Here is a 132,294-nt window from a genome sequence, read left to right as displayed (position 1 = left end):
TGATCAAATATTTCGAAAAGTTTAAATTATTTAATAAAAAGTTTAAATTTAAAAGTATGTTAATTCAGAGGAACTTTCTTACTACAGAATTTAGATTAATTTATTTCAGTTTAGGAGAATCTATAAAGAAGTAAAGAGGAAAGGAATATTAGAAAAGTAGAAAAAATATTGAAATAAATTTGATTTGAAAGAATTGTAAATTGAAATTTAAACTAGTGATGTACTCTACACGTAAAAATCGCATACAATGTAAAAAACAAAAATGTGTATTATGTAATTTCCGAGGGTTACAGTGGAAGTTTCTTGAATTAATAGAAAGACGATAGCCAGAATGCAAAAATTTTTTATTGCCTTTCGAAGTATTCGCCATTAACGACAATACAGACATCCAGGCCCGTAGCCATTCCAAAAATGTAGGGGGGGACCGGTAGAAGTTAGAGGGGGCCCGACCCAACCATATTATAATTCATCACCGGGGAAGTGAAAATTTGGGGCCCCGGTCCCCTAGCCACCCGGGATACGAGCCTGCAGACATCCGATCGAATAATGCAATTGTTAAAGCCGCTACACCACTTAGAAGTAGATACCTCAGAAACATGCATTTGCTTAAGCTTACGAAATGCTGCCCTTTTTAAGGTTATGGTGTACACTGTCAAGATCCAGAAGTTATGGCATTTTCAGACTATGTAGGATACTTTTGCTGCCATGAGTCAGAGAAGTTGCTAGCTGTTATGCATGGGGAATGGAAGAGACATGTGGCATACACCACTGTCGCAGAGAATGGAAATTTTAAGAACATGTTATGAAGAATCAATATAAGAAAAGGTTAATAACATTGAGATAATATAAAGAACTAGAGATACCTTTCCTTATGTCGCAATGTTGATTCGAGCGTGCTCTCGATTGTAGCGTTCGATTCGAGATATCCTTTCCCAAGATAGCGTATTCCGCAAGGTTCAGTGAACCTTATTAGAAAATACGACATTTCCTAATGGTACGTATACGATGGGCTAGTTGTCCACACCTCTACCATACATTCTATTTGTTTTCCAGCGCTCTGCTCTTGTGCTATTTAACTAAACCAAATCCATCCGATGGTGCCGATATAAGCGAAGGGGAAGTTAAGAAAATCCTTGAAAGGCAAACTTGGAACAAGTGCCTAAAAATTACTGTAGACTTTGGACAAATGCTACAACCCTTTACGTTATCCGCTCTACGCCTTATGACACTAAATCGGAAATTATTGTTTTTAAAGGTAAATCGTAGCACCTGTGATTTTTAACTAACAAATTATACAAAAACAAAAAAATTATAATCTATATACAAAATATAAATTTTCAATTTGGTGGAACCGTCTGCTAAAGTAAGCGTGAACCTATTGAAAAATATACGATATTTTTGTACAGAATATCGATAAATAACGTGCGACTTGTATGAGAGAGAGGCCTATTGTTCCTTTTAACAGTGAGTAAGGATTATTTTATCAAGTAATTGCCATCATTAGCAATTTTTAACGTAGGCGAAATAGGGCTACTCCATCCACAACCAATCAGTTGCCTTGCCAATGTGTCACAGAACACTTGTATGTTACATAATTTTGGCAAAATTTCCAATAACTCGTAAACATAGTTTAATAATCAAGCAAACTTAATAAGAGTTTAACAATTCTTTAAGTAGTAGTCGTTACGAGCCGTTTGACAGTGTAAATACAATGCATATGCCTAGTCTCCCAATGTTATTACAAGTGCACAACCGCATTATATTATTGACTGTTACAGGCTAAAAGAACAAAGAAAATGACTTAACTTTGACTATGAAATTCCCAAAAAACATTGATTTTTTTCGTCGTTTCTAGGAAAATTTTTCCTAGGAGCACAGACAATCAACAATAAACACACATGAATTACTCTGGAGCTTTATGTGAAAAACACCTCGTTATCCTCTTCCAATATGGCGGATCGATTCGATATATGTGAGTTCGATACCATCAAAGATCTCGCATCAGGGCATCTCTAATTCTTTATATTACCTCAACGGTTAATGATAAAAACAAAACAATCAGCGGCTTTGCACTCTTGTGAAAATATATAAAAACATATGTTGCAAGTTAAACTTCGTATTAAAAGTAATAAAGTGAGATTTAAGATATCGGGCTCCAACATGGCAGCCGTAGTAGTCATTTGTGTTTCTAAGCTTGCCAGATCCTGAAACATCAAATATGGCCAATGTGAACCTCGACCCAACAACCTTTACTGTGTTAGGACTGTGATCGAATTTTTGATCCATACTGTAGAATTCATACTTTTTTTAATGGATGTTCCAGGATGCAAACTTTGAAAGCAATTTTATGGGAAATGGATTCCTGAAAATCAACTCAACTTTGGTGGTTGGTTAAACACTAATTGTGAATCTATATTTTATGTTCAGAATAATCTACTTTGGAAACATTTGTCAGAAAGTTGAATCTAGGGATGCGCACGAGACAAGTTTTGTGGCTGTCTCGTCTCGAAAATGTGCTGTGAAATTAATGTCTCGACTCGAAAAATGTATATTTCTCTATTGGAAGAGCCGTGTCTCGACTCGAATTTTGTCAAGAAAGTCCTGTTTCGACTTGTCTCGTGCGCATGCCTAGTTGAATGTCGATTTTCTCGAATTGTTGTTTGGGTGTCGAGTTTAGCTTTTTTGGATTTGATAGCATAATGAAAGCTATCTAACGAGCTAATTAGTTCTTAGGTACCTAATTGGAATCTCTTTAGGTGCCCTTATTAGTAGCACTGAGGAGACTTGGGCTAATTTTTGAGCTCGTGGATTACGCTCACAAAGTCATGGTCCAAGGATATCTAGGATCCACTCTAAATCTTAGCAATAAGTAAATTGGTCCAACTAGTTATATTTGCGGAGAGGTGCATAGAACCGCTTCCTAAGCTTTGGAAATTGGCAGAACTAAAATGGTTGTAGAATAGCATAGGACCGGGCTATGAACCACTGTAAGTTTGAGCGCTCCATCTTGTTCCATTTTATGAGTTAAAAAATCCAAAAAATCAAATTTCGAAGATATTTTTTATTTATTTTACTTTCTTTGATGAGAATTTTATCACGTTATATTATTATATGGTTGGGTATAGGTGTCCATTTTCTTTCATAAAACATAGATGCGTTGTAACGCTTCTCTTAAATTTCGGAAGGGTTATACATAGGCTTATCCCTTAAATTTGGGAAAATGTTAAAAAGTAAAATTTGGTACATGTTCTCAAAAATTTGATTACATATATATCTGTAAATTGAATTGGTTCTTTATGCCCCCCTTTATGGTTAAAAGTTACCAAAACTATATATAATTAATATATATTATCACCTCCAGTGGCGAAACGTAATCCCACAAGTAGTGTCATAAAATGTTTAAAATTACAGTCAGAATTCTATTTTCCTTATTAATAGAGCAACCCAAAAGCATAAAAAGCATAATAGCAATTTACACATATGGTTGATACCTTAAACATGGTTGTGGTTGTCTAAGGGTCCAGAAGAAACTAATTTTAAAAGCATAATAAAGCATAATTTTACAAAATAAAGCATAAAGCATAATTTAAAATATATAGCACAATTCTTGAAAAATTCTGTTTAACTGCAAGTTTAACATACTGTATTAATATTTTTTAAAACCAATATTTACAACACAAAATCATTGAGAACATAACAATGCAACAATGAAAAGCTTATTTTTACTCCTGTAAACTTATTTTCGGTGTAATTCTTTGATGTGGAGAAAAAAGTAAAAGAAGAAAACTTTCTGCCAACAATGAATAGTATACAAGAACTCCACACTGTATTGTTATGTGTGCCTCTTGAACTTGAGCACTTTCTGTACTTTTTGGTGGCATCTTTTACTTTCTCTTTCTGTATATACGCACCTCTAAGGTGCGCACAAGTGATAAGAAAAATTGACTCGAGCAGATATCTCTTTACAGTTCATTAAGTAGAAAGTTCATTAAATATAAAAGAAATTGATTGCATAAAATATTAATAAATAGATCAAGATATTTAGAATATTTAATATATAGTAAATATTATACATTATACACAATTAATGTGAAACAATGATTGAAATTAACAATAAAGCATAATTTGGAAATAAATAAAGCATAATTAAACAAAAAATAAATCATAATGTGGGTTGCTCTACTTATTAAGTTAAAAAAACTACCAAATCTATTTATTTTTAAAAAAACTTTAGTATTCCAACACATTCTATATTTCTAAATTTCATTCTGTATTTCTAACACTATTTAAATTTATGTGAATGTATACATAGTAGTTTCTTTGTTGTTGTTTAATTAAATAAGAAAGAACGAATATTTATATAAGCAAAATCTTACCTTGTAAATTCATTGAGGCCATTTTCGACAGCGTCGTGTCATGGTTATTAAATGTTTGCTTAAATGACAAAGATTGTGCAACGGAAAATAGTCTATTATTATTATTATTATTATTATTATTATTATTATTATTATTATTATTATTATTATTATTATTATTATTTAACAAATATTTACATGGAGGAAAACTTCAATATGTATTAATTGAATATTCCCATTTAGCTCCACTACAAATATTTTGAAGAGCAATTCATATTTTCTTCTGCCTGGTATTTGCAGGAGGGGATGAGTGGAATTTCATCCTCACTTACTGTTTTCATTGCAGCTTATTTGAAAATGAAGGGGGATAAAAAAGAAAGTACATTCTTACAGTTAGCTGTCAAATTTCTTGGATAAGCGTTCGTTATTTGCATCTTCCACTTTAAAGTAAGTACAATACTGGATTTAATTAATGCATCATGTAATAATGATTTACTCAGAAGGAACTTCCTTTGAATCAATGCAAGATATTTATTATTGTATTCTATGCAGTGGCATGTTTAAGGGGGTGGGTTCCGGGCTTAAACACTTATCCAAATTTTATTGCAACATTTTATTGTTTGATGTATTGCAGAATTTTCACATTTCCAGAAATAAAGTTACCAAAACCTCTTCCGAATCACGCAAAATTCCGAAACACATTTCCAGAAATAAAGTTATCAAAACCTCTTCCGAAACAAAATTGTAAATACCCCACTGATTCTATGAAATGGAAAACTCAACTAAAATCACACATAAATATTATTACTTTATCCTGTACGGTAGCGTTTGGTAAATTTATTCTTATGTTTAATGTATCAGACTTATATTCTACAAGCTATTATGGACCAGGCCCTATGGAGGAAAGAAAAACAGCTACTTTAAATAACTCCTGAGAGTATATACGTAAATTAAACAAGTTATTACTAATAGAAATACATAATTATACACAGAAACTTCTTACTCTGTGTTAAAGAAATCATTTTATAACACATTAGCTTTGAAAGATGTCTTCAACGCTAAAACTAAACTCCCAGAGGCGATCCTTCGCTCCTTCCCAACAATTCGTACAATCCTCAGCGATAATAGCTTAGCTCCCTGAGCAGCATAGCACGTAAATCAATCTAGGTAGCTGATGAGGCTCAGACGGAAGAATCTCCAAGTGTTTCCAACCTACTATTTTGTTAGCGAAAAACCGAAATGTTGAAGTATTGGTTTTATTTTATAAGAAACCAAAGATAAAGAAAATATACGGTAGAAAACAGGGTAGGCCCGGTCTCAGAGCCTCATAGTACGCTTTGCCACTGATCATCTTGTATGTTATTGACCTAATTTATTTTTTACTATGAGGTCTCATGACACTATATGACATTATGGATTGATATACAGGTTCATTTTCTTCTATAGGATAAGTGCACCATGGTACCCGCCTCTTACCTTTCGCTAGGGGTGTGTTGGTCCACACCTTAAATTTGGGATTTTTAAAATTAGTAATTGTCCTTTCGGTTTTAGGAGTATATACATTTATAAATTTGAGTAATCCAACTTGCCTCTTTTTATCGGTAAGAAATTGCCAAAATATATACATAAAGCTTGTTATACATAATCTAATATTCCATCAATATTGTATCAAATGTTTCAGCAAAGTAGGATTTGAACGTATACGATACCAAGTTGGAAGTTGTTCTATTCCTAGTCAACTTTGCATCAAAGCAAAACAAACGAAATCACTGTGCGGTAGCATTAAACACGGACACGGGAAGCAATTGAAATGTTTCATGATGCCTACAAGTAGCACCCTGTTTTGTATAACTGTAAACTTGAATAATATTACAATAAATACAAAGACAAAGAAGCCTTGGAAAAAATTGTGGCTGAAGTTAGGCTGGGAAGCTAGAGACTACAGGTTGGTGAGCGTTCACATTTCAAGTGAATGGTTCATATTTCCAATTGTTCGTTTATTTTAAGATTTACGATTTAAACAGCATACTTTTAAATAACTGCCTCAAGCGAGTTCCGCGTTGCACTCTATGCCTACCAACAATTGTAACAATTGAATAAAGAAATATAAAAAAATGAGCAATGAAAGTTTTATCCAACTTATTTGACGAAATGAATATCTAAGATAAGTTTGATATAACACTTGATGAAAAACTATGACCATTTATAATAGGCTTAAGTAATACGTTTTATTACGTTTTTTTATTATCTGTTAAGATGTACCTTTATTACAACATATGATCATACCTATGAATAAAGAAGCTGATTTTATATCATAAGTTATGGGTACCTTGATACGCTTGTATCAAATTTTGATATGGGTACATTTGTTACGCCTTAAATTTGGATTTCTAAAATATAAAAATTTGGCAATTGGCTCGTTTAGAGATATTTTTTATTTAGTTAAAGCATCTTAGATGTTATGGTTTTCTGATGAACACAGTAATTTTGTCAAATTTTGAATCGTTTATATACATTCATATCTCTAAATTTAGAAGCCATATTAGATAAATATGAATTCGGGAAGTACTTGGCTTTAATCGTCTTGTCTGAAGTCTTATGAGATACCCCAGTATATTTATGTTCGATGAAAGTGGCCTACCGCCGCATTTTACTCACCATCCACAGCGAGCTGCGGCCTTCTGGCCTAATTTATGGAATGACACCGCTAGATGTATCCGTCATTCTTCGGTTCTTGGACTTTACAGTTCTCTTGCATGATGTGCACCTTCAGGGTTGTCCCTCGACCTTTGAAATTAAAGCTGTTATCCCTGGGGCAGACGGAATGGGATACACCCATTGCGCGTCCAGACCAAAGTCCTGAATGCCTATCAGTTACATACTGATCGAGGCAGCCTTGATAAGAGTCAAGGCCTACCATGCTCTGCAGGCATAGTGTTCGAGCCTTATAAGGCAAGTTCAAGTAACGCCCATCCTCGCCATTACCAAGGTTCATGGGATTAGCTCATTAGGTTATCGAATACCACGGTATGACCACATCCCGGCAAAGGCTAACCCAATCCTGGAGCCCAAGGCATATCCGATGGTGCTTGTTCTTTCCCGGCTCTGCCTACCTCTATAGTCCACTGGCTACCGCCATTCGCGTAGAAGTATCGCACACTCCCGCATCTCATTCCGGATCCAATGATACGTGTTAAGTCACCATTTGAGATTAATTACAGTCCCTTATCCCCAGGAGATTAATCCTTTCCACTTGAATCGGAAACCTTTACCCAGAAACCTGGGATCGGCACCTCTCCCCACACGCCGTTTGGTCCCCATCGAGGCAGTAAAGCGGCATTCCCCTCTCATTAGGAAGAACTAAGTAATACGAGACTTCCTACGTACGATAGGGATACATTATACATTACCAGAGGCAATGATTGATGTAGACCGTTTGCGAACAGACATGTTCATTTGGAAGTGGTAATCTTACCTAGAAGGTTCGTCCCAGCAATATTGGACTATCTGTTGAATGTTTAGGTTCCACGTACACATTGCAGCTAGGCTGACTTCCGAACCCAATGCCACGTGTAGGCCATCATTTGGGATGGACCATCCCACCCTACCTCGGTAGTCTAGGTAGGAGTCGTTTCCTTAGTATCCTCAGTAGGTAATTTAGGTAGAAGTCATTTCCTTAGTATCCTAAGTAGGTAGAACTCATTTCCTTAGTATCTTCAGTAGGTAGTCTAGGTAGAAGTCTTTTCCTTAGTATCTTCATAGGTAGTTTAGGTAGAAGTCATTTCTTTAGTATCATAAGGAGGTAGAACTCATTTCCTTAGTATCCTCAGTAGGTAGTTTAGGTAGAAGTCATTTCCTTAGTATCCTAAGTAGGTAGAACTCTCCTTAGTATCCTCAGTAGGTAGTCTAGGTGGAAGTCATTTCCTAGGAATCCTAAGTAGGTAGAACTCATTTTCTTAGTATCCTCAGTAGGTAGTTTAGGTAGAAGTCATTTCATTAGTATTCTAAGTAGGTAGAACTCATTTCCTTAGTATCCTCAATAGGTAGTCTAGGTAGAAGTCATTTCCTTAGTATCTTCAGTAGATAGTTTAATCTTTTCTTTAGTATCCTAAGGAGGTAGAACTCATTTCCTTAGTATCCTCAGTAGGTAGTCTAGGTAGAAGTCATTTCCTTAGTATCCTAAGTAGTTAGAACTCATTTCCTTAGTATCTTCAGTAGGTAGTCTACTAAAAGATTTCTTCTTCATCATCTTCGACAGTAAGAACAACTTGCGTCTCAGCTAATGTTGGATACAAAGCACGAAGATGCTTCCATAAACCATCTAGTACTTTGAGTCGATTTAAAGTTTGTTTAAAAAACAGCTAATTTACCAGTCGCATCTTTTCTAATGTGCTTCGAAATTAAACTTTTCCCCATAACAAAAATGCAACTACATTATTCACTCACCAACAGTAACGACGCTATAGGGGGAAAAGAGGGCGATCTCCCCGGTGGCAACGTTCCCCTGACCCCTAGACATTTTCTAATATAGAACTATTATTTTTGGTATACAGAAAATAGCTGGACCCGCAAAATGTCTGTGCTCCTCCCAAGAAATTAAAGCTGGCGTGGTCACTGCTTACCAAAGGTTACAAATTGTTTATGAAAATATTTATTCGCATTATATGAATTAGGTTAATATATAGTTTCTACAGTGACTCCGCTTGTTTCCAAGTTACTGCCAACACAGTCCAGTCAATTACGCTATTTGGTACGAATTGACTTTTGTTTGGAGAAAACCTCACGTAAAACCTAGTATTTATTTAGAAACACCTGCAACAAGTCGAGAAAAACGAAATATTTAAAAGCAGGTGTTTTTGTGACCTACGCTTTCTAGATCTCCAACAGCGAATGAAAGGCAAATGACCTTTTCAATATCCAAACTGTGGGTAATATGTGCTAGTATATATATATATTTATTCGTCACATTTTTTAAAGGTGTGAATCAAACAACTGAATAGAAAAGAAAAGTGTGCGAGAGACAGCAAGGCATAAACTTGAATCTGTATAATAACATGTAAGTTTATGTCCTCTCTAACTTGACTTTCATTTTATTGCGTTTTAATAACATTAATCATATTTGATATACCGTTCCAATATGTATCCGGATCCGGGTCTAGCGTTCTCCGTTGAGGTGAGGCGCGAAGTTTTACCTATTGTAAGAAATTAATTGTTTTTATTTTATCCCACCTACTATGTTTCATATGTTTTCTTATCGTATTTCATTCTCTGAATTTTTTGCGTATTAAAATTTTCGTCGATCGCTGAAAGATAAAGAGAGTTCAAGATTGTTGCAGTATTTGTTCTGGAAACAGTATAGGAAATCAATTATAAGGCACTCTGAAGTGGGGTGGCCACTAATACTGTACAGCACTCACCTCTTGTGCATCGATTTCTAAACAGGAAAGTTAGTGGTGGACAACATCGCGTCTGTGGATTTTCTAGGCGTTATCCCATTTCTTCCCTTGTTGCACTGTAAAAGATGAGGTGTTGAAACAACACAAAATGACTACAACTTTAGTGTGTTACTTGTGTGTTAATTCAACACGAAGCACATCGCCTTCAGAGCATATCAGAAATAACTCGTTTCTACCTGAGAGAATTTGCATTGGTATTTATCGTTTAATATGAACAAAGCTTTGCGAAATATATTTGGCACTTATGCCAAGTAACGCAGTGGTGCCCCCCCTTATGTCCATGACGCACCCCCAATTGTCTATCCTTAGGTGTTCTTCCATGAAAAAAATCTTCTTTTCGATTAATTTTACCCCCCATCAAACATATTTATATGGATTTTTAACCCCCCCACAATATTTCAATGACGCAGTTTGCGTCATAGCCCCCCCCTTGTGGGCACCCCTGAGTAACGAATAATGTTCTGTTTTCTGTAATCGGTCACAATAATATTGTTGTAAACCTTTGAATCGTCTGACAACAGTTACATAGGCAACAGTTCTGCCATTTTCTGTTCATACGTGCTAAGACACAAAAATAACAGATATATAAAACAGATGGAAGAACTGCTATGTGTGTAACTGTTGTCAAATGATTCACAATATTATTGTGATCGATTACAGAAAATGTAGAATGTTCTTAGTTACTTGCCATAAATGCGAAATTTGTTTTGCAAAGCTTTGCTCATACCAAACAATAAAAAACAATGCAAATACTCACAGCCAATAAAAAGTTATTTCTGGTATGCTCTGAAGACTATGTGGTTCGTGTTGAATTGACACACAAGTAACACGCTAAAGTGGTAGTCATTTTGTGTTGTTTCAACACCTCATTTTTTGCTGTGTATATACCAGAAGAAAGTCCCTAAGCCAAGACAAAAACAGGAGAATATGTGAGTAATGAAGCAATGAATGGATTCAATACAAATCAAATATATTGACCAAGAACTTAACAAAACACATGATGGTGGGTATCATTGCTTTACTCTTTGAACCTCAGGAATGACAAGTCCGATAAAAAATCTTATGTAAGATCATGGTATGTCAGCGTCTATAATGGAGAGTTCATTGTAGCGCTTAGAGTCATGTGCAGCGGTTTTTATCATCAATATTTGTCAAGAATATAACCAAATGATTAAAATTATCAGGGCGGTATTCAGAGAGAATTCGTTAATCGATGGTTAGTCACAGACTAGTAAGTAAGAATACTAAATCTTTACTAAGGAAGGTGCACTTTTTGGTATTCAGAGTACACTTTGAGTACAACTAAAATGATGATTTGGATATGATTAACTTATACAACCCCAATGCATCGGTGAGTAAAATAAATGTGGCAACTACGGAAAAGTAGATGAGCGCCTGCGTAGTCTGTAAAAATGAAAATACATGAACTACGGATGCGAAATGTTGTGTCGCACGCTAAACCGTGCGTAAAAAATTAGTCTCTGTCTAGATTAATTAGTCACATTGGTTAACTTCGTGCAATAGGACGTCCTAATCAGAGACTCGAATACAAATTTGATAACCATCCCTTAGTCAACTCCGTAGTAAGGTGTTAATCAGAGGTCAAAACGACTCTGCATAAAGCCCTCAATATCCCAAATATGCATGAGACACATGTCAAAAGAAATGGGCAACTTTTTAAAAAAGCAAGAAAAAGAAGAAATTTATTGTGATTGATATACAAGTACATACCTTGAATATGATTCGACTCCAGATATTTCTGGTAGCACGGCACAAGTTTCCGTATAAACTCTGTGTAAAAATCTGAGAGTGCCACCTGAGAGTGCATCTAGTCTAGAATTGTCTTTAGCATTTCTATGTGGTTGAAACGCTTCAATCCAAGCCACTTTTTCAGATAAAGAAAAATAAAGAAATCGCCAGGACAAGGTTGGGGCTATAACGGGACGGATTGAATTCTTCCTATTGGAATCTTTGAATTGTCTCAACAGTACGGGCAGCAGTGTATGGGCTTTGTGATGGATCCAGACGAATTTCAGAGCGTAGCATTCCTCTCGCCGAATCTGGATGGCACGTGGATTATTTGCATTATTCACTGTGAGGCAATATACATCTGCTGTACTTGTACGCCCTTGTTCCAAGGATTCCACAGAAATCACACCGTGTTTCTTTTAGAAAAATATCACGGAAGGACACTTAGAATTCGGAAGGGCACATATTATTTTCACATGGTAACATTCTATTTATTATTATATTATAGACGTAGTATTTAGGTCTCCTCCGGGGGCACTCTTAGAGCTCCGGGGGCTGTGTCCCCCAAAAATATCTCTGAAAAAAGCACTGATCGCACCATTTTGGTCCCAAAACACGGTTGCTACGATTTTCTGAACAGATAGTGTTTCTTTAAATTCCTTCACTATAATAAAACTAGATTTACTCCATTTCATTGACTTCTGCTCCAACTTCCAGCGGCACTCGACATTCAGGATTTATCCGCCATCAATATGTGAAAGAAAGAGGTAGTCCCCATTCTTCCCCAGCAGGTAAAAAATCACTGTAGCTCCCTTCTTTACTCATTGTGTACGTCTATCAGCATTTTTGGCACAAAATTACCAAACAGTGACAACCCAGTTTGTCAGTCACAGTGCTATGCACTGTTGTCGCAGACATTTCTGAAAACCCTTTGTCAGGTTCAGTTATTGCGAACCGGCGGTTGGATTGTGATTTCTCGTTAATGCATTCTACCAGATTGTTCTTATTATTCGTATTTCCAACCTGACCTCCCATGGAAATTACTAGTAAATATAAATAAGATTCCATTACACACTCCATTACTATTCAGTACTCTAGTAATTGAGGTAATAGAAACTCAGCAGAAATGTTTTTTGCAGCGATGAAATGAAAGTACAAGGTTTACCATCGTTAATATTACTTTCACGTATGTACGTTTCAACAACATTTTTGGGTCTCGTACTAGGAAATACTTCTTGTAATTAGTAAGTTACGAGGTTTCAAACGTAGCCATCAGGATTATTTATATCATACTCTCAAATAGGCCTTACCGCAATTCAATGTCCTTCAGAATTAAACTTACCGCGGTATGTCTACTTTCTTTTACTACTTCCAATTTAGCGATCTCTCAGTTTGGAACATATTTCTGGACCTCACGTTTATTCATAAGGACATAAAGGACGATGAGGACATAAAGGCCGATAAGGTAATTCTTGCATACATTTAAAATTGGAAATTTTATACTTATTTGAGTGCCTGATGAAGCCAAAGTGTAGTTGGCGAAACTGTCACACGTATGTAGGTTTTTAAAATGCCAATATATTATTTTGCTCAGCAAATTGTTTGTGTTTGACTACTTTGAGGATGCAGAATGCAATCGAAGTATTTTCCTAAACATACATGAACACAGAGTTCCTACAAAAGTGATCTCAAATGTGCGATATAAATAAGCATCTCAACTTTGAAGTCAATTTTCTCGAGACTTCATGAATGGACATCTTTTAAAATAGAGCCTTTTTATTTCAAGTGTCTTGTTAACCAGTTTAAGTAATCTACGATCTTCACTTGCCAAGACCAAAGGACTGAATGACAAAGTGGCAACACAGCCGAGTCAGTCACAGCCCGAGCCAAACTCGGGCCTACAAAGCATATATCACTTCGAGCCCGGGCCGGGCTCGGGCCGTAAATTTTTACGGCCTTTTCGGGCCTAGCTTTGTAACGCTTCTTACACATTATCCGGCGATTTCCCGGATCCGTTTCCGGCAGTTTGCCGGATGAGAAGTGTACCCTTTCATATTATCCGGCGTTTTGCCGTGGAGGAAAAATATGCGAGCAGGGTTGCTGTGCAACTGAAACTGAAGAAACTGTGACTTTTGTCGTGTTGTGGTAGTTGCAATGGACAGATGCAAAAGTGCCTTCTACTCGCCTTTTTAAGACAGACAGAAAAAAAAGTCAGAGACATATGGGTTCATAATTTCTTTTTTCTTTTCTTTTCTTTTATATATATATAGAGAAGTAGATTTTCTATACTGTTTTCACAATTGATAGACTTGAGCAAAATAGCGGCCAGGTTCTGGATATTTAAAATACGATCCCACTATTCACCTATTGTGACTGGAAAAATCAGGATAAAGTCCTTTCAGGATAGTCGGTGGTTAAGATCTATTCCAGAATCCAGTGGTGGATCTAGAAGGTAAAAACTGGGGGGCTGACAGACCCCAAACTATGAGAAATATATCATGAGTTTACTATAAAGTTTCAAAAATATATAAATAATAGCTTAAATTATTTTCGTCACCCTGGAAACTGGGGGAAGACATAGGCCACCGTCACCGGCCTAGATCCGCCACTGCCGGAATCCCAAGTCAACACGACCACTGAACCCAAGGCTAATCTGTAGGCATTATTTATTTATTTATTTATTTATTATTATTATTATTATTATTATTATTATTATTATTATTATTATTATTATTATGATTTATTTTTAATGTAAAAAATATATTGCAAAAATCACAGCATGGCTTTTATAAAGGGAAATCCGCTGTAACCAATCTCTGTGAAATAACGGATTTTATCTACTATGCAATGAAATGTAGATCACAAACTGATGTCATATACATTGACATGAGTAAAGCTTTTGATTCAGTTGACCATAGATTACTATTTTAAAAACTGTCAAATACAGATGTAACACCCTTGTATCTAAATTTTTTGGAAAGCTATTTGACTGGTAGAACATACCAAATTAAAATTGGAAATATCATGCCAGATTCAGCCAGTATTAGTAACGGTGTTCCTCAAGGTTCTCCTCTGGGCCCATTACTTTTCTCTATATTTATTAATGACTTACCAACAGTCTTAAATCATTCAAATGTTTTACTTTATGCTGATGACATTAAGCTTTTTAGTGTAGTAAATAATATTGAGGACAACGATAGGTTACAAGATAACTTAAAAGAATCATTATGTGGAGCAAGGATAACGGTATGAGTATCAATTGTGTGAAAACTAAGTGCATGACCTACAGTAACAAATCGCAATACTACGTAAGTCAATACGAAATACAAGGTACTGTAATACACAGTGGCGGCGGTTGGATGTTAAAAGTGGGGGGCAAGACATGATCTGAATATTTGCATATAAATGTAAGTTTTCCCGGTTCTTTTTAACATTTTGTGTGACGATAGGTTGTGTAACTAATAGGATACTATCTTTTTCAATTAAAATATCGTATATCGTATTTCATATTTTATTAAGTAAATTGACAAGAGAACGCAAGTAGGTATTAGCCCTTTATACTCTTAAACAACGAAAGTGTAAGAAGAGATTTGATTCCTTGCTCATGAACATCTTAAAATTGTCTGGAAAACTGTGTGATGAGATTATTGAATAAGAGTTGCCAAACAAATAAATAGAAAGGACAATATTAATCATAGTAATGAGTAATGATGCTGTTTTGAAAAACAGGGATTAATGGACAACTTAATTTTTAATTCCACACATGCTATTAAATATATGTTATACTCTCAGAAAATGAAAGACAGTAAATACTACAAGCATATGCTACGACATTTAAAGAAATATTTGCTTTTGCAACTTCCCGAAACACGTTCGTTGCCATTAGGTGCAGTTTTCACTTTCTTGGAGCACATCAAAACACAACAATACTTAGAATCACTCCATACTCCAGTTATACAAAATAATCCCAAAACCTAGAATTATGTCGAATTCACTAAATTTAATTGTATATACACTCGTACACCCCTAACACACCACTTCACTCGTATAGTACACTACAAAACAATTGAAAAGGTAGAAGTTGTTTCTAATTACGCTTTTGTTTTCCTTATTTTAGAAAGAAGAAAAGACATTTTAGGTACTGTCAATTTTTGTGCAATTGAAGAATAACTTGTGAAAGACTTCCCCCCCCGAAATGTTCTCTCAATTAGTTTCAAAGCGGCTGACTAATATATCGAGCCCTTGTAAGAAGTGAAAGTATGCTGAAATTGTTGTGCTCCAATATGTAAATTTTGGGTTATTTTCAGAGGCAACTAAAACGCAATTCCTGTAGTTTTCTTTACTCCATGAGAAGACAATCAATACGTACTCACGGAACGGTAAATATATGGCACCATTTTTTCTATGAACCAGTAATACATACAAAACTTTGTATTTCTAAATGAAACTATATACATTAATGGGTTACCTCAAAAAAGTGCAGGGGCAACTGCCCCCCTTTGCCCTCCTAATCGCCGCCCATGGTAATACAAAAAGTTGACACAATAAAGGATTTAGGTGTAACATTCGACAGGTCACTACGCTTTGGTGACCATATACAAAATGTGTGTAATGAAGCAAGAAAAATAATCGGTTACCTGTTTAATCAATGGCCTGCTTTCTGTCAATCAAATACATATGTAGTCCTATATAAATTACTGGTAAGGTCGAAACTAGAATATGCATCAGTGACTTGGAACAGCCTAACAAAAACTCTCGTAAACAAACTCGAGATGGTGCAAAAGTGTTTTATTAGAATACTCTGTTTTAAGTTAGGACGACTATTATTCTAGCACGTATGAATATTGGATAACGTATTTTAATTTGGAACGACTGGCTGACAGGGGAAAATTGATTGAATCTGGATTTGTAGAAAAGTTACTTGACAACCAATATACCTCAGACTATATTTTTAAAAATGTTGATTTTAAAGTTCCAACATATAGTACAAGGGTAAAAATTTTATTGCAACCGCATAATAGAAAACATATTTTAATCTGTAGGATTTTAGAAAGCTACAATGAATGCATATCTTAAAATATGACTTTATTTTAGAATTTTAAATATAACTTAGTAGTTTTTATTTTTTACTTTTAATTTTTGACACTTCTTTGTTTTAATAATTGACGTACACTACACTGTCAGTGTTTTTATTATTAATAATTTTATTATAGATGTAACCATAATCTTATCACTTGTACTATATAGTCATTGCTAAAATAATGTAGAACAAGACAAAGTGCTGTATTTTAGTTGTTCTCAACACGTAAGAAATAAAGTTTATTATTATTATTATTATTATTATTATTATTATTATTATTATTATTATTATTATTATTATTATTATTATTATTATTAAAGTATTTCGGGTCTATTCTTTTGTTGACTCAAAGACTCTCTAAAGAACTGCTCTACTGCCTGTATTCAAAAGACTATTCAAGAAATTCAACCATAAAAGTGTTAAAGATAATTATAAAATATATAAAGTACGGTATATTTATCAAATATCACATCATGAATTCTCTCTTGCTTTGCGCAAAAATTAATTAAACAAAAAGGTATTATTACTAAATATATTGCTCAAATATTTTATAGTATGTATTTCAATATTGGGGCACCCAAATTTATAGAATTACAAGCTCATTTGCCCAGTGCTACTCGGACATTTATTTCTCCCAATCTTCTATTACATAGAAAAAAAAATTATATTGATTTGGACTCTTTATCAACGACTTATGGATTCGACACTTCGGTAGTATCGGTCGTTTTTGATTATTTTTACATGTGATCTTTCCCCATTTATTGTATGTAACAAGTTTGGTTAAAATCACTCCAGGTGTACTGGGCTAGAACATAACCACATACACACACGCACACACACACACACACACACACACACACACACATATATATATATATATATATATATATATATATATATATATATATATATATATATATATATATATATATATATATATATATATATATATATATATATATATATATATATATATATATATCATATGTGAAAAGCTCCATTGCTTGCAATGTCTTTCTACCTCGTCCAGCAATTCGTCGGAAACGGATCCGGCAAATCGCCGGATAATAAGAAAGGGCGGTAAATGTATTGTACAACGATATTTCTTGGAGGTTTGGACCGTTATTTCTGGAGTACTTTTAAAGCACAACTGCAAAATTAAACTTCTACTTGCTGTACAATTTTGCGTAAATTTTAAATTTTCTGTAATTCGGGCTTATTTCGGGCTCATTTGATTATCACACAACTTCGGGCCTAAATGCTAAAACGTACTTCGGACTCGGGTCGGGCCTGATATCATAAATTCACGGGCCGGGCTCGGGCTAAAACTTCCGGCCCGTGCAGACCTCTAGTTTGCAGTCACAAAAACGTTCACTGTGTCTAAATAATCGGTTGGGGCAGGGGTAAAAGTGGATCAGAAAAGGTAGGAGGACGGCTGACGTTACGCCGCGCCCCGTGCCTATCTTTGCCCATTGAAAATTCTTCAGCAAGTGTGAGAACGCCGTAGATATTTTATGGAAGCGGGGGAACGAAGTTGAGAAAATATCAGAGGACGCACTACAGGAATGAACTACAAAAAACACTGCAATTTATTTGTATGTGTAGGGGTGAATCACATTCCCATTCGGGGCCTAATTCTGTATTAGTTTGCTTGAAAAAAAATATTTGTATTTTCGTTTGCGATAACATGCATAGCTTTGTTATTGTTTTCTTCAAGTTATGTGTTTCGTTGTTTCACAATTTTTTCTGAAGGCTAGTACAAATTTTGGCCGCGAGGGATAGGTCCCACTTTTTTCCAACCAGAGCATATAGTTTTTCCGAGAAGATGGAGAATAGTTCACAAGTGAAATGAGCAGTGAACATGATTACTGCTAGGTCAGCTGTTGTTAATGTCAAAGGAGTAATTATTATACCTCTATTTTTCACTGCTAATATTTAATTTTCATTCAAAAAGTGGATTTGTATAATATCGTTTAGGTATTATAATGTAAGAAGGAACCAGTACAATGCTAATGAATTGAACTTCATTAGCTTTTTCACTAATCAACGACAAGCTACCTTAGAGGTAAGGTTGAACAAAATACAAAGTGAATTAAAGCAGCGTTTATTATTCGCTGTTGCATTATATTCGAATTAAAATGTACGAAATGCTAAATGAATTAAAGGATCATTTAGCACTCCATTGAGAATTCAGATTGCTCAGATTGAAAATACATGGTTAAATTTACATATCAGTGAAACTTTAATTTTTCGTGGAAATGCTTTGTATCCAAATGCTTTCTACACTTTCGTTGTTACAAGCGTAATTTCTTTCATTTCTTTCATTAGTTATCTCCTACTGTCTTATACACTCTGTCCACCAACTATGTACAGATTTATAATATGCCTGCAAATTTTACACCATTAAAATATTGCTCGTGGTAGTGTACCAACATGTTCTTGATGGTCATCACAAGCTATCATTGCATGTATTTTGGTGAGCAATGGTAGTTCGTGGCAAACACAAATCAATATTTGACAAGGTTCTAGATTACTGGTCCCCCTTCCCATTGAGCAGTAATAAAGACAGTAAACAACGTGCCCTGCGGGGCTCTAATGCGCCTTCACTCGCTGACGCTCGCTCGGCAATACTGTATAAGTTAAATGTATAAACTTTAGTACAGAAAGAAACCTACCCAGCTACTAATCTACATGGGGGACTAGTAATCTAGAACCTTCCCCAATATTTAGAATCCCTACTCTGATTACAACTGATTTGGTTATGTGATTCTTGTAAACATCACAGTAATTGGAGCAGTGAATGGAAACACAATCAAATAGGGTAGGACTTCTCAGCGTTTGGTGCTGGTTTACTTTTGGAAGATTTAAAGGCAAAAACAATATTTTCCATGAAAAGACATATTTGTAAAGAACAAACTTCAGGAATTAAATACAAAGTAACACAGCTGCATTCTAGGTTTACGAGTGTTAGTGTTACTAATGTAAAATCATTACAGGTGGTTTATGACTGATAAAGTGAGTGAGTGCATATGAAAGATAACTGTACTAGATACTATTTTCCAATGGTGGTGTGTTTCTGACAGTATATAAGAGTTTTATTTTGCATTTACAAGTGGAGTGCTACTAGTATGAAAGTATGAGAAACACTATTGAAACTTGTATCATTGCAAAAACCCACTTGTTTTCACTATCCTCGCTTACGCGTAAATTCAATGTCGCTGATGCGCTTTCTCTCTACCCTGACCTGTTACTAACCATTCGTGCTTTTCGTGGAAACGTAGCACAGGTTGCTGTATGCCTGTTGCACTGTAATTTTTCTGCCATACCTCCGAACACTGTATTTATAAGTAAATAATAATTTGCGTATAAAAGAATTGTAATTTTTCAACAATTAGTTCTGATGGGTCCCTTTAATTTTGTCTATGCCAAGTGAGGTATTTTCATGTTCAGCGGAAATCATTTTGGAGACAATAAGGAGGAAATTTGGGAAAGAATTCTCAACAATTATTTTCAGTGGTGTGCCAAAAGTGAACCGCACGAGAAAAATTATAGTTTAACCAATTAGAAAGTCGTGCAAGATTACTTTTGGCGCATCACTTGAAATAATTTTTGAAAAGTTATAATTCTTTCATTTTGGAGTAATTAAAACAGGTAATAGCGACAACCTGTCTTTGCAATCGGATTCAGGGTCTCAAGGAAACATATTGCAACATGCAAAGCACTTTACCGTAAACGGAAGTGGTTGAAATTTACTAGTACTTCCGGTTTTATAACCTATTTCCATAGAGCAAAAACAATAAATGATACTGAAAGGCGGTTTATTGCATCCCAAGAATAAGTTCCATCTCCTCCGTTAATCCTTTGTTCAAACCAGCATTGGTTGAAATCAAGCTCTTCGGGTTTCAACGGTCGTAGCTGCAGAACAGAAACGGTAATATATAGCGATAGGCGGCTTTTGCAACCGATTCAGCGTCTTAAATGAACTCATCCTCACCTGTAGCACTTTACGGAAACCGGAAGTGATTGAAATTTACTAACATTTCCGGTTTTTTATTGGTTTCGTTAAAGCATAAGCCGGAAGAGAGATCGTGAAGCGGTTTCTTGCAATCGATGTAGAGTCCATTGATTCAGCGTCTCAAGGAAACATAGGCCTACTGTCACCATCCGCAATATTCCCAAAACCGGAAATGGTTAAGATCTCCGGTTTAATACTTATTTCTGCAGAGAAAAAACCTGTAAGAAATACTGGATTTAGCTTGTTTAGACTTTTTTCTACCTCTTGAAACCAAAAGTGACGAAAATGTACGATTTTTCGATTACAACACTGAACACATAATGGATAAGACGCAAATAGAAACAAGTTGATATGAAGATTCAGATATGAAGAATGTGTTTCATGTCTGATTTTATTCTTTCTATGCAACTAAAAGTGATAGGTACCGGTATCAATTACCACCTACGGTTTTAATGTTAATCTCCGCAGCGTAAGAGGGGCCGCGGCGGCTCAGTGATACAGCGTTCACCTCTGGTGCATGGAGTTCTTGGTTCGATACAAGCTGGCGCCAAGTGGACTTTGTGGTGGACAAACACCGTGTGCGTGGGTTTTCTCGGGATTCTCCCTTTTCTTCCCACTTTCTTCGTTCCACCATTTCCTTCATTTCTCATCATCACCGTCTCCTTTAGTCTAGCCGGCATAATCGTGGGACGTAAAACTTAAAGATTTCATTTCATTTTCCATAGCGTAAGAACAGTGACTGATAACGAAGAATTGCTTTTGATAGGTATTCAAGCGCTTGAGGCACAGAATCTGTTTTTGTTTTATCCCTCTACTGTAACCTGTAGATATAGATATACTACTTTAAGGTTAAGTATTAAATTCGCGTAATGTTGAAGTCTACTGTAGATTATCATTGTGAAATGAAACTCACCTGTTTCGAGCAGTGATTATTGTGTTGTTTCATCACGTTTAGGAGAAATTCAGTTTTTGTTTGTTTAACGTCCTATGAATACGCATCAAGGCTAACGGAGACTGTTATGATGAGATAGGTGATTTTAGTGAAGTGACGAAGGCGAGTGAAAACGAGAGAACCAGAAAAAACCTATGCACACGATGTTTGTCCACTACAAAGCGTACTTGGCGGAAGCTAGAATAAAACCAGGAACCCCTCTATAGGTGAGTACTGTACCACTGGACCGCCGCGATCCCATGAGATTGAATGCCCCGAAAACGTATCACACTCACTTTATTCGTCACTTTATAGTTTTAGTACAAATTAGTTCAGACAGTCGAGAGGAGTAAGATAACTAATAAATATTCTAAATAGCAACAACAGTACTGTTTTACTTAAAGATACGAATATACATATATATGAATTATATGTTCTTCTCAGTTATTGTTTCGAAGTATAAATGTTATTCTTTCTTCTTGTGACTCCTTTTATGAGAAGAATGTATCAGCAATTAACCTTTTCCTGACAGGTAAATAGCCTCGTTACTGATATTTCCATTAAATACCATAATCAATCAATCAATCAACGCGTTGGTTATTATTTGTGCTTCTCATGCTTACTTAACGGAAGGTTCTAAAATATTTCAGGTCAGATTATAATCTCATGTTTGAAATATATTGTAAAGTCCTTACATCGTCGTTTGTATAAATATGTACCCTATTATGTATTTGTTTTTATTTTCAGAGCACCGTATTAAGTCTTATTTCTCCAAACAAAGGTCTTTATATATGATCAAAATGACTGGTGAAGGGTTGGGTAAAGAGACGGAGTGCTGCATTATGGATAGTAAACCTGTTGTAACTTGTAAGTAATCTCTACCTCTCTCGTATAGAAGGTATTCGGAAACTATTTGACCAAATTGTAAGAGGCATCATAGAGGGAATTAAATAAACATTTATTTGCATAGATTATGGACCGAAAGTGCCACATTTAACTGATGGTAACAAAGACAGATGCTGAGGGTGAAATGAAGCGCCATATAGGTACAATGTAACAAACCTTTTCTTTCGTCGTATTCTTCCAGTAGATGTTTTGGAAGGGCGACTAAAAGCTTGAACACAAACCTCACATCGCCAGTGCATGGATGTGCGTCCATGTTTTAAATTCCATTTATGTTTCGAACCTTTCTAGATACAGCAGTAAGCCTGACGACGAAATCTTGGTCGGAATCAATGGAATCATTGTGTTCTTCAGGTGCCCCCAAGAAGACAGCCAAACTTGATAGATCGGGTGATCGGTTGTACGTAGGGTCCAGGTGAGTCCTGATATCAGCAGTAAAGTGTGCGGCACATCATCAGGTGAAAAACTGGTTCGAATTGAGCAACGAAATAGCAATTGCGGGAACGTTTCTTGCATACGTGCGCTCAGTCAAGCGTCGAGGTCGTATTAAGTAAACATTTCTGGTGGTTATGTTGGTAATCGTTCGTTTGAACACCAGTAGAAACAGGACATAATAAAAGGCTTGTTACGTTGCTTGTGATATTAATTTCGTTTCACCTTTCCCATTTGTCTCCACCAGTAGCTGTTAAACGCAGCCTTTACGGACCTACAATCTGTGACAATAAGTACAATCTTAATTTTGTGTTCTTTATCATTCCTTACAATTTGGTCAAGTTACTTCCGAACATCGTTTGTATGTATTGTCATTAATCTGTGTCTGTCCTCATACTGGGATGTCTAAGAGTCGGAAATTTCGAGAAAATCTTGAATTTTATTGAATCTAAGAACGGTCTGGAATTTTTGAAGAACTCAGGGAATCGTGAGAAACAATGTAGAGGGAGATGACGATTTAGCAGTATATTGGAAGTAGTATCGAATCTTACCATCAACAGCAATTCCTTTATTATGTTTGTGTAACTTATAATCAGGGTTGGCAAAAAACATGGTTTTTATTGAAAAAAAAGTTTTTTTTTTTGTTTAAACCAGGTTTTTTAGTTTAAATAATTTGTTCTGTGTACGAGGGTCACTACGAAAGTTTCGAGATGTGAAATAACTTACGTACTTAAAATCAATTTAACACTTACATTTTCTCAAAGTATTCACCATTACACTGTACACACGTTTGCATCCTCGAAAACCACTTTTGGAAGCAGTGTTGCCAGTCTTTTTCTTCAAGTGTTGAAAGTTCATTCTCGTAAGCCATTACAGCTTCTTCAGGGCTGCAAAATCTCTCCCCACGCATGCGATCTTTGATCCTGGGGAGCAGAGAAAATTCACACGGGGCCAGGTCAGGGCTATACGGCGGTTGAGCCATAAGTTTGACCTCCGTAGATTCTAAAAACTGGATTGTGATGTTGGCCGTGTGTGCGGACGCGTTGTCATGATGAAGCAGGATCCCACGCAATCCAGTTCTTGGACGCCGTTCCCGAAGCTTCTGGAATACTTTTGTTAGGCAAACAGTGGTGTACCACTGAGCAGTAACAGTCCTTTGTTCTTCAAGTAGAACAGTTGCAACATGGCCAAATTTGGAGAGGAAAGTTGCGACCATCTTCTTCCTCACACTTCGCGGTCGCTTCACTTTTCGTGGGTGGATTTTCGTCTGGAAAGATCCAAACTGAAGACTGCGTTATTTTCAGGATCAGATTGATAGATCCAAGTCTCATCACCAGTAACAATATCAGAGACGCGTCGAGAATTGCCTCCATCACATCTTGCAAGCATTTCTTCACACCATTCCACACGCATGCGCTTCTGCTGTTCAGTCAAAGTGTGAGGCACCCAACGAGATGAAACCTTCCTGATAATCATGAAGATCATAAAGATGAAGATGATCATGAAGAATTTTTGTTACTGCTGGCGATCCAATGTTCCTGTAGTTTCAATATCCTTGAAAATTGTTGGAGGATTTTCTCGAATCATTTGTTCCACAGCGGCAATGTTTTCATCTGACACAGCTCTTGCCAGACATCCAGCTCTCTCGTCATTTTTAAGCGATGTCCGGCCTCTTCTGAGTTCACCAAACCACCGAAAAATTGTAGCACGGGAAGGAGCAATTTCCCCAAATGCCCCCTACAAACGGTCAAGGCTTTGTGTCTCGTTCAAACCACTTTTGAAATAGTAAAGGATCATTGCCCGAAAATGTTCCCTTTCGAGCTCCATTCTAGACAGCCGAATACTGCTCACATCAACAAACAAGTGAAGGCGATACGGCCACGCCGATAAGCGAGTTGAAACTTGCTTCGCTTCTTCGCTCTGGATACCACTACCGAACGCAATTGTTGGAATTCAAATACTGTGCCACAACAATGCGTATCTCAAAACTTTCGTAGTGACCCTCGTATTTATATCACATATGGAAAGAAATAAGTTTGTTTCGCCTTGGTGGTGTTATGCAACAATCGGGTTGTGCTGGAAGGGGTCACATAAGCTTAAAGCGGAACCCAAACCGCTTCACAGCTTACATCGGAGAGAAATTGTCCTCCATTTGAACTCGAAACCGGGACTAATTGGCCACAAATGCGATACGTCTGCCAACTCTCAAAGGACTCCTGGTAAAAATACGTTGTACTGATCTTTTCATACTTGTTAATATGATTGTCAAGAGTTAATTCAAAAGGACAAAGAGATAAACAGTTGCACAAGTGAAACCATTGTACAAAATTACATATGGACAATTTCAAATAACTGCAGAGTACAGAAGAACTAATTTAGTCCAAGTTAGTTCACTACAACTTTTATTAGTGCAAGTTAAAGAAATACAACGACTTAATTTGCATATTAGTAAGAAAAATGAATAAAGATATGAAATTATTTTAGTCCACTTTGGCTCTGACCCATTTATACATAAATAGATACCAAAGATACTTCTGATTTCAATAATGCCTCTCCTGGGGTTTGTATGACCCCTCCCCCAAAAAGTACGGCATTTCGATGTATTTTATCGATAGTAAACATTATTAAAACGAAACATTATGTAGAATTTTTCTTTGATTGCAATTGCTTGTCAATAACAACAAACCATAAAAAAATCACAAAAGAAACATTCATAAACTTATAAAAAACAAAAGTTGCTTTTGTAGTATAATCTGTTTGAGTATTGAATAGGGAATTTAGGTCTGAATATAATACGAATAATATACGGGAGTGAGACGTGATAACCCATAAATGTGTGTTCATCAAGATTTTACGAACATTTAGATTTTTACGATGGCTTCATCAAACCACGTTTCAGCCTTTCCTTGTAATTAGATATATCTGACATTGTTAACACTATTACCGGTAATAATGGTTGTACTTACTTAAGTACTTGCTTTTTAATCTTCAGCGATGTTTCATCGCTGCCTTGTTGCTTTCTTCAATACGACTTTTTTAAGGAATTACGACTTTAATTTTATGTTGCGTAAAGCCTCAGTCAGCTATTGAAGAGTGAAAATAATGCGTACAATGAAATACAGACAAGAGATGATTTTTAACTTATCTTGCAGTGACAGTATTTAGTTACGAGTACTGTTTCCAAACTACCTGTTTCAAGAGTCCGTTTACCATTGTTTAATCAATTTACGAACTTCACGTTGAAAGTAACTAGTTATAAATGCTACGGAAGTGAGTCTAAAAATAAGTTTTCCCTCCTCGTTTTCCCCATTAAAGCGAACAGCAATGGGGAAACAAGACAGCGGTTGCACGCGCAACACACCCAGACACAAGTGGGTATCATTCGCCCGCGTTCCTACAGATGGCGCCGTTCCAGCGCCTGAGCAAAGTGGAGACGAGTCTCTCAGTCTGGGCCTGGTAGCTATAGAGAGAAGTCACATTTTGACGTCGTGGTTAAAGGAGGAAGCGCTATCACTGCTGCGCGGTACTGTCACACCCTGTCGAAATTGAAGGAGGCGATTTGGAACAAGCGGCCTGGCCTTCTCACATTTGGTGTTCTGTTGTTGAATGACAATACAAGACCACACTCAGCGACAGCAACGCAAAACCATATTGTAACTCTTGGGTGGGAGCGTCTTGCCCATTCGCCATACAGTCCTGATTTCGCACTCAGTAACTTTCATCTGTTTCCGACTTTGAGAGAAATTTATTTTTGGACTTCCCCTTATATAAATGGTAAGCTTGAAAGTTTTTGATATAGGGTTTAAATCAGGCCCGTGCTGGCCCACCGGGATACCGGGACGTGTCCCGGTGCGCCCTCCGAAATATCACAGTATAAATAAAGGTACAAGTTTTTAGTAATAAATTCTTACAGTTTTATTGGTAAAGAACCCGTGAAAAGTGCAGTGCGCCCTTTACATTAGGCGCCCTTCTGAGACCACATCAAAGATGAACGATTTTATTTACTCTTCTCTATAGCACAGTTCTGTACAATAAATACACATAGTTACTTTTGGCGAAGAACCCGTGAAAGGTACAGTGCGCCCTTTACATAAGGCGCCCTACGAAACATCACTTTATAGATAAGTGGTTTTAGTTATCCTGTATACCAGCTTTGTTTAATAAATTCAAATACTGACTGGTAGTACAGAACCTGTGAAGAATACAAGGCGCCCTTTACATAAGATGCCTTGCGAAATATAACTTTTTTTTTTTTTTTATTTCATTCTTCTGTATTTCAGCTTTGTATTATAAATTCATACAGTTGCTATTGGCAGAGAACAGGTAAACAGTTTAATCACTTACAAAAATATTATAAAGTTATATATCTATGAAACGAAACAATGTGATACATCAAGAATAGTTCGAATAGTCAAACGTATGATGCATTTATGTAATACTACACTGACACTAGTCTCTAATTTACGATTTTTACGGCATCGAAGCTTTCACAGTCTTAATATGCATCCATATATCCGAGCAGTTTCATTGTTCCTGTGTGTTTTAAAGCAGTGTTCGGATAATCAGTACCTGTTGTATTTCCGAAATATAGCTGTATTAATTTCCGTAAAATGTGGTCTTCCTGTCACCACGGCACAGCGCGTCCTCAGGTTGTGGATCGAGGGAAGGCCCCTGAGATATAGAGGTTAGCTGCGAATATACTGAGTAAGCAGTCGCGGACAGACAAGAGGTGATAATCCAGCTTGAGAATTTGGTGGGAGGCTAACAACCTCATCCTGTAAAAAAAAATAAAATAGATAAGTTCGCAGAATTCTCGGATCAGAACTGATAACTTGGCACGAACTCCGCAAAGTAAAATCAACATGAGATTTGGAACATGAAATATAAGAAAAATATAAGAAGTCTCTATAGGGCAGGCGCGTTAAAATTTGAAAAAAAAAAAAAAAAAAAGTTTAGAAATAGAGGTTGGACCTATTGGGATGTCAGGAAGTTAGATGAGAAGGAAATGGAGGAGTCAAGTCGGGAAATTTTACGTTCTTTTACGGAGAACAAATTAAAAATTACCAACTAGGAACAGGGCTTTCCGTTCACAAACAAATACGTAATATCAGTAATTACATAGGTTGAATTTGTTAATGATAGATTTTCTTTTACTTCTCTTAAGGGTCGATTGTGTAATATTATTGTTTTAAATTTACATGCTCCAACAGAAAATAAGGATGGCGATTTTTAAAAAAATACAGTTTTTATGAAAGAATAGAAAAGGTATTCGATCATCTCCTGCAATACCATATGAAAATTCTGTTAGGCGGTTTCAATGCGAATGTAGGACCAGAGGGTATTTTCAAACCGATTATAGGGAATAAATGTTTCTATAAGGGAGGTTGTGACAACGGCGTTAGACTCGTGAACTGTGCAATATCTAGAAACCTTATCGTGAAGATTACAAAATTCCAACATCGTGACATTCACAAATATACTTGGACTTCATCAGATGGAAAAACAATATTCAAACTGATCATGTTTTAGTAGACAGAAAAGAACAGTCTAGCACAACTGATGTTCGGTCGTGTAGAGGAGTTGATTGTGATAGTCAGAGAGAGAAGATCATTGAATAAAGGAAATATTCAATATCTGAAAACGGACCGGTTTATTTTTTTTAATAGAGGAGAGTCAGGTGAGAGGGGAGTCAGATTGAAGTGTCGAATAGATTCTCGGTTTTAGAAGGTTCGGAGTGCACTAATGTTCAAGATACTTGGTTGAAATTAGAGATAACATTAAAATTTCAGCAAAAGAAATATTGGAGCACGCAGAAATACGTAGGAACAAACCATGGTTCAACCAGGAATGTACTAAAGTAGCAGAGAAGAGAAAACAGAAGAAACTGCGTTGGCTACAAAATCCGAACGAAATAACTATATAAAATTTCATTGTCATCTGGCAGAAAACTTCTAAAACTTTTAGAACAAAGAAACGCGACTTTTGAAAGTTAAAATTAATTAACTGGAAGATAATAATGAAAACAAAAACATTCGGGACATGTATAAGTGCATCAACGAACTTCGTGCCATCAACGAAGAAAGGTTATCAACTTCGTGCTTATATATTAATAAAAAAAAAACACTAAAGGAACAGTTCTCACTGATACAGATAGCATCTTAAATAGATGGACAGATTTCTTTGACGATTTGCTTAACACATAGCCAAAAACTAATGCGCGTGGAGAAAGTGAAATACATGCAGCATAACCGTATATTTCAGAACCTAACCAGACAGAAATAGAAATCGCTATTTAAGAAAATTAAACACATCTCCGGGTGTAGACGAAATTCTGGTTGACCTAATTTTAGCTGGAGGGGAAAAATTGTAGAGCAAGATACACAAACTCATTCTCATTATCTGGAACAAGGAAGAATTACCACAAGAGTGAAGAGAATCAATCATTGTTCCAGTTCAGAAGATAAGCAAGAAAACAGATTTAATAATTATCGAGGCATTTCTCTTCTGCCAACATCCAATAAATTCTCTTAAACATTGCATTAGCAAGATTGACTCCATACGCAGATGAAATTATTGGAGATTATCAGAACAGATTTAGGTAAAATTGATCAACTATCGACCAGATATTTACCATTCGACTAATACTTGAAAAGAAATGAGAGAATACATCATCAATTGTTGACTTTAGACTCTGGTAGGAGGGAAACATTGTACAACATGCTTACAGAATTTGCAATACCAAAAAAGGTAGATTAATTATATTTACATGAATCCCAAAGTAAGGTTCGGGTAGATAAATTCTTGTTCACGAGCTTTCACGTTGAGAATAACCTGAAACTAGGAGATGCGTTGTCGTCATTATTATTTACTTTGTTCTGGAGAACACAATAAGGAAAATCAAAGACAGTAATTAGGTCCTAGAGCTGAATTGCATTTGCCAGGTTATGGCGTATGCTGATGTAAATTTAATAGGTAATGATAGAATAATAGAAAAGAATGCAGAAATCTTAATTAACGCTTGCAGGGATATAGCCTTAAAAGTAAATGCAGAGAAAACTAAATAAATGGAAGTTTGTCGGAATCGTAATACTGCATTTTATGGATGCGTTAAAATACCAAATAATATTTTCTTTCGACAAAGTGGATACTTTCAAATATCTAGGATCATTATTAACACACAAAATCCATAATCACTAAAAAAATTTGATGTCAACTGAAAGCAGGGATTTCGTGCTATTATTCAGTTAAAATCTTTTGCTGTCACTAATTCTGTTGAGGAATTTGTAGCTCAAAATATAAAACGATAATTATGCCTGTTGTGCTGTATGGTTGCGAAACATGGTCACTGACTCTGAGGGAAAATCGCACACTGAAAGTATTTGAAAGCAACATTCTTAAACCAATATTCAAACTCCAAAAGGAACGGGAATGGGGAAAGGCGGAAACTTCATAAGGAGGAACTGCATAATTTTATACCGTTTACCAAACATTGTTAGGGTCATCAAGTCTAGGAGGCTCAAATGGTCAGGTTATGTAGACAGAATGGAAGAAATTAGAAACGCTTTCCAAGTTGTAACTGGAACTCCAAATAAAAAAATGACTGTTAGGAAGAACGAGGCGCAGATGGGAGGACAATATTAAAATGGTTCTCACAGAGATTGAAATATAAAGTAGAAACTGGGTTCAGTTTTCTAAGGATAGAAATCAATGGAGAGCTTTTGTAAACTTAGCAATGAGGCTCCTGCGTCCATAGGCGTGCTATATTAAGTGTTGATACATTTAGCTTCTTTTTATTTGGCAGAAATGTTATTACAGGAATAGTAAAGAGGAATTCGATTCGAGGTGTGGTGATTTTGATATTATATATATATATTCCCGTTTGTATGGGCGCCCTTTTAGTAGACTTGTCCACCGCCCTCATTAGTATCCCAGCACGGCCCTGGTTTAAATATACCATCTATCATCTCTCAGTTTAAACCCAGTAAAAAGGAGACAACACAGGTGAAAAACAAATGAAAACTAGGATCATTACATCATCATTCCTTTGGTGTGTTCTTTTAAAAGTAAAGAAGAAAATTCAAAGTCAGAAAATAGCTTTAATAATAATAATTTATTCTACTGTGCATAAATGTTACCGGTAAGGTGATTCTTCAAGCTCGTAAAATTCCTTAAATAAATTGTATTGAAGAGAGCGGCAAGCTGGTCGCTGAAACATCTACGGTCAAGATTAAAAAGTATTTACGTAAGAAAGTACATACACAAGTAATATTCGAAATGTATCCTATCAGATCATTTAATGATCGTTAATAATATATATAGATAGATAGATAGGGTGTTTCAAAACAACGCCGACAACGTTTGGGAGGTGATTTCTGACAACAAGATAAGACAAAAAATACCAACTTGGATGCACAAGTGCTTCCTTTCGGAGTTATAAGCTGCCAAAATCATGAATAAATTAACTTTAAAGGTCCATAGCTTCAAAATGATGGGACCTACCGTAGTCAGAACAAGGTTTCACTTAGGAACTAGTATGTGCCCTATCCAAATATCCAAGTTTCAGAATCCTGTGGTACTTCCGCAACAATTTTTATAGGTAGTTGGTGAGTACTTCAAATTATATGCCCGTAGCCAAACTCCCTGTATAAAAATTGTTGCGTAAGTGCCTTAGGATTCTGAAACCTGGATATTTGGATAAGGCACATACTAGTTCCTAAATGAAGTCTTGACCCGACTACGATAGATACCATAGTTTTGGAGCTATAGACCTTTAAAGTTCATTGTTTCATGTTTCTGGCAGTTTATAACTCCGAAAGGAAGTATTTGTGCACCCAGGTTCGTCTATACTTTTCCCCTTACGTTGGTGTCAGGAATCACCTCCAAAACGTTGTCGGTGTTGTTTTGAAATGCCTTATACGTATATATACACACATTTATTTATTTGTTTATATAAATAATTGCTGCAGATGCTGGTGATACTGCGTTATTCTGTACCCTGGAGAAACAATTGATCGATGGAATGCCCCAAGAACCTACTGAGTGGCGTCGCTCATATGGAAGGCCCATTAAATCGGTTTACGTGGAGGCTTCATTTATACCGTTTACCAAGGATATTGTACAAAAAGAAGAGGACTGGCATTTAATAGGAAAGCCTATGTTTCACACCTACTGGACGGAATGTACGGTAAGATTTTATTGCTTTATCAGAAATTTATTTCCTATTGGATTTAAAATTCGCAAACAAGATTTCTATTCTGGTAATAATAGTATGTTTTGTATCTAAATACGGTTTGTGGCAAAATTGTGCATGCTACTTTTAGGAAAGCCTATTAGTTAGTTATATTTATTTTTCAAACATGTTTTATTGTTCTTGAAACACAGAGAAATATGATCGCCTGACTGGCTATAAGTCAAACTTTTAGTTCTGTTTGTCTTGCATATGATTTGTCATTTGAGCTATCTGCGATAGATCAGTCGTCAGGTCCTCTCCAGTCAAGCCTTTGAAGTATTGTATTTCTGCTTGCCAGTACTGTTCCACACACACGTATTCAGTTGAAAATAAACAGATTTACATTGTCAAATATACAATATTTTCCTTTACTTCCATCATTTTGTTAGTTCCATTGATTCAATGCTCAATAGACGCAATAAAAGCTTACAATGCGTATGTGTTTTGTAATGTGTTTTATGCTGTAGAAATTTTGATGAGTAACAGTAGATGTAAGATTCTTTATTTTCTGAAATTATGATGTAGTCTCATTGCTTGTTTAGGCTACCTTTGTTCAGGTTTAATTTAGTGTTCTAGCTAATAATAGAGAAGGATTCAGGGCCGAATTTAGGGGGTGCAGGTGAACCTCCCCCTAGAAAGCGGAGTTTTGCAAAAGCAATAGTTTAAGTCGATTTTCTGAGGGTTGAAGGAAAAGGATTCACCAAGCAAAATAGTATTCTTCATTCGCACCACAGATGTTTAAAGGCATTAAAAGAATTCAAATTTAATTCAAATGTAGTAGTAGTTATTGGTGCGCCTCCCGTCAGAAAATCCTGGATCCGGCCTTGGAAAGGTTCATATACTTTTCTTTGTATACGCAAGGAAGTTTTGTGCAAAATGTTAGTCTGCTTTATGGTATGATCAGTTCCACTTGGTTGTTTTGGTAGTCCTGAAACACCTTAACGGACACACAGGTATCAATGTTTGTTCTTTTATACAAATTAGTATGTTAAAATGCATACATTAATGTAAAAATTGATGTAAACGTTTCACATGTACACGCAGCCCCTTATATACTGTATATATATATGTTGGGAGTGAGGCTATGGAGTATGGATAACAAAGGTTATAGAAGTTAGCCCATGCCTAGATATGGAATGTTAGTTGCGAGGGAAGACACTGTGTAAACAATGATCATATCAAGATGGATTTTAATAAGAGTAAAATGGATATTAGTTTTTAGGAATTTTTGGTGTTACATCTATAAGTGTAATCTGGAATTAGATAAATAGATACACGGAGATTTAATGTAATCAGGATTTATATTGGATACTCTCATGGGAAAGTGGAATTTAGTGAAATAAAGATATAAATAGTAATCAGTACATTTATGTTTGTTTGTGGTAGAAGCCTAACAAGTTAGATAAGATGATGTATCTGATTTAAAGCATTGAAAGGTAGTGGGCATAGATCAAGTTTTGACACTCCAGTATATTTAAGAAAGCATTTAATTCTACCTTACTATATATATGTATGAGGGGTGCGTGCGACAGTTTTTCTTATGTATATGTTCTTTGAAAATATAAGAATATGTTAAAGAGGGCTTCACTGGCCCAGTGGTAGAGTGATCGCATCTGATGCGTGGTGGGGTCCATGGTTCCATGCCAACTCGCGCCAACTGAACAATGTGGTGGACAAACACTGTGTCCCTGGGTTTTCTCCGGTTTTCCTATTTTCTCTTACTTTCTTCAGTCCACATTTCGTTCATTATCACCATCCTTTGCCACTGTCACCCATAGTCACGGAGCATAATTGTGGGACATTAAACAAGGAAAAAGAACATGTTAAATCAATCCTTTCATATTTCGTCAATGTCGTTGATGTATACTATGATGTTAAAAAACTATGAAAATAAATCTTCCCGTATTTTTTCAGGATGTTGATGCGTACAAAACTACAGTGCGAGATGATATTGAAGCGTGGCTTAAGACTTTGAGTCAACACAACATTTGTGATTGGATGATCGTTATTGTGGAGACTCCAGATATGAAGAAGACAAATAAGCTCCTACCTCGGACGACGGTATTAGACAAAGTAAGAAGTGATTTCGCTGCGAAACAAGGAGACAGGTAATTATTGAGTTCAGTTTCGTGCTTGTATTACAAATATACATTCATATACGAGGCACGTCTACAAAATAAATGTACTAGGGCCTTCAGACTATCATCTGTTCACCTCCCTGAAGATGCACATTGGTGGGGAAGAAATTTCAACTGACAGGAAGTGAAGGTGGAGATGAAGAATTGGACAAAAGAGGTGGCGGTAGATTTTTTTTGATCAAGGCATAAAGAAATTGATCCCTCGTCTCAGTAAGTGCATCGAGAGAGATGGCGACTACGTGAAAAAATAGTTCACATATGAACTGATGTAACCATGTAAAAGTTCTGTTTTAAATAAATTTTTTGAAACCTGCAAAAATCTAGTACACCAATTTTCTGGACGTGCCTTGTGTATTCACTCCATATTTATTGTAAATTGTAACTGCATTGTTCTTGAAATATTGTTTTACTATTTAACACGCAATTAGAAAGTTCAATCGAAGCTTCTGGTGAACATTTAATGCTAATATTCAGTATTGGTGAAGGAAAATTTAATGCTTCTTGTACTATCATTAAAACGTAATAAGGAGAATGTTTGGGACATTATTTAATTTAATACTGATAAAACTGACTTTATTATGCCTGTATATTAATCATGTGAAAATTTTCAGACTCCCTTCATAGGAAAAGGGTGCATGATGGCTCAGTAATAGAATACTGTGGGTGTAGGTTTCCTCGGAGTACTCCCTTTCCTCCCACATTCGCATTCCTCCATCCCGATGGCAGAAGTTGCTTTGTCTTTCTGCGATGAGCTTATGTAAGTCAAAAATTTTCTGCAGGAATTCCAAAATTAAAAAAAAAAATAAAGTTTTTATTATAGCGTTGCATAAAGTATAATTGTTAAAAATACGCTTTATGCGACGTAAAAAACAGTTCAAACTATATTTATACGAGTCGTCCGTGCATTTGAAACATCTACATATAGCAGGCATGCTTTTATACTTTTCTGTTGGCTAATTTTATTTTCCTCTGGCAATTTTTCTGCACAGGTGCTGAAAATTTTCTGCGATCACATCGCAGATCGCGGCATGTTCTGCTGTTGGGCCTCCAATTATTCCATAATCATTCACTTGCCTTAATCATTCGTCTCCTTGGCCTAACGGGAATGGATAATCGTGGGTGCGTTAAACTGAAGGATTTCATTTTTTTTCTGTGATGCCACAATATTCATTTTTTTCTGTGGCTCCTTTGCTGACGCTGTCGCGTCACTGTTTGTCATTATGTCATCATTTTAGGAATCATGTGTATCCTGTGGTTCAGAAGTTGTTTTGGACGGTGATACCGTATTCAGAGATGGTAATGCGCCCACTCATACAGATGGAGCTGTTGTCCAGTCGTTTGAAAAATATCAGGATAAAGTTGAACACCTTCCCTGTCCGGCTGATCTCCGGACCTGAACATAATTGAACATCTGTGATTTGTTTTAGGGACACGAATTTGACTCCGACTTCCGCCTCCATCTTTTCTTACGCAATTGGGTGATGCCCTGCACGCGGAATGTTGTAATATTCCACTGCTACCGTTCATGGCCTCTATGACTCCATTCCACGTCGCATCAGAGCTATTCTGAGTGCAAAGGTGGCCCTATGCCATATTAATCTTGTAAGTTGCACTTTTCCATTAAATCGATAAATATCTGTACATTAAATATACAGGGGATGGACAAAAATATGGGTATACTGATACTGCACTGGTATAAAAGAGGTAACCATTTCAAACATATTTGCATCTGAATGGTAGGTGTCGGTGTGGTCACCGACACATCCTGTGAAATATTTAATCTGGCTAATCGAATAGATGAGCCAAATACAGTTCACCGACCGGTCCGTGCAGGTTACCGTGAATCATGTCTGATCTGACAAAAGAGTTTTAAAGAGTTGTGGGTGCGCATATAGTTGGAGCTTCCGTGATGAAAATAGCGGAAATGTTTGCTGTGTCAAGAGGCACAGTCTCGAAGATTATGACTGCCTACAAGTGTACCGGAAAAACCGCATCAGCAAAGCACCCAGTATGGACGCCAGTGTGTTGCATAACAGAGACAGACGCACATTGGATATGATCGTGACCGAGCAGAAGATCAGCGTGGCGCTAAAAAGTCACAGCTGAGTTGGAGACAGTACTTACAAACCGTATTAGAGTCAAAACATTAAGAAGAGAACTCCATGCTGCTATACGGAGGCAGTGGTGCAGCGCCGATGAAAACTGGACAATGGGGCAGCGAAAGACTGCCATCTGATCGGATGAGTCTTCCTTTACATTGTTTCCAACTGTTGGCCGAGTTTAAGTGTGGAGACCACCAGAACAAGAGTTCGATACAGACTGTCTGTTACCAAGATTGATGCATAGCACTGGTTCAATGATGATTTGGGCAGTCATGTCCTGATATTCTGCTGGACCCATCATCATCCCTGCATGCACATGTCACTGTCAAGGACTACGTAACCATTTTGAGTGATCAGCTGTATTCCATGGTGCAGACTTTGTTCCCAGATGGTAATGCTGTGTTTCAAGGTGACAGAGCCCCTGTTCATACAGGTTACATTGTCTAGGATTGGTTTGATGAGCACGAAGATGAAATATCACATCTGACATGGCCTCCATAATCACCAGACCTCAATATCATTGAGAGAGCCGCGGTGTCTCAGTGGTAGAATGTTCATCTCTGGTGCTTGGGGTCCCGGGTTCGCTCCCAGCCCCCGCCAAGTGAACTTTGTGGTGGACAAATACCGTGTGCGTGGGTTTCCTCGGGGTTGTCCCGTTTCCTCCCACTTTCTTTCTTTCATTACTCATCATCACCGCCTCCTTTAGCTTAACCGTTATAACCATGGGACGTAAAACTCAAAAGTTTCATTTCATTTCAATATCCTTGAGCCCTTGTTGTCAGTTTTGGAGACTAAAATGCGAGCCCGCTACCCATCATCCTCATCTCAACAACAACTTTCAGCTGCTTTCGCGGAAGAATGCTACAACATCCCTTTGACAATCATATGCGACGTGTATTTCTCCATTCCCGTCGATTGCAAGCCTTTCTGCATCTCAGAGGTGGTTCTACTCGCTATTAATAAAGGTAATGTGCAATTTTTCAGGTGTTTTCATATCTTTGTCCATCCATCATGGTAGATAAACTTAAACCTCGTAACGTTTATTTCTTTTAATCCTGGTTTCTTTCTTTGCAAGGTGCGTGTCTGTAATTAATCCAGTAAAGTCTGAGTCTCGCTCAGCGGATTCATGGAGGGGCTTGCTGGTACGGATCCGGGTGTTACTACTAGCTGCGTACAACAGAACGTTATTGCGATTTGAAGAAGTAGTCCGAGAACAAAGGGAGCGTCGAAATGAACCCGGTTGGAACTTTTCTCAGTATTTTCTGCTCCAGGTAAACTTTTCAGTTTTCTAAATAGGTTTATGTGTATTAATATCATCATGGTTCATTTTTTTTTTTTTTTTTTTAAATTCAAAAGTACGATACTTCCATAAACACTCCTACTACTCATTTTCTAACTCAGTGTCAAATTGTCCTTTCTTGAATACAAGATCCTATTAATCGGTCTATGTATGTTATCAGTGTCAAATAAATTTGTTTTTAAACTTTTCCTAATTTGTATAAAATGAAGTAACGCCTCTAACTTGCTGCAAGAGGGTATGCGTCACTTGTATCGTTCTTCTCTTTCACTTTTTATTGTTCCTAAAAGTGGTTCAGTGTGCAGGTAGTTGCTCGCATACAGATTTCTCTCTTCCAAATTGTTGGTATTTTTCTGGCATGAAGTTTTCTTCCATTGTTATTGCCAAATATTCACAAAACATTTAAGTGCATAGTAAGATCTAATAGTATGATTCCAAGCAATTCCGATGTGGAGACATGAAAGTGTATCCATTGTGAGTTATACGTGTTATAGCGTAATGCCAGTTTTTCTGTACCACCATTGTACTCTGTTGTTGCAAGTGTATTCAAAATGTCTTTGGATTCATCATGAGTCGGAAAGTGTTTTCTGAACAGATTCTGCACTTATCATATAATAGTTCCTATTATGTCTCAGGATAATTTTAAAACAAAGCTGCAGTTCTGGTTGTTCTGGAATCATCATCAACACAATATTAAAATCACGATTAAGGAACATTCACAGGATTGGAAATGTAAAGAAATAAACACTTGTGGTGTCTGAAAGCATTTATTTGAACTTCAACGTAAAATTTCCAGAGTTAATATATTACACAAGTAGAGTGAAACACTTCTGAATTATTGTATGTTAGCCAAAGAAATTTCGAATACTATTAAAATGATGAGTGGGAACACTAAAATCCGTTGATTGCGTCTATAAGATTTTCACTGGACGATTTCGGCCACTCAAACTGTGGCTTTGTTCACCAGAAATGTTACTATTACTGATATCGAAACACTTTATACATTTAATTTGCACTTTTAGTGCAAAGGTTCATAGTTGGAAAGAGACTTCTCCTACTGCCTTAGGTAATAGAACGAAGTACCAACAAGTTTAATGTGAACTGAATTAGTTATATGAAGAAAAGAAGTATAGTCTAAGAGAGAGTGTCTAAAGCATTCTTTCACAAAGAAATTGCCATCAAAGTATTTTTCAATTATAAATAATCAGTTTTACAAGAGATCTCTTTCGAACTGTGAACCTTTGCACTAAAAGTGCAAATTGTGTGTTTCGATCTTAATGTAAGTAACTTCCTTCCTGGTGAACAAGGCCAAAACTTACGTGTCCGAAACTACCCAGTAAAAATCTTACATACGCAATCAACGGAATTTAGTAATTTAACAGTTCGGGGAATGAAATTATTACAGTTTATATATATATATATATATATATATATATATATATAGGGTGTTTCAAAACAACACCGACAACGTTTGGGAGGTGATTCCTGACACCAAGATAAGGCAAATAAGTATAAACCAACTTGGGTATAGAAATCCATCATTTCAGAGTTACAGGTTGCCGAAAACATGAAAAATGAACTTTAAAGGTTCAGAGCTCCAATACTATGCGACCTATCGTAGTCGGGTCAGGACTTCACTTAGGAACTAATATGTGCGCTATCTAAAAATACATGTTTCAGAATTCTGCGGTACTCACGCAACAATTTTTAGAGAGGGAGTTTGGCTACGGGCATATAATTTGAAGTACTCACTACCTCTATAAAAAATGTTGCGGAAGTATCGCAGAATTCTGAAACATGGAGCACCCAGGTTTATCTGTACTTTTTCTCTTATCTTGGTATCAGGAATCACCTCTCAAACGTTGTTGGTGTTGTCTTGAAGCATTGTATATATATATATATATATATTGACCACAAAAGTTACGTACTAAAAATTAATACCTGGTTAATACCACCACACAACCAAATCCCACTTTTTTCACGTCTACTTCGCCTATCAACCTGGATACATTAGCTGTCTAATAACAGTGCTTTACGTGACAAAACAATAAGGTGATATGCAAATGGTGAAAAATCGTTTCATGTCCAACTTCAACAACTAAAAACGTAAAATCAGAATTTCCGTGACCCATTTCGTGTACTGATTAAAACAATGATCACTATTCATAAAAGTTGGGATTCGAAATATTAGTTTCAAAAATAGTCTGCTGACCTCTAATAGTTAAACTTAAAAGTATTAAATATGTTTTTCTCTTTATTTAGGAGGAGCTTGCATTTGTCCTTGAGATGTTAGGCTTATATGAGGAAGCCTTAGTTCAATATGATGAATTGGATGCCCTCTTCACTCAGTTTGTGCTCAACTCTAACATGGGAGGTACGGTTGTGTCATTTTCATATAAAATTTTGTAATTAGCTTGTGTCTAAACACAAAGTTGGTTTAATTTTTAATAGCTCAAGTAACATATTAGGAAAGTGTTGTCGAACTAAAATAAAATAAATGTATTTGCAATCCGACCTTCACCTAAAAGAAGGAAAGAAAGATAGTTGTGGTTTCTATTTTCTGCGTAAAGTTTGAGAAAATGAATAATACGAGGATGATTCAAAAAGTAATACCTCCAAGGGGATACCTTTATTTGTGTTTGACAGATATCACTGATACAGATATCAGTGGAAAGCTTGCAATGTCAGCTACAAATAGTGGCATCGTTTTTCAACATGGTCCCCATTACGGGCAACACACTTTGCACCAACGCGAAACCATCGTTTTTCATGCCGTCGGCGAAGAATTGTGGTGGCTGCTGGCGAGACCATTGCCGAATTGTTGCCTCCACCTCCGCGTCACAACTGTACCGTGGGCCCTTAAGGTAATCCTTAAATTCGGGGAAGAGCCAAAAGTTGCAGGGTGCAAGATCCGGACTATAGGCAGGATGAGGCAGAATGTCAACAACACCTTGCTAGTAGATGGGACAACATTGAATTTTTTGGTAAAGAAGAGGACGTGTGGCGGTACTCCATCGACTGACTCTACGTTTCCGGGTCGTGATGGTGTATCCACAACTCGTCGCCGGCCATGAATGTTCCTGGGCGCAATCTTTCCGCCCGCTGTTTCAACGGCCGGTCACCACTGGATGCCATGGATTGCTCGACCACTCTGGAACAAAAAGAGATAGGAAGGTGAAACAATTGACATTCTCAGAATGTTTGTACTACTATTGGTCAAGTAATGTACACTCATGTCCAAAATGATTGTCGCATATCTATACCTGTCTTCTTGTAAGAATATAGTTTGATAATGATTTTACAGGGTACTTTTAACACTGATACTATGTGTATAATCGGGAAATGTATATTTGTGGTAAATTTCATAGGAAAAGAATTATAAATATGAAAGTTACAACAAGTAAAACAAGATGTTGCTAAATGGACAATAAAATTTTATTTTCGTTTTATTGTTCTTATTTACTGCTCTTTTAACATGAATTTTGCCACATAAATGTCTTTGCCGATTATACACATACTAACATTGTCAGAAATACCCGGCGAATTCGTTATTAAATTATATTCCTACAACAATATATTTATAGACATTCGACAATAATTTTGGACATGAGTGTACATGGAGGCATTACTTTCTGAATTACCCACGTAATTACAAATATCGAGTCTACGGCAAAGAGAGGTATTATTACTGTATTGTAAAGATTTCAGTTGAAAATTAATATTGCATAGGCTTTCCATCTAAGCCCTTCCTGGTGGTCTGGTGGCTAGTGCGCGCACCTCTAGTATATGGGGTTCCGGGTTCGATTCCTGATAGAAAAACTTTGGAATTTAAATACAATACGGTGGTTCAGATTCCACCTTAAACTACAGGGCCACGCCTTATATAGCATTATTGTTGAAAAGGGGCGCTAAACTCAACTAACAATAACAACATCTTTTTCTTTGAATGTTAAATGACCTTTCATGATTGGATATGGTAAATAAAATTATGCTACTTTGCATCAATTTACACAACATTCATACTGTTAACAGCCCTCACCACTGTCTTTGAATTCTGTGTGACTGCCGAAGTTAGAAAGTGTTTTTATCTTCGGTATTTTAAAGATAAATTGCTATCCAGAATTGTAGAATTTACAGTAACGTGACGTGTCGTTATTTTATTTTAAAAGTGGATCAACAGACTTAGAAAAACGCTCTGGAAGCACGGGGCTCAGTGTCGCGAATTCGAGACTTATCTACTCAACGCATCGTTGCCTTAAGAATTTTGGCGGCAACAGAAAACGTGTTCCTGCATTTTTTTTACTGGTTTCATATACCGTTTTATTGGAAAACAGTGCGTAGCATGTAAACAAAAATATCCAATACTTACGATTGTTCCTAGGGTTCTGCAATGCAGTGCTGCTCATTTTGAACCAAATAATTCTCGAAAAAGTATAGTAATGTGGTTAGATACTTTTTCGCAACATAATGGAAATACATAGTAATGAAATACTTTTCATATATTTTTCACTTAATCCAACTTTAGTAACCTTAATTCATGTAGAATGTATAACTGAGTATCATTTTCAAACTATTTTGCGTAATTTCGGCGTTAAGGGGCTAACTGCGAATAGTACATTAATTTCAGTTTTCACTTCCTGAAATTATCGTTAATAGTATCATAGTCAAGTAACTTTTTAGGGATAGGAGAGAAGGAGGTGGCTGTTAGATTATTTATTTTGTTCACGCAAATACGTAGGTAAAGAAGGAAAATGTGTGTTTTATTTAATGTGGTTTCTGAGGTTCCGATTATAGTGTTCGCGTAATTCACAAAACCTTATTCATTTGCAATTTAAAGTATTTATAACTGTTTAAAGCTATTTGAGACAATGCAAGTTAACTCGTAAAGTATTACTTAAATTTAATAAATGGTCTTTGAAATTTCTTACAGTAATGTACTTAGTACTTAGAGAAACTCTTCTTTACAGAAACCCCGTCGTGGTTGAGTAGTTTCCAGCGTCCATTTGAAAATTGGTCTGGCCTAGTACTAGGGCAAACTGTTAACCAAACCCAGCGAGCACTTATAAGGGATAATAAAGCTTCTTTGCTCGAATTTCGAAGCTATCTCTTTGCTAGACAGTGTGCTATGCTTCTTGTTACATTTAAGCCCTGGGAGGTGAGTCTCACATATTGGTAACTCTAAGATGGCAATTTGAGTGAAGTTTGTAATTCATAATAATAATAATATAATAATAATAAGTTTACACCATTGTCTTTTACTAATGTTCAGTGACGAATGATCTGAGGTAAGTATTCAGGAATAAGATTAAGATCAAGACTATATAATTTAGAGGTGTGAGAAAATACGTGTGTTTATCTCTAGGAACCTGAAAGTTTATTTCTAAAAGTAAGTGGAAACTAGTAAGAATAACTGGGAACTTATGCTTTAATATGGAAATTTATGCTATAATATAGAAATTTATGCTTTAATATTTTATGTTTGTTCATTTATTGAAGTTTAGTGTCCCTTTTTGGTACCAAAGTTATATGAGACATACATCCGCAGTTTAAGATGGATCCGAACCACCATAATAACTAACTAATTATGGCCAATGGAACCCGGAGGATCAATGCCGCGTTCAGAGAAGCTCTCCATTGAGTTCTGTCCTTAGCCAGTTTCTACTTTGTATTCCTATTTCTGCGAAGTCCATCTTAATATTGTCTTCCCATCTGCACCAAAGTCTTCCTAATGGTCGTTTTCCAATTTGATTTCCAATTAAAACTTTGAAAGCGTTTCCTACTTTCTTCCGTTCTAGCTACATGACCTGCCCACCTGAGCCTCCTAGACCTGATTACTCTAACAATGTTTGGTAACAGTACAAATTATGCAAATGCTCGTTATGAAGTTTCCGCTATTCTCCATTTCCGTTCCTTTTGAGTCAACATATTCATCTCAGGATTTTTCAGATTAAACGACCGTAATGCTGTGGTATGTCAAGGTGATTTAATAATAAGAACGTATAATCTGTGGTCCGCAATTTTGCAACTTTGATCGGATGCCGTGAGGACTTTTGTGGCAGGTAAACACTCTATACAGTTTCCAAGAAGAATATATACCCTTACGTTAGCAATTTCTGAACAAATGGATTGTAGTAACTGGCCAAAGTGCTTCACAAAGTGGGTCCAAGCGTGCAAAGAGATTTCCGCAAAAGAGTGCACGGCGGTTGCCGGCTACTCCCACCGAGGCAAATTGAACATTTGCAGGATGAAGAACTGCAAAATCAACTCGCAATACTACCAGGAGATCCTGAAGCCCATATACGAACAAGAGCTATCAAATGTACTGACACGAGATCAACATGGTACGGCTCCATCATGACACACTTTCATTTCACACTTCAAGATTCTACTAGGATATTCCCGCATTCTACTTTTTGTATGAAGGAGGCCAGTGAAGTGCAAGACAATACCTTTCAGCGAGACATCTATAAGTTTACCAGACGCAGATCTAATGGACTTTTGTAGATGTGGACTGCTTTAAAGAGCTTTGGGGAAAAGGCGAATGACAACTAAACTTTGAAAGGCTGTGAAAGAGAAATGGAAGAAAATTTCCGTCGTAGTTCTCCAACACGGCCTTTTGCAATGGAAACTGCTGGACCATCGTTCGAAACCAGGGGAGAGACATATAGCAGTGCCGCACGTGACGTCGTGGATTTGCGTAACTATTTGGAAAGTACAATTTGGTCACAATAAGCAGAACAGCTCTGTATAAAGAAAAAGAGTGTCTTCTTCCTCGGTAACCACAGATGTGGTTTTAATAGGAAAGTCGCAACTTCGTTAGCCAAGTCGACTATTGCATTAGAAATAGTTATAAGATTGATGAATTTTAGAAAATAACGAAATTGTTGCACAAAGAAACGTGGTCACGACACTAGTTGTAACCAAAATGACACGAGCATAAGCGCGAATTCACCTGCATACATAGTATGAAACGGGAATTGAGACAGGCCACCAAAGTGGGCTCGAACTCAAGAAGAATGTCCTTTCACGTTTCGAAGACAAAACCCATTTCTTTCCTTACTTTCTGTATTGTCCAGAATGTATCGTAATTCTGAAGAAACCGGACGTATCTTCTCTTTAGTAATTAAAAGGTCTACATCAGCGACAGATATTTGAAAGATTTTTTGTAGAAGCCACTAAATAAAAATTAAAATTTTGATCAATAAATTTATACAAGTCGCCATAAACGCATACGGATTTTTTTTTTCTGCCGGTAAATGTTTTAAGAATTTATGTTAGTAATAAGGGAAAAGTATTTATAAAATAAATGACAAATGGTATGAAAGTAGAAGAAAATATAGGTAATATATTTTTTGTAAATTACACTTACTTGGCTAGTTGTGATTAGTTTCTTTTTTCTTTTTTTAATTATTGCCTTAATATAGACTTCGTAAACAATATACTTACCACTAAAGACGTCTGTAACTCGACAGATGAAAAATTTACGACAATTTGAAAAATGTTTTAATATTGAAGGCATTTGCCCGTTTCTGTATCTTTTCATTTATAGAAAATTGATTTTGAACTGTTATTAATTTTGCTTTATTTCGTTTGTATTGTACTCTACGGAGAAAACACTTGGTCATTTGTCAGGGAAGCGACGAAAACTAGCGAGAAGCTGTCTAAATTTAGATATGGACAGGAATGAGGCAAACGTGATACGTGGAACGGAAAACTAATAAGGAAGTGGGAGGAATAATAGGAGGAAAAGGAACCATATTACAGACGATTAAAAATAGGAAAAGTAACTGCTCAGGACATTGAGAACAAATTGTGTTGTGAAGACTTGGCGAAAACGAGAGAAAGAGAGGAGAAAGCTATATAATGGATGGACGATATTAAAGCAGAAAAGTTCTACACCAAGACGAAGAATTTTATTATGATTACTGATGGTAGCAAAAGGAACCAACGTAATAACCAAGCTCGGAAATTGAACTTGGACTTCGTCCAGTATTGAACCGTGGACCCGTGCATTGACAGCTTCGCTAACGTCAATCTAAATGCATATAATGCTATCTGCACACAAATGCTGTTTCCCTGCAAATAGTAATGTGATTCAGACAAAACAAAGTTTTGTTTCAACCTTACCACAAACAATCACAATAAATCACAATATTAGGAGTTATATTAAAAACAATAACTTCAGTAATATAAGTTCACTTGAGAAAAACGTATGAAGGCGGACTATGCACATAAAAAGCTCCGAGGAAATCATTGAATCAAATGCATCTACAGTTCAATTAATCGTATTTGACTGCAGTTCTACACACTTACTTTGTTTGGTGTAGGTTAACAAAGAATTAAAAAATAAAGAATATTCACTACCAAAAAACATTGGATAATATGCCATGCAGGTCTGTGTCTCAAGGAGTCATCTTACGCAATGGCGTGTAGCCCTTCCTGTGTTTATCACGAAGCCCCGCTTACGGGTCTAGAACCCAGGCGTAAAAAGTAATCGTGGAACCCTCAATTCATACACTTTTCTATTCATTTCGTCTGCTTATGCACTCTCATTGTTTGGAGCATTATCATGACGCAGTCCATTGTGACGTAAAATGAAAGAAATGCAGAAATGAAAACTAAATGCACCTCCAAGTCCATTGCACAAAATAAAATGAATATTTAAAAATTAGTTCATAATAAAGATTACTATAATGCAACTTAAGACCGTAATTATGGGATGTTTAATTTATGCCAAGCAACCTGCCAATGACAGCAAAATAATAATAATAATAATAATAATAATAATAATAATAATAATAATAATAATAATAATAATAATAACAATAATAATAATAATAATAATAATAATAATAATAATATCATCTTCTTCTTCTTCTTCTTCTTCTGTTCAGTCTTATATGGTCGGACTTACCCTGATCCGTATTCTGCTCATTGGGAGCTTATGTACTATCCTGTTCGCTGATAGTAATATTGGTTTTTGTAGTTTAGGAATGAAAGTGTGTTCAATGTTTAGTTGCTCAGTTCTGTATTCAGAGAGCTTGGTACATATTTTGTAACAGATAATAAGATTCGAACTATCTTTACAGTTTCTTGTGTCCGCATGCCAAGTGTTAGGTCATTGTATTTTTTTTTTTTTTCTGCGTATCTCCTGTGTAGATTGCATTGTACGAAGGTTAATTTTTCCATTGCACACTAGTTTTGTATTGATATTTTAAGCTTCAAATTCCTCGGCAGAATTCGCGAATACAAAAGATTTTGAACTGAATAATAACATGAATTCCCTGCTTTTAGTCGACATTTAATTTCTTCATGAATATGATTTTGGTCTGTTAATTTTGATCCTATACAGGTCCGTATTCAGGGGGGTCTAGCTCCCCTTAATTTTTTACCGCCCCCCTAAAATTTTCACGGTAGCCTTGCAAATGAACTATAATATGGTGATTAACTATAATATGGTTGGATCAGGACCCTTCTAACCCCCTCCCCTACATTTTTGGGCTAGCTACGGGCCTGATCCTAGATATTTGAAAGTATCCACTTTGTTGAAAATATTATTTGATATTTTAACGCATCCATAATTTGGAGTATTACGATCGCGACAAACTTCCATGTATTTAGTTTTCGCTGCAGTTACTTCTAAACGACTAAACCCATGTCCCTGCAAACGTTTAATAAGACCTCTCCAGTTCTTTCTATTGTTCACCTATCATCCCCTATTATATTTACATCATCAGCATACGCCATAACCTGGTGAGTACTATTTAGCTCTAGACCCTTGTTCCTGTCTTTGATTTTTCTTGTAGCGTATTCCAAAAAGTTTAATAATGACAACCACCTCTCCTTGCTTCAAACCATACTCGACGTAAAAGCTCGTAGACAAGAATTTTCGTGCTGTGATAATAAAATATATAAAACGATAATCATGCATGTTGTGCTATATGGTTGCGAAACATGGTCGCTTACTCTGAGGAAAGAAAGAACATAGACTGAAAGTATTTAAGAACAAGTTCCTGAGACGACCCAGGAGGAACGGGAATGAGGAATGACAAAAACTTCATAAGAGGAACTGCATAATTTATGCCGTTTACCAAACATTGTTAGGGTCATCAAGTCTAGGAGACTCAAGTGAGCAGACCATATAGTCAGAATAGAGGAAAGTAGGAACGCTTTCAAAGTTTTAACTGGAAGTCCAATCGGAAAATGACCATTAGGAAGATCCAGGTACAGATGGGAGAACACTATTAAAATGCATCTCGTAGAAATAGGAATACAAAGTAGAAACTGGATCCAGTTGGCTAAGGACAGAAGTCAATGGAGAGTTTTTCTGAACGCAGCATTGAACCTCCGAGTTTAAGTCATCGAGTTGTTGTTGTTGTTATTATTATTATTATTATTATTATTATTATTATTATTATTATTATTATTATTATTATTATTATTATTATTAACGAATTATTAGAAATTATTTTGCTCGTAAATTTTATTTTATTGTGAAGTTGTAGATTATCTTTATGAAATCTGTGATATTCTTTCATTTTCAGATTGCTCAACGTTCTCTTCCATTCCTACATAATTGCATCAATGAGCTTCAAATCTTGGAAGTATCGGCTCCTCCAGGTGCTGTTGCGTGCTGGGTGTTTCTCTGCTGCCTAGAAGTGTTGCATACATGCGAACGATACAACGATAGTGGACAAGTAGAAGCCTATTCCCTGTACACTGCTAGTCTGTGGGCGTATGCACGGGACAAAGTAAGGAACCCGTTGTTGTGTTTTTAAAGTTACAGTAGGTGAAATCATGCTTTATTTTATTTGTGGTGTCTCTGTCTCTCTCTCCCTCTTTTTCTCCATTCTTATGAAAAGTAGAGATCAAGGTATTGTTTTGTGCTTGTTCAAAGTTTGTTATACGAAATGCCTTAATTCTGTTTTTTATGTACAAGGTAACCAAAAATGCTCTTTACGATTTTGACATCCCATTAATTATGTACTCACAGAGAGGAATGAAATGACGCACATGCCTGCCAAGCGATCAGGAGTTAGTCTGAGCACTGACCTTCAGTAATACAGGCACGTTGCGCACTGTCATAACTCGTTCAGTGTCGAAGAAAAATGGAGGTATCGAAGCAGCTTGTTCACGTGTATTTGTTGTATGACTTTAAAGTAGGCTTGTTAGCTGCCACATTAAGTTGACACATTTGCCAAGCATTTGGGGAGAGTGCCGTGAACGAACGCACCGCCAGGCATTGGTTCCAGAAATTCGAGGAGGACAGTGGCCTAACCTGTGATGAACTTGCAGAAAGATTCTATGTTTCTGCTGAAACAGTCCGATTACACCTGCATGGGATAGAGAAGTTATACATATTAAGCAAGTGGTAACTCCAGAAATTGTCGGCAGCCAACAAGGAACAATATATGGCAGACTATTTGCTCTTGCTTACTCAGTACTTGAACACACCCATCTTTGATCGTTTACTCACTGGTGACGAAAAGCGAGTCCTCGATGACACTCGCAAGCATACCAGATATTGGTTGTCGCCCCATGACCCTGTTCCTCACATTTCAAGACCACCTCTGCATCCACGAAAGGTTGTACTCTCTGTATGGTGGAATTGTTGGCAAGTAGGATATCATGAGTTCCTTCCTGATTACATCATCACTGCTGACCTCTACTCTCAGCATTGCAAAGCGTGTACCGTGCATTGCGGCAAAAGGAGCCGGCATTGGTGAATCGCAAGAGCATGCTTTACCTATACGACAGTAGGAAGTGATATGTAGCAAAGAGGACCCGGGAGATCCTTCAGCAACTTGACTGGGAGGACTGTCATGCACCATATTCACCATATTTTTAAGGACTTTTTTTATGGGTAGAGGCTGCAAGATGAAGCATTATGTGTTTTCTTTTTGTGTAGTTCAACATTTCCACCATTATACACCGATGCTAAGGAAGACGGTAATGAGATTGGTGATTATGTGGTGGAATGAAGAAAGCGGGAGGAAACGGGAGAACCCCGAGAAAACTCACGCATGCGGTCTTTGTTCATCACTGGAATCAAACTAGGAACCTCACGTATTTTGTCTAATGTTTGAGGTTTGGTAATACTGGAAACTTGATACCGGTCGTCTTTACTGAATCACAGCATGGAGGATTTTAAATTGTTAAGAGTATTTGTAGATAGTTCTTCGTTATATGAGTATAAAATAATTATTTTTAATTTTTAGCAAGTGTTTGGAAAGGTGACCAATTAAGTGTTAAAACATCGACTTTAGTGTTATTATTTTGTGGGGAAATGGCAAATGTGGATACGTTTTTGAAGCAGACATTTTTTAATTTAAGACCGGCTGAGGACAGGTTGCTAAAATTATATCAGTGAAGAAATCGAAATTGTGGTTTTGAAAAAAAAAAAAAAAAAAAGTTACAGATTTCGCATAAATGGTACTCACTTCTTGTAAACTGTTTCAACAATCATTATTGTCGTGTTCATCAGTAATTCAGAGTAACCAGAGTGTAACTACTGCTACATCTCAGAATGTATTCTTTCCCTATGCTACTTGCGTGTGCCCAGTTGAACAATGATGAAGTTAAAATTGGTTTTAATGTAAATTCCTTATATTTGGAAGAACGCTTTCAACTTTTTTTTTCACTCTTTCCCACTGTAAATACTTTATATTAGACCTTTTGTTATAACAAATACAGGGTGGCTCAAAAATAGGTGTACAGTCCCATACTGATCAACTCATTGCTTTTTATATCATTTCTTATTGTTATCCATCAGGTAGACTTAGTTTCTTTATCATTTGTTCTTAATGTCTTTTTAGTTATATCTTAAGCTCGGAATAGCCGAAGCAAATAAACCTATAAGCTAGGATGTTATACTTGATCAATGCAGAGGTGTATACCTACTTTTGGGCCACCCTATATAATACAGAAGTAGTTTTTTAAAATTGTGGTAACGATTGAAAAACACTTGCAAAATTACTTGTAAGATTATATTCTTTTAAACTTAACACTCAGTTACTCGAAATTCTTGTTTAGTAACTGCAACACATTATTATAAATTTTTGGATGTAATGTAAAACCTATTTTTGTAGTGGTTATCTTTATCAAAATGTATCCGACGTTTTTATCTGTATTATAGTGTAATACGTTTAATTTAGGAAACATTGCTAGTTGGATTTTGTAAGTTATAAGACGTAAGCCATTTTTGCTAGCTAGCGAGAGTCAAAGTGCAATTATTTTTCAGTGTTCAGCGTGTTCAGAAGAGAATAAGGCATTTATTTTAAGCAACATAATAAAATTTTACGCTATATTTTATTCTGGGTTACTTTGAAAATCAGAGCAGTCATTTTCTTGTCTATAAACTACTTTTGCTTCTTCCATTTATAAAATGAAACACGTGGTAATAGCTAAACTTGTTTTCTTATCAGGAAATTGCAGTCAAAGTATCTGACTCATCTATGCTGCTTATATTTTGTTTTGTTGCTTGGTAATTGTGCATACACCAAAACGTACTAAACTGTATTTTAGTGTGGAATTAGTAGCGCAGTTGGCAACGGTATAAGTTCCCTTTTTGTTTCCTGAGAACACCTTTTTGTTTTCCTTCTGCAAAAGGTTGATTTCTTTGTCTGAACTTGGGGTTTCTTTTGCAGGGTTAGTGTACAAGATGTTGCTGCTACATCCATCATCGTCACTCATTTGTACTAAAAATTCTAGTATTTATGAAGTCGGAAAATAAAACTTAGTAAATCGAATATAAAGTCAGTTTTCGTGTGCTATAAAGTAGTTTGTGACCATACTTCAACGCTAAATCTTTGAGTTTTACGTCCCACGATTATGCCGGTTAGGCTAAAGGAGACGGTGATTATGAGAAATGGGTGAAATGGTGGAATGAAGAAAGTGGGAGGAAACAGGAGAACCCTGACAAAACCCACGAGCACGGTGTTTGCCCATCACAAAGTCCACACGGCGACAGCTGGGATCGAACCGGGTACCCCAAGCACCGGAGGTGAACGCTCTACCACTGAGCCACCGCGCCCCCATTTCAACGCTAAAGTCAATAGTTATATCTAAATGAACACATGGGGCTTAGCAGCTAACTAACACTCGAAGTTTTATTTTTAAGACTCAGGTAGAACTTGAGAAAAATTAGCGTGTAATATTTATGCGGTAAAATTGTGGATTGAACAATCTCTGAGAAATGTCCAAAATCATCATCTAATCTACAATATCTAAGAATTAGAATTGTATCCATAAGTAAAATTTTTACATACGACAGTGGCTTCTAAGAAGTTTGTAATTTCAAGTTTTGTAGAAGTCGATATGTTTGTTTACTAAAATAAAATTTGGGAAAAGAGGCACATTGGCTGTAAAAACACTCGTGTGTAGGTGCGACGGGTCTATTTTTCGATTTGTGTCTACGTGATTTTATTAATGATAATATCGTGTTCCTGGATTTTCTCAGGGTTCTCCATCATTCCCATTCCATCACTTCTTCCATAATTATCATACATTAATCCGAGTTCCAGTCTAAAGGACAAAATCAAGTATCGCTAGATTAAACATTTCATTTTATTTTGTTGTAAAATAAAATCGTTTTCCAATGCGTTTTGTTGTAATTCCAGCTAAGAGATCTGGGTGAGTTATGTGGATTAATGCCTGGCAGTAAGACGACAAGTGAGCAGCTGCATATAGTGGTTGGACTTTCAGCAGGTATGGGCGATTCACATTCCTCTCGAGCTAGTGGAAGTAAACACCCTACGCCAACGGATAAACTAAAGGAAGCACTTTCGTCAAAGGATGCTTTCAAAAAACATTATCTAGTAAGTGCTATTTTCAAGGTGTTATTACATGTATGTTTCTAACTAGTATGTAGAGGTGATTATTCAATTTAAGAATAATGAAGAATTCTAATAATAATGAAAGAAGAACATAAGGAGGATTACTGTCTTCTGTCAAATTAATGAACCAATCAGCCATGTCTCTTGTACGTTTTCTGTAAATTTTACTCTAAAGTAGTTTTTATGTTTTAATGGATACTATATGATGTATTAAAATTATGTAGGCGCATGAGAGGATCAATTCAAATTAACTTACCAATAAATCCTTCCGTGGGAAAACTAAATACTCTCCAAACGTATCGGAACAATAAGCTAGTTCTGTCTTCAATGGTAAGGGAACAAGGTTAAAAATGGATGAGAGAAATATGGTACGGAAAATGGAATACATACCACCAAATAAACGTGAGAGATAGGTACTAAAAACCACGAGGAAAGCACAGTGCGGTGAAGGAAGCGCAGTGTCTATGTTACGTCACTGTTCCTAGATCCAAGATATACATCAAAGTAAATAACCAGATTTTATCAATGCTGCCAAAATCCAAATTTAGAGCGTCGAGCGTGAATCTGATAACTGTCTTCCTTTTTTAGATTTACTGATTGCCCGATCGCACAATAAATTAATAAACAAAAGTATATGGAAAACCCACTGCAGGCACTAGTTACGTACATCACCAGTCAGCCCATCCACCTGTACAGTCCGCAGCAAAAGCAGCAACATGAGCATGTAAGTTTATTGTTAAACGACGAAGTCTTTTGCTTCAAAATAAGTGTGCAGGGGAGGACGCCAAGGTTTCTCCTGGCATGATTCGTGCCACTTAGACGTTATGTTGATTCCCTGGGGTGTTAGGCATAGTTTCACAACAAACTTGCAAGTTTTTTGCTGCAGACTGTACAAGGTCAATATTTGAAAGAATTTCTTTGGTAGAGCATTATTAATTTGTGATAATCCAAAACATCTCAATAACGAAATACAGTTTTTATATCAAATAGAACAAAAAAAGGTTGTAAGTTGTGTACCTTACAGAAGTGGTTTAATCAAACACGTAGATCGGTGCTAGCCCCTAAAACATTTATTATCAAAGAGGCAAAAACTTGGATAGTAATTCCTTGCTTTCTTTCCACAATTATTGACAAAAATTCAACGTATTCTTGCAAAGCATAACATATCTGCTTCCAGTACCACCCAAAAAGTTTAGAAAAACATCTTAACGGCTTTAAAACTTATTTTGTTGATCCAATACCTGACCTATTTATTGGATCAACAAAATAACATAATATTTATCGTACTCAATGTGAATGTGACTCCTCTTATATAGGTCAAACCAAACGCAATATTAACACTCGAATTAAAGAACTCATTAGACAATCAAAAAAGTGATAAGAAAGAGGGTGTGTCGGAATTGTCGCTTCACTTAAAACAACATACATACAAAATATAAAGTAGGTTAATGTGATGGTTCAGCAAAAACAAAAATACAGCGGGAGATTAACGAATCATTCTTTTTCATTAATATAAACTGGCTTTAAATCTGGATTTTAACAACATTGACAAATTCTAGTTACCTACCTTTGATGTATATTTTAAATCTGGCAATAATGACGTAACATAGATACCGCTCGTCTTTCGCATTGTGCTCTGCTCGTGGTTTTTAATATCTATCTCTCACGTTATATTTATTTCGTGGTATGCATTACTTTTTTTCATACCACAATTCGCTCATCCATTTTTATCCTTGTTCCCTTACCACTGAAGACGGAACTAGCTTGTTGTTCCGATACGTTTGGAGAATATTAGTTTTCCCACTTGAGGATTTAATGGTAAGTATTTTTTTTTTTTTTTTTTTTTTTTTTTGTTATATGATATTTAGTATTTAATTTTTGAACACAGATTGTTTCAAAACTTTTCTCACTCTTCTTTGGTGTGTATTATTTTGCTGTGGTACTAAATTTGTGATTTTTCATTCTGGATAATTCCATAATTCAAGAAAAAGTCGCATTCGTTCAAGTTATCGTGTGGAGTAACGGACAGGCGTGCTAACAGTACAATCTTGCGTGACCCACTAGCGTAATCCTAATAACATTACAGTTTTATAAGGCCAACATACCTGATCCTAATAATATTTCAATATTATAAGGCCCATTAGCGTGATCCTAATAACATTACAATCTTATAAGACCCATTAGCGTGATCCTAATAATATAATCTTATAAGGCTTACTTGCGTAATCCTAATAATATTACAATCTTACAAGGCCCACTAGCGTAATCGTAATATTTCAGTCTTGTATGGCCCACTAGTGTGATCCTAATAACATTACAATTTTGTGAGATTCACTAGCGTGATCCTAATAACATTACAATCTTATAAGGTCCACTAGCGTGATCCTAATAATGTGCCAGACACTCTTTTGACTGCATCATATGGTGATTAATTATTTATGTTCGTTTTTTTTTACCAGGAACTGGCAGAATTAGCTATGGGTACATTTAAACATATTGGCCGTATTAGATCAGCCAGACTGATAGGACGTGATCTTGCATCCTTCTATACACAGTTGGGAGAGATGCAAAAAGCAGCTGTTTTCCTCTCTGATGCTCTCAAGACATATCAAGAAGAAGGTTGGAACATGTTATTTGTGCAGACACAGTTGGAATTAGCCGAATGTTTTAGAAAAATGGGAGATAAAGAAAGGTTTGTAATTTATATATCGTAAAATTAATCGATGGTTTATTTTATTGTAGTTATCGTTAGAAAGTTTTAACATAAGAGATCAAACGCGAATGTTGCGTTTTGTTTTGAAGACATTGGTAACAAAAACACGATTTTAGTTTGTTTTTTTTCCCTGATAGGGGAGATACTCCATCAATATTTGTAGAGCTTTCGATTTTTCATTAGTATAATATTACGCTATTGATTAGAAAATGTATTTCAAACTCAGGGAAGATGCAATTGCCCTTGTTATAAGTGACGTTTCTAATTGATAATCGAAGTAAAATTGAGCCGTTGTCTGCTGTCTAATATTTGATATTTTATTCGACAGAAAGTGCGAACCTGAATATCAATTTTTATATATATGAGCGTCTCGGGCGAACATAATGATGTGTCACATTTTTCTAACTTTCGAGTGAACTGCAAAGAAGGCTTAACCAATTGAATGTAATAATACTTACCAAACAAGCTTTTCCTGCTTTCTACAGGTTCATTTTCAAAATAAAACCACCTACATACTCTACTGTGGTTTGATCAAACTCATTCCACCTATTAATACAATTTCCCAGCTTTAACATTAAGTTCACCCAATCCGCTCATATATATATATATATATATATATCGTTGCTGCATCTCGACAAACCACTATGTGCAGAAATGATAACTTTTCAGAAGAAGAAGTAAAAATGATTTACCATCATTTAAGTTATTAACAAGTTTCTCTTTTTCCACAATACACACCTTGTATCACAGTATATATTCAGATGCTGATGGGTGTTAAATTACACTGCAACACAGTCGTTTTTCAATAATCGATATTTGCTTAACAGGTAGCGGAATAAAAGTGCCACATTTTACCTCGTCTTACATAACGATGTATACTTAGTTTTTCCTTATTACTGGAAAACTATTAAGAACCCACATACAGGAATGTAAGGGAAGATGCAACTCGACTTTCTGCTCATATTGTAGTATATAGCTCATTTTCGTCGAAAATGGTACCTAGTGGTGTTATGAGGCACATTGACGGTATCGTCGTATATATATATATATATATATATATATATATATATATATATATTGTAAAACTTTAAAACTTTGTCCTATATAGGTATAGGTAGAGCGTTAATAAAAAGAGTGTCCGGAATCGACTCCCACTACCAACTTTTATTATAAAATTTCCACTATAAAAGTATTTTTACAAAATACTGTACAAATAATCTTTCTAGTATACAAGGTTAGTTATAGGTAGTCTTTGACCGTAAGGTCGCAGACAGGATCTTTACAGAGCCCCGTAGCTGGCTAAGCAGAGTGGAGTTAGGGACCCAATGCTCCAAAGCAAGCAGAGGAGGGTTCAGTGGCCAACAGAGCCCCGTAGCAGGCTAAGCCAGGAGATAGGATAGCCGTAGTCCCGTAGCAGACTAGAGGCCTGGGGTTAGGTTACTCCTAATGTTCCGTGGCAAACAGTAGGAGAGTCACCAGAAAACTGGTACAGAATTGCCGTCCTCCAGCCAATTTATAGGGTTCCTTGGGTGGCGGTGGTGCTGCTGGACCGTGGAAGAGACCAGAAGTCGTCTTAAGGTGATTGTAGATCCATCTGATGTGCAATCTTCTTGCAAAACCACGTGGTGGTGTTTGTAAACACTGGCGTGTGGAATTGTTTATTCACTACATCACATGGGACATTACACCCCCTGGCTTGTTTAAAAAATAAGTCGAAGGGTTATTTTTCTTCTTGTAGGAGTTGGCAACACTGAGGGATCACATACACAAATTAAATCACTAAAAACATTAATAACGCTGGCAGCACTGAAAAAATTTACTTTTCGGAGCACTATTAAGGTAATGGAAGAAAGCACTACCCTAATCACAGGCAGGATCGGCGCATTTTATATGTCACTTCATTTCCCTTGAGGTAGGGCTGTTTTTAGCTTTGACGTTAATATACATATATTAGTTCACTTATGGTGAGGGGTTTTGGAGTCTTGTGGACTCGGTTGCTCTTCAGCTGTATGAATGGTATGGTAACCTTTCGAGTAGTAAATACGTCAGTTGATTTATGCTGCTTTATTGTATGAATTGCGCTTGCAGATAATTTTTCTTGAGCGTCAACTTCAATTGGGTACGGCAGTGGCCGTGATTTCTTGTATACTGATATTGTATTATTTTGCAAATCAATTTTGGCCAGTAAGCGATTTAGAATGTCCTCTCCAAATAAAGCAAAAAAGTCTCCGTGCTCTAAAATTCGAAAATAGTGGGAAAAAGTTGTTGAGAACCAATCCTGAATTTAATTAAAGCTATATAACGTAAATTTAGAATTCTCAATTCCTCGTAGATTGGTGCTAAAAGGAATCAATTTTGTGTTTGGATGAAGCCAGTTTTTCGGCCATAGACTCAACGAGCTACCTGTGTCAATGATTACGGAATATTTTTCTTTGTTAATTGTTACATTAATTAACAATTTATGTTCTTGATTTAACAACTTAATGTTTTCTCTTCTATCGGATGTCGGAGCCACAGTATAAAGCGATGTCATTAACTAATTATTAGGGCTAGTACTTGCGACTTTTTGTTGCTCATTTACTTCCTGACTTTCGGCCCTCAGAACATGTTCTTAAGAGGATTTGCCCTGGGGCCCCTCTAGGCGTTTCCCTGCTTATTATTCTTATAACATGTACTGGAAGAATGACCTTTTTTATAGCACGTGCCGCAAACTGTGACTGTCTCTGGTCTAGGATTACTATTATTTTTAGAATTTTTTTTCTTTCCATTTTTATGTTGGTTTTGATTGCCATTATTTGTATTTCTCGACCTGTAATTGTTACGGGTGCCTCGTCTAAATTGTGAATTCTTAATAGCATTTTGGGCTACCAGAAGAGAGAGTTCGGCCATTTGATTTGCTAATTTACTAAAGTCCAATGAATTATTTACGCTAGAAGTACCAGATGTGCTAGGCGGTGTTCGGGAGGGGGATTCGGATTACCAACATGGGGGGGGGATTTGGAGGTAATTAATTTTGTGATGCACCCTGTAGCTGTGGTGCTGAAGGTACAGGAAATACTGGGGCAGGTTGTTGGTATTGATTACAATTAGGTGACGGATTATATAACGGATAAGTTAATTATTGATGATGTGTAGGGAAGGAAGCGCCAGCGACTGTCGATGAATTTAAACTGCTGACGTGAATTGTGATCGCAAAGCGAATAAATTACCTGTTGTAGTATACAAGGTTACTTATAGGTAGTCTTTGACCGTAAGGTCGCAGACAGGATCTCTACAGAGCCCCGTAACAGGCTAAGCCAGGAGATAGGATAGGCGTAGTCCCGTAGCAGACTAGGGGCCTGGGATTAGGTTACTCCTAATGTTCCGTGGCAAACAGTAGGAGGTCACCAGAAAACTGGTACAGAATTGCCGTCTTCCAGTCATTTTATAGGGTTCCTTGGGTGGCAGTGGTGCTGCTGCTCCGTGGGAGGGGCCAGAAGCCCGTCGTGTTAAGGTGATTGTAAATCCATCTGGTGTGAAATCGTCTTGCAAAAGCACGTAGTGGTGTTTGTAAACACTGGCATGTTGAATTGTTTATTCACTACATGACGTGGGACATTACAATATTAACGGGATATGTATTAAATATTTATTCATAATATTGTAATGTGAAGAAGTCTCGAATATAACTTGAGTTAAGATGATCGTAATTATTCTATTAATTCGTTAATATTCACCAGGAAAAAAATATTGAGATGCGAAATATTTGTCTTATTATTATTATATAGCCTCGGAAATCATTTATTTGATTTTAGGTGAACGGAAACCTTACTCTTTTTGAATCAAATTTGACTGCTTCATCAGTGTCCTATCTTCAAGCTTGGAATAGTTGTACATTTAAAATTTGGAAGTATTTATTTATTCTTCTGAGTAACCAAAGTTCACACGCTTTCGCTTTTTAGCTTTGTTCGCGCTTATAATTTGACAAGCAAAAATCTCGTATATTCATATTTTGGATATAAATCGTAAACAAATTAATTGTGATCTAGAAACTTCTGTGTTTAGCATTGAAATTTACATTAAAGGATCTCACTCTTTGCTCATAAAACGTTACTCGACATTTATGAGTAATTTAATTATTAAATTCGAAGTAATAATACAGTGTTTACTCTGACCTTTAAAGTCATGGAAAGTCATTAGAATGCTTCAAAATATGTTAAAAGTCAGAGTAATTGATGTCGAGATAACACTTCATAGAGAAGTAAGGGAAAATACAGTCAGATTTCACAAAATTTAGATAGGTTTTATTACTCGAGGAGTGTTAACCAGAATTAGGGCTGCATACAGAAGGTATGATGAATACCACAAAGAATCAATGCAGATTCAAAAAGAAGATAAAAATACTGTAAAAAAGATAATTATCTTATAAGGGACCATTCCGATTTGGTGAATTCAGTTGCTGAAAATGATTGCTAGCACTGGCTTCAGCACCAAAAGAAACAGAGAAAAAGAGGGTGTTAAGTGGCAGACCGTATACAGGTTGGGAGATGAATGAGGACAAAGTGCGAAGCTAGAACGTAGAAAATGTCTAGAAATGCCATGCTAATTGTGAAACGAGTAGAGGGATTGTCAAATGTTGGATATGAGGAATGCATGTGGAGCTTCACTGAATAGGCATAGCGTGGGGGACATCTAAAAAGTCGCCATATTGGACTTAGCGCAAGGAGAATATACGTGAAAGGAGTTACGTGATATATGGCTTTTGACGCACACCGTCTATTGAAATCAATTGTGGTCAATACAGTTTGAGGCCTTTATAACAGGAGGCGTTCCACGCTATATCAATGTTCAATACTGCCGTAAGGGTGACGTGAATGAGGAACTAGAGACCTTGTAGTACGGTCCATGAGCACGTTGTGTGCACGAGGGGTAGAAAGAGAAAGAATCGAATCCTGGAACATCAAGAAGAATGTTTGCAACGTGTAACAGAATGAGCAGTAGTTCCACTGGATGAATGCTGGCGTGGTACCTTGTACAAAGACACCTGTTCCATTCAGGATTCTGATATACTAATGACCCCATCCAACAAAACGTGCCGGTTATAACACTGGGACTCTTCTCATGACCAGTTACATACAATTAGCAGTTAAAAACACTGTTCACATTACGTCTATTCACTGGAACTATACATGCATTCCTCATATCCAGCTTTTGACCTCAATCCTTGTAGTCGCTTCAAAATTAACATAATATTTCTAGACATTTTTTGCATTCTATCTTCAAAATTTGTCCTCCCACTTTGTATACAGTCTGACACTAAAACCCTCATTATCTCTGTTTTTGTTGTTGAATCTAGTGCTAGCAATCGTTTTCAGCAATTGAATTCACCAAATTGGAATGGTTCCTTGTTAGAAATAAGTAAGCTTGAAAAGTACCAAAAGATGTTAAAACTTCACGCTTTGAAAGAAAAAATTAAATAAAAAATTCAGATGCTACAGAAGAAGAAAATAAGTTAGGCTTATTGATTGTAAATCCAAAAGATAAGCCCAAATTATAATATATGCGAACTCGTTTATGTTTGAGTGTATTCACAAAGTCAAGCTGTATCGTATTGTTTAGTAGTAATATTGTATTACATTCCAGGTAGAAGGTCCATTTAATAAATAACTGGAAAAAATTGTATACAAAATACAAAACTTCGACAAAGTTTGTGCTGCTTTGTTATTTTTCGTGCTGTTCTAAAATTATTATCAGATGGACCTGGCACGCCTGCCTCGCGAACGGAATGCTGGGTATCAGTGAAAAAAGGCGGCAGGACTCTTGCAGGTTTGCAACAACGTGGAGCAGCACGTGCATGTAGAAGAGAATTCTGCTACCCGCTTTTTCTCATTGGAATATTGTGAGAGTTGATGAGTTGTACGGAAAACAGGCGTATTACGGTGAGTGATATTGCAGCAAAATTGAACATTAGTGTCGGATCAGTCCACCATATTGTTCATGACGTACTGATGTTCAAGGAAGTACGTGCGAGGTGGGTTCCAAAACTTTTGACAACAGATGTGAAAGAAAGGGCGCATGGATGTGTGCAGCCAGCTTTTGCGACAGTACGAGGTTAAAGGGGAGGCATTTCTTTACTGTATTGTAGTGAGAGGTGAAAGTTGGGTACAGTTTTACAAACCTGAACGAAAACGGGCTTCAATGCAAACCTACAAGGATGGCATAATGTTGTTTCACTGATTCTCAGCATCCCGTTCGCGAGGCAGGCGTGCCAGCCCCATCTGGTAGTAGTTCTAGGACACCGCCAAAAAGTAACAAAGAAACACAAATTTTGTCGAAGTTCTGTATTTTTTATACAACTTTTCCAATTGTTTATTGAATGGACCTTGTACATGAAGTTTGATTCATAATAAATACTTAAAATAAAAAAGTAAGCTTATACTGTATTTAAAAAATAGAAGAGAGAGCGTCGGATGGGCTTAGGGATGCTAAAGGCCGAGTTAAAAAAAAAAAAAAATCTGTACCTAACCATAAATGATAATACTCGCGGGTGTTGCGGGTCAGAGAGAATTTTCTTACTTAATCGTGGAAATTCAAGGAAATCAATGCTAGATTTTCAGTGTGAATTCACTAATGAACAATTAATCATTAAGTTTAAATTAAGGACGTTAGGTGTTAGCACACACATGAAGGATTTCTTTCAATTATGAACATGGGCTCACTGACCGCTAGTCTGCTTAGAGATTTTGACAACGATCTCAGTAGATTTTCTTTAAGCTATACCTTCACTTATGCAATTGAAGGTTTCAACTAAACGATGGTGTCCATCAACTGTCTCCGACTTCTTTCGTTTCCTCCCACATTCTTATTCCATTAATTATTTCATTTCCATTAAATATCCTTTAGCCTACAGGACATAAATATGGAACGTTAAACTGAAATTTATTTGCTTATCTCAGTTTCGCTTGGAGTACGGACCTGCTATGTACACTGATCAGCCAGAATATTATGACTACCTACCTAATATCTGGTATGTCCAGTGATTATACCATTCTAACTGCCTACCTAATTCTGTATGTAGTATGTCGCGTGATTATACTATTATAACCGCCTACCTAATATTTGGTATATCCAGTAATTATACCTTTATAATGGTCTACGTAATATCTCGTATGTCCAATGATTATACCATTATAACCACCTACGTAATATCTAGTGATTATACCATTATTATAAGTGCCTACCTAATATCTGATACGTCCGGTGATTATACCATTATAACCGCCTACCTAATATCTAATATGTCCTGTGAGTATACCATTATAACCGCCTACCTAATATCTGGCATGTCCAGTGAGTATACCATTATAACTGCCTACCTAATATCTGGTATGTGCACCTTTGGCTCACAGGACATCACTGCGGTTCGGCATGGAAGCAATGAGGCCCAAGTAAGTGGCTGGGTACATGGTGCACCACATCTGCACACACTAAAGTCACTTGATTCCTATAAATTTCGCGAAGGGGGTCGATGAGCTCGGATCTGCTATTCAATGACATCTCCAAGATGATCAATTGGGTTAAGATCGGATGCCTTTTGAGGCCATTCCAACAATTGAAATTCATCACTGTGTTCGAATCATTGGAGCATAACGTTGGGTTTGTGACAAGGAGCGTTGTTCTGCTGAAAGATGGAATTTCCAGCGGGAAATATTTCTGACATGAATGGGTGTACGTAATCAGCAATGATCTCCCGATAGCTATGAGCCATACCCACTGTCGGCCCATTAACGACCATTGAAGATTCCCCAAATCATAATGGAATCACCACCAACCTGTCGTCATCCTACTCTGCACGTCTTGAGCAGCTGCTTTCGTTGAAGACAACGAATTCTGATCCTGTCATCGATGTAGTGAAGGCAGTAACGTGATTCGTCGTACTATGCAACGTTGTTCCATTGCTTTGTGATCCAATGATGGTGGGCACGTGCCCAATTCAGTCATTATCGATGATACCGTGCGATTAACATTGGTGCATGTGTGGAACGTTGGCTGCGGAGGCCCATATCTAACAGCATACGGTAAACTGTGCTTAGGCATACTCGTGATTTGTCCACTGTTCAAGTCTGTTAAATTCTGCTGTTAATTGTGCCATAGTTTGCGCTCTATCCTATTGTACCTATCCTATCTCGACAATCTACAGTAATCTCAAAGTCCCGTTCCCCCTATCGCGTGTCTATATATTAATAGATGGTCGTATTGTATTAATGTGGGATCTTGGAAGAGAACAACTTTGAGGTAGTGTGACTATTCTTTGTTATTTATTCCCAAGTGTGTGTGTATACACCATCGTTTTCATAACAAGAGTGTGATTCTCTTCTATGTACAACGAGAAATTCTCCCCAACATTGCTGGCGTGATGGCATTTAATGCACGTCGAACAGCATCCTTAAGTTCGTCAACTGCCTCGTAAAATGTGGCGCCAACCATTTGTTTATTGAACCCACATAATGCATTGTCGCATGATGACAGATCAGGACTTCGGGGTGGCCACTCCAAAGGTGCAGGCAAATGAACAGAACCAAGTCCAATTCATTTATCAGGAAATACTTCATTGAGATATTCTCTAACGGCAATAGCATAATAAGCTAGTGCTCCATCCTGTCGGAACAATACACGATCTTGCAGATATGGAATAAACCAATTACGTAACATGATGATACATGCAATGTGATTCACAGCACCGTCAAAGAAATAGGACCTACCAAGTGGTTGCAAACATTGCAGCCTAAATCATGACATGCGGTGGGCTGTGCTTAAGTTTTTCAGAAAAACGTCGGTTCCCTTTACTCCAGAAATAAACGTTTCTGGGTTTTGCACTACGATATATTGCACAGTCGTCCGAGAAGAACACTTTCCGCCTTGAAGGAAGAGTTGTAAAGACACCGAACATTCGCCCACAAGCCTGGTGACGTTTTTGCATGTAACTACCATTCAATTCGTTTACAAACGAAGGTTTAAATCCCTTTAACCCAAATCCTTCGTCATATATAATCTCGAGTATGGAACACTCATTTCCTGTGATCACTTACGAATGGATTTTTTTGGCGAACGTTCGACAGACGCTGCACCTCCATACCCGTTTCCAGTGTGTTGGTGGTCGTCCTGATCGGGGCGTATCTTTGATGCAACCAGTTGTAAAGAGCTTTTTTTTTCCCCATTGTAAAATTGTTGTTTTGGAGGTTTCTGAATGGGGTTTATGTATGGGGTTTCTGAAACCTTACAGTGAAATAATGCTGAATATCTCATTGATTTTTATGTATGGGGTTGTTCGTGAGCCCCCGTGCTCATTACGATCCGTTTCTCCATGGTGTAAGTAGACTCATCAGCCATGATTTAGATATATATCAGCACCCGATACAATAAGAAACAACAGTTCATTAACATCTATGTAATACGTAAGGGGTAACGGGACTTGTGATTACCCTGTACTATGTCCGACATCTTGAATGAGGTGTGGCCGCTCTACGTCTTGTATTTGGCCCTGGTTTCACTATCCTTTTCTCACCTTTGGAAGACACTTACCAGAAGTACGATAGCTTGCGAACACTCGATAAGTCGCGCAGTTTTTCAGATGCTCGTTTCCAGCCGTCTACCATCACAATCTGGCCCCAATCAAACTCTGATATATTGCCGGCCTACCTTATTCTACTCATAACCATCACATTGATTGAGTGAGGTCCCTGTCTGGCGAGCGGTTGTTCTGTGCCACGTGCCTCTTACGCTAATTAAATGACGTCGTTAAAAAAAAATGTAGTGGTTTATCATAATGTTTTGGTTGGTCAATGTATATTAGACATATAATGTATGTATTTATTTTGTCGAATGTGCATGTTTAATTGAATACTATGAATTACGTTAAAGTATGAGAGCTGTCTTTTGTACAAACTGTAATAAATAAACAAACTTTGTACCTCAACTCTTGATTTCATTTAGGTACGCAAGAATGTGCAGTGCTGTTGCAAGTGCCCCAAGTTTGCCAGAAGATGTGCGACATGCTCATTTTGATGAAATGGTAATGACGTTGAAATCATTAAATCTGGGTAAGTGAAAAAGCTGAGAAGCTAAAATTGTTTTATGTACATTTTCGTAACATAGTTCTAAACACATTGGTATCGTGTGAGAAAGAAATAATTTAAAAGTTTTCAAGAAGTAACGAAACAATAGTTACTAAAGGTATTCCAAATACGGATACAGGGATAGATGGATAAAATTAGCTAAATGTAATAGAAAACCAATGAGGAAGTGTTAAGGATATTATGGAAGAAAGGAATATTATTTAAGATGATTTAACACAGATATCATCTTGCTGATTTTGTTAACTAACACTAACCTATAATGTGCTCTGGAAATCCTACAATAGGTGGTCCTTTTGAAAGGTTTCGCCATTATCAAATTGTTCTAACGGATAGCTTTCTCTCGTGTTAATTATCTTAAATATGCTAACCTATAATGTGCCCTAGAAATCCTAAAAGGATTTTTATGTTGCTAGTTTAATTTCGGCAATCCATCCTGTTGCCTCCGACGCCGAGACAATAATGAAGACTTTTCGGCTTCACACACAGGGTGTCACAAAAGTCCCCTAACATAGGGCAACTATGTTATTATCAGAATTACAACAAAATGTAAGAGGGGAAACCGTCTTCAAATATGATATTTTCAATTTAAAGTGAAGGAATTTTTTAAATCGGACGAGCCGTTTGGGCTGTACACTCTTTATGGGCACAATGTTAAATGAAAATGCAACGTTGCCATTTACCGGGAGGTGGATACATTTTGTAAGAATATGGTGAATGGGGGCTGGCCATCCACACGTTAGCGTAAAAGACAGCAACTTCATTCACTTATGTTGTAGGTCCAGCTAAATAGCAACGTTGCATTTTCATTTCAAATTGGGCACATAAAGAGCGTATAGCCCAAACGGCTCGTCCAATTTTTTTAAAAAAAAGATTCTTCACTTTAGATTGAAAACATCATATTTGGAGGCGGTTTTCCCTCTTACATTTTGTTGTAACTCTGATAATAACAGAGTTACCCTATGTTAGGGGACTTTTGAGACACCCATTATATATATGAGGGCCATTCGGAGGGCCGAGTGAAACCTCCGATTGGTTTAAAAAAGAAACACCAAATTAAATAAGAAGAATTTATTATATACATCTGAAACTACTACTTTGCTCTATTTTTCAATATAGTTTCCATAAACATTGAAACACTTATCATATATCTGCACTAGTTTAGAAATTCCATCAGCATAAGAATCTCCATCTATGCCTTGAGCCAGCCTCTGACCGCATGAGATCATATAACATAGGCCTGGAAATTTGTGGAAATTCATTGGAAAGCTCCGAGATTCTGAAACGTCGATTTTCACAAACTTTTCCTTCAAGTTTCTGAACGAGTTCATCAGCGACCACTAATGGGCTACCACTCCTTTCTTCGTCATGAATATTTGTTCGTCCACTTTTAAAGGAACGAATCCATTCACAAACAACTTCTTCACTCATCACACTGGTCCATACACGGCACAAAGTTCTCGATGAATAGTTGCTGCCGAATATTGTTTTGCCGTAAGAAAACGTATAACAGCTCGCACTTGGCTGGGTTTTCTATTGCAACACACATTTTGAGACGCTACAAAAGTGGAACTAGTGATCAGATAACCTTCACTCTAACATGGCTGGATGCAAACTGATCTACCGCGCACGTCTATGCAAAGATGGTAGCGTTGCCTCCACTACTTCATGCACAGTAACCAATCGGATGTTACTTTTCGAACGCGCCTCGTATATTACATTTTATTCAGCTTTTACATTAGGAGTTTTTCAGATTTGTACGTAAGCAGATTTATAGAAGTTGATGCAGGGCTTAAAAAAAATAAAAGTGAATTGAAGTGAAGTGTTTCATATTGTATGAAACGAGTCTTAAGAGTGCATAGATTGCATTTATGTTGGTACTCCTGGTAGTTATGAGTTAGTGCGTATAATGATCACTAAAATTTTAATAGCTTGATACTGCATTTAGTGTTTTATGCGAAAAAAGGACTAACGTGAATAAAATGTAAAAATTTTGTCAAACCTACCCCGTTTCGTTGCTAACTAGCCTTCAAAGGCAACAGGGTTGATTGCCGAAATTATGCAAGCAATATAATAATCCTTTAAGAATTCTCAGGGCATATTATAGGTCAATGTTAGTTAATATTTAAGATAATTAACAAAAGAGAAAGCAACCGGTTGGGACGTAATTTGATAACGACCACCTCTTATTAAGACCGAATTTACTAGAACGAAATTACAGTTCCATAAGAGCAATGTATGAGAACCCCCCTTCCTCTTTACGGATAAGCACAAATTTATGTCAAAAATCATTATTTCATCCTCGTTAATCGAATAGTTGAGTAGAAATACGTGTTAAGTCAGGTGAGTCGTTTGTAGTGCCAATCAACAGTACGGTATTCAGTAGTGTTAATTAGGCATACTAATGAAGTAGGTGGATGAAGCTTGGAAAGCATTGATTTATTTATTTAGCAGGAAATACCAGACAGAAGTCCAATAGCAATTTCCTGTACATATAAAACATTACAACAAAATAAAACAATACAATAATAAAATGAAACGTAACGATAATAATAATAAGTGATTTCGTTTCATATGTGAAACTACAGTAGACTTCCAAACTTCACTTCTCAAACTTAAAGTACTACATATATAACTATAGTTGCAATAGATTAAAAAGATGAAAAATAGAACGTGTTCCTTGGACGCTCAATCCATATCAAAAAGCCATTACTCGCTATGCGTTACTGAATTGTTCTATAGCGATAAAGATTGAAGCCGGAAATCGTTAATTTGAACCCATCCTGATTGAATAGATAGATAAGGGAAGAGATAGAGCCTACTCAGGGATTGCAAAAAACTGCATCTCGATATCTCTTTCGTTTTTGCTTCTATTGAAATCAGTATTGTATATTCTATTGCGATAAATGTTGAAACTGGAAATAGTTAATTTTAACCACTTCCGGTTTGAATAGGAGATTAGTAGAGAAAATGAAACCTATTCTTGGGAAGATGAATAAAATGCAGAAAACTGCATTTCGATATCCCTTACCGGTTTTGCTCTATAGAGATCAACATTGAAACCGTAAGTAGTAAATGTAAACCACTTCAGGTTTTGATAACAGTATTATAAAACTTACTCTTGGGAAGCTCAATCGATTGCAGAAAACGGCATTTCGATATCTCTTACCAATTTTGCTCTATGGAAATCAGTATTGAAACCAAAAGTAATATTAAATTTGAACCATTTCCGGTTTCGGTAAAGTATTGGGGACATTCATGGTACGTTGCATTGAGATGCTGAATTGTTCGAAAAGAATGGTGGAAAGCAACTTCCCAAAACTATATAAGTCAGTATATATTTTTACTGACAACAATTTCTAGCTATCGTGTCATTTGCTGACCGATTAGTCTACTTTTCTGGACAATACTCAATCACTATTTTATCTTTTCAGCAAAAGTAATGTGATGGCACAATATTTAATATGATGATAATTTGCAAGATCAGTTTACGGAAATAGACAATTATTATAAATATTTTACTTCATGTGTCTATTGTCATGTTTCCTCTAGCTTTTTCTGTTCCATTTTATATAAGTTTTTTTTCCCCTCTATATCTAACAGAGAAACCACTTATCACTGCCTTTACGGACTCCTTCAAGCTTCTGTCAGTAGAAGTGAAGTTTAGTAACAAAGTGATTGTTCATGACTGCTTAGTTGAAGTTGAACTTCAAATTATCAGCAACTTTCCCAAAGGCGTGTTGTGTCAGAAGGCTTCAATATCAATGGAGAAATTAAAATCCAACTCATCAGGTGCTAAGCCTGGGGAGAAGCCTCATGAGTCACTGGAAAGACGCTCGAGTACAGGGAAGAAAGTTGTGGAGAAGAACGCGCCAACTGAACACTCCCGACGGACAAAATGTAGCAATGAAGATATGAAACCTCAAAATCCTGCGTTGATAAAACTTGACATGGTTGGACATCTAGAGTATAAGCAGGATAAGAGCCTGAGTTCTGCCAGCATCATTAGTAAAAATCCTAAACAGTTTCTGAGGTAAGTTAGGTTCTTTATACCTGATAATTTATAATAGTGTTCACTTGGTAGATTATTCAAGCCAGTAATTGATTCGTTTTTAATACTAAGTAGCTGAAATGCCTATTCTTCGCACTGGGAGAATACGTTCATGAAAAGTATTTGAACCCCTTCTCCCATAGGATCTGGAGTCATTTTTTCGGACTTTGTCTCTAGAAGGCTGTGTAGATTTTTGTGAACTGAAGTATACCAAAAATAACCAAATTGATTTAGCGGTGTACGAGTAGTAACCGGTAAACATTTTTACGGTTCATTTGTGTTTGTATTTGTATATATAGTGAAACCTCTATTAACGGACACCTCTATAAAGCGGACACTTCCGTAATGGATATATTTTGTAATCCCCAAACACTGTAATAATAATAATAATAATAATAATAATAATAATAATGATAATAATAATAATAAAGGCTAACCTCTCTAGTACGGACACGGACAGTCTTTTCTGTCTTTCAAAGGTATTATTTACCTTCGTGTTATGGACACTTTCTCTACAAACAAGTCGAAAAGTGTAGTAAAAATACATTTTAGAAATTCATATATGTGTCATCAAGCAAGCATTGTGACAACATTTTGCTTCCTCAACCGTCTACTCAGCAACCTAGACGAAGCATCTCTGTTTAACAACACTTATGTCCTTTGCTTGCATCCCATTCCCGCCCAAGCTGTTTTAGACACAAAAGTGATTGACAGTTGCCCGCCGTTTGGGATGACACGTTATGCTATTGTCCCGTTGCAATCTCTAACGAACCAGAAGACAAGTTTAGTATTTTTTGCCCACAGGTATGCATATTGTCTCAAAAAGGACACTTCTGGGCTGCAATTAACCCACAAATTAAAGTGACATACTAAAAAGCGTAGGAAGTACTGATAACTGCAGAAAACTATAACACTTACTTCCATGTTGTGCCTCAAACATAGAGTATTGGATGACAGAGGATAATACAGGTAATATTCAAAAATACATGATTCATGCAAAATATATTTTTCTAATTGTATATTACCTTGTTTACTAATTTACGTAAGAAAATATTGAAACCTCTTTAAGGCGGACACCTTTCTATAGTGGAAAATTTTTGATTCCCCACGGCTGTCCGCTTTAGAAAGGTTTCACTATATATATATATATATATATATATATATATATAGTGAAACAACTTAAAAGTTGTTCCATTGCTCCTGCGATTCGTGAAAACACCGACGAAAGGCCTCTCTTGTAGTAGTTTTCGAAGTTCAGCCGAAATATTAGTTTCGATCTCTTCTGCGTTGGCGAAACGAAAAAGACCCATTTTTACCTTTGGGAAGAGCCAAATATCTGATGGTGCTAAACTGTTTTTAAGGCTATCAAAGTCTCAGAAGCAGATTTTCCCCAATTTGCACATGAACTTGATGTTTACTCGTTGCTCGATCTCTGAAATTGCGCCAAGTAATCACCACACACACACACTCTTCCGTTCATCTACACTACTCGTACACTGCCTGTTAAGACGTGTTCACAGTTGTTAAATTCAAAATTAGGCAACCTAGGGACTATATTGTCCAAGATTCATTGTGATTGCATCAAAAATGCCAAAACTACATTCCGGGAACATTTTGACTGCTCCTCGTATATATATATATATATATATATATATATATATATATATATATATATATATTGTGTGTGTGTGTGTGTGTGTGTATTTGGAAGAGATAAATGTACCATTTACCTTATTAATTATGTCATTAAGACTTTTTCTTGAACAGTTTCTTGACACATTTCAACAGAAGTCACTCACATGAAGGCAGGCCCGTATTTATATATTGTTCGCCCCCTGTGCTCTAAATAATTTGCCGCCCACTTCCGAAAACGACAAATATTAGAGTTGAAGTCACAGTTTTTGGGGTTGCTGAGATGAATACTGAGAGTTTTAATCCTTTTCAACTTCAAGGTCATACTCCACTCCACAGTGAGGGGGCGAGATTTTAAAAGTAATACGAAAGCGACAGATATTAGTGTTGAATTCATAGTCTTCGAGGTCGCTGGGTTTAACGGTATCAGTTTCCATGATGCTCAAGTTCATCCTCACCCCTTCGCGTGGGGGTGGGAGAAAATAACTTTGTAAAAATAATCAGATAAGCTAGCTAACTAGTAACTACTGTAATTAGACCGAATTGAATACATTAACATATTTCTTGCGCTTGGGTAGGACTCTGCGGGTTGCTACTTTTAAGTATTACTTTATTGTAAATCTTTAAAAGAAATCTAAAATTTTCCGCCCCCTAAATTCTACCGCCCTGTGCACGAGCACAGAATAACACTTACCAAAATACAGTCCTACATGAAGGTGAAATCTTTCCATGAAGACATTTTACGCGTTAGGTGCAACGGTTCTAAAATTGAAATGAAGCATCTCGATATGCTATTGTTTATGTAGGAAAATTTTTGCGGATATTTATGAGGGAAGTAATTGTTAACTATTCTTCTGTAGACACGAACAGTGAGTGAGTCTCCTTTTAGTACAACTTGTTTTGTAGTTGTCTTACACATATATATATGACGTTAAACATCTATGTAAAAAATTAAATTATAATACACTAAAACTCAAAATTCTTGACATTTAAGTTGCAGGATGATCCAAAAGCCTCATTATACCTCTTATGTATGAAGGTATTTTGCATTGAAGTAAAGTTATGGATTATAAAACACAATGTGATAAGAGATGAAAGAGTAATTTAATCCAAAGTATCTATGTGAACGCCAACACTTTCGTAGCAAAATGGTGTGGAATTCTACGCATCATTGCGCGAATGATCGTGTAAAATCCATGCTGAAAAGCTTTTTTTCAGTTCAATAGTTGGGGTTACGCGTACTGACAACTTGGTGTAACCCTACAGTGCATTATCATACGACGGACTTCGGGGAGGCCAGTCCAGAGGTGCTAGTAACTGCGGAAAAGCACGTCCAATCCATCTCTTAAGAAATATTCCGTTTAGAGATTCTCGCATAACAACCGAACAATGGGCTACTGGTCCATCGTGCTAAAACCAAACCCGATCGATAAGCCATTCGGTTTAAAGTTGAGGGACAAATCAGTTCCGCAGCATGGTGTAATAGGTTTCACTGTTGTAGTACCTGGTGTCTCGTCCTGTATATAGGTGTAACGGGACTTCCGGATCATCCTGTAGGAAGTTGTGTGGCCACTTTGAACTTCTGAAAAATTCAAATGTTATATAAAAATAAAATATATTCTGTCTCATCTCCTTCATATCTTTATTTCCTAGGGATGGCCAAAATTTTCCGGAATCCGGATTCCGGAAATTTTGTTTTCCGGAATCGGAAAATTTACTTTCCGGAATTCGGAAAAATTCCGGAATTCAGAAAAATACCGGAATTCGGAAAAATTCCGGAATTCAGAAAAATTCCGGAATTCAAAAAAATTCCGGAATTCAGAAAAAATCCGGATTTCGGAAAAATTCCGGAATTCAGAAAAAATTCCGGAATTCGGAAAAATTCCGGAATTCAGAAAAATTCCGGATTTCGGAAAAATTCCGGAATTCAGAAAAAATCCGGAATTCGGAAAAATTCCGACATTCGGAAAAAATCCGGAATTTAGAAAAAATCGGAATTTTTCCGAGATCCGGAATTTTTCCGATTTTACTTTCCGGATTCCGGAAAGTAAAAATTCTGGAATTGCCCATCCTTAGCTAGTAGCTGTTAAAAGGAAACACAATAATGAATAGGCTATATATACTGTATTAATTTCTTGTAGTTGGATATGTCTTTATCATTTACGTAGACAATTGCTACTGCAGTTATTTACTACTTTATGAGAAAGGTCTTATTTTCACACACAAAAAAGTCGCCGGTATGTCTCAAACATTATCGCGTTCCCACCTGCAGCTGCTCCAAAGCACTGCAAACTACTTTTTAAACAGGCGAAAGGCAGTGAAGGAAAATAAATCTCAACAAATATTCTAATAACATTCGCTTATTGTCAACATACCTACAGTGAGCGCAGAAAGTGTTCGTACACCGTGCATACTTTATATTGAAAACAGCTAGCATGAGAACGGGAGGTGGAAAATATATATACAGTATAACCAGAATTAAGACTACACATTCATACATTTTATTTCTATATACAAGAGAAAGGCCAAACAAACACAATCACTGTTTTGTTCAGAAGAAAAGAGAGAATTCCTTTTTTGTAAACGCAAAAAGTCACCGTACACTTCTGCTTGAATTAATGCTTATAAAGTATATTACGTTATTTAATATTTTGTGGGAATATCCTGTGCGTTAATGATTGTCTGTAGTCTTCGTGGCATTGATTTCACCTGTAGTAGTTCGTAGTTCTGTAGTTTCGGGACTGATTATGTCCCATTCTTCTTGAATAGCATTTCTTAGGCCTTCTTTAGTAGACAAGCTGTGCCTTCTGATTCTTGTCTCCAGAACAAATCATAGATGTTCTATGGGGTTCATGTCTGGGGATTGGCGAGGTGTGCGAAGCTGTTTCAAGGTATTATAGAGTCAGGGGCGGATCCAAAGGGGGGCGATCGGGGCGATCGCCCCCCCCACAAGAGAAAACTTTCTTATTTTATATATAAATAAACCCATCCATAACAAGTTTGGAGCTCTTAAAAGTAGCAGTATTACCGCCGACCGCCCCCCCCAGAAGTCCGTCCTGGATCCGCCCCTGGCAAACCTTGCAGACAGGCCTCGTTCAACAGTACAAACAATAATTGCGATGTATAATGTTTCTATCACTGTGCGAAACCATAAAAAAATAATAATAAAAAAAAAGAACTGGAAGACCAAGAGTGTTGAGTGAACAAGATAAACGTTACATTATTAGGGAGAGAAAAAAGGTTCCAAAAAGTAATGCTGTGCAATTGGCAACGGATCTGGAAACACGCGGTGTTAAAGTATCAGCTAGTACAGTGCGAAATATTTGCAGGGTATCATGGTCGGATAGCCAGGAAAATGTTCTGGGTGAACAAGACAAATCGTATAAAGAGACTAAAGTTTGAAATAGAGTATAAAGATAAGGGATCAGGCTTCTTTCTGGAATAGGGTCATATTTTCGGACGAAAGTAAATTTAATTTTATCGAGTCCAATGGGAGGCGTATGGTATGGCGCAAGGTGAATACAGAGATGAATCCACAAAATCTCGTCCCTAAAGTAAGACACGGAGGAGGGTCCGTGCTCGTCTGGGGTTGTATGAGTGCCTCAGGAGTGGGTCGTCTCCACCTTATCGATTGAGTGATGATCCACAAAGTGTATATTAACATATTAAAGGAATATCTCCATACTAGTGCGCAGAAGATGGTTCTTGAAAACAATTTATTGTTCAGCAAGACAACGACTCCAAACATACAGCGGAAAATACTCGATTGTGGCTACTCTATACATGGGCGGATCCAGGACGGACTTCTGAGGAAGGGGCGGTCAGCAGTAATACTGCTACTTTTAAGAGCTCCAAACTTGTTATGGATGGGTTTATTTATATATAAAATAAGAAAGTTTCCTCTTGTGGGAGGAGGGAGCGATGGCCCCGATCGCCCCCCTCTGGATCTGCCCCTGAGGTTTGCTATCTTTCTCAAAGACTTACCCTTCTTATGCACTTTAATAATTACTTTTCTTGTCTCCTCATTTGTTTCTGTTCGGTTGCTTCCCATTTCGACAGCCCACCGTGCAGTTTTTTCACTCCTATTCACAACTAAACTTATTCTGTTACTCGTCATGCTATACAGAGGTGTATACTCAGGTGAATACTAGTGAACCCCAGTTGTGGTATCTTTGTTTCGTATTCGTACGTCAGGTGTACGATCACTTTTTGCGTCTACTCTATACATTTTCTACGGAATTTATTTACTTTCTGACCATTAAACTTCTCTTTGTGGTTCTTTATTGATATATTCATAAAGCTTAGTTTTCATTATTCATATTGTGTGTGTCATTACACTTCTTAAATTTTCTGTTTCTTTTTCGCAGGCATTCTCGTTTCAATAGCATAGGTGTACGAACACTTTCTGCGCTCACTGTATGTACAGTAAATACAAATTTATAATTTTTGACTTTACGAAGTATACAATGTTATCATCATAGGTATTCTGCCTTTATTGGCAGGTCACTTGCCGCAGCTGAGAACCTTCCATGCTCCACGGTCCTCCGCTAACCTTTTCGTCTTCGCGTATGATCTTTCTGTTTTAATATCATCCATTAATTGTAGTCTCCTTCGCCCCCTCCCTCTCTTTCCCGCCACCATACCCTCTAGGATGTCCCTCATGATACAATCTCTTCTTAGGCAATGTCCCAACCAGTTTCTCTTCCTCTTCCTAATAATATCTAGAAGTGTTCTTTTCTCGCCCACCATTTCTAACACTCTCTCATTCGTTTTCCGCTCGACCCAACTAATTCTTTCCATTCTTCTCCACACCCACATTTCGAAGGCTTCCAGTCGATTTTCGTCACCTTTACGTAATGTCCACGTTTCCGCCCCATACAGTACAACACTCCACACGAAGCATTTTATGAGTCTTTTTCTCAACCCTTTGTTCAAGGTCCCACAAAACAGACTTTTCTTTCTTTTAAAGGCTTCTTTCGCCATTCCTATCCTTGCTTTTATTTCACGTTCGCATTTCATGTCATTACTAAGAATTCTACCCAGGTATCGAAAACTATTCACTTGTTCTATTTTCTCCTCTCCTACTTTTATATTTGACACAGACCCCTTCGTTCCAATCACCATGGCTTTTGTCTTTCTAACATTTATTTTCATCCCATATTCTTCAAAGCCCTTTCTCATTTTTTCTAACATTTTATTGATTTTCTTTTCAGATTGTGCAACAAGCGCCATATCGTCTGCAAATCTTATACATCTAATCATTCTACCTCCTACCGAAATGCCATCATCATCATGTAGGCTCTTTTTCACTATCTCTTCTAGATAGACATTAAATAGTGTTGGCGAGAGGCAGCATCCTTGTCGAACTCCCCTTCCAATTGCACTCTCTTCCGTCAGTTCTTCCCCTATCCTAACACTTACTTGTTGGTTCATGTATAAGTTTCTTATTAGTCTTCTATCTTTCCATTCCAACCCTATCTTCGTTAGAACTCCCAGCAACAATTCCCAATTCATGCGGTCAAAAGCCTTTTCAAGATCAATAAATATAACATACACCTCTTTCCCTTTTTCTATAAATCTTTCACCGATCGCCCTTAATAATCCAATTGCATCTCTTGTGCCCTTGCCTCTTCTGAGCCCGACCTGCTCCTCCTCAACCTCTTTATTTGTTCTTTCATATAACCTTCTGTTCAGTATTCGGAGCAGAATTTTAGCTGCATGAGATATGAGACTAATAGTTCTATAATCCTCACATCTCTTTGGTTTCGATTTCTTAGCCATCGGTATCATGATCGTTTTTAGAAAGTCTCTTGGCCATTCTCCTGTTTCATATATTTCATTGCATAGTCGCCACAATTCTTTCTTTCCCTTGTCTCCTATATTTTTAATGAATTCTATTGGTATGTTATCTATTCCTGTTGCCTTTCCATTCCTAATCTCGGATATAGCCTTTTCAAACTCATATCGAAGAATACTAAATCCTTATCATTATGTAATTGTTCAATAATTAACATAAGCAGGCATTCATTAATTTATATTAATATAATAATTAACAAAACTAATAAGCGGGTGATTGATGACTCAGTGGTAGAGTTTTCATCTATGGTATTCTAACCCAGGACATGTGGGTTTTCGATGGCTAATTTTGTGTTCGAAAATTTTCCCGGTGGTACTCTTGGTTCCATCATCACTCATTAACGAATTTAGTTTATCAAAACTCTATAGCCATATATTCATTCTGTCCGTCAGTGAAACAAACAGTCTCAAGAACTATCTGATGGATTACCAATCAATTTTGGCCATGATGTACAGAGTCAGTAGTTAAGAATCGAGTTCCCTGATGAATGTAATATTCAAACCGGAAGCGGTACAAATCAACCATTTCCGGTTTTAACGTTAATCATTATATAGTAAATATGGTAATAGATAGCGAGAAGCGGTTTCCAGTAATCGACATATATAACATTCATGTAGATAGAATGTTACCCAATTTGTGCATCTGCTGAAAATAATGAACTTAGGTATTTAGAGAGCATTTTCCGCTTTAGAAAATGTGTGCTTGGTAAAGAATGTAGAGAATTAGCTGAGTCAGGCACGTAGCTAGAGTATGGTAATAGGAAGGGGGGGGGGGTCTGTCACGAAATACTGTGGTTATTTACCAGGGGCTCAATCATTCTAAACTATTTTATTGGCAACATATATTGGTTCGTTTAGCCAAGATTTCTAATGGGGGGATGATATGAAATACTGTGGTTACACACCAGAGGCTCGATCAATCTAAATATTTTACTGACAACATACCCATATTGATTGGTTAGGACAATAAAATGAGGATATATTAGTAAGTATTTTAATAAGAAGCTATGAAGAAATCTCGAGTAAAAGAATATAAAAAAAAGTATTGAAAAAGATATCGTCTTCCGAGGTCATTCGAACGGTGTCGAGAATTTTGCGTCTGGAAAATTTGCGCCCTACCTCAAGAACAGGGAAAATTGCGCCTGCGATGTACCTCCACCGGGAAGTTTGAGCCCTGCGAAATAAAAGAACCTATTGGAGCTTACGCATTTGCTCGGAGGGGCTGACATTACAGCATAAACAATCCTCCCCCCACAACCATGCCATTTGTGATTTATTTTCATTGTGGCTATATAAGGGGAGAATAAACTTCAATATAAGCCAAAAGAACACAACGGATCAACGCAATCACTGCTTCTTCCAGAGATGATTTTGGGGGAACACTGGCCTCCCCAGAGCTCTCAGAGTGCCCCCTCGGAGGAGACCAAAATAATACGTCTATAATATAATAATAAATAGAATAGTACCAGCAGTGACCCCCCTCCGGAATACTAAATGTGCCCCCCGGAACATTTTTCCTGAAAGAACGACTGAGCGCAATTGTGTGTTTGAAGTGTAATTCCAGCAAGTAAACACACTATACATAGTTTTCTTGATAATATTACTGAACTGATTTTACATTCACTTTACATTTTCTTTTCTATATTTTGTGTCCTGAAAAGCCAAACAACTCGCAAGGATTGTGAACAGAGATATCTGGGTAGAGCCAAACAGCCTTTTGTAGATTAAATTATACTCTTTGATTATATTAATAAATAATTATATATCAGTCATTTATACGTTTATTGTAAATTTTGTAGTATAATGAAAAATTGTATTTGTATGGATTGCCCTTTAGTGAACTAAAATTGTATTTTTTTTCATTTGTTCGGAATATTATAACGGATGGAGTAACTCACTGAGACGATGAGAGGCAAGCCTAGTTCAAGTGCGAGTGGAAGTTACTTTAAACAATACAATAATAAGTTGAATTGTAGGGCGCTAACATCCCAGTGCAAATATATAGCCGGTGCATTTTCCCCTCTTTTTGGGGTAGGGCGCAAACATCCCAGTGCAAACATATTGCGAGCGCATTTTTTCCTATTTTTGTGGTAGGGCGCAAATTTCCCGGGCGCAAAATTCTCGCATTCAAGGAAAATATAATGTCCGTGAAGTTGACAAGCCACTTATGTCAGACTCCAATTTCGACTTTAAACGTCGCTAGTGCTACGTTAGTGTTCGATAGTGACGCAAATCGTTAGTACTCCAACTGCATGCCAACACGCCCACTTCTAAGAATCATCTCAAAAATGAGGTTAACCGTTAGAGCAAGTAAGTGCCATTGACATTAACGTTAATGCCTCCATCGTACGGCCCTTTGAGTAATAATAACACCACGTTTTTTGCTAGTCTCAATGCGTCCCTATATTCTCGCAAACATTCTGACGTGCCCAAGTTAGTTACTTTTTTTTTTGGGGGGGGGGGACTATTGTTTATCTGTTATTGTTTATTGTTTATTGCTAGTCTGCAGAGTAGTCCTTACATTAATATGCCATTGTCCTTGATAATCATTGCGTATTTACAAGCAATTTGTTATTACTGTTAGAAAATATCAAAAAACAACAGATAAAATCTACTACTTAACGGTTCATATTTTTCTTTTACAGTACATAAACGATTAATAATAATAATAATAATAATAATAATAATAATAATAATAATAATAATAATAATAAGACTATTCCAGCATAAAAGTTATCAATTGCATCACACTGGCAACAAGCGACGCATATTTTAACTTCATAAAAAATCGTTTCTCACGATTTTCTGGAAAACTACGTATGATATCTTCATTATGTCAAGTTGTTTATCTCAGTGTGATATATGTCTTACCTCTGGACAATATCACAGTAAAACAAAAATTAAATATTAGGAGTACATCGTACTTTTGGACTACATCTCATTAACCATGGGAAGATTGAGTAGTGTATACTTTAGGATGTAAGTTTCAGCTTAACTTGCATCATACATTCTTAGGATTACAAAAAGGAAATTTGTTCGTTTACATTTGAACAAAATTCTTAGGATTACAAAAAGAAAAAATATTTTTTCCGAATTCCGGAATTTTTCCGAAATCCGGAATTTTTCCGAAATCCGGAATTTTTCCGAATTCCGGAATTTTTCCGAAATCCGGATTTTTTCCGAAATCCGGATTTTTTCCGAAATCCGGAATTTTTCCGAATTCCGGATTTTTTCCGAATTCCGGATTTTTTCCGAAATCCGGGATTTTCCCGAATTCCGGAATTTTTCCGAATTCCGGATTTTTTCCGAAATCCGGAATTTTTCCGAAATCCGGAATTTTTCCGAATTCCGGAATTTTTCTGAATTCCGGATTTTTTCCGAAATCCGGAATTTTTCCGAATTCCGGAATTTTTCTGAATTCCGGATTTTTTCCGAATTCCGGAATTTTTCTGAATTCCGGATTTTTTCCGAATTCCGGAATTTTTCTGAATTCCGGATTTTTTCCGAAATCCGGAATTTTTCCGAAATCCGGAATTTTTCCGAATTCCGGAATTTTTCTGAATTCCGGATTTTTTCCGTATTCCGGAATTTTTCTGAATTCCGGATTTTTTCCGAATTCCGGAATTTTTCTGAATTCCGGATTTTTTCCGAATTCCGGAATTTTTCTGAATTCCGGATTTTTTCCGAATTCCGGAATTTTTCTGAATTCCGGATTTTTTCCGAAATCCGGAATTTTCCAATTTTACTTTCCGGATTCCGGAAAGTAAAAATTCCGGAATTGGCCATCCCTATTATTTCCCTTGAAAATTTATCTTGATAGATTACAATATAATTGTTAGGGTTTCGATTTTAAGGCACTAAAATATCACAAAGTTGGCACTTAAATTAACCATAATAACTTACAGTGCTTACTAAAAGCAATCAAATTAAACGAAAAGATAATTATTAAAAAAAAAAGATAGTGATAGAAATATTATTATTATTATTATTATTATTATTATTATTTTTTTTTTTTTTTTTACTGTTCATGGTGCAGAAACACTTCTTTAACCAATTTTTTAACTGTCTGTATATTTTCCACCAGTAATAAGCTCTATCCATCGCAAAATATTTTTGTTTTATTGCATTTTCCTTTCCACTTTACTTTGTTATATATGATCCCAAGTTCATTCGATTCTCAGTTGAAGCACAGTTTTCTGAGTTAAAGAGCAATAAGGACGTACTTGCCTTGCTTCACAGCGTAGTACGAGGTGCTTACCAAAAGTAAGTTTCCTTAGGACAGTAAACACAAGAAGACAATATGATCTTGAAACATTTATTGCCACAGATACAGCACAGTACTTTTCAACATATTCATCACTGGAATTCAGAGAATTATTATGCCGTGGGATGAACTTTCATACTCTGATCTCTTAATAGACAGCCTCCTGGGAGTGGAACTAGTGTATGACGGTTGCAGTTGTTCATCACTATCAAGATGCTTATTGAACAGGAAATTCTTGAGGTGTAAGAAGATATGAAAATTGCTTGGAGCAAGATCCGGTTTATACGATGGTCAAACACGTCCCTATGGAACAACTGCAAAAATTGGTTGTCGCAATTTCAAGAACAATTAGCAAAAATTTTCTTGCTAATTTATAGAAGGAGTGAAAAATTGCTATTACGATGCGTTAACCATTACGGTACCCAGTTCGCTTCCCAGAACAGCCACACATCGTTTCTCGAAGTCGGTGCTCTTTACTTAGGTCAATGGTTTGTACCACAACCTAGCTGTTGTGCTAGGACAAGGACAGAAGGAGCACGGACATCAAGAGTGAAAAGGTGTATGGCTGTTCTGGGAAGCGAACTAGGTAGTGTAGTGGTTAACGCATCGGCATGGCATGTCGAAGATCCCGGGTTCGAGTCCTGGTCCAGGTATCTACATTTACACTTTTTGTATATCATTGAATTCACACCTACAGAAGATTTGATATGTAAAAAAAATATGTTGTTTCCTCCTCTCGTTAATAAATAATTTTTCGCTAATTATTTTCTAATGAATTTTTGAATGCAATATTTCCAGCGCGTAAGGAAATTCTGAATACTCACGTAAAGGCTTGTATTTAACAGAACCTTTGTCCGTGCATATTTCGCAGTTGCCTTGATGGCTATATGTTTTAATGTTTATAAAATAGTTCATAAGAAAAGCACGAAGCGTATATAATTCTGTAACTAAACTGATATATATGTCTTTTTTAGGCGTCAAGATAGTCATGGAAAATACCGGAAACAATCAACAGCATCAAAGAATGACTTCTCTCTTTCGCTTACTGCTGAAAATATTACCCTGGTTCCAGGGAAGAATCTTTTCAGTGTAAAAGCAAAGGTACGTTTTCATTACTATATATGAATAATTAGATAAATATATAAAAATAAAAATTGAGAAATATATTAATTGCTGATACTTCGTAACATTTAAGTTTCGTCCAATAATATATCATTGTCCACTATTTATTTGGGAAATCAGAGTTACAGTGTTAGATTATTCTTTTTCAAATGTAATTATTGGTTTTAAACTTGGTGCAAATTTGGTTTCAATGTATCTTGTTGTTTATTGAAACTTACTTCTTACAGGACTAGTTCCCGCACAGAACATGTTTTCTCGTGTAGGGGCCATATTGGTCTTCTACTTCAGGGGGGGGAGGGGATGTGAAGGTCAAGAATTACTTCTATCGATGTAATGTAGATTATTATTTTATGTCAGCTTGTGTTTCTACGTCATTTAAGCATGACATTTTTAGGGGAAGAACAAAAAATTTAAGAGAGGAAAAAAAAAAAAAACGAATGAAGTATACTCACGTTTTATTTTCAAGTGTTAAGAAACATCTTGTAAATGTTGTATCGATAATGATAAAAAGAATTACATGATAGTTTGCTACATGCTGATATTTATTGAGCTGAGCGAAGCGAAGCTCTTATACTCGGGTTAGCCGTTTGGTTGTCCGCGAACTCCTCCTAGACCGTTTGGCCGATCTCAAGAAAACTTAGCACGCTGATAGAGTATGTCGTGCTGAGTGACAACATAGGTCGAAATCAAAAATCCGATGTACCATCGAGGAATAATGACCGAAAAACGCTTCCTCCTAGACCGTTTGGCCGATCTCAAGAAAACTTAGCACGCTGATAGAGTATGTCGTGCTGAGTGACAACATAGGTCGAAATCAAAAATCCGATGTACCATCGAGAAATAATGACCGAAAAACGCTTCCTCCTAGACCGTTTGGCCGATCTCAAGAAAACTTAGCACGCTGATAGAGTATGTCGTGCTGAGTGACAACATAGGTCGAAATCAAAAATCCGATGTACCATCGAGGAATAATCACCGAAAAACGCTTGCATAGACTTAACATGGGGAAAAAGTTTTCACGCGATTTTTTTGTCAACAATTAAAAATGGCATTTATTATTGCATAATGGCCAGGAATGATTACGTAGTTTAAGCTCGCTCAGCTCATTTCATTGCAATCGGGTACATCCATTGCATTCCTAGTTACTTTTAATAATTATACGGGATTATTGTGACACTCTCTCTACAGTGTGACACTCAAGGTTGGAGATCACTGGTTCATATTTCAAAAAATGAAAAATAGTAACCAGAAAGTGATCGAGCTATTGCTCGATTATAGAGCATTATATGTATATAAAACTACATTTTCAGTTCAAATAATAAGATAGAAAAACTCTCAACGCCAATTTATTCCATTCAAGTGGAATCCATTCACTTTATTTTTTTTAAATATATATATGAAAATATTAGTACCAGAACACAGAGGAGTGTTAAAAATTTGAAATTGCCGCATTAGATACAATACATATTTTGTACATAGAGATTACTTAGTCCGTTAGTTATATGTAAACGTAGACTGTAAATTTTTATGTGCATGCCTACAAAAACAAACATAAATGAACGCTGAATTCGTATTAGAAAACTGTATCTCCCTATTTATTACCGTTTTGCTCTATTAGAATTAATATTGAAACCGGAAGTTGCAGATCTTCCTCATGGCTGTGTGATTAGCGTACGCGACTTGGAAACTCGGTTCAAATTCCAGTGGAGCTCGTGTGTTCGAATTCCACGTGGAAGTCCGTGTCTCATATAGTCTCAGTCTTGACAGGAAAGTCCATGTTCCATATGGCTTCAGTTCTGAAAGGGAAGTCCATGTTTCATATAGTCTCACTTCTGAAAGGGAAGTCCGTGTTTCATATAGCTTCAGTTTTGAAAGGGAAGTCCATGTTTTATATAGCCTCACTTCTGAAAAGGAAGTCCATGTTTCATATAGTCTCACTTCCGAAAGGGAAGTCCATGTTTCATATAGCCTCAGTTTTGAAAGGGAAGTCCGTGTTTCATATAGCCTCAGTTTTGAAAGGGAAGTCCATGTTTCATATAGCCTCACTTCTGAAAGGGAAGTCCGTGTTTCATATAGCTTCAGTTTTGAAAGGGAAGTCCATGTTTCATATAGTCTCACTTCTGAAAGGAAAGTCCATGTTTCATACAGCTTCAGTTTTGAAAGGGAAGTCCATGTTTCATATAGACTCACTTCTGAAAGGGAAGTTCATGTTTCATACAGCTTCAGTTTTGAAAGGGAAGTCCATGTTTCATATAGCTTCAGTTTAGAAAGGGAAGACCATGTTTCATATAGCCTCAGTTTTGAAAGGGAAGTCCCTAGTTCTGAAAGCGATGCTCAACTCCAAATCAAAGAACTAACGGAAGTTTCAGTGGATTTCAGTCACTTCCGGTTTTAGTAGAGCGATAAGGGCACACAAAGGGTTTTGTTGTGGATATGCTGAATCCACACGAAAAACCCATTTTCTTGCTTTTGCCGTGTTTTACATTGAAAAAAATACGGAAGATTTCTATCACCAGAGGTTGGAGTACAGGATAATGACGTAGATGGAATCTGTTCTCTAGGTGCTGAATCCATTATCAGAAAACTGTTTCTCGCTCTCTCTTACCATTTTGGCTTTGATGTGTCTCGACAGGCAGACCGATAAACGTAGCCGTTCCATCAGAGTTCGTATACTTGTGCATAACATAGTTTAACGCTCTCATAATTCATTGTACAATGTACCTGTTCACGTAATACACAAAGAGTGAAAAAGTGCATGACTAGACCGGGACACGAATCCGGGATCTTCGGTATAACGTGCCGATAAGTTAACCACCTACGCTACCCAGTCCGCTTCCACTGTGTCAAATTAAATTTAAATCGATTGTTTCTTCCTTTAACTAACTAACTAACTAACTCTATGGCCTATGGAACCCGGAGGTTCAGTGCCGCGTTCACAAAAGCTCTCCACTGACTTCTATCCTTAGCTAATTGGATCCAGTTTCTACTTTGTATTCCTATTTCTGCGAGATCCATCTTAATATTATCCTCCCATCTGCGCCTAGGTCTTCCTAATGGTCGTTTTCCTATGGGTCTACCAGTCAAGACTTTGAAAGCGTTTCTTCTTTCTTCCATTCTAGCTACATGACCTGCCCACCTAAGCCTCCTAGACTTGACGACCCTAACAATGTTGGTTTCTTCCTTTAGTTAATATAATGGTAATACACCGTTAGCGGTGTTCTAAACGTAGACACTGGATTTGTGCAAGAATAACAGCTAGGTTATGGTAGAAAACTGCGTGGTCTGAGTTGAAAAGCACTAAAGAATGGGAGAGTGTATGGCTGTTCTGGTACCGGACTGGGTAGCGTGGTGGTTAACGCATCGGCATGGTACGTCGAAGCTCCCAGGCTCGAGTCGCGGTCCAGTCATGTCCTTTTTCACTCTGTTATTATTTAATCCGCACCTACAGCGGATTTGGCGTATAAAAATAAGTATAAATTGATTGTTTCTTCTTTTCATTAATATATGATGTTTACCTTTTTGCCCAAAATTACAGAGAAGTTCCATGTGTTTGTAAATGGGCAAAATGTATACTTACGGCAGTTTTCCGTTTCAATTCCTCCGGTGTGGGAGACCCGGGTTCGATTCCCGGCGGGAGCTCATGTGGTTCGGATTCCACGTTAATCAGGAGGTCCACGTCTCATATAGCCTCGCTGCTGAAAGGGACGCTAAACTAAAATCAACTCAACTCAATTCGTCCGGTCTCTTTTCCCCTGACTCTTTACTCTAACTCTAATGATAACATGTATGCTGCATAGGGCGTAGTCATATTCAGGAACATATTTTGTGTTAGTCTTTGTCATTTTATATTCATGGGAACATAACGATTCCAGTAAATTACGTAGACTGATCACTAAAGACTGATCATCAGTGTTTATGAGGTGAATACAACAGCAAGGTACAGAAGACGAAACACGTCTGTGTAGTGGGAGAAGTGACGAATAGATCGAGTAAGTTTGAAGGCCATGACGTCAGAAGTGTGACCTTGGCAGCTGCTCAAACATGTAGCTTCAGTTTCGCATAAGGCAACATGGAAGTGACACGCGAAGAACAGTACAGAAATTCTGTTGACTATCTTGCAAAGATCAACGTTCCATGTGTATCCCATCCTCCATATAGCCCTGATTTAGCCAGTTGTGATTTCTTTCCTTTTCCAACTTTGAACAAACACCTCCAGGGACGGCGTTTCATATCTTCAGGGGCGGTGGGGAAAATTGCGGAGGCGATTTTGAAGGATCTGTCCAAAAATGGTTTCCATCATGTCTTTGATGACTGGTAAAACCGATGGGACAAGTGCATTTCATGTAATGGGGACTATTTTGAAAAAAACATCAACATTTGGAGGATTAGTACAGATAATTATGTGTTATTCATTTATGATCAATGCTTATTGAACAGCCCTCGTATTATAAAATATAAAATGCAGTGTGACAGTTTTTCTGAAAAGTCACTAAAAAAAACTGCATGTACACATTTTAATATCCAGAAAAGGTCTAATCCATTTCATTTCCTCTGTAGGCATAAATAAATTGACAATAGAAAAGGAGAGGCTTGGGTTCTGACTTTTTATTTATTTTGTGTTATTTTTTCTTCAGGCTGAAGAGAAAGGTTCGTATAAATTAGGACAGTTGTCTTTAATCGTGAGTGACTTGGAGTTTTTAACCGAGGTGATTACCCCTCATGTTACTTTTGAAGTGAAATCAGAACCGTCAGTTGTATCATTGAACAAAGGAGAAAAGGATCTTCTGGCTGGCTTAGAACAAGAAATGATTCTTTCCATTTCAACTGGAAGCTATCGTATCAACAAGGTAAGAATTTCCTTTACAAATAGGAACTTAATGACTAAAATAAGTAGATGTGTTAGCTGCACTCTGCGCTGCTTGTGTTACGAGTTTCAAACTAGCTTTATTTGTTCGAATGATTGCAAAATAGAAAAATTGTAGTACTAGCAAGCAACATGCAAAGTACTAAAGACATGACAAAATACTGAATATCCTCTCAGTTATTTTATTACAAATATAAAGAAAGAAACATTTGCATATTTAGAATACTTAATATTAGTCAATTGAGGTAATTTTTTTCATGCGTTACCTTGGTTTGTTGTGCAACCATTTTAGGGGGTGAGGATCAAGAAAATTTGGAAGTCAAAAAAAAATCCTAAATATATATAAGTGGGTCGTTCAAGGAAAAAAAATCCTTTTTTTTTTTTTTCGGAGAAAGTACGAGTCCGTTAATTTATATGAAAGTAGCAATGTGTTCCGTCTTTCCTTATCATTTACCACACAATGCAATGTTCGTGCGCGGTGCATGATTAGCATGAGTCATGCAGTAAGAAACGTCCCCTGGCCTATGGAGTAGCGAGTCATGGCGAAACAACGTGTGTTGGGTGTGTGGAGTAAAGAAGAGATTTGTTCTATGATCGGTATGGGTGGGCAAACGGTCTTAATCCTATCGACATCCTCAGAAAGCTGGTTGTTGTTTATGGAGATGCAAATTAGCCGAAGGTGGTGAAAATTGTTCTCTGAAGGACGAACAAGTATATTTGATAAAGATCGAACCGATGGTCTATCTGGTCAATGACGCAACGTTGGTTGACAAAGTGAATGCACTGGTGTTGTCCAACTGAAGAATGAAAGTTTGTGAAGCAGCCGCTAATTTGAACATTTCCGTCGGGACTGCACACAGTACCACCCCTGTAACACTGGGATACGCGAAGGTTTCATCCCGTTGGATTCCACAATAACTCACTGAACAACATCGCAAAACTCGTATGGCCTGTTTCCTGGATTCTATGACATGGTACCACAGTGAAGCGAACAACTTTTTCTGCTCTATTCTGACTCATTATATCATATTCGTTCATCACTGCACCAGAATTCAAGCGGACGTCGATGGAATAGAGACACTCTACGTCTCCTATGAGGAAGAAGTTCAAGGTTCAACCATCTTGGGATTCCAAGGAAATAGTGCTCACAGAGTTTTTGAAGAAAGGGAAAACAGTCAATACTACACGTTACTGCCAAACACTGGAGAAAGTGTAAAACACAATTCACTGCAAACGTCCTGGACTCTCTTGCTGGTGTCATTCTTCTGGATGACAATGGCCGTCCTCATTTGGCAGCACTAATACAGGGTAAACTTCGGTAAGCGAAATGGGAAAAGTTACCACACACACCCCTACAGCTCTGACTTGGCCCCAAGTGACTTTCACTTCTTTCCTGAACTGAAGTCGCAGCTGCAGATTCAATGTTTTCAGAATCATTTGGAAATTCAGACAACTATGAAAAGGGCTCTTCAGTCTCTGGATCTCGACTTCTTTGCAGATATTTTTCAAAAACTCGTGCAACGATGGGACAAATGCTTGTGCTGCCTTGGAGATTACGTTGAAAAGTAAAAAAAGACTTAGTGCAACTTGATTTTTGTCTGTACCTTAAGAAATAAGTTTTAGGCAACATAGAGAAACTTTTTCCTTGAACGACCCACGTATATACCGCTTTATGTCTCCCTGGTATTATTTATCCGACAATATTGTACGGCAACAATCTTATTTGCCATAAATTTAATTATTGACTAGATGTTGAATTTCATAGCAACTTCTGAAACAAATTTCAAATCCGTACATAAATACATTGTTATTTCAAGAATAGAATTAGAACTCCATAGAATGGTGCGTTTTCTATTTGCTGCTGAAAAGATTTTTACATAACTGTATTTGTTAATAGCAAAGAAACTGTTATGTTTCAGGATACACTGCTCAAGATGCGAACTACACGAGGTTTGCAGGTGCAGATGAAGTCTAATTCTGGTCCTCTTGCCCAGGAAATTGAAATACCTTTACCGGAAACCGAGCCATTCCAGACTGTTTGTATTCCGGTGCGTATATTGGCAGAATTACCACCGCAGAAGGATGCTAGCACTATCGCGCACAAGGTAAGTAAGCCTTTAGTAACATTATATTAATATTGGCTTGAGTTTATAATGTTGGGCAAAGGACACAGTACTTCAATAGTTTTGTTTACCTTTCCACTTAACGTGTCGTGAACATTTTCCTTATAGACTGAATTTTCAATACTCAGTAAGTGAAAGAAACATAAGTAAAACCTAATTAACCACTGGTATGACAGCCCTTATGGGCGGTAGCGACGAACATGTGGTCAGCATGGTGCGTCGCCCTATCTCTACAGTCATATTAGGAGCTTTCTAGACCTAGTGGTCGTCACAGCTTATATTCACGTGTCTCCCCAGTTCGCCTCACGACGTTGGATGGACGCTGAAAAGTGAGAAGCATCGAACCCGGAACCACGCGGACGTAAGTCCTACGGTGTAACCACAAGACTACGGTGTATCCTAAAGAGACAGAAGTGCTTGTGTAAAAATTCAGTTCACGTCTTATGTGTTGGGTGAGATTTCACTAGAATTATCCGATTTACGCAAAAGTTGGTTATTCCTTCGTCTTGCAAAAAAGTCATCAGTATGTCGTAATGTGTATCGGTTCTTATTGACAATTCATTATAGATAATCCTGTGTTATTACAGTATATCGGTTTCAGTTATTACTCTAGCTACCATTATAAAAATATTTACCGAGTTGCCTACTATTTATTTGAACTATATATCTAATAAGTACTTTCCAAACTTCTGTGTTTCTCTTTTATTGTCCACTCTTGTAGAACTTATAAGGATACAACATGTAGTACCATCGTACAACTACACCTTCATGTACTTGACTTGTCATGTGGCAACCCTCTTATTGTTGCACACACCTCATCTAAATGCTTTATACATACCAAGTATGTCCACCACATAGCTTCTTACCACATCTCTCTACATACATATTATTTTTACTTAAATGATACTGTGCTTCATTATATTACCTTTCTTAATTACTGTTTAATCAAGATGGACATACTCGAACACCAATGTCCATCCAATACTCTCAATATTGGGTCACAGCCCAAACCTCCACATGTATATACGAGGAGTATCCGAAAGTTTTAATTATCAATATGAAAGAAAAATATATACAATACTCACTGTAATTGATCAAAGTTAGTTCTTTTCCACTACTTTCCCTGCAGAGTCACACATTTTCTCCAACATTTCTTCACCTTTTTCAAGCCCTCTTTGTAGAAGTCCTCCGATTTGCTCGAAAACCACTGTTCCACTTCGAAAATGATATTTTCTCTGTCGTCAAATCGTCGACCACGAAGTGGTTTCATCATCTCGGGAAAGAGAAAGAATTGACTTGGCGCAAGATCAGGCGAATAAGGTGGATGGGGCAAAAGTTCATAGCTAACCGGTGGGTCTTGCTTCGAGTTTGCTTCTGAAGAGGTGTCAACAAGCAAGGAACCCATCGTCCAGATACTTTATTCATGTGCAGTTCCTCATGAATAATCCTCCACGCATATCCGTAACTTAGTCCAGTCTCCGCCATCACTATTTCCATGATGGGATTTTCTGTCTTCGAGGGCAACGGCCTCCACTTTCTTCACCATGGCTAGATCATCTTTGATTGAGAGTCTCCCCGCTCGTGGCCCGCTTGTGAGGAACATGTGATCACTTTGGAAGTACCGCTTCCACCTCACAACCGTGTCATATGATGGACTTTCATCCCCATAGACGGCATTCATTTTGTCGTGGATTCGGCGTGCGTCGTTGCCCTTCAAGTGGAGGAATTTTATGACACTTCGGGCTTCAGTTTTGTTCATCATACTGGTTGATGCCTTCTACAGGCAGTGGAAAGAAAAATACGTTAGACATATATTTGATATTTGCTCATATATGCATAGAAATTACACTGATTATATACAAAAATTTTCATATAAATATCTATATAACTTCTTTATGATAATTAAAACTTTTGGTTACCCTCTCGTATTATAAAGTATAGGAAGACGGAAAGATAGATTAAGGAAATGAACACAGAAAGTGAATAACACTACATCAGACTATAAGTCAAAGTATCAGTGACGTAACTAGGGAAGGAGGGCAAATGAAGCTTGTGTCCCGGCCGCCGGACTGGAAGGGCGCAAAATTGGACAAATATTTGGGGAAAGCGTTTTGGTTTGATTTGTTAGGGGGCGCTAAGGGGAATTCTTGCCCCAGGCGACAACTAGCGTAGTTGCTTCGCTGAGTATTTTTGTAGTTTGTTCTACTTTACTTTTCTTCATTACTACCAACAAATAGTGAACTTAACCTTCGGTTCTAGGTATCCTGGTTCCATCTCAGGCCAAGCGAGTTTGTGGTGGACAACATGTGTTCGTTGGTTTTCTCTGGGTTCTTCCGTTTTGTCTCACATTATCGTTCTTCAAATTTACACCAATTCTACCACTATTGTTCTACAAAACTTATATATTCATAATTTACAATCTTCTTTTTTTATTTATTTATTTTGGTAGTATATTTTGGTAATTATTAAAATAATTAGCATGCTAAAACGATAAAGGAACCTTACATCATTCATAGCATATTAAAAAGGAGAAAAAGATTAAAAAAAAAAAAAAAAGTCTGTAAAATGATTATGGTTTAGACAAGTCAAGTGGCATACCAGCCTCCACTGTCAGGGCTTTACTTAGAATAAGAGACGAATAAAATATGAACTGGAAAGATTTAACAAGGCAAGGAAAACAGGAGAGACTACCGGTAAGTAACTAAGAGAGTGAAAAGTCAGAAAACAAAGAATAATTACACTCTTAAAAAATATCCATAAATTTGTTGAAAAATATTTACAATCTTCTACCTTTCCGTTGACAACTATTTCCTTAGTGCCCATCAGAGCGATGCGTGATGAGTGTCCATCGTCAAATCATAATATGATTACAGATCTTTTTCTGTCTTCAGCGTATTATGCTACTTGCATAATTATCATTTTTAACACACTCTTGAAAACAGATATCTATATCTACAGAGTACGGCAGAACCAACTAAGCAGTTTTAAGGAGCAATAAAAAGCAAATCTGGATATAGAGAGAAAAAAATGTTTTTATTTTCTAAATTAGTACAGTAAACCATTCTACATTCATTTACTTTTGAAAATAATGTCATAAAGATGGCGGCCGTTAGCATCAATACATTGTTGTAGACTATCCCTGAAGTTTCGAGCAGCTCTTGAACACATATCGCGGAGTATGGCATTCACTTCGTCAATAATCCGCTGTTTTAACCCTGGTAGGGTGTGAGGGCGGCTTTTGAAAACCTTTTCCTTCAGATATCCCCACAGAAAGTAGTCACAAATGCTCAAATCTGATGACCGCGCAGGCCACCCGACATCACCCCTCAAAGAGACAAGGCGTCCCGGAAACGCGATCAAAGATCTGTTGTTTTCATAATAACCGCGAACGGCAAAACCACGATGTGCACCGGTCCAGACCATATTAGCTACTAAAATGGGGTCAACGACTGAACAAAGGCAGACCACTACAACTGCCTACCCCCACCACAGCTCTCGCGATAATCGTTAGAAACTGCTTAGTCGGTTCTGCCGCATCCTGGATTTGATGGTATATGTTCATTTTCCAATACCATATTTTTCTAATCCATTTTTCTCCTTGTTACCTTACCACTGAAGATGGAACTAGCTTGTTGTTCCGATACATCTGGAGAATATTTAGTTTTTTCACGTGAGGATATATTGGTAAGTAACCAATTTTTCTTTTAATTTGAATCATTCTCTCATGCGCCTACATAATTTTAAGTGTTTCATACGTTCTTTGACTGTATTGACTAATCTCTACTTTTCCATTTAAAATAGGTGACACTTCAATGTCCATGGCTGTCAGAAGAAAAGAACATAGTGTTAAATTTTCTGCCACCATTTCTATCATCATTCCGTTTACACACTGCACATACTCGTAAATTCGTGCAAATATTAGTAGCTGGCTTGAATCCTCAGATGCTTGAATTCCAAAAACCAGAACTTACAGTCTCCAGTTCGGAAGTGATAGGTGTTCCGTTAAATCCTGCAGACCAGAAACTGGTAAGCGAAATAATGAGTTAAAAAAGAAAAGTTTTAATTTAGAATAGTAAACAATAGAAATTACTTCATACTCATCGCAATGATTGTGAAAACTAAGGAACGTTTTCGAGAATCACGGTCCTCGTTATCAGTCTCTGTTTAAGTGTGAAAATAGGTTAAAAAGCGGTATAAAAATATTTGAAAAAGGTAAAGGAATAAAAAGGTAATTCGAAGCAGTTTCACAATTTCACGTCACATAAGACTATTAAAATAAACCATCGTTGATCACTGTAGAGCTAGTTACTGTCCATTGTTGTTATTCTTATTTCTTTCCTAATGGCAGCAGTATGTGGTAACAAAAATTTTAAGAATGATAAAAAAAAAAAAAAAAAAAAAAAAAAAAAAGGAAAAGATTGCGATCTTGGCCAATAATTAGTAATAATTAGTAGTAGTTTTTGGATCAGGGGTCACAAAGTTTTTGAACGAACCCTAAATCGAGTTTTCGTATTTTTTAAGGAATAAGCATATCATATTGAGTTAAGTGATAGTTTGGATTTGGTTACACTATATGTAGTTTCCTAGATATAATGCGTACAAGGAAATTTTTGATTGAAATATGATGAATCTTTTGATCCAAAATTGGATAAGGAGCTTCAAAATTTTTGAATGGTCGCTAAATCAAGTTTCCGTAATTTTTTACGGAATAAGGACATCATACTGAGATAGATGATAGTTTGGGATTGGCTACTCTGTATGTAGTTCTCCAGAGCCTACAAGAAAATTCTTGACTGAAATATGTTGGATCTTTTGATCCAAAAAAATCGCTTCATATGGAGTTAATTTCATTTTCGTTCAGATTGAGAGCAAGGTTTAATTTGTGAATGTAAAAAGAACTTATTAATTTTGTGTTGAATCATAGTTTTTGCTTTCATCATTAAACACACATTAGCAATGCTCTGTTTGCTTTTCCTAAGATGTAATGTCAGTCCAATCCAATTTCTTAATCATTGCATTGAGTAAGATGCATTTTCTGTTGTGACTTATCAACACTCGAACCTATACTGTTGAAGCTTTCATTTAGTTTGTAATAGGCGCCATATTTGAGACACAGAAGTGAGGGGTCGTCAAAGCATGTTGAGGTAAGGGTAAATTTTCAGTGGTGCCCTACAGGAGACCTACAAAAATCATTAACCTGTTTCGAGACAAAATTTACACACTTAGACTGTTTTCCTTAATTGTCTCGTATTAGCTGCTTTTTGGAGAAATATCTGGAAGATTGAGCTTTAATTGTTGATTTGTGGCGGGCGCGGTGGCTCAGTGGTAGAGCGTTCACCTCCAGTGCTTGGGATCCCTGGTTCGATCCCAGCTTGCACCGTGTGGACATTGTGGTGGACAAACACCGTGCTCGTGGGTTTTCTCGGGGTTCTCCCGTTTCCTACCACTTTTTTCATTCCATCATTTCACTCATCTCTCATCATCACCGTCTCCTTTAACCTAACCGGCATAACTGAGGGATGTAAAACTTAAAGATTTCATTTTTAATTGTTGATTTCACCCTCGTTTAAAGTCCTTCCTAAATGAATACCAATAGCATCTTCAGGGTACATGCTGTGTAAGATAAATGAGCTCACCTTTGTATCACAAGGTTTTCTTGTCTATTTATTGGTTGGCGGGAGCTCATGTGATCGGATTCCACGTTAAGCTGTAGGTTCATGTTTCGTGTAACCTCAATGCTGAAAGTGGCGGTTCAGCGTTGAGGCGGTAAAACTCGTATTCAGTCCATTTATTGATTAGTTTCGATATCGCTATGAAGATCCAAATTATTGATCCTCCATTAATAAAAAGAAAACTCGGTGGTGCAAACGTAAGGCGATTGTCCTTCCTAAATATTTATTTTCTCTCTCTTGGAAAAGATAGAAAATTCGTACGCACATTTTCGAGATAAAATTTATACTTACGTCTGAAATTCACATTTTTTTTTAAAAAAATATATGCTTGTAATGGGTGAATATGTATTAAATTCATTAATTATTAATTACTTAAAGACACAAACGTTCTTTTCGCTATAGATATTTTTATTTTGAAGTGTTTCAAGGCTGTTGTTACATGTAGGTGCAAGAAACAGAAAAGGGATGATGACATGTTTTAAATTCTTTTTCAAGTCCTTCGCTTATATCTATCACTAAGTCTGTAAAAGTGGAAGTTTCTTTCAATGGTTAGAACATTTTAGGAGGGTTGTTAGAAAAGTTCTAAGCGTACCTGTGAACGGAGCAGCAGAATGGTGTTCTTCGATGTTACTTTTCAACATAGTCCCCTGACAAGTCAACACATTTTGCCCGTCAATATTCAAGTGCGTTAATACCGCTGGTAAAAAATGATTTGTCCAAGGCATGTAAAATATTTCATCTACGGCATACATATCATCATCATCAGTGTCAAAATGAGCATCTTCCAACTTCTTTTTGAGCTTTGGAAAGAGATGAAAACGCCAAATCAGGCGTATAAGGTGGGTGGGAAACCAATCCGTAGCCACAATAGTAAATTACTGCCATTGTGGTGATTGACTTGTGGCTAGAAGCAGTATCTTGATGGAGAAGCACAGCTGCTTTCAGCTTTCCACGACGCTTCTGGCGAGTGTTATTACTAAAGACAGGAAGTTATGGCAAAATAAAACACCAAAAATGACAGGCAGAAATAAGCATATTCGTTTAGTTAAAAAACGTTCGTCTTAGTTAAAAAATATCTAATAACTACGCAGATTACTAAAATAAATAGCAAAATAATGATGAATAAAATGATCATTGCAAGTATCACTAATTTCATTAATGATCTTGAAATTATAAGAAAACAGGACACGTCAAATTAAAAAAAAAAAAAAGTACATAGTACATAAATAACATATTAGCATTTTTTTAGCACAAGAAAAGCTTAATAGAAATAAAATTATGTGTGCGTCTATGAAAAAGAAACGTCTAAAAAATGAGGAGAGATAAGCCTACCTTGGCTCTTGAGAAAGCAGTTCTGCTACACAGCAGATAGTTCACTTCTTGTTGCATAAAATAACAAGAAGTATTTTGTTTTAAATTTCCACCGTAAGATTATGTCTCCTGTCTGTTAAGATTTGTTGGAGACGTGAAAACTACCTTTTAACATCTACCGATCTGAGAGAAGCATATTTAAAACACGCGACAACAATGGATCCAAACCCACATCAACCGTGCTGTCACCATCCAAAACTTTGGCATAGTGAGAGAAGAGCAATAATTCACAGAACAGCACCAAGAAACAAACAAACCTGAATTCCTTTAACTGAAGAAATCATTTGTCATCGCAGCATCTGCTACCTTTTATTCTTTCCAGGAATTTGTGGGACTCAGTTGGTCAATAGTATGGTGATTCAGCCCCTGGGGCGAACCAGCTAGAAGCCTAAAATTCCTCATCTCACTAAATGACAATGCGTTCCGTTCTATTAGTGAGCAACATGACATGCCTTTCCTGTTGCAAGGAAAAAATTAAAAGAAACAATCAAGTAATGGTGAATTTGGCAGTTAATTTAAGAAATGGCATTTATCAAAGATTTTTCTTAAAAATGGCAAAATATGGCATTTTGCAATAACTTCCGCTCTTTAGTTATCACGCAGCTATCATTCAAGACCTGCATAGTACTTCCTAGTCACTGTTCGCCCCTTTGGAAGATAATCCACCATCATTATCCCTTTCGAATCCCAGAAAACTGTAGTCATTACTTTTCCAGCTGCGGGCACTGACTTCTTCGGAGGGGAGATGACGAGTGATTCCACTGCTTGGAACTTTGTTTGGACTCTGTTAGGTAATTGTGGACCCAGGTCTCATCTGCTGTTATGTGCGAAAGGCATCTGGATTTGTCCGGAAGTGATGAAGATTGTCTCTTGAGATATTGGTGAACTTTTGCTCAGATGTCAAAAGTTTCGGCACCTATTTTGCGGAAACCTTGCGCATTCCCAGATGCTGGGTAATAATTCGGTGAACGCTTGCAGTAGATAAGTCCACTGTCTCAGCAATCTACCTGATGGTCGTTCACCTATCATTCATGATGGTTTCATGCACTTTATCAGTGTTCTTCTGAGTTAGTGCTTCTACGGGACTTCTTGATCGAATGTCATATTCAGTGGAGGTTCTCCCCTCTTAAATTCGTCTGCCCATTTCTTCACTGTGGCATATGAAGATGCACCATCACCTAAAGTAACAGCTTATGTCAGCGTGGATCTCCTGCGGCTTTAAACCTTTCTTCTGGAGATATTCAATAACAGCTCTCGCCTTCAATTTCTCCATTTAGTCACACTTTGCTCACTCCTGTGTTCTGGACCTATAACAACAGAATAAAAGTCGATATTAATACCAAATTTGATATAACAGGTTCAATAAATACGACCTAAATTATTACATATTTAGTTCCGATATTTCTTGGTTAGGCTTAGAATTTATGTAACAACCCTCGTAAAATGTAAAATGTACAGAGAAATGTTATTACGGAAATCTTAATTTTAAATATTAACACTAATAATGTAAACACATGCAAAAAGGAAAGAAACAAGAAAAGTAAAAAAAAGAGCATACGCGATTTTGGCACGAAAGACCCAGGTTCGATTTCCGATGAGAGCTCACGTGGCTCGTTCCCACGTTAAGCTGTAGGACTATATCTCATATAGCCTCGCTGCTGAAAGGGACGCGGAACTCCAACCAACCAGAATCAAATCTGTGTACTGATCCAAATTATTATTATTATTATTATTATTATTATTATTATTATTATTATTATTATATTATTATTATTATTATTATTATTATTATTATTATTATTATTATTATTATTATTATTATTATTATTATTGTATTGTTGTATTATTATTATTGTTGTAGGTTTGGACCTGGAAATGTTTCTTCCACGTTTCTCGATTTCAGCTTCCTCTTTTAACTCCCAACATTTTCTTCCATTTTTTTAAAAATCATTGATCAGTTGTGTTCTACCTACTTTATGCTTTCCTTCAATTTTTCCTTCCATGGCAGTAAGAAGACAATTTTTTCGCAAGAAATGTCCAATCCAATTGACCTTCTTGCGAAGGATCCTGGCTAGAAACGTCCTCATCTCTCCTATCCGTTTTAAATCATCTTCATTTGTTACTCTCTCTCTCTATGTGTCCATTTTATCTTCTTCATCTTCCTCCAGCAGTCCAAAGAGATAGTGAAAAAGAGTCTACATGATGAAGACGGCATTGCAGTAGGGGATAGAATAATTAGATGTATAAGATTTGCAGACAATATGGCGCTTGTTGCAGAATCTGAAAAGAAAATCAATAAAATGTTAGAAAAAATGAGAAAGGGCTTTGAAGAATATGGGATGAAAATAAATGTTAGAAAGACAAAAGCCATGGTGATTGGAACGAAGGGTCTGTGTCAAATATAAAAGTGGGAGGGGAGAAAATAGAACAAGTGAATAGTTTTCGATATTTGTATAATATTCTTAGTAATGACATGAAGTGCGAACGTGAAATAAAAGCAAGGGTAGGAATGGCGAAAGAAGCCTTTAGGAGGAAGAAAAATCTGTTTTGTGGGACCTTGAATAAAAAGTTGAAAAAAAAGACTTATAAAATACTTCGTGTGGACTGTATAGGGCGGAGACATGGACATTACGTAAAAGTGATGAAAAACGTAATGTGGGTGTGGAGAAGAATGCAAATAATTAGTTAAGTCGAGCGGAAAACTAATGAGAGGGTGTTAGAAATGGTGGGGGTGAAAAGAACATTCTTGGATATTATTGAGAAGAGGAAATGAAACTGGTTGGGACATTGCCTGAGAAGAAATTGTATCATGAGGGACGTGCTAGAGGGTATGGTGGCAGGAGAGAGGAAGGGGGTGAAGGAGGCTACAATTAATGGACAATATAAAAATAGAGATATCATATGTGAAGACGAAGAGGTTAGCGGAAGACCGTGGAGCATGGAAGCTTCTCAGTTGCTGCAAGTGACCTGCTAATAATGCAGAATACCTATGATGAATTTTCCTTCAACACCCCATTCGAAGCTCTCTAAATATTTCTTTTCTAACTTCCGTAGTGTCCAAGTCTCTGAACCATACAATTCAATGCACCATATATAGCCTTGACCAACACCTTCCTTAGTCCAGTATTAAGCCTGGTAGTTAAGAGTGATCTCTTGGTGTTGAATGATTTTTTGGCTATGGCAATTCTTGACCTGATCTCTTTGATGCAGTAAGCGTCTCTCGTCGAAATACTTCCCAGGTACTTAAAATTATCGACCTCTTCAAGGTCTCTTTGTTCTACTCTGACCCATAAGGGTGCGTTTCCACGGGATATTCTCATGACTTTTTCCATTTTTCAATGTTGATTTCCATTCCATATCGTTTCCGAGTGTTAATTATTTTGTCAGTCATTTCCTGTAGTCCTTCTGATGTCAGTATTTTATTTGAACTATAATAAGAAATTTCATTTACATTATTTATTTATATATTTCCAGGTCGTTACAAATAATATGAATGTTTCGTACATGTGGGAATTGAAAGTGGAGAAAATGGAAGAAACGCCTCTGATTAAAACAGAATTCACTATTCAATATAGACCGAAAGATGGCTTGGAAGATGACGCAGAAGATGAACCGTGGAAAATATATAAGTGTACATTCGACGTCCATGACTACAAGGTAGGTTGTGTAGCTACTTGTTATATCAATATGCTGTATACACGTTAGAAAATGTATAGAAGATCTAGTGTAGGAGTAATTTATTATCGATTTTTGTCTTGTAGCCTTATCTGCATAGTTTCCTGCTTCCAGCTTAGACTGTTTGGTTGAGTTCAATGAACTCAAATGAAATTTTACAGGAGCTGATTGTAGTTTTTTAAAGACTCTATAAATCAGGAATTTCAGTTATATTAATTGTGGAGGGGGGGGGACAGTGGTAGAGCGCTTACCTCTGGTACATGAGGTCTCTGGTTCAATCTCCGACCAAGTAAGTTTGTGGACAACATCCTGTCCCTGGATTTTGTCAGGGTACTCCTGCTTCCTTCCACTTTTTCATTCCACCAATTCTTCCATCATCATTCACGTGCCTTAATCATAGCCTCCCTTAGCCAAAAGGGTATAGTCGTGGGACGTTAAATTGAAATATTTAATTTTTTTAGTGTTGATCGCTATAGAGTAAAAACGATAATAGATAGTTCCCGGAGGGAGCTCATGTGGTTCGGATTCCACGTTAATTAGTAGGTCCAAATCTCATATAGCCTCGCTGCTGAACAGGACGTTAAACTCAAAATCAACTCATAATAGATAGCGAGAAGCGTGTTTCTGCAATCAATTAAATGCCTCAATATATTCCATCTCAACTTTAATTTCTCTACTGAAACAGAAATCTACAACTTCCAGTTTCAATATTAAGAGAGAAAATATCACGCTGTGCAAAACCAATCTTCTTCACATTACGTACACGTGACACTGCTACTTCTTTTATTATGTAATCCTCTCAAACTTGGAATTTAAATCAAAGTTCGGCTCAAACCTCTTGACGTCTGTCGAGAGCCAATGATGTGCAGGTGCGACGTTGCCGGATTTCGATTACTTTCGTGTACAGGCATAACGAAACATTAACGCGAGAAATTAATATATTGAAACACAAATTCGTTTTTACATGTTTATTAATGCTATAGTGACATATATCATAAGGGTTCTCCTTTGAAATTACTTTATCCTAATCCAGGTACTAAGCTATTAGAGAACGTCGCCCAACTTGTATTGGATATTGTGAAAAAGAGGACACGCCTTAAACGTCAGGAGGTTTGAGTCGGACTGTAAAATGTAATGTTAATGTGCCTATTTTGATTTTAAATCTTTCTTTGTAGACTCTGTTTGTTGTACGCTCGCGTGTTGAGCCGAGCAAAGGAAATGAATTTTGTCGAGCAGGCACCATGTGTCATCTCCAGCTACAGGTCATCCAAGTAAATCCATCGTCTCATAGCTCTCTGATGTATGAAGTGTTGGCAGATCAAACTATGTGGGCTGTGTGTGGAAGAACTGCAGGTATGTTAGCTTCACATATTTACGTATATATGATTGTTCATGTTAACCATTGTTGGTTCCATTGCAAACTGGCTAACATGAATGTTTGTTTTCTACTTCCGTGTATGTCTTTTTTTAAAAATAATTTATATGTTTCCACTACTAACATAGTGTTTTCATCTGCATCAATTTTCACTTAATATTGACTTTCGTCAAATATGTAATTATTTATCAGTATACTTACATGAAAGACTTACTTCAGCACTTTACCAGATGCTACAAGAAGAATAATATTGCTGGTTTTCAGATGTTTAAAAGTAAATTTCTGACACACACACACACACACACACACATATATATATATATATATATATATATATATATATATATATATATATATATATATATATATATAAGGTAGAAACAAAATTTACTCAGTGTATTGACTTTTTAAAAATATTTAAAAATCGTTCGTCATTTTCTCTTCAAATGCTGCTAGCAAAGAGAAAACATGGCTTTCTGTTTTATGTTATGTGTCAAGAAGGGAGAGATACCAGAATTTCATCCTAATAGTTGTTCCATTTATGTGTAGGTGTAATATCATTGGATGGTGTAGAAAAACAGACAGTAACGCTAGATGTGATGCCGTTGATAGGTGGTTTTCTACCTCTTCCTTTGGTTCGACTGTCCAAATACATTCCTGCTGACCAGAAAACTCCAGGAAAAGGTACGTACAGAATATCCAATAGCGAGGAATTCATGGAGTAATATTTTAGTTTCTTATCTTTAAAATTAAATTAAGAATTCATGAGTTGTGTAGCACCGAACGTACAATCCGGTATATGAGAAGTTTATGGTAGAATAAAAAATCGAGTAGAAGAATTCAAATAGTTCTCATGTTATTAATGAACATGGAAAACAGCACCAGTATTTTGAAAGTTACGAAATATTACCATCTTCGATGTCTTACTTAACCCTTCGAAGATGAGTAGTTCAGATAGCTACCAGCACACAAAAAATGCAGAAAAATACATTTGCTTGCAATTTAAATTTCAGTAATTTAGGAAACATGTGTTTTACGTGATCTTCAAATCATCTCTACTCAAAGTTTCAGTGTTGACAATCGTGTGATGGTCACGCATGAACGCTTTTTCTGTGAAAAATAACTGGCGCTTGGGCGAAGGTACCAATATTGTTCTAATTTGAAAATACACTGGCAAAAACGTATTTAAGAGCATCCTGTATAACGTCTAATTCAAACTAAATTCAGACCACAGAGTTTATGTATTTATGTAAAGGATTGTGATCTTGTAGTGCGAATGTCCCAGCACACTGGATACCGTAGAGGGCAGGCTTATCTTAGTGTATGCTGCTAGTAATTTAAAGGTTGTCACAGACTGTGTGTGCAATGCTAGAACGAGAACGCCTATTGTGTAATTTAGTGGCTTTGAATGAGGCTATATTGTGGATCTGTGAGACCTCGGGTGGTCATTCTGCAGTATTGTGGATCTGTGAGACCTCGGGTGGCCATTCTGCAGAATTATCGTTGCTTGGAAAATGGTTCATCAGTGTTGTAGATGTCGTGAGTCAGAGTCCCACAGCAGACTTGTCGAGTGATTGCGCGACGCATCGAGGAGATCCCACACAGATGGCTCATTCGGGTTGCCCTTGACTCTCCATGTGAACGCACTAAGTAATGGATTATTGGAGACGAGTTATATATTGTCTCTTTCTTGTACGTCTACTTCTGACATTTGCTTATTATCGAGCTTTTGGTGATGTCGGGAGTGGTGTATGGTATTAAGCTATAAGTCATTTCTGTCTCGGCTGCAGTAACAATGATGTATATACCCATAGATATGAAGGTAAGCGGAAAACTCCAACATGTTTTTGCACTTACCGTACAGAGCCTACACGTGGCGTCTGGTATGGGAGCATTAAGCTACACATTCCACTACCCTCTGGTTTATTCAGAGGAGTATGAGTAGTGCGTCGTCGTAATGTCAATCTTGTCTCAAACCTTATCTAGACACTGGAAACCCGTCCTCCAGCAGGATAACGCGCGTCTCAGTATTGCCTGGACAACCCATCGAGCTCTAATCGGTATGCCTTTTACTCTGGCCTGCCAGGTCTCCGGGCCTAAACTCTATTGAGCATAGTAGGACTGTGAGCCGGTTCTGACTACGAGACGACCATCTAGCTACGCCATGATCTCCAGCGAATGTGGAATTCCACATTCCAGCATCTATGGCTTGCTGCCTACCCAAACAGCTGTTTACATATGCTATTAAGGCGGTTGTTGCGTGGTAGAACACCGTGTAATAACATGTCTAAGATATCCTGCTGGTTCCATATTAGGATCATTAACACGTATCATCATCAATCTAATTGTGTACTAGCTTGGATCAATGAGTTGTCATCTCAATATTTTAGACAGGTATCACGTCATGAAGTTTTTCGTACAATTAAGAACAAAAAGAAGTTTTTCAGCTGAAGGCAGAATTCACTTGTTTAAACTTTTTAATAATTAAGTCTAAGTTGAAATGTAGAATATTATTTTTTTTATTGTGTGTCCGAAGAAACTGAGTATTATTGTATAAAACTAATAATACCCTTTCAGATCATTTTACATTCAAGAAAATGAACTCCAGATTCAAAAGCTTAATTACTTCCTCGTTCTAAATCTAATACTCAAAACTGTTTTGATTTCTCAAAAGAACATCAAAATACATATTGTATAGTGATTAAGTGTCTACAATCTCAGTGATAATTTTTACAAGAAGGTCAGAGTGTATCGTATTTCAACTATGGTATCAAGTTTGTATTTTTATTATTTCTGCTTTGTATCCTACCGCACGTTTTGAAACGATAGTCTTTGTCTTTTATCCTTGAAGATGGTAGGCAGTTTTTGGTGACGTTATGCGAAGAAGTTCTCCTTTCTACTGAACTGTGTTACACTGTTTTCCTCTTACCTTAGGTGTATTCAGTACACATTCTTGCATGAAGTTAAAACGGATTTATCTGGAAATCCTTTGTAGTAAATTTCTTTCCAAGATTATGATCCCTGTGCCATTCTTTTCTTGATAACGAACGTCCCAGCAGAATAGTCCGTGACTTCTCTTCCATTGTACACTGCGATGAAAGCAGAACGAGAAAACGGTGTCATATCAACTTTGAAAAAACGAAAGATCCAAGAAACAGGTACTTAGCAACAACTTTTCATTGTTGTTATCTATTATTATTAAAATATAACTGAGTTAGTATTTCTCTGTTACCATTGTTGACACAGAAAATTCTATAATCAGAAGTATAGTATAAGCAGGCGTTTCAATGGCATACAGAACATAGCATCTTTGACATATACAAGGTATTTCGTAAATCAGTTCATTATTTGTAGAATTTCTTGGATAGTTATAGTGTACATTTTATAGGAATTTGAATGCCTTTCAAGCCACAGTAACGGTGTAACCAAAATGCGTCAGTAGATAGCATTAACAAAAAGCATTTGTTACTTAACTCTGACGTCTCAATATATATATATTGTCTGTCTGTTTGTATGTATGTACGAGGCGCATCCAGAAAGTAACTTTCCCATGCGTCCCATAGCTAGAAAACGCGAAGCGACTACGTGTACGTGAGAGAGTAAGGTCCTAGCATGGCACAATCACTAGCAGAACTTCCCTAGTTTTGTGTTGAAGTAACTGACCCTAGAGCACAAAGCAAGGCGCACAGGGTCAGCATTGACATTTTTGCAACGATACAGCTGGCGGTGGATTTCAATCGGTGCTATGCCCTGTGCATTCAAAAACTTTATCACTGCTCGCACTTCACACGCGGCGGGAGCTGGAATAGGAACGCCAGTCTTCAATCACTGCCACGACGCTACTGAGAGAATTAGGGAAGTTCTGCTGGCGCATGCGCCATGTTAGGACCTTACTCTCTCACGTACACGCAGTCGCTTCGCGCAACATATGGTTTCCTAGCTATGGGACGCGTGGGAAACTTACTTTCTGGATGCGTCTCGTATGTATGTATGTATGTATGTATGTATGTATATATGTATGTATGTATGTATGTATGTTCATTCATTCATTCATTCATTCATTTTGACTTAACGGAAGTAGCCAATAGGCTACAAGGAGATGCTAGATTGCCAAGAAAGCTCATAATTTGCAAAATGTTAATATTATATGCTAGCTGAAATGCTCGTTTGTTGCACGGGGAGAATGTATTTATGAAAAGTATTAAGCACTCCCTTTAGTATACCCTTGGGGATGAATTTTGACTTAAATGGCGTCGAGAATACCCCGCTTTATCTCAGCGATCCCCTGGAAACTACAGATTGGACAGTAATATCGATCGCTTTCTATTATTAACTTATATTTCTTTGTCAGTACCTTGAAAGAGACTTAGTCCCACACTTTGTTACGCATGTAAGAGTTGTGTACTGAAGTAAGACTTTGATCTCTGTTTCAGATTCAAGTCGTAAGCCAGAAATAGGTACTGCGAGTAGTACACCACGACTAGAGCCGTTCAGTCCTGGACAAGTATATAATTGCAGCAAAGCGCAACAGGTACATGTGTTGCCTTCTACAACACCAGCGACAGGGGATACATCGCTAACATAATGGGAAGCAGGAGGATGAGTTAGGTACAATCTTGTATGTATCTGTGTAAAGTCAAATAAAATGAAAATCTAAGTCAATAAACGGGTTAACTGCTGTATCGCTGGACCAATTTCAGGAAATTTACCGGGTGAATTGGAGAATTAACTTTGGTTTGTGAGGAAGAATGAGTGAAAGTCAGGTGATGGGAATAGTTGAAGCTAAGAAGGGGTTATTTTTGATGTTTAAGCGACAGTGAATGTAGAGACGGATGGGAATGTTTTGCGGAGAGATACATTTTATGATTTATGGGCGGGAAAGGTAGTGTGGAAATGCCGCGTATAAGTGAGGGTTGTAACATATCGTGTTTAAGTTTTATTCAATTGTACAAAAGTAACGAGTGTCAGTAGTTTTAGTTCTGTGAGAGGCACGGTCTGCTGAACAGGTGAACAGTTTCTCGTAAGTGTGGAAACGAATTGAAACTACAGAAAACAACAGAACATACAAGGATATATGTAAGTGACTTCTAACTCAATCTATGAAATGAAATGAAATCTTTAAGTTCTCGTCCCACGCTTACGCCGGCTAGGCTTAAGTAGACGGTGATGATGAGAAATGAATGAAATGGTGGAATGAAGAAAATGGGAGGAAACGGGAGAAACGCAAGAAAACCCACATATACGATGTTTGTCCACCACAAAGTTCACTTGGCGCGAGCTGAGATCGAACCACGGACCCCGTGCACCAGAGCTGAACGTTCTACCACTGAGCCACCGCGGCCCTTTCTAACTCAACCTAACCTAACCTAATTTAGTTCATTTTGGTACTTTTTTTTTTTCGATTTTCGTGTTGTCCGGCGATACAGCAGAAATGCCCAGTAAATAGTCTCTTAAGTAAATATAAAAGTTCATAATAAGATTAAGAAACCGATGAGACTTTAGCATAGTGAGGCAAAAAATTGAGTATGTCTCAAACCCCGATTATTCAATTCTAGTAGGTCTATGGTATGATTCTTTTATGTTGAATAAGGCGTACAATTTTTTTTTCATAAAACTTTACTCGAGATCTTATATCTGGAGCTGTTGCATTGACTAGAGGTCAGAAGTGCAAATTATTAAAAGTGCATGTCAAGAGCAGTTTTAGTGTTAATTTAAATTGCTACATATTAGCAATATGCTTAAATGTGTTTTAGCATTATTTTTATGAGGGACAGTCACTAATCCTACTATTTTTTTTTAATTTGTTTTTTTCCTATCCTCCCATGGCCACTTTTTTCCCCATCTTTGTTTCCTATGTGCCTATTCTTCCCCAGTGAAGCTGAGCTGAGGAACCTTGCCATGCTCCAGTTTCTTATAACGCAAGCTGTATTAGCATTTTCTTTCAGCAGTGTGTGCAGCAGTATTGGCTAGGCATTAAGGTGTGTTGGTATTCACCAACATATCCCAACGCCTTCTAATATTGCTGTACATAATACGCGTCCTGAAAAACCTGGAAATAAAAGTGTGTCGGGGAAACGCTTTGGAAAAGTTATGGAAAGCACACAAATGATGAATATCCTGGGAATGTCCTGGAAATTATTTATAAAATGTCCTGAAATTTATGTTATATAACAGTTGTTAGAATTGTATATATAATTTTCAGAGCTATGATGAATGAAATGCTGTTACGTTATTTATTTCAGAGGGAAAAACTTTGATCAAATAATTCAGTGTTTAATTAGATTCAAGTATTTTATTACAGAGAAATAAGTTATGAATCTTCTTTTTCCATTAGAAAGATATGAAGTAATGAAAAATAATGCCAAAATAAAGTTCGTCTGTAAATAAAAGAACTAGAAGGATAGTAGGAAGGTAGAGAAATAGTTAATATTTTTGCATGCATTAATTAAATTTACGTAATCAAAATTATATATGAATATCGGCATGTTAAAAGTGTTAAATGTCATGATAATCCTATAAATAAGAGTTAACTATTTTTCTTTTTCTTCTGAGGTAGTACGAATATGTTCTGAATTCTGAAGATATTGGAGCTTCATTTTTAAATTTATTTTACTATTTTGAATAACAAATAGTTGTCCATTGGGGTGAAGGGTGGCCTTTTCTTACAGTACATTTATATATATATATTCTGTCCTTCAGATCATAATATTCCATTATATAAACCAAACTGTCCTATTTTATAAACCAAACTGTCCTATATTTTTTCAATGTCCTGCTGGGAGGCCTGGTAAGTGAAAGTCAGGTGAGGAAGAGTTAAAGTTCAGAAAATGGTTGTTGCTGTTGGGTGTTTTTGATTATGTAAGGGACACTGTGCAGGCGGAAGGAACTATTTGGCGGAGAAGTACATATGTTATGATTTACTGGCGGGAAAGGGTGTGTGGAAATAACAAGATTGTGACATATTGTCTTTGAGTTTTATCAAGTTATACAACCAAAACGAGCGTCAGTTGTTGAAATTGTATCAAAAGGCATGGTCTGCTAAACAGGCGAACAGTTTGTCGTAAGTGTGGAAACTAACTGAAACTACAGAAAAGAGGAACATCTAACCTAACCTATCGTAATCTAACGTAATTTAGTACATTTTGGATGGCATTTAGTACCTCCGCCAAAGCTGTGCAAAACATAAGCCCTCCATATTATGCCGTTAGTGTTTTTCCACTATCTTCGTTTATACGTAGGTAGACTCACCGCCGCTGACTCGCTATGGACCCACTCCTTTACCAGCGCTCGGGCACCCTTGCTCCGTTCCTGCTGTGATAGCATTTGTGCTTTTTAGTGGCCATCTAGCACATTGTGTTCTGTGCACTAGTTTTTATACCATGCCTCCATACTGTATTTTGAACAATCAGGCCAAGTAAGCCAGAGTCTCAACCTAGTAATTTGGGACAGAAAGGAAATAATATTCCGTTTCTCTCTCTCCTTTTTTTTTCCGATTTTCGTGTGGTCCGGCGATACAGCACTAATGCCATACATAACATGAATTCATTAATATAAATTTTCCAGAATTCGTGTACAGGATTTCTGTACAGTATATGTACAGTGAAATATCTCAATAACGGACACACCAATGCAATGGAATAGATATTTGTCCATAAATAACAAGTGTCCATTACATAGAAGTTACACAAATTTAGATTACTCACAGCTCATGTAGTAATTATATGCACTATGCAGTACATACATTAGTTTTAAATGTGAGTATAGCATAATAATATGGAAATACTGTATAGAAATTCGAATTAGGGGAGAATGAGGCCAACTACCTCTTCTGTAAAGAAACGAAAGTACTCCTAGAGAATTGTTTTGTGGATGTGTACTGCAAAATTCTTGTGTGTCGTTTTCATCGCAAGCGCAAGTCCCACTATAAATGTTCATCAGCTCGCTTACTGACTATTAGAAGTAAATGTAACGAAAGAAGAAAGTTGAACATTATTAAATATTGAAAATATGGACTAACTAATCAAGCTGATTTATAAATTTCGTGACGAAAAGTCTGCAATAGTTATCTGCCGTATGATCCTGCGGATACTAGATTCTGGTCGAAATTTGGTTGTAATTGCTGGTCAGTTAAAGGGGTCAGCGCAATAGTGGTCTTACCCCAAAAAAAAAAAAAAAAAAAAAAAAACAAAATGTGAGTTTGCTGTCATCTTTTGGTGGTTGAGTTGAATTGTCTTCCCCCTATTTGGGTTAGGCAAAATTCACATCATAAAGATACGTTTGGATTTGCTAATTTATTCCCTAAAACGAAATTCTTTATTATATAAGTGCAACAATGGTTCAACCCCAGCACATCAACGTCACTTTTATATATATATATATAGAACCAAATGTTGACGGTGCAGCGAGTATTGAAAGAGAGAAGTAGCTTAAGGAGAAATCGTCGAAGGAAAAAGACAAAAAGAGTAGTTCCATACCAGTCTTCGCAAAATTTTACGTACAGCAACGTAACGCAAAAATACAATAAATCATAAGTGCTATGCCGATTATCGCAAACTAAATCGAAAAATTTGAGTTGCTTTGACACAAACCGTTACAGACTGAGACCCGAAGAGTGCTAATTTGTGGGCTATTTTTGAGTGATAGAAAAAAAAATACGAAAATATACTCCTGTTGAGTGGGTAGAACTGATAAGAAATATTAAAACCGGAATGAAAAAAAAATGTTTAATGTAACTGCAAAGCGCTTAACTGCAAAGATAACTAATCGCAAATGTACACTCATGTCCAAAATTATTGTCGCATGTCTATAAATATGTTATTGTAGAAGTATAATTTGATAACGATTTCGCCCAGTATTTCTAATAATGTTAGCATGTGCATAATCGGCAAAGACATGTATGTGGCAAATTTCATATCAAAAGAGAAGTGAATAAGAACAATATAACGAAAATAAAACTTTTCTTGTCCATTTTGCAACATTTTGTTTTACACTTTCCAATTGTCGTATTTTTAATTATTTTCCTATGAAATTAACCACAAACATACATTTCCCGATTATACACATAGTAACAGTATTAAAAGACCCTGCAAAATCATTATCAAATTATATTCCCACAACAAGACAGTTATAGATATGCGACAATCATTTTGGACATGACTGTACAGAAGATAAAAACCTGTTGCTTTTAGTCGCCAAGTTTTTCTCATGAATACCGCTGTAAGTATAGAACAAAGTATTTCTATTCGGATATACATTTGAATCTTGTTAAGTGTCAGAAGAAAGAAAGAAAGAAAGAAAGAAAGAAAGAAAGAAAGAAAGAAAGAAAGAAAGAGAGAGAGATAACATTTGAGCTACAAAATGTTACATTTGAGCCAAAATTTACAAAATCAAGGCCGTTAAATCCAAAGAAACTTAAGTGTCAAAAATCTTCTTACAAATGAGCCGCTCGGGGAAACATAATGGTAAGCGCCACTTTTAACGAAATTGAGTTATTAGGCAGAATGGGTTGGAATCGAACCACAGAATAGTATGTAGGTAGTTTAATTTCGCATATGTACGTGCAGATGGTAGAAGTAGTTTGTTTGCTATGTGCCATTGCGTTGAAGTGCATGGGAACATTGATCTTTTTTCCCAGTTTTGTCGAAAGTTAGAAAATGTGACATACCATTATGTTCCCCCGAGCGGCTCATATGTATCATTCATTTCCCATTCATTTTATTAAGACTTCCAAACTATGCTATACATAAGTGCCGGAAGTCCTATATAAGGGCAATGTCCGTGCGTCTGTCTCTGTATGTTGACAGGTATTAGAGCGAAAATGATAAGATATATGAAGAAGCGGTTTTTCGCAATCGATTCAGCTACCCAATAATAGGTTCCGGCTTCTCCGTTAACCTGTTATTCATGTCGGAAGTGGTTGAAATTAGCTACTTTCCGGTTTCAACGTTTTTCGCCGGAGAACGAAACTGTAATAGATAACGACAAGCTGTTTTTGCAATCAATTCAGCATCTTAAGAAAAACATATCATCCTCAACACTGCGAAACCAGCAGCAGTTGAAAATTACTAGTACTTCCGGTTTCAATATTCATTTACATAGAGCAAAAACTGGAAATTATATCGAGAAACGGTGTCTTGCAATCAATTGCAGCGTTTGAAACCTTTGACTATTTATTCAAACCGGAAGTGATGTAATATCAACCATTTTCGGTTTCCACAATTAATCGCTATAGAACAGAAAAGGAAATAAATAACGACAAGTTTTTTTTTTTTTTTTTTTTCAATCTGCTCTTCGTCTCAAGAGAACATACCGTCACCATTTACAATAATACTGAAATCAGAAGTGGTTGAAATTTACTATTAATTGGAGTTTTAATACTTATTTCGGGAGAGGAATAGCGTTGAAGGACATCGAGAAACAGTTTTTAACACAGATTCAGCGTCGAAAGAATGAGTTTTGTCTCAATTTTTATATATATCCGTTGAAACCGGAAGTGGTGAAAAATCTGCCTTTATTTGATTACAACATTTATCACAGCGACAAGCAGATTTTTGATATGGATTCAATACCAAGAATATGTTTCAATCACGTGTCTTTGGCGTGGGAGACCCGGGTTCGATTTTCGGTGGGAGCTCATGTGGTTCGGATTCCACGTTAATCAGTAGGGCCATATCTCGTATAGCCTTGGTGCTGAAGGGGATGTTAAAATCAACTCAACTATTCTTTTTATTGCAACCAGAAGTGATAGACATCAGTTACCACTTTCTGTTGTAATATTAATCTCTATAGAACAAAAACATTAAGAGATTACTCGCCATGGCTTTTTGGCATGGATTTAGCATCCAGAGAAGAGAATCTATCTTCAATCTTATTCCCCTGTTGCAAGCCATATCTATAAATATACTACTACAGTTCTAAGTGTTGATTTTTACATAATTTGGAAGTCTACTGTAGTTTCATACTGTAAAACAAGGTCCACTTGTGTTATAATTTCATTTCTAGGACAAAGGAAGGTGAGATAAGAAATTAGGACAACGACAATGATCTTTTCGATATTTCAGACTACATATAAAATGTGTTATCGTGTTGATTACTAAATTAAACTACTAAGAAACCCAATTACTATTAAACTGCATGTCGTTACATGCAAAAATTGGCATTTTACTTTATAAACTGTAATTGCCTTTTTCATGTACAAAAGAAAGGTCACTGTAACAATGGTGTAACCAACAAAAATGTGTTATAGGATCTGATTAAGTGATAATATCTTTGTTAGTTCTAAAATGCAGAGCGTATAACTTTGCACTGAGGTTGACAAACTAAAACCAAGAGCGTCAAAATATTAGTTGTTTTTTCTCTGCTTTTGGGGGCACTGTGGCTCAGTGGTACAGCGTTTACCTTTGGTGCGCGAGGTCGCTGGGTCAATCCCCTGCCAAGTAAGCTTGTAGTGGACAACATCGTATTCGTGGGTGTTTTCGGGGTACTCCATTACTTCCCATTTTTTCATTTCACCAATTCTTTCATCATCATTCACTTGTTTTAATCATCGTCTCGTTTAGGCTAAATTGAAAGATTTCATTTCATTTTTTATTTTTTTCTTTGCTTTTCAAAAATGACATTTAGACCATTGTTGCTTTTACCCCTTTAATTGAAGATTTATTTTCAGATTACAGAAAGTATTTTCTGTGCTAACAAGGGACATCACCCAATTGTCCGGCTCCGATTTTAATGAAATTTTTATTGCTGATAGTGGACATGTATTCATTACTTGTGATGACAGAAATTTTTGCCATCGTTCATGTTTTCTATTTTTTAATAATTTTTAAAGGTTGTGATGTGGTTAATAGAGATTACTGCAGAAGTCCCTTACTACCCTTTGTAAACGGAGTATTAATGAAAGAACAACCATGTAGATACGTATAAGGCCTAGGGGGAATTCGTATGGTACGTATGACCTTGACGGCAGCCATCTTGAAATCCACCATTTTGAATTAAGGTCAAGTTTTTTAAATGGGAATGGGGTAATATGATACATAATTTCGGGCTAGAATTTAATCAGGAAGACAATGGTGAAGTTAGTTTTAAGATGCGCTCATTTGGTGAAAAGTTACAGGCATATTAATTGTTTATATTTACTATGTGCGTAAGTCCCTTATCTCCGCTTCTAACCCGCGTATTAATGATAATAAGTGGATAAAGGTTTCGGTAATACATATTATGCCTAGAGGGAAGTAGTACGATAAGGGTATCATTGACGGTAGCCATCTTGAACCGCCATTTTGAATTAAAGTGAAGTTTTGAAAACTGAAAACCATAGCATGTGGCACCAAATTTTAATAGTAAATTTCCCCAAAAGCCAATGGTATGCTTATTTTTGTTCTATAGTTAACCAGTATGAATTTATGACTCTTCTAATGTGCACGAAACGTCCATTATTCGATCTTTCAAATTGGCAACACATCTAATTTTCATCGCATGTTTTAAGATTCCAACTGGCACTTTGCAATTGTTTCCATGGCTCATGTTTTCTAAATTTATTATATATTTTTTTAAGAGTTGCGATTTGTCAGTTCATGAATAGTGTTGGGATAAGCATCCAGCAATCTTTCTGAATTTTGAAGACTTGCCATATAATTATTAATTTCCTAGGCAGTGTAATTATTTATTTTATCCCAGAGTACATGAGAACCTATGGACCTATGTGATGTAAACAAATACAAATGAAATAATAAGAAATTTGTGTAACACGAACTCACAATTATCATGAAATGTAGCTTACATGTTGCGCAAACGACAAAGTTTTTTTTTTTTTTTTTTTTTTTTTAATAAATACAACTTTGCAACTTTAAAGGAACAGCAGCAATGATAGAAAATATCAAACAGACATAATATGACTGTTCCCAACACACTGTTTGTACCATGAACAAAATATGAAAACAGGGAACTTGTTTATAAAAAGGTGTAACTTAATTGAGTTCCCGATCAATACTGATTATAAATCTTACAAACATAAACCATCGACAACAATCACTAGAAAACGAATGACTTTTTTGTCTGACTATCTAAAATATTGCCATAGAATATAAATAAATAAATAAATAAATAAACAATAAACAAATAAATATAAAACAAAACAAAAGACCATTGATTTACACAACAATCATATTTCGTTTCCTTTTTTGAAGTGAATTTTCAACTTATTTCTCGTCTCATCTATTATCCATTACAAGCTACGTCTCCGGTATTACCTGAATGCAAAGTTGGAGTTCTTTCGTTCTGCGATGATTGATGTCAGTAAACGAGTTTTTGAATTGCAGGTATAGGAAATAAATAATTACATTGCCTATGAAATTAATAATTACATGGCAAGTCTTCAAAATTCAGAAAGATTGCTGGATGTTTATCCCAACACTATTCATGAACTGACAAATCGCAATTCTTAAAAAACTGTAATAAATTTAGAAAACATGAGCCATGGAAACAATTGCAAAGTGCCAGTTGGAATCTTAAAACATGCGATGAAAATTAGATGTGTTGCCAATTTGAAAGATCGAATAATGGACGTTTCGTGCACATTAGAAGAGTCATAAATTCATACTGGTTAACTATAGAACAAAAATAAGCATACCATTGGCTTTTGGGGAAAATTTACTATTAAAATTTGGTGCCACATACTATGGTTTTCAGTTTTCAAAACTTCACTTTAATTCAAAATGGCGGATTTCAAGATGGCTGCCGTCAATGATACCCTTATCGTACTACTTCCCTCTAAGCATAATATGTATTACCGAAACCTTTATCCACTTATTATCATTAATACGCGGGTTAGAAGCGGAGATAAGGGACTTACGCACATAGTAAGAATAAACAATTAATATGCCTGTAACTTTTCACCAAATAAGCGCATCTTAAAACTAACTTCACCATTGTCTTCCTGATTAAATTCTAGCCCGAAATTATGTATCATATTACCCCATTCCCATTTAAAAAACTTGACCTTAATTCAAAATGGCGGATTTCAAGATGGCTGCCGTCAAGGTCATACGTACCATACGAATTCCCCTAGGCCTTATACGTATCTACATGGTTGTTCTTTCATTAATACTCCGTTTACAAAGGGTAGTAAGGGACTTCTGCAGTAATCTCTATTAACCACATCATAATCTTTTAAAAATTATTAAAAAATAGAAAACATGGACGATGGCAAAAATTTCTGTCATCACAAGTAATGAATACATGTCCTCTATCAGCAATAAAAATTTCATTGAAATCGGAGCCGGACAATTGGGTGATGCCCCTTGTAAGTAAGTATGAGCTGAGAGTAATTCTTGTCTGCTATGAAAAGGTTATTAAAATGTTGGGGAGTAAGAGAACACAGTCCGTGTCCATATCTGAGACTGTACGTACAAATGATGGTTCTGTTTTGTTTTGATTTTGAGTTTATTGTCCCTTTCATCGTCGAGGCTATATGAGACATAGACCTACAGCTCACCAAGTTTTACACCCTCTACAAATGTTGAATATGTGCCCCTTTGATGACACGACACACATCCAGACGATACCCGAGCTCATTCCATACATTTTATAGCATAGTCCTGTCAATTTTCTGCACTGCAACTCTGAAAATGAAAATGAAATGAAATGAAATCTGTAAGTTTTACGTCCCACGGTTATGCCGGTTAGGCTAAAGGAGACGGTGATGATGAGAGATGAGTGAAAAGGTGGAATGAAGAAAGTGGGAGGAAACGGGAGAACCCCGAGAAAACCCACGAGCACGGTGTTTGTCCACCACAAAGTCCACACGGTGCGAGCTGGGATCGAACCTGGGACCCCAAGCACCGGAGGTGAACGCTCTACCACTGAGCCACTGCAACTCTGATGCGTTCTTTGAGCTCGACTAAGGATTGCAGTAGTGGAGGTACGTCTTTAACGTACCGTCTCCTTTAGCCTAACCGGCATAATCGTGGGACGTAGAACTTAGAGATTTCATTTTACTTCTTTAACGTACCTACGTTCATCGTAGCATTTCTTGTAGCAGATGTGCTGCCAAAAATTTCATATAATATTCTATGGCATCAAAAGTATATGGTGCTTTTAAACGGTAGCATTTTGATAAGCATTTGTCGTGACGTAGCGAACAAATCACTGGAGAAGAGCGCAGTTATAGCTCCGAAATTAAGGGTGAGGTAGCTAAAGCTACAGTAATTGTAACAACAGTTCTCGCCGGTCATATTTAAAAACGAAAATCACAAAGAAGTATGTGGGCAAAGAGCATCCTTACTCCAACTCATTTTTCTTTACTACAATTCAATTTCCCACACAACACAAAGAGCATGGATATTTGGCACTAGATCTTTCACTTCTTTTTAACACACCAGAAATGCTGGGAAAAATGGTACGAAATAGAGCAGGTTCTATCGACAAGAAATGCCATAGGATATGCCATGGCATGGGAAATGCTATAGCATTTTCTACTTTTCACGGTAGGATATCGATTATACGATTTTTGCTACGAGAAATGCTACGATAAATGCTTCCGTCTAAAACTAGCCTAACTGATACTGATGTTTTACTCTAATAATACTCTTTTATTTCAGTTTATATTGTGCACATACCATGAAATAAGGAAAACAATCTGTATTGGAGACTGAATCTCATTGCTCTCTGCAACATGGACATATATTGGTGTAATTCAATGCTTTTACTATGTAAATAAGGTGTAAATGGTGTGAATCAGCAGGCGAAGAAATTAATTATATTTATATGACGTAAGTGGTCTTCCAAGATCAGTAGCTATGATTTCAACTGGTAGCAACTCGAAGTGTTTCTCTTACATCCGTCCGGATACTTGCAAGCGTAAACACTGGTGTTGCATTTTCATGTGATAAATGATGGTATTATTTTCAGTTATGAAAAAAAAAAAAAAATGCTGAATGGCCTTTGTTCATATTTGTTGCTGTTGTATCAGTATTTATTCATTGAGTATCTTTTCTTTTTATATATAAAATAATAAAAGACATACACATGTACATTATGTAGCTTTAAGAGACAAAATAAAGTATTTTGTAAATATTGTTTTGCAAGGTATAATGAGAAGTTATTGTATAATGTTTTGTTTATGTTAAGTGGTGACTGAACTTGTATATATGGATGAAGAATGTAACAAAACTTTCTGTTAATTGATAAGTAAAAAATATTTCTTAAATAAGTTAGTTTCTTTCACAGAGTGAAATTACAGTAGACTTTCAAACTATAGGTTTCCAATAATTTAACCAGAAGTGATGTATTGATGAATTCCAGTTTCTGTAGGCATATAAGAGGCGAAACTATGCTCTTAGAATGCTGAATACATATTATATTTTGGTCTTCAAAAATTTAATATCGGGTGTCCCAAAATTCATGCAAGAAGTAATTTTAATAGAAAATACAGGTTTATAATTAAAAATTGTAAAATTTTTTTATTGATTCATAAAGTATACAGTATAGAGTTATATATGGATTAGCATATCGGGTAAAAAGCCTCCACTGCTTTGCTGCCACAAACGCACTTTTTTGTTGAAATTTTCTATTACCATTTTGCATAAATGTGGCTGAATTTCATTGATACAACACTCAACTTCTTCCTTCAAGGTGTGGGCGGTCGTGGATTTATTGGCATAAACCTTGTTAGACTTGGGAAAAAAAAAAGAAAGAAAGAAAGAAGTCCAACGGCGTTAAATCACATAATTTGGGCGGCTAATTCTGATCATCAAAACGGGAAATTACAACAAACAAAAATGACTCATGCAGTAATTGAATTGTTTCTCGAGCTGTATGGTACATGGCAGCGTTTTGTTGAAATCACATGTCGTCCACAACCATATATTGTAATTTAAGCACAAAAGAATGGTTAATCATGTCATAGCGAGCACCATTAACTGTTATTTTGCCTAACCAGCCGCAGTTTCAAAGAAGCATGGTCTAGTGATGCCTCCAGACTAAAATCCGAACTGCTTTGATGTCTTGTGTTGAAGACTTGTTGAAGGACGGCCAAAGTGTTTAAGTTCACATAATGATCAAGTTTCCCGAAATTTTTAAACTAATCTTTTGACAGTTGATCAAGTAAAATTACTTACCTGACCGTATTTTGTACAAAAATTGGGCAGTGTAGCTGCCAAACGTTCATTATTTTTAATATATTGTTCAACGATGAAAACGCCTTGTTCTTTCGTATAGTGCTCCATTTTTAATAACCCTGAACTTTCAGCTGTCATGCTGTCTTTTTTCCCCCTTGGCAACACATTGCAACACAAATGGCGCAAAACTTGCGTGAATTTTGGACTAGACCCGATATTTAATCTATCAAAGTTTATCGCTATTTATTACCGGTTTTGCTCTACGGAGATCAATATTAAAACCGAAAGTTTCAGGAGAGTCCAGCCACTTCAGGTTTTAGTTAAGGGTGAAGAGATCTACTTTTAGAGATAATAAACTAATATCAGAACAGAGTCGTCGCTATCTTGTACCATTTTCGCGGTATTACGATTAAACTTCAAACCGGAAATGGTATGTTTTTAGCACTTCCTGTTCGAATAGAGTGATAAGAACAGAGATAAAATCTATTACTGGAACGCTGAATCCATATCAAAACAGTCTCAGTCTCTCTCTTTTCTCTCTCTTTCGCTCGCTTTAGGCAGGTTGCGGATCACAAAACATTAAGAAGACGTGAGTGTAATGCAGGGATAAGATACAGAAGTTGAAGCAAGAATGGAGAGAAGTGGACCTCAATAGAAAACAGTTCTCCAATTTTTATATGGAGAAGGGTCGCATTTTGTGTGTTTTTTCTGGTCTCTGGTAGATTTTTTTTTAAGCTGAAACAGTGTGAAATGCAGTTTATGCCCCTGCTGAGGCGTACTGGGCCAATGCGACCTGACCCGACCCGAACCATGCTATTCAATGCGGAAACACCAAATAATTGATTATTCGATTCTATAGATGATCTAATTGTTGTTTTCAAGGCCCTTTCAGTTAAAGAAGAAATTACAATCTCTGACAATTGTGACGTCGTAATCAGCATACCAAAATTTCTTTTGTATATGATTTATTAGTTCGTTCAATAGGATTTCATAAATATTGTGGCTTACTTTTAAAGAGTTTGGTTTACCAAGGCTCCTGTATGTATTGCAAAGTTCTACACGTGCTCCCAACACCACGTGCTGGTTGTATACACTTCAGACAACAACTACGAATAGACCGTTCATGTGTTGTGCATGGGCCCCTTAGGTCGATCCCAGCTCGTGCCAAATGAACTTTGTGGTAAACAAACATGATGTGCGTGGGTTTTCTCGGGGGTTCTCCCGTTTCCTCCTACTTTCTCCACTCCATAATTTCATTCATTTCTCATCATCACCGTCTTCTTTAGCTTAACCGGCATAACCAAGGGACGTAAAACTTAGATTTCATTTCAATAACACGAAGAAGTCGTCAACCTTCGCTAATGATCGTCAAGTGACGAAGATCAATGAAATCAGCAACATTTATGGATAAAAGGAACCAGAGCACTCCAGCGATTGATCATTACTTCCTTTCTCTAGGAGGCCTGGTCCTCTGAGAGTTACTTTATCTTTGCCAATCTCTAGAACGCCTGTTCTCTGAGAGCTCATTTATCCTTACCACTCTCTAGAACGCCTGTCCTCTGAGAGCTCCTTTATCCTTGCCACTCTCTAGAACGCCTGTCCTCTGAGAGTTCCTTTATCCTCAAAACTACCTAGAACGCCTGATCTCTGAGAGTTCCTTTATCCTTACTACTCTCTAGAACGCCTGTTCTCTGATAGCTCATTTATCCTTACCACTCTCTAGGACGCTTGGTCTCTGAGAGCTCCTTTATCGTTGCCACTCTCTAGGACGCCTGATCTCTAAGAGCTCCTTTATCCTTACTACTCTCTAGAACGCCTGTTCTCTGATAGCTCATTTATCCTTACCACTCTCTAGGACGCTTGGTCTCTGAGAGTTCCTTTATCCTTGCCACTCTCTAAGATGTCTGAGAGTTTCTTTATCCTTGTCTCTAGGACATTTGGTCTCTGAGAGGTACTATACACACTCCTTGGCCCTAAAGAGCCTTGGATCCTATCACCCTAGAACGCATTGTCTCTAGGTTCCTACAAACTTACTAACAAATATTCAAGAGGAACCTATATTGAACTGTAATTATTATTTCTACTGTATGTAAGAACAAATTTTATAACAAAAGGCGATTGGGGAAGTCTAAAATTTCCGTGTACCACTTTTAAGCTCTACTTTAAAAATACAGAATTTTACAATATTTACCTTGTCCGTGTGTTCGTTCATCTGTTCAGGAGACAAAAATGTTTAAGAATCACTTGATGAATCAGTGCCAAATTTGGTCAAAATGTAAAGGATGAAAAGTGAAGTGAGTTCGTTGATCGAGGCCATATTCAAACCGGAAATGGTAGAAATTAACAATTTCTGTTTTTTTAAACGTTGATCACTATAGAGTATAGGGAGAAACAGTTTTCTGCAATCAATTAAGATATCTCAAGAATACATTTCATCTCCATCCTTAACTCTCTATTAAAACTGAAAAATGATAGAAATTCACTTCAATTTCCAGTTTCTACACGCCGAAAACGATAAGACATACGGAGAAGTATTCTTAAAAATCTATTTAGTGTTCTAAGAATAGATATCATCTCTCTTAAACCTCTGTTCAAACCGGAAAGGACAGAAATCAACCACTTCCAGTTTTAACTTCGATTGTTATAGAGGAAAAACTGTAATAGATAGTGAGAAGCAGTTGTCTTCCATCAAGTAAGTATCCCAAGAATATTGCAATGTTCTGCACGTGCTCCCAACACAACGTTCTGGTTGTAAACAACTTTAGACGACGACCACGAAGAAGAGGTCGTCGACTATCGTCAAATAACGAAGATCAACGAAGTCAGCCGAAACTTCAGAATAAAAGATGTCACAGCATCACAGAAGGCATCAATCTTCATTGATTGATCGTCACTACCCCTCTCTAGGGCGACTGGTTTTTGAGAGCTTCCATTCGCTTGGACGCCTCGTCCTCGCACCAAGCTCACCACTCTCTAAAACGCCTGGTCTTTGAGTTTTATCCTCCTCTCTAGGACGCTCAGTCTCTGAGAGGTACCTTACATACATTTCTTTGACACAAGAGCCTTGGATCCTATCACCCTAAGATGCTCGGTCTCTGGGTCTTACCACCAGAATTTCACCAGCAAAAGCAGCAGACATCTGAGAATTAGTATTTGTGATTGTAATTGTTATTATTGTACATAGGAGGATTTTTTTAAAAAAATAAAAGCTGATTGGGAAAGTCCAAAAATTCCCGTGTACCCTAAGAGGAAACTTTTACAATATATTTCACTTCCATTCGAATCTCTCTACTAAAACCGGAAGTGGTAGAAATGATTAATTTCGGTGTTAATATTGAAAAAATATCACGACATACAAACCAAACTTTTCCACGTGGAATACACGTGACATAATCATTCATTTATATTCCTTGTTGTCTTTTAAGTCATTCATAAAACTTCAAAAACAAGGATTACCCTACACTAGCACTTAAGATTTTATTGTTTTTTTTTTTTCCTCATTGGAGCAAGTAATGAGATGAACGTTTCTAGATGGAACCAATATCTAAGATGACTGACATACTTTACCGATCGCCCACGACAACGCGACACGCTTGTTTGATTTTGTATTATAGTGCTGCCAAAATGTCTTGATCCGTGGCAAAATGTGAACTAAAGCTGTCACCCACGCATTGAGCTAATAAGGGTTTAGTTGTTACTAAGCGATAGAACTTTGCAGCCGTCGGAGTGGAATTCCTTCAGCCGATGACAGCGCTTGGAACGGAAGACCAAGTGTCAAGTCAATGTGTTATATCTATAATAATATAGATTACAGTAGTGTAAGCCTCTAAGTTTCTATAAAGTGCTGACAAGGTAATACTGAAACACTGTTGCTTTTACTGAAGATGTTGAATAATGCAGTCTGTTTCAAAATCGATTTTAACTAATTATTAAATGCTTCATGATTGTTAAATCCTAACATTTTGTAACAGACTCCTATGGGGCTGCGCGACACACCGATTGGAAAACGCTGATTTGAAGTATCATCTATTAAACAATAAGTAACTAGCGGTAATTATATTGAAAAATGGTACTCTATTCCCTTGTATTTTCCTTACTGTTGTTAAATAAAAGAAGACCTCATTAAAACTATCCCTGAATAATTAACTATGCCTAATCTAAATAAATAAAAAAAAGTAGGGGAATAGGACTACTAATGTTCGAGTAAGCTGTTTTTACCTTAACATGAATGTAGAAGTTGATGACCAATCTTCTATAAACAAATACCATCATAACACACTAAAATTTGTTGATCGATTCCAAGTTGAACACAAAATACACAAATAGTATGTAGCCAATTACCGGGTAACTAAATCAACAATTGGATTCTTGAACTATCATTGTTCACTAAGTTCTACAAAATAACTTTCTCTCGATTATAGTACAAGTGGTATCATGCAGTATAGAAGCTTGCTTTATTTACTTTTTAACATTTAGGTTTTTGCGTAGCTAATTGCAAAACAAATTTGCATAGCAGATTAAAAGTTTTGTGTAGCATTTTCAGCAGCAGAAAAAAAGTTTGTCTCTAATTTATGAGATAGAATTCCAATGCAACCGAATTTACAATACGATTATATTGTTATTAGAATCGAGTAGTAATACTTAAAAGATTGTGTTGTTAGTATGTCCGTCCGTTACTCCACAGATAACTTGAACGGATGCTAATTATTTAATTTTTTTTTTTTTGCAATAGGTAACTAGAGCGATTTTCTCAGTCAAGTTCGTTAACGCAGTAAGTCCGTATACTGATAATTGATAACGGTGACTTTATCTATGACTATCTATCCCATATCCCATGCTTGTAAGCGAGTTTGTGGATTCTGTTTTTTTTTTTCTGTAATAAATAGTTAACTGGCATTTATCTCGGACCAGTTCGTTATGGGGTCAATTCATTAGCATAACGGATAACGGCGACTTTAACGGTAGCTATCTAGATATATACTATGCATGTAAGCAAGTTTGCAGATTCCGTTTTTCTGTAATTAATAGCAATTATCTCGGACCAGTTCGTTGTGGGGTCAATCCATTAGCATAACGGATAACGGAGACTTTAACGGTAGCTATCTAGATATATACTATGCACGTAAGCAAGTTTGCAGATTCCGTTTTTCTGTAATTAATAGCAATTATCTCGGACCAGTTCGTTGTGGGGTCAATCCATTAGCATAACGGATAACGGAGACTTTAACGGTAGCTATCTAGATATATACTATGCACGTAAGCAAGTTTGCAGATTCCGTTTTTCTGTAATTAATAGCAATTATCTCGGACCAGTTCGTTGTGGGGTCAATCCATTAGCATAACGGATAACGGAGACTTTAACGGTAGCTATCTAGATATATACTATGCACGTAAGCAAGTTTGCAGATTCCGTTTTTCTGTAATTAATAGCAATTACCTCGGACCAGTTCGTTGTGGGGTCAATCCATTAGCATAACGGATAACGGAGACTTTAACGGTAGCTATCTAGATATATACTATGCACGTAAGCAAGTTTGCAGATTCCGTTTTTCTGTAATTAATAGCAATTACCTCGGACCAGTTCGTTGTGGGGTCAATCCATTAGCATAACGGATAACGGAGACTTTAACGGTGGCTATTTAGATATATCCTATGCATGTAAGCAAGTTTGCAAATTCTGTTTTTCTATAATTAATAGCTAGAGCAATTATTTGGGACCAGTTCGTTATGGAGTCAATCCATTAGCATAACGGAGACTTTAACGGTAGCTATCTAGATATATACTATGCATGTAAGCAAGTTTGCAGATTCCGTTTTTCTGTAATTAATAGCAATTATCTCGGACCAGTTCGTTGTGGGGTCAATCCATTAGCATAACGGATAACGGAGACTTTAACGGTAGCTATCTAGATATATACTATGCACGTAAGCAAGTTTGCAGATTCCGTTTTTCTGTAATTAATAGCAATTACCTCGGACCAGTTCGTTGTGGGGTCAATCCATTAGCATAACGGATAACGGAGACTTTAACGGTGGCTATTTAGATATATCCTATGCATGTAAGCAAGTTTGCAAATTCTGTTTTTCTATAATTAATAGCTAGAGCAATTATTTGGGACCAGTTCGTTATGGAGTCAATCCATTAGCATAACGGCGACTTTAACGGTGGCTATTTAGATATATCCTATGCATGTAAGCAAGTTTGCAGATTCTGTTTTTCTATAATTAATAGCTAGAGCAATTATTTGGGACCAGTTCGTTGTGGGGTCAATCCATTAGCATAACGGATAACGGCGACTTTAACGGTGGCTATTTAGATAAATCTTATGCATGTAAGCAAGTTTGCAGATTCTGTTTTTCTATAATTAATAGCTAGAGCAATTATTTGGGACCAGTTCGTTATGGAGTCAATCCATTAGCATAACGGATAACGGAGACTTTAACGGTGGCTATTTAGATATATCCTATGCATGTAAGCAAGTTTGCAGATTCTGTTTTTCTATAATTAATAGCTAGAGCAATTATTTGGGACCAGTTCGTTATGGAGTCAATCCATTAGCATAACGGAGACTTTAACGGTAGCTATCTAGATATATACTATGCATGTAAGCAAGTTTGCAGATTCCGTTTTTCTGTAATTAATAGCAATTATCTCGGACCAGTTCGTTGTGGGGTCAATCCATTAGCATAACGGATAACGGCGACTTTAACGGTGATTACCTATAGTCCACATCTCACGCGCGTAAGCGAATTTTTGAATTCTTTTTGCATAGATAGCTAGAGCGATTATCTCGTTTGAGGTCGTTAATATACTCAATCTCTTAACTAGTAAAAATGACTATCGGAAACTATCCATATCTTATAGATGAAAATATTTCGCGTTATCTTCTTTGCTACCTTTACCAGTTTATTATTATTATTATTATTTGAAGTTTATCGTCCTTTATAGCATTGAGGCTATGCGAGATGTGGACCTACAGTTTAAGCCATTTCGCCACGACCTGTTAAGGAGAGTAATGCTCCCGGAAGTACGTTTTTTCCCGCGCTACTCTAGCCAGCTGTTTTACGCGCTATTCTAGCCAGTTGTTTTAAGTTGGTAACAAAATTTATATCATGGAGTACAAGGGGAACAAAACGAGCCCTGCGGGGCTTCTAACCCGTTCCTAATACTACTACTACTACTACTTATCTGCACAAAAGTAAGTAAATCACTTTTTTGAGTATTATTTTCATATTATTTTAATTTAAAAAGTGTTATAAAAATGTAAAAAAAAAAAATCCTTGGTTCGGGTTTGAACTCACGCCAAAAGCAATATTCATTATTAGCATATAGCGCTAGCCACGAAGATCGGCAGCAACAGTCCTTTGATTTCTGCGGTTTAAATGCAATGTGGCAAGAAATGGATAACGCCAATCAATCAGAACTGTGTTTTTCATTCCTACTTCCGGGAGCATTGCTCTCCTGAGCTAGTCTTTTTTCGCCAAGTTCAACCCCACTTTTTAAAATTTTATTGAAGAATATACCAGTATATATATATATATATAATGTAGACAGTAAGGAAAGTAGCAAGGTCGACTCTACCATAGGTGCAACACATGCATTTGCACGGAGCGGCAAAATCTGTGTTAACTATATTATTTAAAATACTATTTCTTGTTGGAGACATACGTACTTCATGATGATGATAGTTAAATTTACTAAACTGACCTATTTGAGGACTACATTCATAAATCATGTTTAGGTTGCAATAGTTTAAGGTCACATGGACAGTGCTAAAGCAGATGGTAAAACAAATCCTAGCACGAATGCTTGCTTAACGACCCGCTCGGGAGAGTAATAGTCCCGAAAGTACGTTTCTCTTTTGCGCTCTACCCTAGACAGCTGTTTTAAGTTGGTCACAAAATTTATATTATAGGGGTCAAGGTGGAACAAAACGAGCCCTGCGGGGCTTCTAATCTGTTCCTAATAGTACTACTACTACGACTCCTCCTCCTCCTCCTACTACTACTACTTCTTATCTGCACAAAAGTAAATCACTTTTTTTGTCTTATATTTTAATTATTATTATAATTTATGTATTACTTTAATCTTATATTAATGCAAAAGTGTTATGAAAATTTTAGAAAATAATAAAAAGTCCTTGGGACGGGTTTGAACCCACGCCCAAAGCGATTCTCGTTACTAGCCTGCAACGCTAGCAGGCACGACCAGGAGGACCGACAGAAGCAAGTGTTTGATTTCTGCTATATGTATGCTACGTGACAAGAAACGGATAACGCCAACCAATCAGAACCGTGTATTTAGTTCCTACTACCGGGAGTATTACTCTCCCGAGCTAGTCCTTTTGATTATTGTCAAATACAAGAACTCAGTTCTCGAACAGTAGTGAACACCTGTTTCATTTAGTTATCACAGTTTTGATATGTAAAACAGTGTTGTGTTTCTTCCAGACCTGTTTTTAAGGGGCACTATCTTCCGGAGCTCTGAGAGTGTCCCCCGGATGAGACCAAAATAATACGTCTATAATATAACAATAAATAGAATAGTACCAACAGTACCCCTGCGGAATACCAAGTGTGAACCCCCCGGAACATTGTTTCTTTAAAAAAAAAAAAACTGATGAAAACTAGTATTGACTTTGGTACAAACAAGTTCCTTATCATTGAAGGTGGAAACAAGTTTTTTTAAATATATTTTTTAAACAGATGTAGTGGGAAAATCAAGAAAAGATTAAAAAAAAAAAAAAAAGCTATTTGCACTGGAATCGGAAACTGATATATTGAGATTGAAACTCGATATTGATTTCTATAAAAAGGTGTATCATCTTTCCTCTGCAGGTATGTTTCACTAACATAATAGATTATTATTTACAGGAAATAAAGGACACAACGAGATCGTATTTGTAGTGTTTAGGCTTTTCTTTCTTTTACTCGTTGAGTGGCTTTTAAGATTTGTTCTCTCTGGAGAAAGGGGTGCGGCAAATTGCCTAGGGACGGCTCTGAAAGGAAGTATCTACCAAGTGCTATCATATGAACTATTATAGTGGCCGCGACAACTCGTGAAGCGTGGGCTCTAAACGAATCACAGAACTGCTTTCTGTCACGTGTGGTGCATCGGATAAGTTCGATACGATTCGTAGAAGGACTAGCTCGGGAGAGTAATGCTCCCGGAAGTAGAAACGAGAAACACAGTTCTGATTGGTTGGCGTTATCCACTTCTTGCCACGTTGCTTTCAAATAGCAGACAACAAACGATTGCTGCTGTTGGCCTCAGTGGCCGAGTGGGCTAGCGCTATATACTAGTAATAAAATCCTCTTTCGGCGCGAGTTCAAACCCCGCCCGAGGAAAGATTTTTTAATTTTTTTAAACATTTTTAGAACACTTATTAAATTAAAATAATATGAAAATAATACTTAAAAAAGTGATTTATTTATTTTTATGCAGATAAGTAGTTGTAGTACTTATGCCCTTGTACTCAATGAAATAGGGTCGTTTTGTTCCCCTTGTACTTCATGATATAAATTTTGTGACCAACTTAAAACAACTGGCTAGGATAGCGCGTAAAACAGCTGTCTAGAGTAGCGCGCGGAGAAACGTATTTCCGGGAGTATTACTCTCCCGAGCGGGTCGTTTCGTAGAGCTGCCTTCCGAACGCACGCTTGAAAAAAAAAAAATAAAATAAAATAAAATAAAAATAAAAAGTGAAGCAGCAGAAGCATATCAACAACGTTGCGAAACTTAGAGGACATGGGAAAGGAGCAAAAGAAACAGCACTTTTAAAAACTATAAAACGAACACTAATAACATTATTCGAATTAAACGGAATAATAATAATAGCAAAAATAACAATAACAAAACGAAACTTAGCGGCAGTCCGACAATACTGCACCGTCAGGAGATGCTCTCCGTACAGCACGAGAGATGACACTGGCAAAATTTCATGGGTGGGTTTCACAACCGGGAAACCCTCGCGTTCTACTGGGTGGTGAAATTGGTAAATCTAGGTCAAGCATCACGAGTTCTCGCGTAGATGTGAAATTTGGGTGCCTGCTTTATGACGTCATCATAGTTGGACACCCAAAGTAAGCCACTATACGAAAAGTCTTAGCAATTAGTCCATATAATACCACTTTTTTGTTCCTCATTGACTTTGGGTTATTCCCTAATATTTAAAAAAGTGGAGGTAAGCTTATCGAAGAGGACAAATCTCAACTACACTAATGCCTTTAATGCTTTCATACCAGGAATAATAAAACACCACGTACACCAAAGGCGCATATGTTAACCACTAGACCGCCGAGGAAGAAATTATCATTATTCTTACTTTCTCTCGTGAAATTATAAAAAATGATAATTCGTGTATATTATAGATAAATTTGATGGTGAAAAATCAGAAAAAAACATGATAAATTATATTTTAAAAATAAGTACTAAGTCATTCTATAGGCCTACATTGTCTAAGATTGCACTGACGGAAATCCCGGGGGGATGAGGGGGCATGTCCCCTCCAATCTTAGAACTGGGGGGACTTTCCCCCAATAATCCGATTCTAAATGTGTTTTTTGGGGACCGATTTGCCATAAAGGAAAAGTGAGATGAAATTGTTGTCCCCCCCAGAATAAGCCCCAAATCTGTCCGCCTCAACACAATGTTGAAGAAACTGTTTCCCTGATTCTCCACAGCATTCTTTAACTTCATAAATATTTTCAACATCGCTTAAAAAAGAAAAAGATTATGGGTAAGGTCTTACCCGTTCCCCCTAATGTAGAAGATTGTAGGTGGTCTTGACTGTACGCTACCAACGTTATCGATCACTTGCCTACGATGACAGTATGTTATCGTATGTTTACTAAATCGTTTATTTCACTTCAATGTTATGGTTTTCAGTTTGTGATTTTTAAAAAAAATGTTTTAAAAGATGTTTTTTTTTTTTTTTTTTGAAAGTAAATTCATGTTTTCAGTTTCATTCCGATATTGAACTGTGCAGGCAACTTGCCGATTTTAAACTATTATAGTGATCGCACGGAGTCGTGAAGCTTGATCTAAATTCTACTAATTTCACTACCAAATAGAACGCGAGGGTGTGTCCCAGTGGTCAACCTGTATCCATATAATTTAGCCAGTGTCGTCTGTTACGTTACACGGAGAACATCTCCTGAGCGTACAGCGTTGTTGGATTGCCACGAAGTTCCGTTGTGTTTATTTTTGTTATCGTCGGTTATTTATATTTTTGTTACTGTCACTGTTTAATTCGAATTATTGTCAGTGCTCGTGTTCTTTAAGTGCTGTTTTTCTGTCGCTCATTTAACATATTTTCTAAGTTTCGCAACATTGTTGGTGCACTTCTATAGTTTACGGTTTCTTAAGTGAGCGTCGGCAAAGTAGCTTCACGAACTGTACCGAATTCTTTCGATGGATCATACGTGAGGGAAAGCAGTTTAATGATTGGTGTTGAGTCCAGGCTTCACGAATGGTCGCGGTCAATATAGTAGTAATAATAAATTACTTAATAACTCTAACTCTATGGCCTATGGAACCCAGAGGTTCAATGCCGCGTTCACAAAGCTCTCCATTGACTTCTATCCTTAGCCAAATGGACCCAGTTTCTACTTTGTATGCCTATTTCTGCGAGATCCATCTTAATATTGTCCTCGCATCTGGGCCTAGGTCTTCCTAATGGTCGTTTTCCGATTGGTCTTCCAGTTAAAACTTTGAAAGTGTTCCTACATTCTAGCTACATGACCCGCCCACCTAAGCCTCCTAGACTTGACGACCCTAACAATGTTGGGTAAACCATATAAATTATGTAGTTCCTCGTTATGAAGTTTCCGCCATTCCCCATTCCCGTTCCTCTTGGGTCCGAATATTCGTCTCAGGATCTTGTTCTCAAATACTTTCAGTCTATGTTCTTCCCTCAGAGTAAGTGACCATGTTTCGCAGCCATACAGAACAACAGGCATGATTATCGTTTTATATATTTTAAGCTTCAAATTCCTCGACAGAATTCGCGACGACAAGAGATTTTGAACCGAATAGTAACACGAATTCCCTACTTTTAGTCGACATTTAATTTCTCCGTGTATATGGTTTTCGTCTGTTAATATTGATCCTAGATATTTGAAAGTATTCACGTTATCGAAAAGTATTATTTAATATTTTAACGCATCCATAATTTGCAGTATTACTATGTGGACGAACTTCCATGTATTTAGTTTTCTCTGCATTTACTTTTAAACCCATGTCCTTGCAAGCGTTTTGTAAGACCTCTGCTCTTTTTTTCTATTGTTCTCCTATCATGCCCTATTAAATTACATCATCAGCATATGCCATAACCTGATGAATACCATTCAAGTCTAGGACCTGGTGACTCTCTTTTAGTAATAATAATAAAGAGTAAATTTCCTGGAAATAATAATAATAAAAATGCTAAACAATTATTTTACTTTCAAGTAACGAGACAAGAGAACAAAGCATGGTGATTACGAAAAACATCGAATACCCCCAAAACGAGGTAGTTGCTAGAGGATAAAAACAAGGATTTTGGATTTTCTCGAAAATATCTTTATTAACAATTTTGTTTATATGATATTTTATAAATGAATGTTCCATTAGCAACTCTATAATGTAAGTCATTTTCCTAGGAATGGAAGGAGTAATTTAAATTTTTAAATAAGTTCTTTTTGGACGATTTTCTCGAGAAACAACTCAGACGATACTGTTCATATTTTATAAATAGTGTTGTATTAATAACCTTAAATGTAGCGTAAGTAATTCTCTGGAGAGTGTTTTTTCCCTTGGAACAGTTTTAAAAACCATCTCAGGTTTTTCCATTCATATTTCATAAATTCGTATTTTAATAATAACTACAATTTAAATGAAAATGAGATAAAAACTTTAAGTCCAATGGTTATGCCGGCTATAGGCTAAAGGAGACAGTTATTATGAGAAATGAAGGAAATATTAGATTGAAAAAAAGTGGGAGGAAACGGGAGAATCCCAAGAAAAAACAGACACATGGCGTTTGTCCATTACAAAGCCTACTTAGCGTGAACTGGGATCGAACCAGGGATCCCACGCAGTAGATCCCACTCATTGGTGTAGAACTACAATGTAAGTGATTTTTCTTTTAAAAATCCACAAGAGGTAGTTGTGTTATTTTCGAAACATTTTATCAAAATAATCTCTGACGGTTTTGTTCATATTCAAGAAATAATTATGAAATGAAATCTTTAAGGTTTACGTTCCATGGTAATTGCCGTGTAGGCTAAACAGACGATGATGAGAAATGAATGAAATGATGAAATGAAGTTGAAGGAAACGGGAGAACTCCGAAAAAACCCACTCACACAGTGTTTGTCCACCGGACCAAGGACCTCATGCATCAGAGGTGAACGCTCTACCACTGAGCCAAGAAGTAATTATGTAATTAATACCACTATAATATACCATAATTTAGTTCTCATAAAGAAAGTGCACGAGGTAGATTACTCTTGAGGATTGATTTCCTTTCGTTCATATTTCAAAAGTAAAGGTATCATTAACAACTTTATAATGTGATTTTTTATTAAAAAATCTACAAAGGGTATTTTATTATTGGGGATGAGATTTTTCTGAAGAGCGATTTTCTCAAAATCTGCTGAAGCGATTTTGTTCGTAGTTCACAAATAAATATTTTCTTATCTTACGTAAGTAATTCCTTATTCAAAAATCCACAAGAAGTAGCTCGGGGAATGAGTTTTATGTCAATTTTTTTTTCCGAAAAAGACTATTACAATTTTGTTCGTAATTCATTAATAAATATTTCAGCAATAATTTCAGTACGGCATGT

The 132,294-nt window shown here is 36.7% G+C and overlaps 1 protein-coding gene across 2 annotated transcripts; it reads left to right on the top strand.

Moving 5' to 3' along the window:
- The first annotated feature begins 18,476 nt into the window (after positions 1–18,476).
- Positions 18,477–117,558, top strand: SIDL (SIDL trafficking protein particle complex subunit 10). Of its 2 annotated transcripts, none has more exons than XM_081730547.1 (21): positions 18,477–18,705; positions 22,334–22,453; positions 31,888–32,105; positions 34,065–34,258; positions 37,466–37,661; positions 39,950–40,061; positions 42,655–42,842; positions 48,232–48,438; positions 52,306–52,503; positions 54,981–55,213; positions 65,207–65,313; positions 68,950–69,379; positions 82,124–82,250; positions 86,906–87,118; positions 89,055–89,240; positions 93,060–93,284; positions 99,776–99,958; positions 101,152–101,329; positions 101,901–102,035; positions 105,785–105,959; positions 116,948–117,558. In XM_081730547.1, the coding sequence occupies exons 2-20, from the start codon at positions 22,378–22,380 to the stop codon at positions 105,934–105,936; spliced, it is 3,558 nt and encodes a 1,185-aa protein (XP_081586673.1). In that variant the 5' UTR covers positions 18,477–18,705; positions 22,334–22,377; the 3' UTR covers positions 105,937–105,959; positions 116,948–117,558. The 2 variants fall into 2 exon arrangements, with proteins under 2 accessions (XP_081586673.1, XP_081586665.1); XM_081730539.1 differs by having other exon boundaries at positions 105,785–105,969.
- The last annotated feature ends 14,736 nt before the right edge of the window (positions 117,559–132,294 follow it).

The sequence above is a fragment of the Thermobia domestica genome, chromosome 1 (assembly GCF_964235325.1).
Source record: "Thermobia domestica chromosome 1, izTheDome1.hap1.1, whole genome shotgun sequence".
NCBI classification, from domain to species: domain Eukaryota; kingdom Metazoa; phylum Arthropoda; class Insecta; order Zygentoma; family Lepismatidae; genus Thermobia; species Thermobia domestica.
The sequence above is the reverse complement of the archived record's forward strand: the minus strand, read 5'-3'. Positions and strand labels throughout refer to the sequence as shown.

Bases quoted from the DNA above. Each gene is read 5' to 3' on its own strand.
- SIDL (XM_081730547.1), top strand. From the start codon at position 22,378: ATGATCAAAATGACTGGTGAAGGGTTGGGTAAAGAGACGGAGTGCTGC. The intron at 32,106-34,064 runs GTAAGATTTTAT...GTATTTTTTCAG, and splicing joins CCTACTGGACGGAATGTACG to GATGTTGATGCGTACAAAAC. The intron at 93,285-99,775 runs GTAAGCGAAATA...ATATATTTCCAG, and splicing joins ATCCTGCAGACCAGAAACTG to GTCGTTACAAATAATATGAA.